The sequence below is a fragment of the Peromyscus californicus genome, unplaced genomic scaffold (genome assembly GCF_007827085.1).
Source record: "Peromyscus californicus insignis strain IS unplaced genomic scaffold, ASM782708v3 Scaffold_9__1_contigs__length_137607984, whole genome shotgun sequence".
NCBI classification, from domain to species: Eukaryota; Metazoa; Chordata; class Mammalia; order Rodentia; family Cricetidae; genus Peromyscus; species Peromyscus californicus.
Genome location: NW_026294617.1, coordinates 30,428,508 through 30,550,403, shown reverse-complemented (window position 1 = coordinate 30,550,403; position 121,896 = coordinate 30,428,508). Strand labels below are relative to the sequence as shown.

Below are 121,896 nucleotides of genomic sequence, written 5' to 3'. Positions count from 1 at the left end.
AGGCATCCAGGAAGCAGACGTTGGACAGGAAGTGGGGCTGGGCAATTTTCTTAGTTAGAGTTACTATGGCTGTGATGAAACGCCATGACCAAAGCAACTTGGGAAGTGAAGGGTTTATTTGGCTTACACTTCCACATCCTTGTTCATGATTGAGGGAAGTCAAGACAGGAACTCACACAGGGCAGGAACCTGAAGGCAGGAGCTGATGCAGAGACCATGGAGGGGTGCTGCTTACTGGCTTCCTCCCTCCGACTTACTCAGCCTACTTTCTTATAGAACCCAGGACCACCAGCCCAGGGATGGCCACACCCACAGTCAGCGGGCTCTTCTCCATCAATCGCTAATTAAGATACCCTACAGGTTTGCCTACAGCCTGATCTTTTATGGAAGCAATTTCTTAATTGAGGGTCTTCCCCTCCCACTTCCCACTCCCCCACCTCTGCTCCAGTGACTCTAGCTTGTGTCAAGTTGACACAAAATTAGCCAGCACAGGAAACCCTAGTCACCCACTTCCTCCAGCAATGCTCCTCAACCTTCCCAAACAGTTAGGCACCCAGTGTTCAAACACATGAGCCCACGGGAGACATTTAATATTCAAACCACGACACCTCTGAAGTTTTAAAAACCTCAGACTCTAGGGAAAGGATGCAGGTGAGGTGAACAGCAGGAACTTATTTCTACGTGATAGAAATCCCTTTGGAGCAGGGTGGTGGTGGCATGTGCCTTTAATCCCAGCACTTGGGAGGCAGAGGCAGGCGGGTCTCTGTCAGTTCAAGGCCAGCCTGGTGTCTACAAAGTGAATGCCCAGGACAGCCAGAGCTGTTACACAGAGAAACTCTGTCTCAAAAATCCAAAGAAATCCCCTTTGAAGTAGGGCTCTCCCTTCCCTGGAAGCTGACTTTCTCTGCTTACCCACTTGGTCTCCAGTGACCGTTGTAGAAGTTGCCACAAACAACAGGAATTTCCCCTTTTATGTACTCAGAAGTCTGAAATTCGTATCATTGGTTTGAAGCCAAGGTGTCAGCAGCAGGGCCATCCACTCTCCAGAGGCCTCGGATGAGAGTCTACCCATCATCCTTTTCAGCTTCCGGTGGCTGCCCAAAGCAGCACATGGCTTTGCCTCTCTCTTGCAAGGATACTTGTGATTGTATTTAGGGCCCATCGAGATTATCCAGGATAATTTCTGCATCTCAGGATCTTTAACTTAATCACATCCGTGAAGTTGTTGCCAAGTAAGGTAACATTTACAGGGTCCAGGTATTAGGAGCGCCACCTCTGGGGCCGTTCTGCAGCTGGCGACACCACCTCTGTTAATTTTTCTGTAGTGCTGTGTTTGTCTGTGAGTGTAGCTCTAATCACTGGTAATTGTTGAGTGGCACTGGGACACTCTTCTGGGGACTGCCTGCCAATTCAGGGCTCTCTGGCCTTGAAGCATACCGAGGGGGTGAGGAGTGAGATAAAATACGCTGGCAGGGAGGACCGATTCAGCATAGACATTGCTTTCTATTGCCTGGGAACCACAATTTTAGGAAAAACCTGAGTGGCTGAGTTTTGATTTTAGTGTTGTTTAAAGAATGTCTAACAATAGTCCTTGGGTCACTTTGGTGCCCACCAATCTGGCTTACTCCTCAGTAAAGGAGCCAGATCCTACCCCTCTGCTCACCACAGATCCAGAGGTCTGCCCTAGCTCACAGAGGGAAGCACAGACGGAGCTGTAGAGAAGCATGTGCTTTCTCATAACCCAGGGCCTAGTCCCCATCCAATGAATCCCTCATCAGGACCTGTAATGGCTCACCAAGCTTTAAAGACCCTGAGATTCAGCTGGATCTTCATGCCCCTTCTCAGAGTTATCTTTTTTTTTCTTTTTTTTTAAACTTAATTTTATTCCCTTGAAGCTTTTGCTCCCTCCTCATTTGTCTTAATAACCTGGGGAGGAAGGGTTTATTTGGCTTACATGTCCCAATCATAATCTATCACAAACAGAAGTCAGTGAGGTGGGATCTCAAGGCAGGAACTGGGAGGCACAAACTGGAGCAGAGGTCATGGATAATGCTACTTACTGGCTTGCTCTCTATGACTTCTTCAGTTCACTTTCTTATACAACCCAGGACCACCCACCCAAGGGTGCTGTGCACACCCACGGTAGGCTGAGCCCTCCCACATCTATCATTAGTTAGGAAAATGCCCCCCAAACTTGCCTCCAGTCCAACCTTAGGGAGGGATTTACTTAATTGAGGCTTCCTCTTCTTAGATGACCCTAGCTTGGGTTAAGTTGACAAAAACCTAATCAGAACACCACACTAGTGTGGGAGATTCTTCCTCTAGGTTTCCGGTCTCCTGAACATCTGCTTCAAGAGTTTGAATGAATGCCACTCACTGCTGGGACACAGAAGAAGGCGCATGAAATAGCAACAGAGATGCAGCAAAGATTCAAAGTATTTTATGACATTTCTATAGCAGTGGTTCACAATCCAGTCTGTCTTCCCTCTTAAAACGTATGGGAAAACCCTCTAGGAAGTTCCTGATTCCTTCTTGTTTTATCTGGCCGGTTGTAGCTACCCACGTCTGATGAGGCTGGATGCTTACATGCTAGCATGGATAAACTCACTGAACCTTTTGGCCACATCCCTTAATCTTTCTGGATGTGAAACTCTTAAATTAGCCGTCAGGGTCCCTGAAATTCCTCATGGGAACTGCTTTACACAATGGCTTGTGAAGGCTGTGCGTTTGTTTCTCTCTTTTGTAGCTATTCCAACGTTTTCCCCAACTATACGCACAAATCGGAGGGCAGGCTGATTTTCTTCACCATTTCATTTACACTGAAAACACCAATGTAGTTGCTGGCTAGCCTGGGCATAATACTTAGTCACCCACTTTTCCTAGATTAGAGCATAGTCATTACTTATCTATTGCTGTGATCCGATGTCATGACCAAGGCTACTTACAGAAGAAAGGTTTTATTTTGGGCTTAGGGTTCTAGAAGGTTAGAGTTCACACTGGCAAGGGCAGCAGGCATTAAGTGGCTGGAGCTGGATGCTGAGGACCCACATCTTGAACCACAAACAGGAAGCAGAGAGAACACATTGGAAAGGTTGTGAGTCTTCTGAAACCCCAAAGACCCCAGAGACATACTTCCTCCAGCAAGATCACACCTCCTAATTTTTCTCAGGAAGCCAGCACTGGGGACCAAGTATCCAGATACCTGAGACTTGTGAAAACTGCCACATAGAGGCAGCGTCTCTGTCCTTCAATGCTGCAAGCAGTCAGGTGACGTCTGTACTTTTTGTCCTTGATTCCGTCTGTATATTCCTTTGTATTAGTTACCTTTCTCTTTGCTGTGACCTGATAAGAAGCAACTTGGAAGAACAATTTATTTTGGTTCATGGTTGAAGAGGGTATAGTTAGTTCGTCATTTTAGAATCCCAGCCCATTGGACTGTCCACATTCAGGGTTAAACATCTGGGCACGGGGGAGGCTGACCTCAAAGATATACCTGTAGCTGTGTCTCCTACGTGATTCCAAGTCTAGATGGGTTGACAATGAAGACTACTCACACCCCTTCCCTTGCCCCAGACCATTCTTAGTGGAGGGGCAGTTCTCATGAGGAGATATACCTATGTTGTCACACCTCTATGGTGTGGTGGTTTAAGAGAAAATGGCCTCCAAAGGGAGTGGAACTATTAGGAGGTGTGGCCTTGTTGGAGGAAGTGTGTCACTGGGGGGGTGGGCTTTGAGGTCTCTTTTGCTCAACTTCCTTCAGTGTGGTAGTCAGTCATCTTCCTGTTGCCCACAAGATGGAGCACTCTCAGCTCCAGCACCATGTCTGCCTGCACACCGCCATGCTCCCTGTCTTGATGATAATGGACTGACCCTCTGAAACTGTAAGCAAGCCACCCCCATGAAATGTTTTCTTTATAAAGTTGCCACAGTCATGGTGTTTCTTCACAGCAATAAAAACCCAAACTAAGACAGATGGGAATGGATCTAAAAGGAAGTAGTCATATTTATTGTTCCACTTGAAAAGCTCCATGCTGGCGCTTTCAAGATAAAGTCATATTTTAAACTTGGATTCATCCTTTTTGGACAGGGTGGAGGGGAACATATCTTACTCTTTTTTTTTATTTAAGAATTTTTTAAAATTCATTTTATATACCAACCACAGATTCTTCTTTCATCTCCCCTCCTGCTTCCTCCCAGCCTCCCCTCCCCCCAATCCCCTTCTCTGAAAGGGTAAGGCCTCCCATGAGTGTGATGGTATTGTGCTCCCCAAAATATTGTGTACCCTAATAAACTTATCTGGGGTCAGAGAACAGAAAAGCCACTAGATACTTAGGATAGGCAGTGGTAGCACACGCCTTTAATTCTAGCATTCCAGAGGCAGAAATCCATCTGTTCAAGGATACAGCCAAGCATGGTGATTCACGCCTTTAATCCCAGAAAGCGAGCCTTTAATCGCAGGGAGTGATGGTAGAAAGCAGAAAGATATATAAGGCGTGAGGACCAAAAACTAGAAGAATTTGGCTGGTTAAGCTTTCAGGCTTCTAGCAGCAATTGAGCTGAGAGCCATTGGGATGAGGACACAGAAGCTTCCAGTCTGAGGAAACAAGACCAGCTGAGAAGTTGGCCAGGTGAGGTTAGCTGTGGCTTGTTCTGTCTCTCTGATCTTCCAGTGTTCACCTCCATTAACTAGCCTCAGGTTTGATTTTACTAATAAGAACTTTTAAGATTCATGCTACACATGAGGAGTCAGCAAAGCCTGGTATATTCAGTTGAGGCAGGACCAAGTCCCTCCCCTCTGCATCAAGGCTGAACAAGGCGTCCCACCATAGGCAACAAGCTCCAGAAAGCCGGCTCATGCACCAGGGATAGACCCTGCCTAGGTTACTTTTATAGGACATTTGTGCATACCTTCTGTTGCGGTAAAATCATCTGAGCTAACCGGTTTATACAGGTTATTTCGGCTCACGCATGTGGAGGTTTTAGTTCACAGTTGACCCTGTTGCCTTTGGGTCATGATGGGAGAAGCACATGGTAGTGAGGGCTGCTTACTTTAGTGTGGCTTCAGAGCAGGTGTGTGTGTGTGTGGGGGTTAGGAAAAAGGAGAGAGAGAGAGGGAGAAGATGGGATCCCACAACCTCCTCCTAGGACAAACCTCCAGGGACAGATGGTCTCCCTGCAGACTCCGTTTCCTCCCGGTTCTGCTGCCTTCCAATAGGACCAAGCACTTAACACTCTGGCCTTTGGGGAGCACTCCAGATCTGAAGCCATGGCGCTGCCTTCCTGTCCCCGTTCTTCCTCTCCTCCGTCCTTCTGTGACCTTGCAGTTCTTGTTAGAAAACGCTCATTCCCCTGTGTCCCCTGCTGTTTTTACATTGGTCCCTGAAGCTTCTTGAAAGTTTCCTCTTTGCCTCTCTTGGGAAGACTGTTACCCCAGGAGTCTCCTGTTCTTCCAGAGCCCGGTTCTGCTCCCCCCCCCCCCCCCCCCCCCCCCCCCCCCCCACCCCCCCCCCCGCCTTTGCTGTTCCTCACTAGCCAGCCTACTGTGGGATTCTAGTTAGCTGAAAGCCAAGTCTTTCGCTATCACTTTGTGTCACTGGATCAGCTGTCTGAGACAGCTTGGCCTTCTGGGAGAGACCTGCTTGCTTGCTTTCATTCTTTCTTTCTTTTTATTTTCTGGAGACAGGGGTGTAGCTCGAATGTTAAATGGTCTTTAAATAAGAAACCCTGTACCAGATATTGGGGTAAAAGCTGAAAGATCAGAGAAGCAGAGCAAGCCACAGCCAACCTCATCTCGCCAGCTCCTCAGCTGATCCTGTTCTCTTCTCAGAATGAAAGCCTCACCTGAAAGGCCTCAGCCACAAAGAGCCTTTTGTTCCTGTCTCCTCATGCCTTATATACCTTTCTCCGCCCTGCCATATTGCTTCCTGGGATTAAAGGCATGTGTGCTTCCCAAGCAAAGACATGAGATCTCAAGTGCTGGGATTAAAGGTGTGTGCCACCACTGCCTGGCTCTGTTTTCTCTCCTAGACAGAGTCAATCTCATGTAGTCCAGGGTGGCCTTGAACTCACAGAGATCTAGACGGATCTCTACCTCCCGAGTGCTAGGATTAAAAATGTGTGCCACTACTGTGTGCCTGGCATCTATGTCTAATCTAGTGGCTGGCTCTGCCCTCTGATCCTCAGGCAAGCTTTATTAGGGTACAAAATATATCACCACACAGGGGTCTCATGTAACATAGGCTGCCCTCCAATTGCTATGTAGCCTGGGATGACCTTGGATTTATTACTCTTGTCCCTACCTCCAAGGGTGACAATTAGAGTTTGTCTCCATATCGAGTTTACATGACGCTGAGGAACAAGCTCGGTGACATGTGTGTGCCAGGCAAGCACTCCACTCACGAGCTGCATGCCCAGCCTGAAGGCATCTTGCTTCCTAAGAGCATCTCCTTCCTGCTGCTCCCAGAAGTTTCCCCTCAGCCCATGCCCCTGTCTTCTGCAGACGTGGCTCCCTCTGGAACAGCGGTGGAATGATCTGGATGTGGTGGCTTGCATGCTGTGGGCAGCGGCCCTTCTTGTGTCCTCTCCCCTCCCTGGTTCTCTGTTCACAACAGCCTCCTCAGAGGAGTCATTAGAAAAGAAAATACTTCAGTGTTGAGGCTATCCAAGGCTGGTCTGGAGGGTCACTGCCTTCCATGTGCTTTCTAACAGTTTGGCAAAGATGCTTCCCAAACATCTGCATTGAATACCTGCCCCCCTCCCCCCCATCTCCCACCGGGATGTACGTCATTCGGTCATCAAGTGACTAACACTCAGGATTGCAGTCACTTCATGGCCTGAGAGCAGTCAGGCCAGCTCTCTGGACTCACTTTGGTCCATGACCCACTTTGGGGCCATGAAAAGTTTGGCAGTTGCGGCTCATGGCCTTGGAAAGTGGTGACATTGTCTCTTTTCTAGCACAGCCCCTGAATGCCAACCTGCAGGTAATTTAGCTCCTGCACATCCCGCTTCTGCTTCACAGATGAGAAAAACGAGGCAGTGAGTAGTGAGAGATTAGATCCTGAGTGCCTGGGCCTCCATTCTGGAGCTGAAGAGGATGGACGAACATTACCTCTCCTTCTGAAATGGGCTGATTCTATGAAATCACTCCTTCCAAATTTATACACGGCTGCTGATGAGTGCGGCTGCCTCTCTAATTTCCGTGGGATGTGAAGGGTTTTCTAGCAATCTGCAGGCTGAGCTGAATGCTTCTTTGTGCTTTCCAGTGTGTCTAAAATAAAATCTGTGGAATTGTAGGAAGGGGGAAAAAAACCCTCCTGAAAAAGTCTCAGTGAAAGAAAAGTGCCTTCCTCGTAGCCTCTGCTCCACAAAAGGAGAAAGATCTTGACATTTTCCCAGGAGTGAACGAGCAGGTGCAGAAATTGCAAGAGGTAATGGCAAGGTTTCCCAAGAGCTCTGGGGTAAGAACAGGATCACGACCGAACTCAATGAGCTTTTCAGGGGAGGACGCACAGGCTGGAGTCTTGGATGCCATTATGTCTCTTAGGTGAGGGACAAATAGCTGATTTAGTGGGTCTCTTGCTCTGTTCCCTCTCAGTGATCTGATGATCTGGTTCACTATGAACCTAGGTACCAATGTGTATATGTAGACATATATGAATGTATCTGTCTGCTATCTGCCTATCTCTCTCTCTCTCTCTCTCTCTCTCTCTCTCTCTCTCTCTCTCTCTCATCTATCATTATCAGTTGTATCATATTTATTATCTACATTTATAATCTACCTCCACATCTATTATCATCTGTATCTATCTTCTTTCTTTTCTTTTTACCTATCATCTAGGTGTATGTCATCTATCTACCTATCTATGTGTCTACAAATCATCTATGTATCTTCTGTTTCTCTATAAGTCATCTGTCATCTGTATATCTATTTTTGTCTATCATCTATACCCGACCTCTTTCTCTCCATTGACCCATCAATCAACTTATCTCTGCTCCATCCATGCATCCACTCTTTCCTTTTATCTCACTGGCTTGTTCTCTCTGCCTCTTCTCATTTTCATCTTGCTGGGCTGAAATCGCTTGTCTTCCTAGAAAGATGAATAATGAATCAGTGTTTCCCCACCTGTGCTCTGTCAATCTTTCTCCTGAGTGGACTGTTCAGTTATTTTCATCGAATTAAAAATTCTGGTTCTGCCCTGAAAGATAAGACATCCGTTTATAATGGTTCCTAAGGGTTTTCAGAAATTCCAAGAGAGGTGAACACTACTGCTGACCGTGAGGGCCTCTTCTTCTGAAGGCCCCAGGGGCCTCTTGGTGTGATCCTCAAGGGGACGTCTTTAAGTACCTGTTACATTCCAATTTTCTTTGCCTCCTGAATTGCAGGTGGGATTTGGTGGCTGTAGAGTCCCACAAAGGTAGTATTTTTATTAATTCTTTCAGAATTTCACACAATGCATTTTGATTATATTCACCTCACCCTCCTTCCTCTAACTCCTCCCAGGCCCACCTCCATCTCCCCACCCTATTCCAACTTCTAGTCCTCACCAAAATAAAATTAACCCATTGACTCTACTTGTGTTGCCCGTATACTTATGAGTGTGGTTCTACCCACTGGAGTGTCAGTAACCACCAGGAGCCACACCCTCAAAGAGAATCGCCTCTCCCTCCCCCATCAACTGTCACTAGCTCCTCAGTTGGTGGTGGGCTTATGGACCTCTTCCCAGTCCATGCTAGAGTGTTTGACTGGCTTGATCCCATTCAGGTCTTGGTGAAGGGAATCACAGTTGCTGTGAGTTCGTTGAGTTTAATGATCTTGTCATGTCCACAAGACACTGTTTTGCTCTGTTCCTTCCTGACCTCTGGAGTGCGCATGTGTGTGCGTGCGTGTGCGTGCGCGTGCGCGTGCGTGTGCGTGTGTGTGTGTGTGTGTGTATGTGTGACACATGTCCCATCTGTCCCATCTGTGACTGAGTATTCTCTGCTTTCACTTTGAGTTGTTGTGAGCTTCTTTGTTAACTGCTGTCCACTGCACAAAGAAACTTCTCTGATGGGATCCGAGAGCTGCACCCGTCATGGGCACAGAGAGAGTTTAGAAGGCAGTTTGATGCTATATCCAGTTAGCAAGCTATTTGTAATAGGCTCATCCCGAGTGGGAGCCCTAAGACAGTTCTCAGGTCTGAGAAAGGAGACATGCATTTTCTGGAAGCAGATGTACTTACTCAACCACAGAAAGACTTTTTGAAGGGCAAGTCCTCCACGACTTCCCCAGCTCAGTTTGTGCTCATGTCTTAGAAGCTACAGCTGACGTTTGTTAGTGAGCATTTAGTACCGTCGTGAACATTTAACATACGCCGACACACTCGATCCTCACAGCGACCCAGTGAGCAGGTCCTTTAAGTAGTCCTGCTTTTCAGGACAGGAGTTATTAAGGAAGCCACAGTCCTTTTTATGGGAAGGCATAGAATCTTCTAGGAGATGAAATAGGTGGGGAATCAGAGTAGTGGATTTCTATCCTACCCACATTTTACTTTTACATTACTCACTGATAGTAGAAAATAATTAAAAATGATTAAAATAGGGCAATAAAAATAAACAGGTCACAGAATGCAGCAGCAGTGGCTGCTGATTGCATGGTCTCTTGGGTTGAAGGGAGTAGGGGCGGTGCTTGTGACCACACTCAGCCACTGGCTGGATCTTGAGAGCATCTCCATGATAGGCATGGCTTGAACTTTCTTTCCTGGATGTTGTGAGCCTTACAGTGTCAACAATGGTTTCTCATCCTCTCCAACTCCCTCCTTCGCAAAAACAAAAGATTGGCGTGCTATGGAATCTGTTTCCATCTACGTCTGAGTTCTCCCTTCCCCTCAAGGCTGAGGGCCATTGTGTTAGCCAGCTCTCAGATACAAGATCAGAAGATGACATTTTCTGGGCTGGAGAGATGGCTCAGCCGTTAAAGGCTAGGTTCACAACCAAAAATATAAGAAGACGACATTTTCTAAGAAAAAGGCGTGGCTTGGGGGCCATGGTTTCCATCCATGGTGACTATGCTTTGGACTTGTGGCCTCATACTACACCATGGTGGGAACACACAAAATGGAGGAGGTCAGGTTCCCTCATGGCAGCCTAAAAACAAGAAGAGATGACGGGGTCCTAATAGCACCTCAATGGCATGCTCCAAATGGCCTAACTTCCTGCCAATAGACCCCACCCCTTAGAAGTTACACCACCTCTCCATAGTGTCACAGGTTTGGGACCTTGTATTCAAACATGATTCTTAGGGAGACATCGAAGATTCAAATTACAACAGCTAAAGTGTGACTTCTGAGTGGTGGGCTTGACAGAAAAGGAAGGGGAATCAATCCATAGGCCAAGTCCTCCGGCCTCTGACCACTTGGCTTCTGTGCTTCTGGCAAGTATAGGGCTGAAGAGGAGGCATGAGATGGAGGCGCTGCTTCCATGAAGCTGGCAGGTTTCAGATCACATTCCATCAAGGGCAGAAGCTGCTGTCTGTCACACCCCTGGACGGTCCCATTCCCCGACTTTCATGTGGACTATACCTGGCTTCTGTGTTTAAACCTTTAAACCATAGTTCAGAGGAAGAAGGCCTCTCTAGTGCAGGGTTCTGACAGATTGCTTAAATTTAGAAGTCGTGTGTAGTGTGATTCTGCATATGTCCCTTCCTGATGCCACTTGGCAATGGAGCATTTCAGGCTCCCCTTGTGTGGGCACACAGACACAACACACAGACACACACACACACACACACACACACACACACACACACACACCATACACACACACACACACACACACACACACACACACACACACACACACACACACACACACACACACACACACACACACCATACAGACAGACACGCACATGCACACACACACGCACACCATGCACTTCAGACAGCTTGCTTCCAGCAGATGACTAAACAGGGGTGGCTATGGGATCTGGTTGCAGCTCTCTCTGGGAGCCAGTATGGAAATGTCATGTATCCAGAACACTGTTTCCAGGCACAACAGTTCTGGTGTGGGCCAACGCTGTTTACTGCCAAGCCCATTTAGAACTCTGAGTTTTCTGTGCCAGGGCCTCTCAATCTCTTCAAATTCCTAGAGAAAACCATTGGTGAGACATGACAGAGTATGACCACTAGATGGCACTGAAGGTCCATGGAACTTTTATTTTTGGGTAGTTCTGAAATCTTTAATTCTGCCTTTTAGAGGTGAAGAATCCTTACAGGAGAGAAGAGACCTCGACCATAAATCCCACACGCAATAGCAGGTTCATAATGCATTGGAGTGACTGCATGCCGTATTTTTTTCTCCCCGAGAAATAAAATTTCTCTTTCAATGGAGAAGGTTGTTCCTTTACATCTAACAGGAGCTAATGTTAAATCTCTCTCCTAAGCAGCAGGAGGATGGAGCCTTTAATATGTGCACTGACCAAGACACCTGGGCTGTGTCTGCAGTGAAATGCAGATTGATATCTTGAGGGACTGAGAATGAGTAAGCTACATATTCTGGATAGAGAGGGCCATTTCTCCTCTTAATCACAGACATTTGACTTGTCAAAAAATGTTTTCTCATTGATTGCCCAAGACAGAATCTGGAGGTTGGAGAGACAAGTTTACCAAAAATATCCTTCATTTGGAAGAGACGTTAAGGGTGGAACCAGTGACTAATACCTTTCATTTAAAACACATTTGCCTGTTGGAGAGTGTGACAATAAAATATTGGTGGGACAGAAATACATTTATTTTTTTGCCCCTGCTTCTTAACTTTCCTTTGGTATTACCTGAGAAACAGGGCTCATAGACATTAAAATTAGTGGTAAAAGAAGCGAGCCTATCATATAAGCATCCAGGAGTCAGGGTGAGAGAACCAGAGTTCAAAGTCATCTCTGGCTACGTTCAGTTTGAGGACAGCCTGGACTGCATGAGCCCATGCCACCAAAAAAAAAAAAAAAAAAAAAAAAAAAGAAAAATTGAAATGAGACATTATCAATAGAATCTGTAAGTATGTATGTATGTATGTGTGTATGTGTGTATGTATGTATATATGGTACCATTTGTTCCTCTACCTCCCAACTTATTCATACTATCAATCCCCTTCTTAGTAGGGACGTACAACCAAAGAGCTGAAATGTCTGGATTATGATATTATGATGTGCTTTTTGGCACCTTACCGGTGAACTCTTGGCTTATCAACTGCAAAATGTGAGATTAGAAAAACAGGAAATCTGTAAGAGAAGAAATGAAATCCCCCAAACTTATTTTGCAGCCGAGTTGTGGTTCTTTTGCCATCTCGGCTGCGGTGGGCTCACAGCTGATTCCTCACACTGATCGCTTGGCACTGGAGCAGGAGGGCAGGTGTCTTGGGCGTCATTTCTGCTCTGCTCTGCCCAACTCTTGGCATGCCGTCTGTGGTGTAGGGGGGTCACTGCCTGCTTGATGAGTGAATGGCATGCGCCTGGCTGCCGGCCTGGCATGGCGAGAATATGTTCATTCCCACATTTTGGAGGTGTCATATTCCGAAGCCTGCTTGTTTCACGTTGATGCTCCCAGACACAGAGATCTACCTAGAGGCCCCCAAATAGTTTGTGATTTGAAAAACTAGGATAATCCCCATCACGCTCCCGCTCCCCAACTGAAGATGAGTCTTGAAGCTTTTTCCAAGAAATCAAAACAAGATTTTCAAAGAAGATTGTGGCAAATCATTTGTGTGTGTGTGTGTGTGTGTGTGTGTGTGTGTGTGTGTGTGTGTATGTGTAGGCCAGAGATCAATATTACCTGCCTTGTATTGCTGTCCACTTTACTTCTTGAGACATGGCTTTTCACTGAACTTGGAGCTCACAATTGGCTAGGCTGACTGTTGAGCAAGCCCTGGGCTTTTTCGGCCTCTGTCCCCTCCTGGAACCAGGATCATAGGCTAGTGTACCACCCTCACAGTTTTTATATATGTGCCAGGTGTTCAGAGTCAGGTCCTGGCACTTGTACAGCAAGTAATTCACCTGCTGAGGCATCTCCCCAGCTTGTGGCAAGTTACGTTCAATAGTTTTTAAAGTTTGCTTTTACATGTATGAGCTGCTGTATCCTAGCATGGACTTGGACCTAACTGGGACAGCAAGGGAATGAAGAAAAAACAGACAGACGGACACATAGGAAAGCTGGGAACAAGAGGACTGAGAGCTCTGTTAGATCACAGCGCCCTGGAAGCTTAGCATCTTTATGATATAGAGTTGAATGGAGAGGTGGGTTACTGTACACAGTTGAACAAGGTTACTACATGCAGATAAACAGGGAGGCAGGGTTTATGGTCTACAACTGGTCAAGAAGACAGGCTTAGCTGATCTCAGGGGAGCAGTCTCTGTAGGGGAACAGTCTTCAGGGGGAAACTATTGGGGGGGGAAGCTATGGTGGACATTTTCTGCACATTCTGTCAATACTAGCACTTGGTCCCTGGAGGAAAGTGCTGTGGGATGGCTTTCTGTATGCTGTGAATATGTGTTGCTATGACTGGTTAATAAAGAAGCTGCTCTGGCCTGTGGTGAGTCAGGTTATAGCCAGGCAGGAAATCCAAGAGAGAGACAGGAAGAAGAAAGGTGGGAGAGACGCCGGCCACTGCCCATGGAGCAACATGCCAGCAGATGGTGACACCACAGCCATGGGGCAAAACATAGATGAATAGAAATGGGTTAACTTAAGATGATAGAGCTAGCTAGCCAGACACTTAAGCCATTGGCTATACAGTTTGTAATTAATATAAGCCTCTGAGTGATTATTTTATAAGCAGCTATCAGACTGAGGACTGAGGGGCCGGGTGGACCGGAGAAACTTTCAACTACAGGAAGGTGTTGCCATCTCTCTGCTCCTGAGACTATGAGGTCCTTGACATGGCTGAGCCCATTCGCCCAGGACTTCACTCACTCCAGGTTTTTGCTCCTCCCTATAATGAATATTTTTCCTCCATGTATGCACGTACATGCAATGAATCCCTGGTGATGGAGGAGGCCAGGAGAGGCCACTGATCCCCTGGAACTATAGTTACAGGCGGTTGTGAGCTGTCATGCAGGTGCTGGGAACCAAATCTCGGTCCTCTCTAAGAGTAGCTAGTGCTCGGAATTTCTGAGTTGTCTCTCCGGCTTATTTCTCATTCTTGGCTCTTACTACCGTGTTATCTCAAGGAGGAAGCATTTACTTTGCTACTACTTTTACTTTCCAGAATTTGATGGTGTTTCACCAATTTCCAGAATATTGAGTAGTCATTCCAAGCTGGGCAGAGGTGGTGCACACCTTTAATCCCAACACTTGGGAGGTAGAGGCAGGTGGATCTCTGTGAGTTCGTGACCAGCCCGGTCTACAGAGTGAGTTCCACGACAGCCAGGACTACAGAAAGAAATTCTGTCTGGGAAAAAAAAAAATAAAAAAAAAAGTAGTCATTTCACATTTTGTTCATTTACAAAAGGGATGTCAGAGGGTGTCCTGGGCATGTCTTCATGATTGGAGTTTGAGTTACACTGAGCATTGACTCTCTTTCAGGCAAGAGAAGGGTTTCCTCTTTGTTTCCAGGAATAGAATTACAGGAAGCGGGTGATTCATCCGATCCAGGATATATATGTCTCTCTACCTACAACGTTTCCTCGTCCCCTCCCTCCTCCTTCTCCAGCCCCAACATCCCTTCCAGAGACCCTGCTACAGACCTCAGGATCGTCAGTAAGTCTGTAGAGGGAGCAGCTCCTTCCAAAGCCCATCAGGTCCAGTGGCTGGTGGTAAAAGGGGAGCTGTGAGTCTGTGGAGAAAGCAGCCGGCATGCTGAGGAGCTGCCCTGACACAGGCTGCGTGAGGGCAAATAATGACAGATCAGGCAACTGGGAAAGAAGGGTGCTGCTCTTTCCTGATGCCCGAGGGGAAACTCCGTCAGCTTTTAATCACTGAAGGAGTCAGAGTGTGGGGTGCAAATGAAAGTGATAAGGATCTCTCTCTCTCTCTCTCTCTCTCTCTCTCTCTCTCTCTCTGGTAAATGAGGCATGTTTGTGGTGTATAGTGTTTGTGTATGTGTGTGTATATAGTGCACAGTGTGTCCGTGAGGCGTGTTTGTGGTGTATAGTGTTTGTGTATGTGTGTGTATATAGTGCACAGTGTGTCCGTGTTGTATGTGTAGAATATGGTGCATTATGTGTTGTATACTTGTGGCCTGTAGTGTGTTTATGGTTATGTGTGGTATGTGGTGTGATAATTAGCAGTATATGCTGTTCATTATCTTGTATGTTTGTGATATGCATCTGGCATTTGGTGCTGTGTGTGTGTGTGAGTGTGCATTATGAATTGTGAGTGCAAAGCGTATTGTGTGTGATGTATGTTACTCACGTGTGTTTATGGTGTGTAGTATGTGGTGTGCATTGTATTGTACATATAGGGCATATGTGCCTAGAGACAGGGAAAGAGGTCCTTGGGTTGTTAGACACCTACTTAGCTTGTCACAAGTTGGTGGAGGTAAGATCTGAAGGGTGAATTGACTTGTTTCTTTCAGAATAGATTTTTCATCACAGAAGAAGAATGTACCTAGTGCAATGAAAGACAGAGATAAGCTGTGTAGTACCACACATGAAACATGCTACACACCATAAACACACAATGTACACACCACACATACCATACTACACACCATAACCACACCCCATACCCACACATACACACACCACATACTGAATCCCATGAACACACATAATATACTGCACACCATACATCACACCACACACACACAACACACTATACACCATATGCCACACACCACACAATGTAAACATACATTGTATACCACACACACAGCAGAGCAAGAAAGAAGGGGTGAGGAGTCAACTTTCTGGAGGCACAGGCCTGTCATTCCAGCTATTCTGGAGGCCGAGGCAGGAAGTCTACAAGTTCAAGGCCAATCTGAGCAACTTAGTGAGTCCCTGTCTCAAAAAACAAAAATCTGGGAATGGATCAGTGGCAAAGGATTTGTCTAGCACATACGAAACACCAAGTTTAACCCTGACCACCAAACAAACCAAGCCAGACTTTTTCTATCATGCCTTGAATCTCGGTTAGGAAAGTTGTACCACGCACAGTCACCCACCAGAGTTCTAGGAGTCCCCAGGGGCTGGCTGGAGAAGGTGCAGCGAGAACAGCCGTGACAAGGAGGAGCCCACGTCAGCAGTTTCAGACTTGTTCTGTGGGGACCTGACTTGGACCCCAGCAAGGCCATTTCACCCTGATGTCACTGTCCAGCCTCATCTGCTCACCTGGTTTGGGGAAAGACAGTGGCTTTGAGTGTCTAGTGTTGCTGGACTGGGGTGGGGGAAGTGGTCCTCTGAAGGATGGCTGGGGGAAGGTGTGGAGGTCACTGGGTCAACTCAAGGGAACAGGTCAATGCCTCTTTGGGGTGGACATTGCAGGTGACAGACCAGCCTTGGTGACAGGTCCCCTCTCCATGAGGCAATGACAGCTTGCTGCAGGAGCTGGCCAGGCTTCTTGTGGGTGGGGTCCTGGCATCTCCTAGCCACCCTGTCCTGTTCCAGTATCACCCTCTCCATCTAGTCTGTGGGGATTTTTCTTAAAACTTGTGGGTGTCTGTGCATAGCAGAATCTTCCTGCCTTGGATGTTTGAGAGAAAAAACAAACAAACAACAAAAAGCTTTTAAAAGTTGAGTTCATACACTCCCTTCTTGTGTTGTAGGTAGCTTATAGCAGGGTGCTGTTTCAGGTCTGGGGCCAGTCTAGTTAGCAGGAGAAGCATTGATTAATAACTCTCAGTATCCAAATATGAGTAATTTTAGAGTGCCAGTCCTCCAGAACAGTCCCTTAGAAAACATCAATGCCGCCGGGTGGTGGTGGTGGTGGTGCACGCCTTTAATCCCAGCACTCGGGAGGCAGAGCCAGCAGCATCTCTGTGAGTTGGAGGCCAACCTGGTCTACAAAGCAAGATTCAGGACAGGCACCAAAACTACACAGAGAAATCCTGTCTCGGAAAACCAAAAAAGAAAACACCAATGCCCACGTATCTGTGTCTTTTGTTATAGTTTCAGTGATGTGCAAATAGAATACCCAGCCATGATGCTTCTGCTGACAGAAACAAACTCTTCTGCATCTAGACTTTTCCACTTTCCACATCTGCACATCTCTCTGCATTCTCAGCTCTCCATTGACATCCAGATCTCCAGGGGGAGAAGAGTGGGACTTGGGGAAAGCCGCCCAGACAGTTCTGCTAGTGATACCGACTTTACCTGACTCCTCCCACCACTTGCTGCTGGTGATGGTTATTCTTCACTGTTGATTTGAGTGGATTGAGAACCACCTATGAGATATACCCCTTAGCTTGTTTGAGGGTGTTTCCAGAGAGGAGTAACAGAAGAGGGGAGATCCACCCGAAATGTGGGCATCATCATTCCGTAGGCTTTGGGTTGCTTCTTGTCAGACACTTGGTCAAAGCAGTGATAAAAGTAACTAATACATCTCCTCCTGAGTCAAGACGCTCTGTCTTTTGGGTCCCCTTGGATGCTGTACTTTAGCACCATATCAGCCCCACATCCCCCTCCCCAGTCTTTTTTTTTTTTTTTTTGGTTTTTCGAGACAGGGTTTCTCTGTGTAGCTTTGGAGCCTGTCCTGGAACTCACTCTGTAGCCCAGGCTGGCCTCGAACTCACCGAGATCCACCTGGCTCTGCCTCCCGAGTGCTGGGACTAAAGGCGTGCGCCACCACCGCCCGGCCCCCCTTCCCATTCTTAGGAGGTTTACATTTGCAAATATGTGGTGAGTTCTTCCTACTCATGCATTTATAGCTGGGCATCTCCATTTTTATACTTCTGATATAAATTAATTGAGCTCTGTGCTTTGCAATCAGTTTGATAAGCCCTTTACTGAGAAACTCCTGAAGGGTCACCCAAACCAGAGAATCACCGTCTTTAGACACAGACTGCAGCGGCGTTGACCATGGGGAATGTAGGGTTTGTCCCAAGTGGTGTTTCCAAACAAGCTTAGGTTACTGAGCTTGTGTTGAAGGGATTTGGCCTTCAGATCTCTTCTGTTTTTGCTCTTGGGCTCTGGATTTGTCCCCAGGTCTTTGTCTTCGTCCTTCTTGTGTCCTTGGCTGGCGGGAGAAGCTCAGAGAGCCGTAGTGAGCATTGCAGGCTTGCTAAGATGCTGAGGAAGTGCGTGCTGTCACTGTCTTTTCCTTCCCCATCATGTACGTACGTGTGTGGTGTGTATGGCTGTGTGTGCGCATACATGTACCCGTGTGTGCATGTGGAAACCCAAGGTTGTCATTGGGAGGCCTCTTTGATTGCTCTTCCCCTTATATACTGAGGCGGTGTTTCCTCACTGTACCGGAAGCTCACCACTTTGGGATTACAGGTGGGATGCCATTTACATGGTTTCTGGGTCTCCAACTTTAATCCAATGAGTTATCCCCCCAACCCTCTATCACTTTCTTAATTTTAAAGTATCCTTTGAAGCACTTTTCTTTCTTTCCTCCCTCTCTCCCTCCCTCTCCCTCTCCCTTCCTCCCCCCTCCCTCCTTCACTTCCTTCTAAAATTGACAGACTGTGAAGGACATCACCACTGTGGAACAGAACCACAAAAGGGCTCTTCCATGCCCTCCTTTTCTGTACATAGAACCACAACTGAACTTTGCTCACCACGGAAGGGGAGCCACCATCCTTACGTCACAGGATTGTGTAGGCTCTAGAATGTGGCTTTCTCCCACATTTTCCTACGCATGGAGCCTCACGGCTGAGCTAAGGTTCCCCTGGGTCTTGTGAATATTGGATTCCTCTTCTGTCACTGGCATTGCATTTCCTCACAAGATGTATTTTGTTCCTGCCTGGGAGCTGAGAGAGCAGATAGAGTCAGAGGAACCTTGGGGCCCTGTGATCTCATCCCTGACCCAGTGTTGTGGAGAGCGGCCAAACAAGCTGTCTGTCACCCTGATTCCAGGCCCTTTTCCGGCCCTCCCCGCCATACTTGCTGGAATTCCTGTCTTGAATCGTGAGGCTCGTATTTCTAGGCTGGAGTGACATCTCTAACCCAGCATTTCCTGTGTCTTCCCATTGTTTCTTTCGCCATCTTCAAGATCAATGTTATTAGAATCTCAGCTTTTCCCTGAGAAAAACCTTAGGAAACGTTTTGAGCATCTATGTTGTGCTTTGTTTGAAAGATAAAGGTTTTCTTTCTTGTTTGTCTTCAGTACTATGGGTAGAATCCAGGGCCTCATGCATGCTAAGAAAGAGTGTTACCCCTGAGATATAGCGTTAGCCCAGGGGGAAATATTTGTCAAGAATGATGTGCAGGGTTTTTTCTTTTGTTCGTTTTGTTTTCGAGATTTACTTCTTTTAATTTTATCCGTATGAATGTTTTGCCTGAATATATGTATGTGTACCGTGTATGTGCTTAGTGTCCATGGAGGCCAGAGGAAGGCATTGGGTCCCCTGGAACTGGGGTTGCAGGTGGCTGTGAGCTGCCATGAAGATGTTAGGAACAGAACTTAGGTCCTCTACAAGAGCAGCAAGTGCTCTTAACTGCCGAGCCATCCCTCTAGTGCCCTGACGCTCAGTTTTTAGGAGTAAATTAACCTTTAGCTGGAGGGGAAAGAGTTTTACGCCATGACAAGATGACTCGTGGCTTTTCCCTTGAGGTCTGTGGAAGGAAGGAGAGTTTTTAAGAGTAATGGGTGGTGAATTGAGTCTTTTTGCCTCTGTGACAACTCGATACAAGGGCCTTCTTAAGTTCAAGTACTACAGCTAACAGCAAATGTTACAAGCCATAACACTAGCAATAACCAAGAAGGAAGAGGGACATTCCTGTAGAGTAACGACAGGAAAAGGGACAACGCTCTATCACTGTGTCTGAGAAGGAGCTGTTTGACACTTAGATGAGATTTCCATTTGTCTCACTGGCCTTCCACTCCTGTGGCCGGTGATTTACTTTTGTGGCTCATTCTCTACATGTGTCCTAGTTAGGTTTTTATTCTGTGAAGAGACACCATGACCATGGCAACTCTTATAAAGAAAACATTCAATTGGGGGGGGCTCACTTACAGTTTCTGAGGTTCAGTCCCTTATCATCATGGCGGGAAGCATGGCGGCATATGGGCAGAAGTGGTGCTGGAGGAATAGCTGAGAGTCCTACATCTTGCAGGCAACAGGAAGTTGATTGACAGTCACAGTGAGGAAAGCCTGAGCAAAAGAGACCTCAAAGCCCGCCCCTACAGTGACACACTTCCTCCAACAAGGCCATACCCACTCCAACAAAGCCACACCTCCTAATAGTGCCACTCCCTATGAGATTATGGGGGCCAATTACATTCAAACTACTACAGCGTGGTAGCAGTGAAGAATTGGAAATTGCTGGTAAGTAGGCAGGTGCAACTTGAACTTGAAACCTTTGTTCATAGCTTATCAGGAGAGCCCACCTCCACCCCACCCTCTCTCTTCACCCAGTCTGGTCTTGAGCACACTACATAGTTGAAAATGACCCTGAACTCCTAATCTTCCTGTCTTCAGCTCCCAAGAGCTGGGATTACTGGCTTGTTCCTGCCTCAGGGATGATTGCATGATCCCCACTTTCATGTTCCTGATAGATGTATGGCTCAATCATAGATGGATGCCCTTTGGAGTCCCAACACAGAAGTAGAAAGCCTGCTGGGTTTCCAAGTGTCACCTCATGGGACAGTTTGGTTTGGACTGCTCTTACTTAGTGGTTTCCTTTGTAAAGAAGCCTGGCTTGATATTCCCTGGAGACCATCTTTCTCGTTGTTAAAGTGTTAAGGTGCTTGGCAACATAAAAAGGAGTTCTGTGGAATCGTGATTGTGGGTTTTGGATGAAATGAGATGTATGCATGCATCTTTTAGAAGAGGGCTAGAGAAGAGGAATCTGTGAGCCAACCAGAACCCTACGCTTCAAGATATTTGGAGGAGAAGCCTTCCCTGGGGCAGACGGATTGCAACTCTGAAGCAGATGTATTAAAATGATTGACTTAGAGAGAGGTTGTCTATTCAAAGTCTGAAGATGAAAGTCAGTGCTTAGCAACTCGAAAACTAACCGAGCCTTGTTAAAAATCAGTGCATTAAGTGGAACCGAATTGGTAGATGAAGTCCCAGCCAACCTGAGCCTGGGATTTGGGTACCTTTGTCATCTTTTCTAAGTATCATTTAGGTCAGTGATAAGCTGTTAACAATTCTGCATGCTGATTGGCTGGGGGAGTTTCTTTTCTCATTCAATGAGAGGATAATCAATCATGTTACTAGCTTTTGCTTTGGTGAAGATTGCAGCCAGCTGGTTAGCTGCCTTGAGGCACCTGCTTGACTGAAATATAGGAGTCAGAGTCTTTGCTTTTGCAAGGAGAAGCGGGGGAGAATCCCCTTGGATGACAATTTTAGGTAGATGATTCAATTTGGCCTCTTAGTCTCTAGCTGAAAATTCCACTCAGATGTCTGGGTTTTCTTTTTATAGGTCTTTGACAATCCTTTGGACTGCCATGGCTAATGTCCCTGGTGCTTATTGGTCCTTTCTTTTTAACCAAATGCTAGGTCCCCAGCTCACTTTGTAGCTCACGGGCTTCTGGGCTGCAGAAACACAGTATTCCTTAGGTTAGGAATACTTCCCATGAAGACTTGTGCTCACAGGAACACAGTTGCTGTGTAGGAGAGGGTGGGGGGGTGTGGGAAATATTTCTCTGATGACAATTTACAAAACATATCACTTTCCTCGGATGTAGTTCAAATTCACAGTACAGTTGGCCATGCACTGGGCTTCATTTGGCTCAATCATCACCATCTCAGATGCCAAGTGAGCTGATCCAGTGTGCCCAGAGCCAGCCAAAACCCCGAGAATCATTCCTGCCTCCCTCATCGCCATAGCAAATCCATCAGTGAATCCCGTCAGTCAGTCTCTAAAACCTTTCTCTGAACATCCCTCATCTCTACCAACGATCACCTCTGCAGGATCCCACCTTCACTCACTGGACCACCACAATTACCTCCTGAGTGGCCTCCCCTCTTCCATCCCACCTTCCTGAAATCCACATCCCCTATGGCAACCAGAGACCCAGACTAAAAGCCTGTGAAACCACTAGGCACCCATTTTAAAAGCCTCCCTGTAAATCCTGTACTAAGTAGGTCTAACTGGAATTCTCATCTGTCTTCTGGCCCCTCTGAGATGTGGTCTCTGTCTGCCTTCCTGATCTCTGATTTCTGTCCCTCCTTCACTCCTTTCCAGCTGTTTCTTAAAAAATTTAACATAAAAGAAATAAAAAAAATGTATAAGAGGGACAGGTTAGGAAGAGGGAGGTGATCAGCAGAGTGGGAGGGGATAGACGGGGTAAGTAGTTGGGGTGGATATGAATGAACTATGTTATGGACATGCACAAAAGTGTCATAAGGAAACCCATTATTAGAATTAATATATGATAATAAAAACAGAATCTCAAACCCCATGAGGACGCAGTTAATGGCTGTTGAGGAGGAAGAATTGATTTTCTTTAGTGGTGTAACCACTGGCAAGCTATCTATGCTCTAGTGAATAACCCCTCATCTATGTTCATACCAGCAGCCCTAATTAAACTCAGTGGTCAGGAGAGATGGCTCAGTGGTTAGGCACCCTTCTTGCTCTTCCAGGGTACCCCAGTTTGGCTCCTCACATCTATATCAAGCAGCTCATAACAACCTGTAGCTTTAGCTTTGGGAGATCTGATGACCACTTCTGGCCTCTATGGGCAACTCATGTGAACACATCTCCACATGGACGTTCATGTTTATATAGAATCAAAAATAAAATAAATGTCCAAAAAGAAAGAAAGAAAACTTTCACTGTTTTTCTTTGGGCCTTTCTAGTAGGTATTTCCTGTGCCTGGAAATACCTGTAGCCAGATCATTATAGGGAACCATGTGAAGTTCATGTTCCATGTATTTATTTATTTACTTACTTATTTTGTGGTATTAGGCATTGAACCTAGAACCTTGTGTATTCTATTCATGTTTCATCTTGAATGTCAAAGTCCTTGGAGATATATATATATATTTCCCTCTGTGCTGATGATTGGGAACTTAGGGGCATGCACATGCTAGGCAAGCTCTTTACCACTGAACTGCATCTCCAGCCCATGGGAATGCCTCTTGACTACTCACAATAAAGCACTAACACCCTTTTGGAGTACAAGCCCCTGTTTCATCGTCAAAGCAGCATTGACTTTTCCTGTTCATTTTCCTCCTTTGTTTATTGCTGGTCCCCACTAGAAGGTAAAGTCTGTCACACTCTGGACTTGTCTAGTGTGTTCAGAACATCCCCAGCACTAAGAGTCATACTGTGTCAATACTAGGAACCTAAGAAATGGCTATCAGTTAATGAGGGAGTAATTTGTGTGACCCAGGAACAGATGTTTTTACACACTGCCCTATCAGGAATTTAGGGACAAAACTGAATGACTTTTTGTAGGTTGATTCTGGATCCCTGTTCTGAGTTTTTAAGTGATCAGCCATTTTCTGTGGCCTAATGACTGTGGTACTGTTGAAGGCTCTCACACAATGACAGCTCTTATCTGGGGGAGGTAGGACACTGACCTCATTCTCACACGATCTGATCCACTGAGAAGCAAAATGTGTCCTTAATTTTAGGCTCCATTATATGTGACACTTTTGTCTTGCTAAAGGTTAGGGGCCAGTAGGCGACTTGGAGGAAGCTGGCAAGCAATGTGTCTTTAGTCACATTTAGAAATTAGTCGGCACTGGAGAACAGTCAGTGCGCTCACCCTGATTTGAGGGCTAGGTCTTATTTTTCCCGGAAGGGCTGGTGTCTGTGCTGTGTCCTCAGTGTCTGAAATGTCTTATTCATGCATAAACAAAGGGCAGGCGTGATTCAGACAGGATGAGTCCTTGCACCTCACAGACAGGAGAAAAATGTAGAGTCGTGATACTTAAAACATTTCTCAGCTTTACTTGTCAGCTCTGGTACCCACTTCAGCACATTTACAGAGTGAACTCTGCTAAGGCTAGGTCAATGACACCATAAAAAAGAATTTTGCAATTAAAAAGGCTTAGAGATTACTGGCAAGATGGCCTTTTTCTTCTTTCTTTTTCTTTTTCCTTTTCTAAAAAACCATGCCACTTAAAGAAGTAAACTCAATACAAGTGTTTCTTTACATTGCTTTTGCTTATCAGCTATAGCAAAGGCTAAAAGAGCCATCACTTAAGACAAAGCAAAGCAAAACAAAATAAACAAAACAATTTCATTTTAAGGCAGAATTTCACATAGTTCAGGCTAGCCTGCAACGCACTGGATAGGTAGACAAGGATGACCTCACTCTTCTGATCACCCTGTCTTCATTTTCTGAACATTGCGATTACAGGTGTGCACCAACTGGGCCCTGTTAGTGTGCTGTGGATCAAACCCAGGGCCTTGTGCATGCCAGGCAAGCACTCTACCAAAGCCGGCTGTATCCGAAATCCAGTAGTTGTTATTTAAGGTGCTTTATCTCAAGGGTAGGGTTTAGAAACCTATTTTTTTTTTCTGAATGAATCACTTTTAACCTAGTATTGACATCTCTCAGATCATTTCAATGGTCCTTAAGGTTTGGTAATCTACCAAGAATGATGATGGGGTTAGGAAATAGGAAAACAGATCAAGTAGTTTATTGGGAAAGCCCCACTACTTAAGAGTATTTTATTTTGTTATTAGTGTGTATGTGGGTCTGAGGACAATTTGGGGGCATCTTTCCACAGTGTGTTCTAGGAATCATCAGCCTTGTATGGCAAGAGTGGTAATTCTCTGAGCTATCTTGCTGGGCATTCGGTGCCCCCCCCCACCCCTATTAAGAGCACTGTACCACTGAGCCACATCCCCAGTGTCTTTACTGTTTTCTGTAATATTACCCTCCATTGTACATATCAGTGAGATACAGATGCCCGTTCAATATACGACACAATGTGTGATGATCAAATCGGGTGTTGACATTTCTTTCAAAAAAGTTTTATTATGTGTGTGTGTGTGTGTGTGTGTGTGTGTGTGTGTGTGTGTGTGTATGAGTGTGTATGAGTCTGAGTGTGTTCACGTGCACACGCACGTGCCACAGTCTGTGAGTGGACATCAGAGGACAGCCCTGTAGAGTCAGTTCTCTCTTTCTACCTTTGGGTGGATTCCAGGAATTGAATTCAGGTCACCTGACTTGTCTGGCAAGCACCTTTACCAACTTTGTACCATCTCATTGGCTAATGTTTGCCATTTCTATATCCTTAGACATTACCTTTTTGTGTGTGTTGGCAACAGTCAAAATCTTCTGGTTCTTTATACCATATACCATGTTGTCATAAGCTGTCGATAACCCAATGTGCAGTAGACCGCTATAACCGATTCGTACCGTCAAATGGAGGGTCGTTGCTGGCATCCAGCTACTCTGCCTGCCTCCTTTCCTGGTTGCTAGTGACCACTGTTCAAACCTATTTCCACGACATCAGTGTTTTAGAAGATAACCTTGGCTGTGGTTCCTCAGGGGCCTTCCTCCTTGTTTTTGAGATAGGGTCTCACTGGCTTGGACCTTACCAAGCAGGCCAGGCAGGCTGACTGTGGAAACCAGGGATCTGCTTCTCTCTGGCTTCCCAGCACTGATTATAGGCAAGCACTATACCTGGTGTTTGTTTTTATTTATTTATTACTTTATTATTCTTTAAACATTGTAGAGTTTCTCAGTTTATTTTCATTTTAGGGTTATCTTGTATTTATTCTTTGACAGTTTTATACATGTATACATTATATCCTGATCATATGCACCCCACCGCCCCTTTACTCCCCAAGAACACCTCAACATGGCCCCTCCCTCCTTTGGGTCCCACCCCCTTTGCTGCCCGCTGGGATGGTGATTGATCTTGCTGACTTGTACAGTGTTTGTCACATAACCATAGCTGTAATGAGTTCGTGACTGTAACAGTCATGAGTGTCCAGGGGACAGCATTTCACAGCGCTCCTCCCTACCCTCAGGGTCACACTTTCCTTCCTGCTCCTCTTCCCCGACCTTTCCTGAGCCTTGACCTAACTAAGCATTCATGGCCATTTATTCTCAGCATTTTGACTAGTTATGAGTCTCTGCATTATCTGCTGCCCACTGTGTGGTTCTGGGGTCCCCTGGGATCTCCTTGACCAATAGCTTGTAGAGTGGGAGCCCACACCTGGGTCTGAGATGCTCATGTAATAGCCCATGTCTTCTGGGAAAGTACCGTCCACTTGTGCAGGGAAGCTGGGTTCAAACACTTCCTTTTTTTATTTCTTATATTAAAATGCCTTTAATCCCAGCACTCGGGAGGCAGAGCCAGGTGGATCTCTGTGAGTTCGAGGCCAGCCTGGGCTACCAAGTGAGTGCCAGGAAAGGCACAAAGCTACACAGAGAAACCCTGTCTTGAAAAACAAAAACAAAAACAAAAACAAAAACAAAAACAAAAAAACTTAGTTATACCTTTGACCCCTTCCTCTGTTCTATCCCCTATTCCCTTCCCTGATTGAACCTTTTCTATGAGACAAGGTCTTGCTATATAGCTCTGACTGGTCTGGAACTCCTGATGTAAACCAAACTGGCCTCTAACAAAGAGATTTGTCTACTTCTGTCTCCTGAAAGTTGGGATCAAAGGTATGCACTATCATACCTAGGCCAGCTTAAATCTTTGAAAACATTTTGTTTTATTTTTTTTACTCTCTCTCTCTCTCTCTCTCTCTCTCTCTCTCTCTCTCTCTCATGTACATGTGACATGTGAAGGCCGGAAGGGATATCTGATCTCCCAGGGCTGCCTGAACTGGGTGTGGGGAACTGAACCTGATTTAAGTTATGAAGAAATTTCATACTATATTGTTTCTTTTTAAGAAGGATTTTTTTTATTGTTTTTAATGATGTGTACATGCACGGGTCTGTGTAGGGTATGTGCATGAGAGTGCAAGTACCCCCACTGTTCGATCTCTCTGATGCTGGCGTTACAGGCAGTTAGGAACTAGTAGACGTGGTTGCTAGGACTCCAACTCAGGTCCTCTCTCTGTAAGAGCAGTGTGTGCTCCTAACAACTGGGCCATCCCTCCAGCTCTGGTGCTGTTTCTTAAAACACTACCTTTCTCCAGTGCTGAGGCCTGTAGAAGGAAACAGATCTAGTGCTTGAATTTGGAGGCAGTCACTTGTGCTCCGAACTTTCTGAGACTTGATGAACCACTTAACCAGCCTAACTCCCTGTCCCCCTGTCTTGGTAAAGAATATTCTAGCTAGAGATGAGCAACAGAGACAATGTGTGCAAAGGCTGGTATATGGTAAGTGCTTAGTAAGAGGAAGCCATATTTTTATTGTTGTTATATTAGCACAGATATTGTTTCTTCATTGAGAGGACACACTCTGGAGTCAGAACAATGTCTTTCAAATCCTGCTTTCCCACTTCAGAGTCCTAGGAAGTTATTGCTGTGAAACCTGGGTACTTCCCTTGTAAGATGGGGTGAACAAAAGGTCCTTCTGCCACAACTGATGTAGAGGTCTAATGATACAATTCATGTAATATGTTGAATAGTGCATCGGTCACTATCATAATTATTCAAAATGTTGCCATGGAAAATATGGGCCTGGAGTCAGTAGGGGTGAATAATGAAAAACCAATGCTTTACAGGCCATGGAGTCTGTGTTTTGACTACTCAACTCGGCTATTGGAGCAGGAAAAGAAGCCTCATGTACACGAAGGGATATAGAAGAGTTCCAGGAAACTTTATTAACAAAGGTTGACAGTGGGGCCAACTTGGCTTCTGAACCATAGTTTGCTTTTTTCTGGATATGGAGAAATTAGGAACTCCTGATCTATGGTTTTTGGAAGAAAGACCTCTTGATGGCTGGGTGTGATGTTGCATACCTTTAATCCCGGTAATTGAGAGGCAGGGACAGGCTAATTTCTGTGTTCGAGGCCACCCTGGTCTACACAGTGAGTTCCAGGCTAGGCAGAGCCATACAATGAAACCCAGAAAGAGAGAATGAAAAAAGAATGCTCTTGACACAGGAAGAGGGCAGGTGTCAACCTAGAGGGGAAAGAATGATGTCACCTGGGGGGCACAGATTCTATTTCCAGACTCTGTTCATGGTGGGATTTACTTACTAGGGCAAAGGATTTGTTTTTGCACCCTGACTGTAGACTGATTTCTCCCACTAGCCACGGCTCATAAACAGGTGGAGAACCCAAGGAATCACTGCACAGTCACGTCCACAATTCACCCCGCTGAGTGCTGCCTGAAGTTTCGTTTCATGATGTATATATATATATATATATATATATATATATATATATATATATATATATATATATATATATATATATATACAGCTTCACAGGTGCTCCTTGCAGACGTGGTGTGGTTTGGCTAGCAGCAGTCTGCCCAACTTCCCCGTTAAACACGCAGGCTCTCCATTCTTCCCGTGTTTGAAATATGAGGTGGCTATACCCTTGCTTTGATTCATGGAACCCTTCGTAAGAAGAAGGCCTTCAGAGACAAGGTGTTTTGACCTTTGACACTGCCTGGTGATCTTTTTCCTCTTGTTCACGAGCCTAATGAGTGGGAGGCTGGGTGGCCCACTTGGGAAATGATTAAAAGTGGCACTTTGCTCCGGAGTAGAGATGAAATCTTATTAATCCTCCATCAGAGTACATCTTGCAGGCAGAGAAATTTAATCTTGGTCACTCTCACATACAATATCTAGACAATTTATTTCCTCCTCACTGATCTAGGTTCTGGTATTATGGGAAAGAATATCCTGGGCAGCTGCAGAAATTAAGGAGTGAGCTATGATAAACAAGCACCCAGAGTCTTTGTGCTGAGCATGGTAATTGCCGATAGCACTTTCCCTGGTGGTGAGCTAATCTTGGGGGCTAGCATGGCGATTGCCAACAGCACTTTCGCTGCTGGTGAGCTAATCATGGGTGCAAGGCTCCAAGATTCTGTTTGCAGCAACAGGTCTGTGTGCTCCTGTGGAGCACAAGCGCAGAGGAAGCTGTGTACAGGGAAAAGCAGTCAGGACCCCATGGGCTCACAGCCAAAGCGGGACCACTTTTTCTGCTTACGTATAGGGATGGTTTAAAAAGAACTGCCATATTTAGTAAATTAAGAAAAATTATCTTTTACACTTTTTTGGAGGGTGGGGACTACTGGAGACTGAACACAGGATCTCACACATTCTGCATAAGCACTCTCCCCCTGAGCTGTCCCAAGCCCCCTTTTAGATTTGACTGAGTTAACCAGGCTGGACTTTGAACACACTCTGCAGCTCAGCTCACTCTGCCTTTGATCTTTCAACCTTCCTGCCTCAGCCTCCTGAGTACTTGGGATTATAGGTATGTACCAATAGGCTGGACTTTCTTTTCATGTTTCTAATGGTTAATTCTTTCTTTTCTTTTCTTTCTTTCTTTCTTTCTTTCTTTCTTTCTTTCTTTCTTTCTTTCTTTCTTTCTTTCTCTCTCTCTCTCTCTCTCTCTCTCTCTCTCTCTCTCTCTCTCTCTCTCTCTCTTTCTCTTTCTTTCTTTCTGAGACAGGCTGGCCTTCAACTCAGGACCCTCCTGCTTCAGCTAAGTGCTAGGACTATGGGGGTGTACTACCAGACCTGGTGGAAATTTGTTACCTTGCTTTAATTATGGGAACAATGTTTCTATAGGTATTAAAATATATTTATTTTCTTGAAGTCAATTTTATTTTGTCCCACTGGCCAACAGTGCTGGCATTCTTCAGAATAGACCTTGTTTCCCTCAAGATGTATTTTGTGATTTCTGAAGCAACACTTAATTATCTACTAACCTAATTTTGTACCAATACATGTTGACTCAGTGCACAAGCTTTTAAAAGTGTTTTAATCTTGGGATAGAAAATCCTGTGAGATGCAGTTCTTGGACTCAAGGATGCAGATCTTCACTCAGATACTTGGTGGGAAGGAGTGAAGGAAGGAACGGCAGATGGGGGAATGGCGGGGGTGGAGAGGGGTATTGCATCGTCTCCGAAGCCAACACCTGTGGACCTGGATTCCTTGCTAAGAGTAAAGCTGAAGGTCCCTCAGCAGAGAGGTGGGATTGGTCAAAACAGAGACAGAGAAGAGCAGGCAAGGTGGCAGTGTGGCAGCCTGCCGAAACAGCTTACAACTGGGGACTCTTTGATTTGATGACATCACAGGGTGATTTGAGTGGCCTGATGTGCATGATGCTGAAGATGCAAACCTCCCCCAGAGTCTTGCCAGCCCTTCCTCCCTCCCTTCCTTCCCATTTCCTGAGATCCAGCCTGGGACATTCCGTCAAAGGCGAACACAGAGATATTTGAAGACAGGAGAAGAGGGACAGTGGAGACTGGGGTGAGAACAATGGACAGAGAGACAGACACAAGGACAGAGGGAAGGGCACCTTTTGGTCATGCTCTTTGGGAGGATCCACATTGATGGTTAAGTGAAATCTCTCCCTCAACACACATATGTGAGCATGCACACACACACACACACACACACACACACACACACACACACACACACACACAAATATCCCCGACTTACTAATACAGAACAGTGAACCATGGCTTGAGAGGTAATAATTCTAGCTTCAGCTGATTGGGTAACTCTTTGAGGAATAATTCTTTTTTGTTTTACATTTTTTCTGTGTGTGAGTGTTTTGCCTGCATGAATGTGTGTGTACCATGTGCATGTCTGGTACTTGGGGAGGCCAGAAGAGGGTGCTGGCTCCCCTGTGGGAATGCAGTTACAGGCAGTTGTGGGCTGCCACGTGGGCGCTGGGAACTGAACTTGGGTCCTCAGCAAGAGCAACTTGTGCTCTTAAACCTCTGAGACACCTCTCCAGCCCCAGGAGTTTTTATTAAAATGATCACTGTCACTAGCTGTTATGGATTTTGTTGGAGAGAGAATATTGTTCCTATTTCCGTGAGACAATGAAATCTTTTTTTAAAATTTTATTTTATAATTTAATTTAATTTTACATATTAACCACGATTCCCTTGTTCTCCCCCCTCCTTCCTGCCCCCCCCCCGCCTTCCCCCCAGCCCCCCCCCCCCCAGTCCCATCTCCTCCAGGACAGAGACTCCCCTGAGGATTGAGTTCAACCTTGTAGATTCAGTCCAGGCAGGTCCAGTCCCCTCCTCCCAGGCTGAGCCAAGTGTCCCTATATAAGCCCCAGGTTCCAAACAGCCAGCTCATGCACTGAGGACAGGACCCGGTCCTACTGCCTGGATGCCTCCCAAACAGATCAAGCCAATCAACTGTCTCACCCATTCAGAGGGCCTGATTCAGTTGGGGGCTCCTCAGTTATTGGTTCATAGTTCATGTGTTTCCATTCATTTGGCTATTTGTCCCTGTGCTTTATCCAACCTTGGTCTCAACAATTCTCGCTCATACAAACCCTCCTCTTTCTCGCCAATTGGACTCCTGGAGCTCCACCTGGGGCCTAGTCATGGATCTCTGCATCCAGATCCCTCAGTCATTGGATGAGGTTTCTAGCACGACAATTAGGGTGTTTGGCCATCCTATCACCAGAGTAGATTACTTTAGGCTTTCTCTCGACCATTGCCAGTAGTCTATTGTGGGGGTATCTTTGTGGATTTCTGTGGGCCTCTCTAGCACTTTGCTTCTTCCTATTCTCATGTGGTCTTCATTTACCATGGTCTCCTATTCCTTGTTCTCCCTCTCTGTTGTTGATCCAGCTGGGATCTCCCGCTCCCCCAAGCTCTCTTTCCCTCGACCCTCGCCCTTCATTACCCCCACTCATGTCCAGGTTGTTCATGTAGATCTCATCCATTTCTCGAGACAATGAAATCTTATCCTCCTATCATCTCCCTCCCTCCCTCCCTCCCTCCCTCCCTCCCTCCCTCCCTCCCTCCCTCCCCTTCTTCCTTTGTTCTTAAAATGTTCAGCACATTCAAAGACTAGGATTTATGAATTAAGATTCACATTTAAAGCAAATAAATAAATATTTTATTTTTATTTCATATGTATGAATGTTTTACCTGCATATATGTTTGTGTACAACATGTGTGCCTGGTCCCTTTGGGGGCCAGAAGAGGATATTGTGTCCACTAGAACTGTAGTTACAGAGGGTTGTGAGCCACCATGGGGGTGCTGGGAACTGAACCCTGGTCCTCTGCCAGAACAATAGGTGCTCCTAACTCCTGAGCCAGGTCTCCAGCCCCAACCTTCACCCTTTTACCAGCCCTGATTTCTGTACAGCACAGTAGGCTAATACTAATACGAAGAATTACCAGCTCTGCTCCAGGTAACACTGGCCAGCAGCAGTCAGCAGGGACATTCTGTGACTGTCTGCCAGTGTTGGTTTGTGTTGGCTTGGTGGGAAGTACCATGGAGAAGATGATGTGTGCTTTACAACTGCCCTAAGAAAAGACACAGACCCTTTCCTTCGGTGTGTCTGGGATGACAAGCCTGTGTGCCTGCTCCATCTGCTCATTTCCATCTGCAGTTCCAGGACAGGGAGAGAAGAGCTAAAAAGATGCTCTTTGTGGATTTGTAATCTCAGGATAAAATGCAGATCCCAGAGACGAATCATAAGCTCCTGTTTATCCAGAGTGCGGACATCTCAGGCATTGCAATTAGTGGAGAGTGTTTCTCTGCTGGCTGTGGCAGACAGGTCTCCCCATGTCACCCATGGCTCCATCTAGGCCTCAGATGCTGTGTGGATCCCCAAAGAGTCTTCTTTTGCTCACTTTTGCTCACTTCTACTATTGGATGTCATTTGATTTTCTAATTTGCTCACAGCCAGACCTGTTTGATCAGCTGGGCCCCGAGTTTCCCGCCATTTGTCTATGGATTTGGTTTCCTGGACAAGGGGGAAGAATTCTTGCAGATGCAACAGGGGTGAGGAGATAGGACTTCTTTTTCTTTCTAGCTTGTTGTTATGGAAAGAGGAAGAAAGGAGGAAGGAAGGAGGAAGGAAGGAGGAGAGAGGAAGGAGAGAAGGAGAAAGAAAGGAGGAAGGAAGGAAGGAGAAAAGAGGGAGGAGGAGGAAGAAAGAAGGAGAGAAGGAGAAAGAAAGGAGGAAGGAAGGAAGGAGGAGAGAGGAGGAAGGAAGGAATCGTCTCAGCCACCAGCTCAGTCCAGGGTTTAACTGCCAAAGGCCGGAATGACTCACAGAAGGGTTAATTTCTAGGCTCCAGCTGATCCAGGTGAAGGGACAGCTTTCCCGGTCTAATTACTCCCTGAAAGCAGGTGGGAAGGAGTCTCCAATCTCGGCAGGAGGCTCTTGCGCTTCCCACCGGAATAGTTAGGCTGAGCCTCCTTTTAAATCCCCAGCAGCCCTCTCTTCTGTTCGTTGTTATTTTCCTCTCTCACCTCTGGACAGTTCTGCACATTCACTTGAAACATCGTCGCAGGAGAACTCGGCTTTGGCAGAGGCTCTCTGAAATGATTTTTTATCCTGTTCTGGCTTGCACTTGAATAATTCTCCATCAACGGCACGTCTGATTGAGTTGGCATCACAAACCCTTTTGTATGCTAGTTTTTTTTTTTCCTTCAAGAAATATTAAAGTCTGAATAAAATTGGAATAGCTGCCTGGTAATGATCTCATTATATATAAATACAGAAGTGCTCGCAGGGGAGATAATGACTCCAAGACTCAGGTATGCCGAGAATACCTATTATCTTCCAAGGAGTCAGCTGCACTCAGCGCTCAAGCTCCTCCAACATCCCTTTCAGTTGAAGGTTCAAGTCACAGAAAACGAATGGCTGATTGAAGCTGGGAATAGGGTTCCCCCCCCTCCCCCAGCATGACATATGCTCCGAGATGAAAGGAACCTGGGCTGTGTGTTTACTCTTCATTTGGGGCTTCACATGTTCTGACTGATCGGAAAGACAAAAAAGGCAGAAGGAGAGACATTTGGTGCTGGCTGAAACCCATATCCATTCTCAATGTGAAGTTTCCTCGTTTGGTGCGGATAATTGTGATGAGACAGTTCTGGGGATAGACGCTACTAAAGGCTTTTTAAAAATAACAGGCCTGTCACCCAGTTTGAGTTCTTATGCAGCAAAAGAACAAACACAGATGGAGGCAGGAGGAAGGCGGCTGGGTGGGGAAGGCCCCCTGAATGTGGGAGTTGACTGGTTATTAGTCCAAGTCAGCTTTCCCAGTCGCCAGGATAGAAACAGAGGTGTTCAGCACATTACAGAGAGAAATAGATGGACGCACACATGCACACACAGACTCCCAATATGGGCTAAGCATCTCTGGAAAAGTCTTTTGTTATTAGCATCAAAGAAAGGAGTTGAGTGGGGCTGATAGTGATAGGATCAGACTGTATTGCTCTGAAGGTCCCCGTAAGGTCCTGGTGGGACCATTTATCTAACGGGGGACCACTGCCTGTCATCTGAGATCAGGAAGAGAGGTGGGTGGAGGATGAGTTCAGCTATTACTATTTTCGTGGGATCACACATCTTATGAGTCCCTGCGATTTCCAAATCAAGGGCTATCAAAATATACAATGACATTATAGGGGCCAGAGAGATGGCTGAGGTTGGTAAAGTGCTTGCCATGTGAGCATGAGGGACTGAGTTTGGACCTCCAGCACCATGTACAAGCCAAACACGGTGGCATGTATTTGTAATGCCGGTATTGGGGAAGCAGAGACCAGTCTAGTCAGACTGGTGAGCTCTGTCATATAAAAAATGAGGTAGAGAGCAAAGATGGATGCAGAGCATTGACCTCCGGCCTCCATGTGCACAAATATGCACACACATGTGCATGCATGCATGGACACACGTGCTTGTCCCATACAATCAAATGAAAATATTATGAGCACAATTCTTTTGCAGAAGACTTGGCTTGATGGCAGAAAGATTTTGTTTGTTGCTAAAAGTCTTCATATACTGTACCTGGAATGCTGTTGAGACTTTGTTGTGCCCATGTCACAAGACCCCCAAGCAAGACCATCATAGAGCTGATATCTGATGCAAAACACAAAGGGGTTTATTGATAACAAGCAAGCCTGGGCTTGGTCCGTGTCCAACACTCCGACACAGTGGGTGGAGGAGGACCGCCCTGAGCTCTCAGAATGAGGGGTTTTTAAAGGGAAAAACCGCAAGCAGGATGATATGAGCCTTTGCATCATATGATTGGGTGAGGGTGTGTAACCTTTGAATTTACTGGTTGGGGGTTACAGTTATCATTTTGGGGCAGGTCTGGACAAGTCCCAGACTTTGTCCTTGAGCTGCCATGGGGGCTGGCTGCCCTCACACGTTCACACTGACCCATGCATGTAGCTCTAAGTTGGTGAGGGGTCCTAGACAGTCAGCAACTGGCTGAACCTTGGGCAGTCAGAGTACATGCAGAAAGGGAGGTACTGCAAGGACTGTGTCATAACCCTCCCAGAAACTGCCTGTTCAAGTCTCAGGAAACTGGAATCGAGGCCTGATCTCTGAGAGAAGACTGACAGCCTGCTATGGCATCTGCTTGGTCTTTTCACCTTGACAGGCAATCCCTACAGAGAGTTACAGCCACCAACCTCCAAGAAGCAAAAGTGACTTTGAGCAGGTGTGGTCAGAGGGAAGGCCCCCCCTCCCCCGAGTGTTGGTGCGATCATCTTGTCTACTGCGAGGAGAGTCAGGGGACATGTCCTCAGCCACAGATGCATCCACATGTGCCAGGCTGCTTGATACACTGCCAGGGCTCCACTTACTTTTTAAAGTATTGGCATAACTAAGGCTCCTTAGCCCCAGGGGAAGACTCTTCTTTCTGTCCTTCCAGTTCCACAGGGACTGTTGGGACGGGGGGGGGGGGGGGGGGGGGGGGGGGGGCGGGGGGGACGGGGGGGGGGGGGGGACGGACGACGACGAGCCCTCATTTGTGCTTTCGCTTGGGTGATGACACTCAAGGGTGAGCTCAGTCATTTGCAGACGTTGCATTGGAACTCATCTCCTGTACTGTCCCCATTATTTCCGCAGGGACCTAAGACAAATCCCTAGCTTGGCATGTCTTTCCTGATGCCTGTTGTGTCCCAGGATAGTCCATCTTTATTCTAACCCTCCTGTGATGTGACCTAGTGCTGTTTCAGTGTTTACCGGATGCTGGCTCTATACCGCACGCTGTTCGTCTCATTGGGTCCTCACAGCCCTGTGAGGTGCTGCCGCTGTCATTCTGTGTATATCTTAGTTGGTGCTTTGCTATCTGTCAATGATTCACTTGTGGCTACAGCTATTTAGAGGTTGTGGAGGCACAAGAGGAGATGGTTTCCACTGAAGTCTTCACGTGATTCATTATCTAACCCCTGCTGCATTATTTAGTTAGCTTTTGTTGTGAGACAGGGTCTCACCATGTTGCTCAGGCTGGTCTTGAGCTCATAATCTTTCTGCTACAGTCTCCAGAGTCTGAGATCATAGGCATGCACTACTATACTAAACTATCTAACTAGTTTTAATGGAGCCTTCAGTGTTCAGCCTGTGATTCAACATGAATATGAGGCATGATACATGTCTACATAGCATCTATGAACTAATAGGCAGATAGGAAGGAATAGAACCTGAATACACTGTCTTGTGGGATAAACTTATATTTGGCTTCTTGTCTGTTATTAGTTAGTCTTCATGGGTCTAAGATTCTCCAAACTAGGATTGGATTAGATCATAGGTTGTTAACTTCTCCTGTAGAAGGCCACATAATATATATTTTAGCCTTTGTAGGTAATATAATCTTTGTTGCAACTATTCAGTTTTGCTGCCACATAGAGTCAGAAAAATAACCTAATAGACAGGCACAGCTGCATTCAAATAAAACTTTATTGACAAAGACATTTGTAAATAGAACTTGAGTAGGCAGGGGGTTGTGACCACAATTAGTCCTTGGGCCAGATGATGCTGGTAGATAATGCTGTTTGGAAAATGCTGTAATTTCTCTATGTGTCATATGGATCTTAGTGTGGGAGTAAGAAGCCATTTTTCTGGCCTTTGTCAAGATGAGAATGGTATTTTTGTTTTTAAACCAACACAGCTTGGCAACAGACATGCTCCTGGAGAGGCATTAGAAAGGCTTCAGCAGTGTTCTGACTGAAATTGTAATGGGAGCAAGTCATTAAGGAGGGTGGGGGGATGGTCTCATTCTCAGAGATGGGAATCACTGTTGCAGTTGGATGTCTGGCCATTGCTCAGCAGGACAAGGAAGACCCCATGAGGTAGACTGGAGACATGGATCTCCTAGGAGCAGAATGCAAAAACAAAAATTTCATTTTAAAAAGAAGTGTTTCCATAACACCTTATGTAAGCCTTAGAATCCAAGATAATGCAATATAATTCTAACGTTCATAACATACCCAATATAGTTATGATAATTCTACCTAACATAATTCTGATAGTACAACAAAAAAATCTAAACATAGCTTTGTTTTTTTTTATTAGCACATATTCATTGTCCAAAATAATGGGTTTCTGTAGGACATTTTCGTCCATGCATGTCCCACACCTTTATTGCGTTCCTGCCCTTCATTATTCTCTCGTGTTGCTGCCTCTCTGCAGCAACCTGTTAGTCCCTTTCTTCCCCCAAATCGTCCCCCCTCTACTTTCATGCCTTATTTCATAGGTGTGATTTTAATCTTTTTCCATCTAAAATGTATCTACCTAATCTCCATTTGAATACACTCATTTATTATTTCCATATATTTGAATAACTCTCCTATGACTTTGAATGGATGCACAATTTTAGGTCTCTTCCTGCTGACAAGGACACAAAAGACTCGTTCAGCTGACTTGAGAGGTGGTCGAAGGGCTTGGAGTCCAGGTGATTGAAGCAGAGAGTGGACTTGAGCTGGGCAGGTCTGAACAGATCTCTCAAATAAGGAGGTCACGAGGGCGAGTTTCTGGGTTTCTTTCATTTCCACCTCCTCTTGGGTTGCTTCACCACCAAGTTTTTGTTTTTGGGATAAGGTCTCGTTAGCCCATGCTCAAACTCAAACTCAAGGACGATCTTGAACTTCTCATCCTCCTGTCTCCCTCTGCCACGTGCTGGGATTATAGGCTTGAGCCACCAAGCCTAGCCCAGTTTATCTTCATCTCTAGGCTGACATGTCCCTGGGTAGTTGGATGGTATTGCAAAAATCAGCTTCTTATTTGACCAAGCATCTTCCACCCGAAGCCCTGGCATGGTGTCTTTAGGCATTGCCAGTTGTGACTGGGTGGCATGGCTGTTCATAAGCTGATGTGTGGTCTCGGCTGAGTGGGGCTGAGACTTGGCACGTGGTGGAGTGGAACTGAGGCTGCCCAAGGAATACTGGGTTGTGTTTGTCGGTAAGAGGAGGATGGTTGTTGGTTAGCAAATAGCAGATGTCCAGTACAATGGCACTTTGTGATTTTCAAAATGTTTTTATGGAAACTGACTCATTTGATTTTATAATTTTATGGGAATATGTTTGTCAGCTGTTGTTATTTCCATTTTCAGATGAGGACACAAAGCATGAATCACTCGACTCATTCAAATTCATGCTTTGACAGTAGAGATTGTATGAACCCTTTGCCCTGAATGGCGTTGACATCTGACCACAATACAGAAAAGTTATTACTTGTATCCTGGACTAGATCTCTATCAGTGCCACTTAAAATTGATTTGCTATGTTGATTGGTCACATCACATTGGCTTGTACTGATTTTATAGCAAATTAAGACCCTTCTGAGTTTTCATGACTTCTAATAAAACATAATATACCGAATTTTTTACACTTAAATTAGGAAGATGCTTATCCTTGTAATATCCCATATTAAACTCCCTTCATTGCTCTGAATAGGCTAGAAGCTTCGAGTCATATGGAATGCAGAGCATTAAGTATCTTTTCCAGATTGATGCTTTCTTCAGGCTTAGCAGTCATGACCTATTTTGTCTTCTAAGTAATTGCTAAGACGATTGAGCACTAAGGTATATGTAATGCTGAGTAATTGCCAATTTCAGTCTGAAATGGGGCCCCCCGTGCTACATCAATAGGGTTCCATTTCTGCTTACTCAACAGTTTGTCAGCTGTGAGGATGGAGGCCAAACTGAGATGTAGTCAACGAACCATTTCACAGACAGGCTGCCTTTCCCCCTCCAACCTCTTTCCTTGTGTTTCTAATATAAGCAACGTCTTCACTGAGAGTATCTCCTTCAGAAATGACACCATTGGCCCGAAGCCAGAGGTAACCGTGCTCTTGCGAAATCCCCTCATCGTTTGCTCTGGATTAAATCCGGAAAATTGTGACTACTGAGTTAGTGTTAAATTCCTGTCAAGACGGTAGGAAGAGAGCCACAATGGTGAGTAGGCCTGACAGCTTGTGAAAATCTGGCATTAAACAAAGTCTACAACGCACATTCCTTCAGTGGCTTGACTTTCTTTTTTAGGTTGGAAAAGTTAAATTCTGTAACTCAAATGTTAGGTGATAAAAGGATTGGGGAATAATCAAATACTGTATTTCGGACTTTTGGTCTTTAACAAAATCTGTAATTTTTACAGTTATTTATTTGAGTGTGTGTGTGTGTGTGTAGGTCATTTGTGGAGGTCAGAGGACAGCTTGTGAGAGTCTGCTTTTCCATTCCACCATGGTACTGGAGATCAAACTCAAGTTGTCAGGCCTGGCAGCTAGCGCCTTACTCTACTGACTCAATTTTATTGGCCTTGACTTTCAGTGTTTTTTTTTTTTTTGTTTTTCGAGACAGGGTTTCTCTGTGTAGCTTTGCGCCTTTCCTGGGACTCACTTGGTAGCCCAGGCTGGCCTCGAACTCACAGAGATCCGCCTGGCTCTGCCTCCCGAGTGCTGGGATTAAAGGCGTGCGCCACCACTGCCCGGCGACTTTCAGTCTTACACTCTCAGGCAGCAGAGTGGTGGGCGGGTGTGTGAGTCTTCTGGTGGGCGGAGCTGCAGGGAGGCTGTTAAACCAACAAAGACCCATCATGGAACTTTGGTTTGTGCTTAGTTCCAATAGCTTTTAGAGGAGGAGGAAAGGTCTGTGTTAATGGGAGTGGTGGTGGGATACATATGTGTTTTCATAGGTGTGTGTGTGTGTGTGTGTGTGTGTGTGTGTGTGTGTATACATGTGGAGGCCAGAGGTCAATGTTGGCTGTTACTTTCCACCTTGTTCTTTGGAGAAAGATTCTCTCATTAAACCTAGTTCACACGTTCAACTAGGCTGGCTAGCCAAAGAGATCTAGGGATCTGCCTGTTTTTGCTGGGATTACATGTAACCCTGTGGAGGCCCGAATTACTTAGGGTCAGAGAATCTGAGCTTGCTTTACCCAGCAGGGCTATGAAAGGAGAAGATTTGGCCACGGGTGTGTTTACCAGGTGTTTGGAAGGGTCAAACTTGGCTGTATGGTGTGCTTTGATCTTGCAAGGGGGAGGCCTTTTGCCTCTCCCCTTGACGTGTTATAAAAAGCCCTTTTCAAGAAAGGACGAGGCAGTTGGGTATTGATCCAGGCCCTCCCAAAGCTATCCTGTGTTTCTGTCGTCTTCTTCTCGGCTAGGTCTCTCTTTCTATTCAATATTTTCTTATCCCTATCTCCTCATAAGAACCCTTCAAAAGGTGGGAGCGGGCTCCCACATAATCCCATGCTGGTTTTAATGTGGATGCTGGAGAGCTGAACACAAGTCCTCATGATTGTGCAGCAGGCATTTTACTGATGGAGGCATCCTTCTAGCCACAGTTTAGGAAAGTCAGGATCCCCAGTTAGGGTTTAGATGAGAATAAGAACTATAGAACTTAATTTCTCAGAGTTGGGGAGATAATCGGTGGGTGCAGTTTCCATACACAAATGTACAGACCCGAGTTTGGATCCCCAACACTTGCAGAAAAGTCAAATTTTGTTGCATGAGTTGTAACCCTAGAACTTGGGTGTTGGAGGCAGGCAGATTCCCAGCACTTGCTGCCCAAACAGTCCAGCCAACTGGTGAATGGCAGGTTCAATGAGAGAATCTGTTTCAAAGGATAAGGTGGAGAGTGTTGGTTGGAAATATCCGATATCAACCTCTGGAACACATATGCACACACATAATCATGCACACACATACACTATATACACATGCACAAATACACATCAAAAAACAAAGCCCAAACCCAATCCATCCAGGGTTGGTTTCAGAGGTGGTTCCTGACTCACTTGCTTTTCTTTAGGAGGGTGTAGAGAGGAGGAGGCCTGTGTGGCTTTCTCCTTGAGGACTGCTGCTGTGGGTGGCCTTGCAGCCACTTTCTGTGGATGGATGGAGGTGGTCCCGTCTCCCACAGTGACCTGAGCATGGCTATTCCTAGGCTTTGCCTTACTTCACCCATCTCTGCTCCCTCTCCAGCCTTACCCTCAGATCTTGTAAAAAAAAAAAACTCCACCACGCTGTAGGTGTTTCATAGGGAAATTCTGCTTTCAAACTGCTGAATAGGTTTCAAAGAAAATGAATGAAAGTCATTCTTTTCTTCCCTTTCCCATGAAGCTATTAGCTATGCAGCTTGGAAAAACAGTTTCTATTTAAAAGGAGAGCTGTGCAGAGAGCAACATCTTTCCTTTCTTCCCGACCACACTCTGAAATTAGCAGCTCTCCTCTGGCTCAGTGCTGTGGCCCGCCCTCCCTTCTGGTGGCTCCCCTCTGCACCCCCTCCTTCGTGACACCCCTTCCCAGCTACAAGAACAGGTTATCAAGGTGATAATAAGCGAGAAAATGTTCCAGCCTTGTTTTAAACCTCGGCCATAGCACACTGCTTAATCAAGGTTAAATGCCTGGGTGAACCTATGTTTTCTACCCCTCTGGCCATGCGGCTCTAAGCCAGGCTGATCCAGCCTTCCTTTGCCCCCTCTCCACCAGAGACCAGCTGGTGTGGGATGATTGAGGTGGCCTCGGCATCCAGGCAGCTGCTGGCTTGCACTTGGAAATTCAATCCTCTCAAGGTAATTCCTCAGCTTATAAAAAACTTCTGCAATGAATTCTGAATTTGATGCCGCCCACTCCAAGCTGGATAATGACAGGCTCACTGACTTCCACAGACACCGAGCCTAGGCTGGGTAGGGAGCATAATACTGTATAAGGCATTTTATGAAAAAATTTTTTGAGATGGAGTCTCATGTAGCCCAGGCTGGTCTTGAATGCATTGTGTAGCTAGTGAAAGATGGCTCTAGACTTCTGATCCTCCTGCCTCTACCACTTAGCATCGGTGTTACAGGTGTTCACCACTATTCATGGTTTATATGGTGCTGGGGGTTAAACCCAGGGCTTCAGACACGCTAGGCAAGTTCTCTGTTAAGCTGTACCCTTGGCTCAGAAGCTAAGACCTGTAAGATCTCATAGCAGATTTCTAGCAAGTTCCACAACATTATTTGCAATCTTCTCCTTATTCTGAGGTCTTCTGGATTCTAAACAACTTAGGATGTGTCTGGACCACCTGTAGGTGACAAGTGTCTGATTTTATGATACAAGGGAAATCTGGGCCTCCTCACTTCTCAGTCTCATTAATAAGAGTTTATGAATGGACTCACATGGAAGTTCAAGAAAAAAACTGTTCTGTTTAAAAGAAAAACCCCATGGTAGGTCAATTGTAAACTTCAGCAGTTGCCTGGAGGAGGAGCATAGAAAAGAGAAGGAAAAAAACCAAACCAAACAAACAAAAACCCATGACCTTTTAAGCTGCACGGAGGTCAGACCCAGGACAGGGAGGGAGGCTTTAGGGAAAGGTGAGATGTTCAAAATGTTGGAGAAGAAAGCCCAACGTGTCAAGGAAAGCGTGCTTAGAAGAGAGAAAGAAGAAAGGGAGAAATTGCCCTGTAGCAGGCAAGCGTCCGTTCTGTAGCCCTGTGGCTCTGCCAGTTACTGTACTAGGGTCAGAGGGGGAAAGCAGGGTGCCTCATCACAGGACTGACTGTTTCACCCACCTCTTTAGCATGGCTTGAAGTTAGCCTGCTTTCCTAGGGGTAGGACCTTGGCCGAGTGAACAACCTGGCCCCAGCTGGAATGTTAGGTCTCCATGCAAGCCAGAGATGCCATTCATTTGACCAGGAGTTGGTTTTTCTTTTCTTTTCTTTCTCCCCGACCCCTATACACTCTAACACTTGTATTCAGAGGAAGTGAAAACGGTTCTCGAGTCTTGACTTGTGTGAGGTCACTCTCCTTGCTTAGAGGGGCCACTTTGGTCCTACATTTGGGTACCAAACTAACAGGGAAAAAGAGGAGTGGAGTTACCATTGGATCTCCACTGGGCACAGCATCACAAACAAGTGGGATACTGGGCCTGGAGATGTTCCTCTGCATGCAAGAAGGTTGCCTAAACATTGACGTCGTCGTTGTCGAGATGCTTTGCAGCAGCAGTTGAGGCTTGTTTTTCTTTCTATACCTTTAAAGCTGGTCCCATCCTCAAAAGCAGCATCTCAAGGGTGGTGGCAGATGCTGCAGTATCAGTCCTGTGTCCCTTCATGGAGATGGACGTCCTTGTTGTTTCCCAAAGCTTCAGCTCTGAGTTGTAGGATGTGTTTTGGCAAGTGCAAAATCCAATAGTCATTGAACCCTTAATAATCTTCTATGCCCTGTAGAAGTGTGTTTTTATTCATCCGTTTCTTCTGGAGGTAAGAAATAAAGCCGTTCGGTTCTAAGCATAAATTAGCATTTTTAACAATGCTGCGCAAAAAAAATTGTAATTTAAACAGAACTGATTAGAATTTTGATAGGGCACCAAGGAACTTCTAAACAAATGCTGATCAGGTAATGAGTGGAACAAGTCATTTATTTTAGTGGTGGTGCTATGTGTTCCGTGATTGGGTCACCATTTCCCAAACATATATAGTGACTGTTCATTAATTATGTACTTCTCGCTTGGTAATTGTCCAATTTAACTGCACACTGTGAGCTTATGGGCGAAGCCGCAGATGAGCACAGGAAAAAGTAACAACCTAGATAAAAAGCATATTTTCTTTCTGTAATAACATTCACTAATTCAAGGACTCCGAGAGAGGAGAGCTATTGTTAGAGCCCGGCCTTGGTCTTGTCTTTGTGAGATGGGCTAAATTGCTCACCATTTGTTAAGCAGGGGCATTTAAGCCCCAGAGTGCAGAGCTTTGCAAACAAGGCCGTGCGCTGGCGTTCAGCCTGTCTTCACAGGAGGAACCACACCTTCTGGTCAGTGTGCAGCACGCTGCCAGTGGGGCGGTCTTGGAATGTCGTCCATTGAACGGCGTGCTTTTCTTAGGCTGTGTCATCCTGGAAAATGCTCTGAACCAACCAAGGTTAATTTTCAAGATTTTCTCCTTTGCAATGTTGGAGGTTTGCTTTCACTAAGAGGGCTGAAATGTTTTCCTTTTATTTTGCATCTGGGAAATTGTTATGATTATGATTATTTTGAGACAGGGTCACTTTTAGCCCAGGCTGGCCTTGAACTTGGTGTGTAGTGGAGGATGATCTGGAACTCCTGACTCTCTTGCTTCCACCTCCAGGGTGTTGGGATTACAGATGTGTGGCACCACACCCTGCTTACATTAGGTGTGTTCTGTTTTACTTGCTGATTTGTGTGTGTGTTTATATGAATGGTGTATGGGCATGAGTGTGCACAGGAGGTCTACATGTGTGCCTCCACAGACTAGAGAAGGTTGTCAGGGGTCCCTTAAAACAGGCTCTCTCACTGAATCTGGAGCTAAGCTTCCAGCCAGCAAGTTCCTCTGCTTCTCTCGTCTCTGTCTCTGCATTCCCCACGACACTGGGGTGGCAGGCGTGCCTGGACCCATCTTTCTACATGGGTGTTGGGGATCATACTTGTGCAGCAAGTGTTTCTACCCACAAAGTCATTTTCCCAGTCCCTATGGACCATTATTTTATTGATAATTAAAAAATCGGCATTGATGCCTTGATACAATATTGATATTAGTAGAGCATGCCACTTTCTGGAATGCAAGTTGGAAATTAAGACTCAAGAAAGAAATAATCATAACATTTTCCCTAATACAGGATAAAATGTTTTTTAAAGGGAGAACTATCTCTTTATTATAGTTTTAATATTGCCCTTTTACCCTAAGTGTTTCATGTGTAAAAGGCTTCTAGGGAAGTCTTTTTTGAATGAGTCAAAAGAGAAAAAAGCACTATGTAGTCTAATGCTTGGCGTAGTGATTTATATAAACAGCACTTGTGTTTATGTGTGTTGCTATCATGAAGGGAACATCTTTCATCCTTTCAGCTTTTCAGTAATCACCAAGTACAAAGCAAATGCCTTAGTTACTTTCATGTCCTTATGACAAAAATACCTGACCTTAACAACTTAAGGGAGAAAAGGTTGACTTCAGCTCATGGTTTTAGAGATGCTGCAGTCCCCGCTGTGGGAAGGCCTTGCAGAAGAAGTAAAGTGGGGATTTAACAAGGCAACTCCACGTAGTTTATCTGGTCGTTAAAAGGAGGTTTATTTCGGGGTAACTTACAACCAGTAAAGGGGTCGGTTACAGGATCTGGGAGAAGTGAGGTGCAGTCAAGTGTGGTTCTCTGGAGAACTCTGACTCCGTCTGCAATCCAGCACCCAGGATCACAAGGAGCCAAGAGGGCTGGCGCATCATACGCATCTCGGTCTTAAGGGCTCCTGTCTCAGCCACACGCCAGGGGCAGGTCATAGGTAGGCGTGGCAGTTACCGGCTGCCTCACTAGGGGCAGTGCTTCAAGGTCAAAGCTGGAACAGCTACCCACTACAAAGAAGTATTGTGGCAAGAGCATGGGGTGTGTGTGTTCATGTCAGCGGACCTGGAAGCAGATGGTGGGGACTAGAACTAAGGGTGGGTATAATCTTCAAAGGTCTGCCCCAGTGACCCTCTTCTGAGAACCACCTCTTGAAGGCTCCACAGCTTTCAAACCAGCACCACATGCTAGAGACCAAGTGCTGGAGACATGAGCTTGCTGGGAACACTTCACATTTAAGCCGTAACAGCCACCATGTTAGGATGTGCCAGTGGAGATGAATCAACACAGCTGGGGTAAAGTAAACCCCAAATGCAGGTGCTGGAGTGACAAGGGTGTGTATTTAAAGAGAGATTCTCCCCACTCCACTCTGTGTGGGTGTGGGTGTGTACACGCATTCATGCGGATACCTGTAGAGACCAGAAGAGGGTGCTGGATCCCCTGGAGCTGGAGTTACAGGCAATTTTGAGATACCTGATATAGATGTCGGGGATCTAACTCCAGTCCTCTGCAAGAGCAGTGAGTGCTCTTCACTGCCAGCAGAGCCATCCCTCCACCTCTGGAATGTCTTTCTAGCCACACTTTCCTAGACAATCTCTGTTGCCCATGCTTACTGGGTCAAAGGGGAGGGGAAGGTAACAGTTCATCATTGCTGAAGAATCGGTAGTCCCCTCATGTTCACAGAATCTGACCATCATCCGAATAACCATTTCTTCTAGCAGTCCATTTTACAGATGAGTAAACTAAGACCAAGGGGGATGAAGAGAATTTCCACGCTCAAAACGGGTCCGAAGCCCTGGATCATGGCCACCTCAGCAATTTTAAATCCTTTTGGTTGTGAGGGTCCCTCCATCTCCCTTTTAAATAAAGTCACATGGAATGAGAAGCCTTAGGGGCTGCCGATGTTGTTTTCTACAGCTCTAATGAAATAAACTCTTTGGAAATATGCAAAGAGCAGATTTGCTACCTTGAAACAAACAAATGGCAAATAGAGAAAACATTGTGTTTGGGCTAATTTATTTTCTCTGGCTCTGCTAACTCTTGAGCAATTAGCTAGATTATTTCCCTAATGTGAACAATGACTGTATTCATACTCAAACAATTAATTGGACAATTGTTCCGGGGTGGGCATTTACTCTATTTCTTCTCCCTTCGCATGTCACTTCCCTTTCCACACATGCCTGGCTGGCTCAGTGAGAGCAGTTTCCACAGTGTAATGTGTGTGGAAGATTGTGAGCTCTCAAAAATCATCACAGAGAACTATGGCTGTGCATTCATTCTCAGCAGATCCCCACATATCTTTGGATTTTTATGTTTTGCTTTGCTTTACAATCACTGAGCTCCGAGTTATAATGTCTCCATTATTTTGGTGGGCATATTCGAGTTGATTGTTTCTCTCAGCAGCCGTCAGCCGCCCCCGTGAGACCTCCACGGCTTACCTTATCATAATATTGGAAAGCAATTTCTCTTGACTGCTGTGAACCAACGCCAGAAACCCAAAACGCTGCCACAGTCATTAAGTGATTTCCAATTAGTTAATTGGTTTCACAGGCTGCTTCTTTCTAAACTGCACCTTAAATGAAAAGCAGAGCCATCCATTTTTGAAGGGAGGAAAAAAAAATCCTGGGGCCTCTGGGTTTTAAAATTCGAAAGCACAGCATACTTTGGAAGAAACTTCACTAAAAACTACCAGTCCTGCAGTAAGAAAATGTTCTGACTCTGAGCAGAGAAGAGTGGAGTTGCCCTCCCACTGCTGCTGCCTGACATTTGCTTTGCCCACTTTTATCTGGGAAGCCATGTAGACTGTCACAGGACAGGGGGGATCTGAGAGTAGGGTGTGTTCTCCTCTACGCCAGCCTCCTGGCTTCTGTACTGGGTGCTTCAGGGCTGTCTGGGTGCGGCGGTGGCTGCTATATTAAACCTTGATGAGAAGTAGGGCAGAGCCCTTGAGAATAGTTCTTTAAGAGGCCCCCCTTCCTTTCTCCCCACCACCCCTCTGTCACATTTGCGGGGTGTGACAGTTCCCATCTGTAATCCTAGCATGCAGGAGTGAGGATAGCCCAGGCTACAAAGCGAGCCTGAGGCTAGTGTAGCCCTTACAGTGAGACTTCGTTTCAAAATATACAAAACAGAACAAACCATCACCAAGCGCACCATGACCACCCCCAAGCTACTGTGGCGAGCTGGGCCTATGTCTCAGAGGGAGGGTGCTTGCCTAGCACAAGGCTGCGTTCCCAGCACTAGGGTCAAAAGAAAAAAAAAGAGCTGCTTTTGGAAAGGGAATGTGACGGTTCTGTATGTGGACTGGCAAGAAGAATGAGCTGGAAGAGAAGGGAAATGTTGGTCTGGAGTAGTTCTCGTCAGCACACATGTTAAAGGCAAGATGGTACTCCTGAGTCTTGAGCATACTTGATTTGCACAGTAGGGTCAATAGTTACCCAATAGGAGAAATAAAATAGGGTAATAACTGATTGACTTGTGATGATCTGGTTTCCCCCATAGAGGGAAACTGGCTCTAATCGTGGACAGAATGCGTGTACAAGGGATTGCAAGCATCCCCAACCCTTTAGCCAAAGACGGCCCCTATATAGCAGAGCAGCAGTTGAAAGAACGGACTTGGCTTTTCTCTTTCTACCACGTGGGTCCAGGTCATCAGCCAGCACACCATCTGGCTGGTTGTGACTTATGCGTGTGTCCTGTGACAGCCACATGTGTGTCCCCTCCACCACGCCCCCCATCCCCTGCCAACCTTATCCAATAAATAAATTGAAAAAAAAAAAAGTAAGAACAGACTTTGGAACCCGACTCTGCGTGTGGACATTCTGACAGCTGCCTTCCAGGTGTGTGGCTTTGGGCAAATTGTCTGACTTCGCTGCACTTGGCCTTCTGGGAAATGGGGTGAATAGAAGAACCCTTTTCCTAAGGCTGCAGTAAGGAGGAAGCGAGTCAGGTTCGTAAATCCCTTAAAACCACATCTGCTACGTGGCTTGTTAAATAAACTGCATGGTGGGATTTCAGAATCTTCTTTGTTCTCTGAGGGGGCAGAAATCCTCTCATGTTATGGCTGGTTACCTGCTGGAACTCGAACTCAGAAGAGGGCCACGCTGGCAGCCCAGCTAGTCAGTCAGCAGTCAGCTGGGCTCCCTGACCAGCTCTGTAAGATGCTTTCTTTAAAACTCAGCCAGTGCTGGGGATTTTTGTTAGAGAGCAATGTCGGGGGGGGGGGGGGGGTAGGGAGAGCAGACCGGGATGTAGTTCAGTCAGTAGAGCGCTTGCTTGGCATGAATGAAGCCCTGGGTTGGATCCCAAACACTACATAGACGGGGTGTGGTGACCTGTGGCCAGAATCCCAGCACTAGGGGTGTGATGGCAGGAACGTCAGGAGTTCAAGGCAGCATAGTGAATTCTGGGATATCTGAGACTCTGACTCACAGCTCTAATTCTAACACTTGAAAGACTGAGGCAGGATTGCTGTGAACTTGAGGCTACCCTGGGCTACACCATTAGCCAGGGAGGGCTTGAATGAGAGAGACTCTCAAAGAAAACAAAGTAATTGTTCCGGGGTGGGCATTTGGCCTGTTTGGGGGTTGGAGACGAAGCTCAGCTGGTAAAATACTCGCCGAGCGAGCATGCATGAGGCCCTGGGTTTGATCTCCAGCGCTGCATAAAGTGGACACTGCAGGGCATGCTAATCCCAGCTCTCTGAGCCAGGAGTGAGCAGCAGGAGTTCAAGGTCATCCTTGGCTACATAGTAAGTTTGAGACCAGCCTGGGTTACGTGAGGCCCTGTCTCATTAAAAACAAAAAAAGGAATGTTTATGTGTAGAAGTATATTAAATTTGAATGGTACAGGAGGCAGTAATTGGGTTGTAGGGCTAGAAAGAGGCAATGACTTCTCTCTCTCTCTCTCTCTCTCTCTCTCTCTCTCTCTCTCTCTCTCTCACACACACACACACACACACACACACACACACACACACACACACACACACACAGAGCCAGGAAGCAACAGAAAATCTTTGGCATGAGAGGAAGAACATGCTGAAAGGGAAGAGTAGGTACCTTGGTGAGGGAACCAGAGAGGAGGGAGCAGTCATAAGGGCTGGGGGTGGGGGGCCAGTGCAGCAAACCCTCGCCCTGGCCTGGGAGTTTCCTTCAAACCCTTGCCCGGCCTGAGCTTTCCTTCTGTTTCAGACGCGTCAGTTCATCACGTTACCAGCCTGTACTCCTTCAGTAATGACTTTATGGATTAAAAAAATTTAAACCAAATTAGACATGTTTATTAAGCATAGTCTTTGCAGAATGGAAGACAAGTTGCCAGTTGGGCACTGCTGAGCTGCTGGAGCCTATGGGGGCGCTTCCACCTCCTGGAAGTCGGTCCTCAGGTGAGGTCAGAGGATAACTGCCCCCTTCATCCGGTGTGACTATCTGACTACAGATGTTTCTTTCAGGTGACTTGCTGGTGGGCACAAGAAGGGAGTTTATTTAGAGGCATGCTTTGCTGGCCTTGACAGTTAGAAATTTGCCTCTCCTCATGTGTTTTTTTTTTTTTTAAATTATTTTTAGGTTTCCTTAGACAGCACATCCATTGCAGTCAGAGCCGTGGCTTGAGAAATACTAAGTATGAAATCTCATCACTATGCACCATTTTTGACATTGTGTGCTTCGAAAGTGGAATGTTTTTGGGAGTAGTGAGTCCCATGGTTCCTTCCCACCCCCGGCTTTTCCATTGCTTACCACCTTGTTATTCCAGAGAGAGAGAGAGAGAGAGAGAGAGAGAGAGAGAGAGAGAGAGAGAGAGAGAGATTCTTTTTGTTCTTGTGGTATAGAACACAACACTTTCTACTCTTTTCTAGAATAGCGACGACTCTTTCAAGTTGTTAATCAGCTCGAAGGAAAGAAGAAATCAAAGGGAATACAACTTTGTCTTTTCTAAAAGAGTAGTCTGTTCTTTTCTTCTTCTTATAACGAAGTCTACTGATACATTCACTTGTAGCGTCTAAGAAGATGGTGAGGACTTAATAAATATTAGATCAACCAACCAGGCATCCTATCCCTGCCCTCCAGGAACTTACGATCTACCTCAACAAGGTCAGCACCATAGCCCTTTACTTTTTAAATATTTTATTGCTTCCTATTTGTGGGAAACAAAAAAAATCTCAATTATTCCCATCCAGGGATGCTGAATTAGATTGGCTTATTAAAGAATTAGATTTGTTTATGAGCCAATTGGAAATTTCCTTGGAGTTCTGCCTGACTAATACTAATACCCTTAAAAAAAAAAAGAGTACGATACTAAAAATAGCACCACTGAAGGATCCATGGCTGACAGTGATGGCCCAGATGTGTGTCTGGGGATTCTCTGAGGCTGAGGAGAGGAGGCCCTGGTACATGGGACAGAATTTGGCTTTCTGTTAGTCACAGGACTTAAAACCACAATTCAATTACATAGGATTCTCTGCTTACATTCCCTCTGTTGAATGGCTTTTCTGCTTCAGAAGGCAGCAGGATGTCCTGATAGTCCATGCGTGTCTAAAAGCCTGATTTAATGTATTGCGCTGTACATGGAATATTCTAGTCTCCAGATATTATTTATGTTGAGGTAGGGCCAGTCTTGGGGGATTAGCGATGCATTAAACCTCATATACTTAATGGATGATCTTTTCCTTCTAGAGATGCTGCACATGGCTGTCTGGGCTCCTAGGCCTTCGGTAAGCTCTTGGCTTCTTCCTGACCCGCAGTAAACCCACGTTCCCTGCTTGCTATGCATTAGAAGTAAACAGATGTACTCGCTTGGATCGATATTGGCATTAAGCAGCCCTTGGCTTTCTGTCAGGGTCTCTGATAGGCGAGGGTTATTCTTTGGTTGCAGTGGGGTTGGGTGACAGGAAATTTAAGACTAAATGGGCTGGAAGTTTAATCCTTGGATGCACTTAAGTCTCGTGATTTTTTACCTCAGTCAGTAGGAGGAGGGGGATACCCTCTGTTAGCATTATGTTCTTTCCTGCTGCTCTGCTTCTTCCTGCCCATTGCATCTAGCTAGAATGGCCTTTCTTCCATTGCCAGACGTCTGGGCTCAGCTCTGCTCTTCAGGGGCCAGCTGAGACTCACACTGATTCTCATACTGACTCTCCATAGCATCTTCTTTTATTAATCTTGCATTTTATTTTCTACTAAAAGAAAAGAAAATACCAAGTGACTAAGTACCAACTGAAGTTTCTAGAAAAAAAAAAGCTATACTTGTGTTAAAGATTTCACAGGGCTGGTCCAATGACGAGGACATCTAAGACTGTGGAGATAAAAATGTCGCTGGTTTGGAGCCAATTGCCTGGTCTGTTTTTCATTCCCTTAATAGTCATCCATTGTCCACCTCTGGGTGTGACCTGACATCCTCCTGACTGTCAGATAAAACCCTTTCTGGAATGTACAAACAGGCCCTTAGCTCCCACCTACCCAAAGGCCAAGAATGTCATCATGTACCATTTGAGACGGATAACAGAGACGTCTCTCTTTTGCTATAACCACCTCCCTGGTATTTCCATCACTGAATTAAAAAATAAGCCTTGATTTATTACTTTCTTTGTACTATAAAAAAAATCATAAAACTATTTCTACATTGGAACATGGCTCTTTGGACCACCTGAATCTACAGCCATGGTCACTCATCCTTGGCTCCAAAATAAACTTTCCTACTCCCTTTGAGGTGAGAGCAGTGGTTTTGAGTTGATACTAGCCTCTAGGGTTTTAGGAGAATTGAATGATGTCAGCAAGTGAGAGCTTGGTGGGAAGGGCTCACCCTTCACAGCAGTTTCAGTTTAATTGGATCATTTGTTTGGTTATTTTGTGGTGCTGAGGATTTAAGCCAGGGCCTGTGAAGTACTTTACTACTAGCTGGTGTTCCTGTGTTTAATTTAATCTAATTTAATTTATGTTTATGGGTGTTTTGCCTGCATGCATGTCTGTGTATCATGTCTGCACCTCATGCCTGTGGAAGCCAGAAAAGGGTGTAGGATTCCCTGGTACTGGAGTTTTATAAATAGTTGTGAGTGGCATATGGGCACTGAGAATTGAACCTGGGTCCTCTGGAAGAGCAGATGGTGCTCTTAACCACCAGACCATCTCTCCCCAACTTTTTTTTTTGAGATAGGTTCTCACTGGGTAGACCTGTATAATCTAGAACTCACTATGTGGAACAGGTTGGCCTTGAACTCACAGTGGTCTGTCTGTGTCTGCCTCCCAAATGCTAAGATTAAAAGTATGGACCACCATACCCAGCCAGCATTTTTTTTTCTTCTAGCTTTGGCTGTCCTGGAACTTGCTCTGTAGACCAGGCTGGCCTTGAACTCAGAGATCTGCCTCCTGAGTGCTGGGATTAAAGGAGTGCACCACCACTACACACTCGGCTTTAACTGTGATTCTTAACCTTTTGTGGATCACTGATCTTTTTGAGAGTCTGATGAATCTCTTCACCATGGATCTCTTCACAGGCAGAAATGACAGTATGGGCAGTGGAACTCAACAGATTGCAGCCCAGGGTTTTCTAGCCCAGGCTCAAAAGAGGTCTCCAGCCACACCTCCGACCCAACCAGAAGCCCACCCTGAGCCAGGAGGTTGGGCACTAACTACTATGATCTTCTTGTGATGAGGAAGCATGGTCCTGCCCAGAGCTATGACACTCTAAGTTGGCATGGGGCGGTCGGCATGGGGCAGTCTGCCCTGGGCTCTGAGGAGAAAACCCTGGCTCACCCAGCACCTTGCAGCACCAGGCAGACGGCACTGCTACGGTGAGCAACTGTATGGAGCGATGTGAGAGAGAGACAGAACAGTTCACGTCCTGTGGACAGAGGTGAAAGAGACGAGGAGTGGGCTGGGGTGGGTGGCTTCATTGCCACCCAGGGCCATGTGACGTCTGGGCCTGGGCTTCTGTTGCGGCCCTTGTCTGGGTTCAGGCTCTGAAGCAGCGGCAGTCCCTGTTGATGTCCATGACTCCTGATACCACCGAAGGCAGAGAGGATAGGGCTGTGCAAGGTTGGCCCCGCCCCTCACTGACTGTGGCACTGGGGAGAACTGGTCCTGCTCATCACTGGCTGAAGCACTCAGGACAGAGGGTCCTACATCATACCTGGGCAGCACAATAGAGCTGACCCTGTCTGCCGGGGCATGGGAGAGCTGGCCCTGAGGGAACGAGAACGGGAGAGCAGGCCAGGCTCCTCTTGTATGCCGTGTGGTGGCACGGATGAGGGATAGATTCCCTCCTTCCCTCGCTATCTGCAAAAGGTGGGGGACCTGACCCAGCCCCTCACTAGCTGCAATACTCAGGAGAACAAGCCTTACGCCTTGCCTGGGCAGCACAATAGAGCCAACCTGGTTGGCGGAGGTGTGGGTGAGCCAGCCCTGAAGTTGTGACCATGGGAGAGCTGTCCCCGTGACATCTGTTTTGTGGTGGCATGGGTGGGGGACCCATCAATGCCTGAGGCAGGTGGGAGAGCTGGCCCTGAGGTCATGAGAGTGGGAGAGCTGGCCCTGCCCCTCACCAGCTGCAGCACTCGGGAGGGAGGCCCCTACGCCTTGCGTGGGCACCACAGTAGAGTTGGCCCTGAAGATGTAAGTGTGGGAGAGCCGCCCCCGAGGACGTGAAAGCAGGAGAACTGGCCCCGCCCCTTGCTCATGGCTGCAAGGGATGAACTAGCCAGGGCAGTGCTGGGGAGCCCACTCTGGTGATGAAGACAGGGGAGAGCTGGTGGACTGACCAATCCTGCAACTACCCAGGCCCAGAACCAGGGTTATGTGTTGGCCCACCCCATCTGTGATCTGCTGGAGCATGGTGTGTGTGTGTGTGTGTGTGTGTGTGTGTGTGTGTGTGTGTGTGTGTGTGTGTGTGGTGTCAGTCCTGTCGTCCCAGGGCTGTAGGATCTCCGCCACATAGAGCAGCAATGGGATGTCCAGGAAGATTCCCAATGAAGGCCCAGTGTCGACGGTGCAGCAGAGACCAGGGGCCTGGAACCAGACCAATGATTCTTTTTGATGAACGCCTGCATGTAAAATGTATGGATAAAGGGATTGACTGTGACTCACTCTGTCACACTGCAGCTTCCATGACGAGATTTCCCCTTTATCTCCTCTCTTTTTTATTCCCATCTTTTTCTCTTAAATTTTATTTTGTTTTATGTTGGGGTAGGACAGGAGATGGGTGGGATTAGGAGGCATGATGTGAAAGACAGAAAGAGTAAATTTTAAATTATTCATTTTTAAAAATTTACGTACATTGGTGTCTTGCCTGCAGGTATGTCTGTGTGAGGACATCAGACCCCCCTGGAACAGAAGTTACAGACAGCTGTGAGCTGCCATGTGGGTGCTGGGAATTGAACCCGGGTCCTCTGGAAGAGCAACCGGTGCTCTTAACTGCTGAGCCATCTCTCCAGCTCCGGAATAAATTAAAAAAAAAATGTCAGTTTGGGCAAACATTTGTATTCAACGTCAGGAATGCCTGAGCTCCCTAGAGTCCCAACAGGGGCCCAGGAGGGCCTGTCCCCTCTTCTAATAAGCAGTCGACGGAATGTACCTGAAAGGCCTTGTTGCTTAGGAGGGACTGAACACATACCACGTCATCTGCTGGCTTTCTAAATTGCAATCAGAACAGACTCTGTGCCCCCAGGAAATCTAGTTGTAATTTCCCCTTGTATTTAGGTTTGAGAAGCTGTCATGTCCAAGTGACAGAAATACCTCTGAGCAGAGAGCCTCGTCCTTGACTGACATATCTTCCAGCTGGCCTGCCATACCTTGTTTGAACAAATGTGGCCAAAACCAAACCACCCTTCCCTTAAGTTAGACTCTTCCCTGCAGTCCTGAGCGTGTTGCTACCCAGCCAGGTGGAGTGTTCTGCTGACAGTCCTGTCTCCACTCTCTCTGTGGGATTTACAGCAATTATCCTCGGGCCCATCTCTGTGTCTGTATTTTGGCAGGCCATCCTGCCTTCTGTGTGATAACCACTTTACAATCAGGGTAGCGAGACTCTTCCTAAGCCTTACGTCATCCTTCGTCAGAATGCTGTCATCATGCAGGGGTGACGAGTGCCCTTGCCTCCCTGCCCATGCTCGGGTGCACTGTGTGTACCCACAACTGTGTGTGTCCCTTTGTACCATGTTGAAGTCTGCAAAGGGTGATGTGGGGGGCTGGCTGACATCCAGTTTATCGGAGCCACATTAGCAGTTAACCTGGAGGATGCCAGTATCTCGGATTGTATTTTTATGGCCATGTTACCAGGATTGGTTTGTGTGCTGTGGAAAGCAGGTAAATGAGCTGGATAATCGCCATATTTCTATTCCGCTCCGTGCTGTGTATCTCGTGCTTCTGGAAGCAAAAGTTTTTTTTTTTCTACAACAAAGTCACTTCTCAAGAACAATTATGCCCCCTGGGGGTGAGTATCTCTGCCAGTGTGTGCCCAGGATGACTAAACAAATTGGCTCCCAAATCACCTTTTCCTCACTTAACTCTCTGTTGATGTTTTTCACCGCAGATCACTGAAGACAGCAACAGAAACCTCCACAATACAGATCAACAAACAAACAAATGCCAACCCCATTTCACCCCCATCCAACACAACCAGCCACCGGAAATACCTTCACAGTGACGGGAGCTGAGCAGTCCAGGCATTATTCAGTTATCCTACCTCTGCATTTTAACTGTCTGCCTCAGTGAGTTTAGGTATTAATATGTGTAAAGATCAACCAGAGGTCATGCTAAGAGGCCTATCTTTACTCACGGGGTCTGGGCAACACCACGAGTCCACGTTTTGGAGAAACCCCCAGCCAGGTGGTTGCTGCTGGTTTGCGATCCGCGGTATCTTTGCACATCCACAAGGCCATCCATGCGTGATGCTGGCCACCCAGTGCCTCTCGCAGGCCCTCTCCTTGCCCCACTGTTGTTTTAACACAGTACTATTTTCTTTCAGCCGGTGGTAAATGGAAAGGCACTGGTCTTGAGAGAAGAGTAAATAGGTTTTAATAAAACCAAGGCAGATTCCACATAAATAGAAACCATCATCCACCAAGAGTCCCCATTGCCTGCAAGTCCTCATTGTCTCCTCAGTAGTTATTTAAAGTTCTAAGTAGAAAATCGTTCATCACTTGGAATTTAGAACAGATCAGAAAAGCGCAGTGAATGTAAATTCTCAGTCCTTAAGGAGCAAACTTGTGGAGCAGGTGCTGAGGACCCGAGCAGCCTGGTTCCACCCATGCATTCTCTCCTCCCCTTCCTTCAGTGCCCTTGTTGCTGTCTCTTAGACGACAAACCACCCGAACTCTTTCCTGGAGTGAACTGGGGATAGGCAAACAAAAGACTCGTGTAAACATGTATTCTTTCCATCCCCAGGGCTGCCCCTCTGAGGAACTGCTAGTGACTTTGCCCCTCTAATACTAAAGCAAGCCATTATTAGCCTTTCTGAGTTCCTCCCTCACAGCGCAGGTCCCAGGGCCGGACCTCAGGGTCTCACATCCTCTGGTGTTTGGTGGTTCTGAGAATAGGGAGAAGTGGAGCAGTCAACTGTCTACCTGTCTGCCGCTTTTCCCTGCCAACTCAAGAGCCTTGGTTAGTCCTTTTTGTTTCATGGCAAGCAGAAACGGCACCATCTTTGTGCGTGCGTGCGTGCGTGCGTGCGTGTGTGCATGCGTGTGTGTGTGTGTGTGTGTGTGTGTGTGTGTGTGTGTGTGTAAGAGAGAGAGACAGAGACAGAGACAGACAGACAGACAGACAGATAGGCAGGCATTCAGAATGTTCATAGACTGGTAAATAAGGAATGTTTCCTGTTACTTTCTGTTGTAACAAAACACTATTTTATCTTTATTCTTAAAATGAAAAATAGTCTTTTTTTTTTTTTTTTAATCCTGCATTGGAGAAATGGCCTCGTTGGTAAAGTGCTTGGCATGCAAGCTGAGGGCTTGAGTTCCACCTGCAGAATCCTAAAAATTAGGGCAAGGTTGCATGTGCATGTAATCCTAGAGCTGGGTAGGTCGAGGCAGAGAGAGAGAGAGGGGGTGGGGGTGGGGGATGGATGGACAGGAGGGGCGGGGCGGGGGGAGGAAGAGAAGGATGATGTTTGAGGTTGACTTCTGGCTTCCAGCTGCACCCATGTGCACGTGTGTTCATGTACACAGCATCCTACAAAGAATTCCTGTATGTGAAAGTGAGACACGGAGAAGGGGAGGCCCACTCTGTCGCTTTTCTTCGTCTCCTCTTCTCTGAGTATGACGTGGAAACCCTAATGTCAGTTCCCCAAGGTCCACGTTTCAAAATCGTTACAGGTTTCTGTGTAAACGATCGTGTTAGGAAATTGGATTTAGGAAGTAGATTGTTTAAGACTGTGTAAATCTGAGTAGGACCAGGGATAGGAGAAATGAATATAGAGAAGCCCTTTCCTCATGGGAACAGTGAAGGAAATAGGTATGGCTTCAAGCAGTGCTCACAGCTGAGCAGATCTGGCTGGCTTTCACCTCACTGCTCTTCCTGTGTGGGGACTGGTTTGGGGGACTAGCTGGTTGTAAGGAAGAATGGGTGGGTGGGTAAGAAGGTAGGGAGGGAGGGAGAGAGGGAGAGGGAGAGAGAGAGAGAGAGGGAGAGAGGGACAGAGGAAGAGAGGGAGAGCGAGCCAGTGAGCGAGTGCACCAGTCTTTATTCTTGAGGTCTGGTGGGCAGGAAATGAAGCAGAGCCACGGGGAGTGGGTGATGGATGACCAGAGGGGCCTCCTCTGTCCTTGCGCTCTCTCTGTTGGATTGGCTTTGGAAGTCCCCATCTGCAAACCACAGGGGCTGGGTTGAGATTCTAAATCAAGTATGCCTCTGTTCATTGCCTTTGGTGTCCGGAAAGTGCTTAAGCAGTGAGTGAAAAGAGCATCCCCAGTTTTTATATGGATTGGTAGAGCATAGGCCCTGCTGTGGCTGTTAGGCAAATGGCTTTACACTTCATTATATATATGTGTGTATATGTATGTATATGTATGTATATTATTACTCTGTCTGGACACACACACACACACACACACACACACACACACACACACACACAGACACACACACACTCCCCTGGTCCCCCTTTCCCTTTTCTTACTGAAGACTAAAAATGGGGTGTTCCTTTCCGGAGGCTGCTGTCTAGTTGAGTTGCTTCTGACACTCTGAAATTAATGACAGTCAGTGTCATTAGTTTCCCCCTGTGCTGTGTGGGCTGTAGAACATGATGGATCACATTGCCACTCCAAAATGGGAGCCTTCTGAGGCAGGTGGGTGAGTGGGCTGGCCAAAGGCTTTGGGGAGTTAATGTGCTTCTGTTGTTAGCCACAGAACCACCCCTGGGGAGGCAGATGGTGTTTTGGGGGAGTTTGAGTGTGAGGGACTGGGCTGCAATCCAGATGGAGGGGGATGGGGATGCCCCTAGCACACAACTGAACCCGAGACCTGTTGGGGGCTCTTCCTTTAGGGTAGAACAGGGTCTGATTAGTGTGTGGCTGGAGGACCATCCAGGATGGAAAAGGGACCAGCAATGGTAGTGTACATGGAAGAGATCAAGGGTCAAGCTAATTTAGTGGCCAAAGGGCAATTTCTGCTCTTCTCTGTGTCCTCTTCATTAACTTCAGCTCTTCCACGGCTGTTGTAGGGAAGGGTGTGCAATTGTTCTACATGGCTGCCGAGGAGGAAATGGAGAGTGTTTTGACTCTATGGGAGAGAACTGCTGAGCTAGACTAGGCAGCTTCTTGTGAGAGTACATTTCGCCTCAGTTGGCCACTTCCAGGGGAATGAGGAGACCAGGACGCATGTGGCCCAGATGACCCTTAGGGAATGTCAGCCAGAGGTTCTATGGTACTTCATCTCCTCACTCCCCGAATGACAAGTCATGGGCAACTTCTGGCCCTGATTAAACTAAATATTCTACCTGGGACAGACTCTAATTTCCTGTGGAAATGGAGTCATGAAAGGATTGTTTTGAATTATTTTTTTTCTTTCCCCTTTCAGAAATTAAAGGACCAAAAAGAGTCCTCGCTTCTGTGTAGCTACAGTTTAGAAGAAAGAATACAGAATGGAGAATCAGATTCTATCTCAAACATTAACTTTTTATGTGGTTCTGAGCAAACACCAGATCTTTACGGCTGCTGATGGCCCCTGTATGTCGCAAGCCTTAGCTGAGGGGATAGGTGTGAGTGACAGGGCCTGGATGAGCTCAGCCAACAGGTGCAAACTCTTCTCCTTCATCTCTGGGACAATGGGAAGTAGAAGGCTGGGGTTAGGAAGGACTTACAGACAAGGCTGGCTCAAAACCACAGAGAACCTTTGCATTAGCGGCTGCTGTGACAAATGACCGCAGGCTTGCTGGCCTAAAGCAGTAGAAATTCACCCTTTCAGTCCTAGAGGGGAGAAACCCCGCAGCAAGGGGCCCGTGGGCTGTGCTCCCTTCTGAAGAACCATGGGCAGGCTTCTCTTTGCCTTTCTCAGCTTCTGGGGCCTGCAGGTGGTTCTTGGGTGTGGCCCTGTGACTCCCATCTCTGCCTCTGTTTTGACATGACCTTCTCCACGTATGTGTGTCTTTCTTCTTTTTCAAGGACAAGATTGGTCCATAAACACGAGAACCCTTTGAATTGATTTCCAAGTCTAGTTAGACATAAAATGCCTGCTTGTGGGTTTCAGCTGGGAAAGGAGGTGAAGGAGGTGTGGCTCTACATCATAGCCTAGGCGTTCTGGGACAGAATTGGAAATGACAATCTTTTAAACAATGGTCACTATGCCCAGTGGTCCATCCCGCAGGGATAATCTGTGATTCTCTACAGACAGACTACCACATAGCCTCGAACTCAATTGTAAAGGTAGCTAAGCTCTCCCGGTCGAGAGTCTAACCCATCTCCTTTCCTGGGCTTAATGTATGTCAGTCCGAGGCACCAAACTAGAGGCATGGGAAGGGAAGAGGGCTTCTGGAAGGTTTGTTTGTGTAAAGGACCCAGGAAATCCCAGGAGAAGATCCCACTCCAGTGGATAAAAGGAGGTAGATGACAAGCCTGACCTTTCAACTTCCGAGTTCTTGTCCTGGGTGGTATGCCACCCCAAACCCTGCCTATGGTCTCTTCCCAGGTCTTAGGCAGAAGGTGAATCAGTTTTAACTGAAGTACTAGGGTCATCACATTCAGTTAGATGTTATGATAGACTCCATGCAGCATTTCTCAGGCTAACTCTGTGTGTGTGTGTGTGTGTGTGTGTGTGTGTGTATAGGTGTATGCACCTGTTTGTGCAAATGCAGAGGAGGGTGTCAATGTCTTTCTGTAACTCCCTAGTCCTTCTCTTGAGGCTGGATCTCTCACTGTACCTTGTTTCAGCTAGGCGGGCTGGCCACTGAACTCCTAGAACTCTGCCTGTCTGTGTCTCCTCCCTTCCCAAGTGCTTGGGTTGCAGGCATATGCGGCCATGCCTGGCTTTTATGTGGATGTTGGGGTTTCACACTCAGCACGCATGCTTGCGCAGCAAACACTCTTACTCACTGAGACGTAGTGTTCCCAGTTCCATCTATATAGTTTTTATACCTCTAGTTCCCGACTCCGTCTATGCAGTTTCTATATCTATAGTTCTCAGCTCCGTCTATGCAGTTTTTATACCTCTCAGACAAAGAAAGATAGAAAATATGGAGAAGCTCAGCTATGGGCTCTTGGCGATGCCCAGGGCCCAGGCAGATACCTTTCTGCCCACTGGGATGTGGCATCACTGTGACAGATACGGTTCTAATCAGTGGAAATGACAACCATGCTCAGTGATGTGGTGTCACAAGGGTGACATGGTGACGTGGGCAACTTCCAGCAGAAACAACCCAACAGACTTCACTGTGGGGAGTTTAAGCATTCACTTTCATAGACTTCCTGGGCACCTAGCATATTTCAGGTAACTGGAACACAATGGTAAGCCGGTATGATGTGGTCAAAGGGCACCATGGTCTGCACTTTGGAGAGCTCTTCAGGGACTGGGACCTTGTTTGAACAGAAGCAAAGAGGTAAAAGCAAAGCAGAATTCCCCCTCATTCTACAGTCCAGTTAGAGTTGGAGTCTGGAGTTCTATATACCATAGTTTGTGAGGCTTGAAGTATAGCCCAAAGACCTCAAAGAATGATTTCATACTTGAACACTTCCTTATTTTTATTTTAGTTTGGAAAATTTAATTGAAAATTTGAATATACTTGTCATGTATAAATGTTGTTTTGAAATATATATGTAATGTACAATCTATACCACATTTTGAAATCTATCCAGTGATGAACATCTGGGTAGATACCATTTCTTGGCTGCTGTGAACAGGACTGTAGTAAACATGGGAGTGCATATATCTCTTTGATATATGGAGTTCAGTTTCTCTAGGTCTGCCTGCCAAGGAGCTTGCTGAATCATATATACTCTCTGTCCCTCTCTCTCTCCACATGTGGAATGGCTAAATTGAGTCTCTTCATATATGTATTATATGACTTTTTTGTGTGTAAAACTCTTAAAATTCACTATTTTAACAATTTTTGAGAATGTATACACAAATCACAAAAGTCTACCCCAAAGCAGCCAAAGCAGTCCTGAACAAAAGGAATAAGGCTGGAGGCACTATAATGTTGAAATTAAAAAAAATACTATAAAGTTGTGACTGAAACAGCAAGGTTCTGACAACAAAGATCCTGATACATGGGCCAATGGGATAGACCACAGAACCCAGGAATAAGTCTACACATCTCTCTCCAACCGATCTCCGCCAACGTCAGCAGGAATATGTCCTGGGGAAGGATGGTCACTTCAGTAAGTAGTGCTGAGGTAATTGGACACCCATACATGAAGAGGAAAGAAAGCATATCAGACACTCATCTCATACTACATCAGAAAATGATAAAGACGAAACTGTGAGACCCCTACACTATCTAACGACTAGAAAACTCTTCTGAACATTGGTCTGGGAAAAGGCTTTTGGGACTACAACCCCCCCAAATTGTAGACAACCCAAGAAAACCAACAAATAGGATTCCATCAAACTGAAAGTCTGTGTTACAAAGGAAACAGTTCACAGAGGGAAGTGGGAGCCTAGAGAACAGGAGACATTCCTGGGCCATTCATTTGACAAAAGTTTGATTTCCAGAACCTTTAAGGAACCCGATCAACAACATAACAACAAGAGCAGTGGAACCAAATAATATGATTAGGAAATGGGAAAATGACCCAAATAGACATTTCCCAAAAAAGTAGACAAATGAACAATTTCATGGAAAGATGTTTAACTTCACTAATCATGGAGAAGAGCAAATAAAAAAACTCAATGAGCTATCTCATGCTAGTCAGAATGGTTATGAACAAAAAGACAAAAACCATCAATCTGGGCTGGGGTCCAGAGTCCAGGGAGCTCCTATACACTGGGAATGTAAATGAGTTAGTGGTTACAGAAGAGAGAACTGTGGTTCCTGAAAACACTAGAGGCAGAATGTCTAGGTGATTTAGTAAGCTTCCTCCTATAGATCCCTAGGAACTGAAGTCAGTATGTCAAAGAGATACCTACACTCCCAAGTTTATTGCAGTACTGTTCATAGTAGCCAGGAAATGGAACGGATCTAGATGTCCATCACTGGGTGAATGGATAAAGCATTTGTGGTATAATACCCAACGGTATATTTTTTTAGCCACAAAAGAGTGAAATCCTGTTATGTGTGGTAACATGAGTGGAACTTGAGGATATTAGGTTAAGTGAGGTAAGCTAGGCTGATGAAGACACTATATGCTCTTATACATGGGAGCTAAAAAGCTGATCTCAAAGAAACAGGGAGTACAATAGTTGTTGGATCCTGAGATGGAAAATGGGTGGTTAGTGGGCCCAGAGATACAGCCGGGTGTGAGGAACGACTTTCTACATTCTGGATCAGTAGGACACTATTGGTGGCAGCAACTGATTGACTATTTCAAAATAGCCAGTAGAGAGGATTTTGCATATTCTAACACAAATGGTACGTAGCTCAGGTAGTAGATCTGCCATTCACCTTGATCTGATCACTACACAGTATTTTCATGTACTGAAAGCGACACTGCACTGCAGAAATATGTACAATTGCTACATGTCAATTAAAACTGTACTTAAAAAGACTGCAATGGGGCTGGAGAAATGGCTCAGAGTGTGTACTGCTTTTGTAGAGGACTCAGCTCACAACCACCTGTAATTTCCAACTCCAGGGGATCTGGTGCCCCTTTCTGCAGGCACCTGTACTCAAATGCACAAACACTCCCTCATGTATACACATAGTTAAAAATAAGACCTTAAAAAATGCAATCCATTCTGACTAACTACAGCTTAGTAGGCACTACAACAGACCCTCTAAATTTATTCTACTGATGTAACTGAAAATGCGTACTCTTGACCATCTCTTCAAACGCATTCAGCTTGCCACTAGCACATCCACATGCTATTTGTCTTCCTGGACCTCGCATAACATCCTCTGGGTTCATCCACACTATCTCAGTTAACAGATTTTTTTTTTTTCATTTTGAGGCTGAATAATATTTCATTGTGTGAATACGCCATGTTTTTTTTTTTTTTTATTTCATCCATTGACAAATACGTCATCTAATCTTATAAACTGGCTGTTGTGAACAATGCTGCCTGAACGCGTGGGTGCAGCTACCTCTGTGACCCACTCAATTCCCTCTGGCTGTAAAACCGATAGTGGGGGCTGTTGCATCACCCCGTGGTTTCATTTTTAATTCCTTCTCAATGCCTTTTGACGTGCCAGCCTTTAGGCTGCTTAGCCACTGCCCTTCACTCGGGGTAAAAGCCAGGTATGGATCCAAAGCTCAGGGAAGGTGGGATGAGCTGGGATGGAGGGACCAATTGCTGGAGATGCCGGTCTGCAGGCAGCCTTTGTAGTTTCACTTGCCCTGCATAGTGTTTGCCCCTGTGCATCCTCTCTTCCCACTTCTCTTAGGCACAAGCTGGGCTGACCATAGCATCACTGCCTGCAGCCCAGTGTTGGCCAAACTCCAATAATATACGTGCCAATGCTTTGAATCATGCTAAAACATGGATGTGGATGGGTCCATGTATCGTGGAGGGGCCTGAGATACTGTGTACTTTACCCCCTCCCCCGACTTCCCAGAGTGGGAAGCCCGGAGGACGTGTGCACAAAGCCTTGGACTCATTTCCTGTTGGACGATGATGACTTGAGCAGGTCCCCCATTGGCCAGGCTGCACAGGGGAATGTTTCCTTATTTTATGGCCCAGGCCCATTATTTACAAATGCTATGTATTTTGTTGTTCTTTCTCAAAGATGAGGTCTGGCTACACTCTGTCAAGTTCATGTCTGGGCTTCCTGCAGCAGCACAAACTTTTCTCCTGGTCGTGCTAACACGGTTGGTGGTGAAACCCCAGGAAGAAACCTGTTGGAGGAAAGAGATTCATCTTGTTGGAGGAGCTGGGCTACTTACAAGGCAGATAACGTTCTGCAGCTTGCTGAATTGATGGAGAGAAGCACCGGGACTCAGACTCACCTATTTTTCATTCTTTGAATGAAGTCTATCTTCTGAATTACATGAGCCGTGTGAAGCAGGGGAAGAGAGCAATGGTTCTGGAAACAAAAACAGAGTTCTTATCTTTTAATACGGGAGAGAATGCCTCAGGATATTATTATTTGTGATTTATGGGGTGCGTAGCGATATGACCAGCGTCTCACCAGAGCCGACAGAGGACTCTGACCCTCTGCCTTTGATGAACTCTTGTAGTTTCCCAGGGGCAATTTTCTACTGCAGGAGAGCCACTGCATCACAAAATTCTGACTTAAAAAATCATACTGAATGAGCTGCTAGTAAACTCGGCTTCTATCCTGATCACAGATTTACTCTCTGACCATGCCCAATTCCTAAACCTGCTCACCACCAGCGGCTTAGGATAATCTTAGTGCCTCTCAAGGTTTATTTATCCATGAAATATCTTTGAGTTAGTCTTAATTTTGAGTAGGGCTGAGGACATGACTTGATTGGGCATGGTAGCATATGCCTTTAATCCCAGCACTTGGGAAACAGAGACAGGTGGATCTTTGAGTCTAAGGTCAACCTGGTCTGCAGAGAGAGGTCCAGGACAGCCAGGGCTACACAGAAAAAACCCATCTTGAAAAACAAAAACAAAAACAAAACCCACACAAAATAGTGCTTGCCACACCATGAGGTTCGCATCCTCTGTATCCACTTCAGAACGACTGGTTGCAGCAGTGAGATGAGCACCCACCATCCTGAGGAGGTGGCGACAGGTGCGTTCCTGGGCTCACTGGCCAGTCAGTCTAGCTGAATTGGTGAATCCATGAATGTCCTGGTGAGAGACCCTGTCTCAATAAACACAGTGGAGAAAGATTGAGCAACAGAACCTGATGTTAACCTCTAGCTTCCACATATTCATAGACACACACGCACCCCCAACATGCACACACACACACACACACACACACACACACACACACACACACACACGCACGCACTCTCACACACACACACACATGCACGCACGCACCCATGCACGCACACACACACGCACACGCACATGCACACGCGCAACCCCCATGAATACAGATACATACACCATACACAAAATATTGTTCAGGACTCACTCAACTCTTTGAATATATGTCAGGTTTTATTAACAAGATCAAACTATGCAAATACATGAAACCAGCTCAACAAAATAGAGGACTGCTTCCTTTCGAGACAGTGAAAGAGGAGGTGATCTCCGTACTCTGCTGCCTTCCTGTTCCCTGATTTCCCAGAACTTTATCTTGGGATAATGTCAGGCTTACAAATTGCAAGAACAGGCCAAACAATTCTGGCACAATTTCCACCCTAAATTTAATCCCATTTGCTTCCTCTTTCTCTTTGTGTGTGCATCTATATTTAAATGTTGTTTTCTGACCTGATTAAGAAACATACATATCCCTTTATGCATAAATACTCTAAGTGTTCTAAGCATTAAGTTATTTTCTAACATAACCACAGTGTAATATTAAAATTAGCAAATTAAATGAATGATACCATTAGATCTAAAGACACATCAAAAATTGTCAATTATCTTAATGTCCTGCAACCACAATAAAATAAAATTTTCTTTGGCTTAAGATCCAGGCATTATATATAGATGTCCTGTTTCTTTTCCTTTTCTTTTTTTTTCTTTTTGCTTCCTTAACCCCAATCATCAACCCAGTTGTTCTCTGTTTCACAGAGAGGGTAAATTCTTGACCTTAAGAGATTTCACGGAGGCTGAACAGACAAATGTTATTTTAACAAGCATCTGTAAAAGTCAGCGAGGGAGGCCCAAGGTTGAATTCTGAGAATACTAAAGTTATAAAAATAAGGCAGTTATTATGAAAGTTATAAAAACAATACAGTTATTATAAAAAAACACAGAAATGACTCAAGCAAAAATAAAAGTCCTCTGCTAGTCCTTGTTTTCACCTGAATAAAGAGTTAAAGTTTTTGCTGTTTCGCTTCAGGTATTTTTCTATGCTCATAAAAAATATGAATTTACAGTGTGTGCTTTTTAAAAAGAAAATGAGGCCATACTATAAATTTTATCCCATACTTTTCTTTTTAAAAATATGCTAGTATGTTATACAGCCTTGTGAGAATGGACTTTCGCCATCCATGTTGAGGAATCCCAGTCTGAGTCCGTCTCTTCTGCCTTGCCCTTGGTGGTAACTCTGGTTTATTGAGAGCACTTGGGAAGAGCCTTGTTTATAGCGAGGTGTTCAAGCACTGAGGAGAGTTTGGGATGCAAAGCCTTTCTGGGATTTTGACTCTTTCTGCCTTCTCTTTAATGGTACACAGTTTATGTCCTTTCTTGGAAAACCTCCCATGGGTTTGAGAAACCTTGATGACACTTGGGTCATATATCCTGACACCAACCCATTTCCCAGGTTGAAAACAGAAGAATGAAAAAAAAATGCTCAGATAACACTTTCACTCACTAAAGTCTGTCTCTTGACAGTCCTGGACACACACACACACACACACACACACACACACACACACACACACACATACACACACACACACACTCACACACACAAATGCACTCACGCACACACACATGCACGCTCACACACAGACTTTGTATAAAGTTTCTATGATCACGTCCCTCAACCCTGGATGTTGATTTCTAGCTATTTGGATAGTCTTTGATCTGTATCCCAGATTAGCAGCGCAGCTGTTCTCCAGGCTTAGACATACTTGATGGATCTGGTGGACTTTACCGGGGTCTTGCAACTGTTGGCTGAGCCTCTTTAAAGAAGCCGGTCTTAAGGACTGCTGTGGGCTGCTTTTCCTTTGGTCCCCATCTTCCTTCTTCTGGGCCTTTCTGACCTTCAGCTTTATTTGTTCTTTGCTCACCCTGACCTCATGGTGCTTTTAAACCCAGAGGCCACGAGGCTGTGAAGAATCCAAGTTATATGTGCATTTGATGGCCATATTAGTGGCTTTCCCATTTTGCTTCTCCTCGACAGCCTTTGGCCTTGAAAGCTCTTTGGAGCAGGGTCTGTTTTCCTCTAACTGCCTTCTTGCACTTGTTGGGCAAAATCGGAGCAGTGATTGAGTCCTCAGCACCCTTATGGCACTGCAGAGTAATAACATTTATCACACTTCTTGTTTAAGCCCTTTAGAGAATGACATTTCACAGTGTAATTTTGCGCCGCTGATTTGTCCCTCGTGAGTTTTAACTTTCAGGGTAGAAATCCCTCCTACGGCTTCACCTTTTTCCTATTTTGTGTATCTATGAGAAGTCGTACAAGTCAGGCATAACAAATGGAATCAGGTCATGCTCCCAAGTGCCCTTCACCTCGAGATTCCTGATTGTTTTTTCCTTATGAGTCCTGAGCAGGCCCAAATTACCTCACCTCTAGCTGCCCTTTCCACTTTATGAAACAAGGCACTAAGAGCAACGCTGCTCTAAAAATCCCCGGATGACCTGCAGTTTGCTCCTTTTGATTATCCCTTAAACAATGTCCCAGTAATTGAAATCTCAAGTAGCAGAGTTTTGTGATCTTGTCACTTAGCATTTAGTTATGTTTGGTTTGTTTATATGTTTATTTATTTATATTTAAACCCCAGAGAGGTCGGAGTCTGCCTCTGGGACCCGAGGGACCAAAGCCAAGAATATCGGTCATTCACTCAACATCAAGAAGTTAAGCAGGGGTCCTTGCGACCACACTTACTTGAGAGTCAGAAGGAGGAAAAGATGGAGAGGAACTCCAGGATCCTCAGGCCATTTCAGCGGGAGCAGCAGGGGGAGGTGAGACACGGCATTGAGATTTATACTGCATGATCCATTTTATTTATTTATGGGGACATGGTATCTGTTTTTTTCCCCCTGTACGGTAATTTATCAGTGAGTTCATCCTGATTTAGTAGTGCACGGAGGACACCTGCTGCTAATTCCCCTTTATTTCATATATTTCTTCTACCTTAGCTCATAAAGCGTCAACACTGCCACTTCCTTTATCATCCATCTGTATTTCCTTTCGAGTCCCGCTCTCCTTGATCTATAGCGCAAGCCCTCCTTTCCCACCCTTTGTCCTTTCTTCGCAGATTGCATTCCTCAGTATTGACGTTTCACTCACTTGATTTATCCCAACAGCTTCCCTGATGCCAACCAGCTCATAATTCCCTCCCTGGTAGCATCACTTCAAGGCCTTCCTGCTTATTTCCCTTGGCTCCTCGGATTTGTGGATTGACGCCTAAGAGATTTACTGGTGATTTGTCCTCTCTTCTCATTCTCTGTTTGCTTAGATCCAAACCACAGGTGCTAAGTGGCGAGGCCCCCAAGGGTATCTGGAATTCTGTGAGTTTTAAGATTTTTTTTCTTGCTGGGAAGTGCTGGAAGGTCCCATCCTGGCAGAAGGGCCATCCTGGATTTGCTTCAAGGTGAAGGCTGGTCCTTCTGCATTCTGTTAAACCTGGTTAGTTTGGTGCTCCTTACCCGAATCCCATGGAGCTCTTGGAAGGGGAGAGCTGGATAATGGGTTTCAAGGGGAATTATCTTTGAAAAGGAGGGACTTACCTATATGAAATGCATATGAAATTTGCTTCTTTCTCATTTCAGAACTATATTTGTGTGGTCTGACCACAGATAGATGTGGTGTGGAGGGACCCAGGAGAAAGGAGAGATTTTTTTTCTCTTCCCGAATTCTCATGATAATGACATTAAACTATTGACTGGTACATTGTCACAGACTTCCAGCTGCCCTGACTTCGTGAGCTTTCTTGAACAGTTCTTGCTTTAAGTAAACTTGCTTTAGGTAAACTTGCTTTAGGATTCTACCCATCACTTAAAATTACAGAGGGCACTCATCATTCTCCATTCTGTAGCTGTGCTCCATAAGACATGTGGGGCTGGAGTCTCTCAGTTCTGTGTTAGCTGTGGGCTATGATATTGATCCCAGCTATCTCCTCATAATGGATAAAAGATTTTCTGACTGTGAGTGGTATGGTTTGGATTTGAAGTGTCCCTCAAAGGGCTTATGTGTTGAAAACTTGGTCCTCATCTAGTGATTCCATTGTTGGGTGGGGATTGGCTCAAAAAGGCTGTGACTACTCAGTGGACTAATTCATTGATGAATTCATAGCTGAATGGGTTGTTAGGAGGTGGGGCCTAGTTGAAAGAGGGTCCCTTCTGTCCATTTCCGTTTCCTGGCCACTGTGAGGTGAGCAGCTGTGTTCTACTATCCATTCTCGGCCATGATGCTCTGCTTTACCACTGGCCTACAGTGACCACAGGGCTAAATGACTATGGATTGAAATCTCTAGTTATGGTTGGTTTTAATGTCTACTTGCCACAAATTAAAATCACCTGAGTCGCAGGCCTCCACAGAAAGACTGTCGTGGTTGTCTAGCTGACGTGGAAAGATCCACCCTGATTGTGGGCGGCACCTTCTCCTCACAGCCCAGACAGAAAAGAGTATGGCCGAAGGAAGGCTCTTCCTTGCCTTTTGCTTGCTTGGCCTTCCCTCCGGCCGCCTGGTTGGTTTACTCTGCTACTGCTGAGAATTTCTTCGCTGATATCAGGACCAGTGCCTCTAGGCTTCTGTTGTGGACTAAGGACCAGCAGCTCTGCAGGAACTCTCCAGGCTTTTCAGCTCCAGATTGGGATTGAGAAACTACTAGGATGTGGGTCTCCCCATTGTGAGCCAGCACTGTGGGACTACTCTGACTGATGAGTACTTATTCAATCCACTAGTGGGTTCTCAGTCTCTCAGGTGTGAGGAAGCTGTTGGATATTTTCATGTGAATTGACATAATGCATTCTTTCATTCATCCCACTGGGTCTGTTCTTCTAGAGAGCCCTGACTAACACAGCCCTGAAGAAACGTGAGCTTAAACACAGCTTCCTTGTAGTTGGTTTGGTCAGGTATTAATCACAGTGACAACATCGGACAGGCACACTGAGTGAGGAACACTGGTCAACAAGCCATTTCCTGGCTCCATATTATTGAGGAAATAACTGATGGAGGAGACACTGCAGTACCTGTCCCTCACTTGAGTCTGCCCATCTGTGGAATAAAAGAGACCAGTTGACCTCTACATCCTGAAAGCAAATTTAAATAGGCTCCCGTTGTTGCTGGAGGAATTTGGGAAGCTGTAAGGAAGAGTTTCCTGGCTCTGAGAAAGTCACGTAGCTCTCACTGTGTATCATCACATTCTCAACGGCACTTTAAAAGTGGTCTTTCCTTGCAGGGAAGACCACAATAGGTAATTTCAGCTTGTGTTTTCTAATAGCAATACATGGATTTCTGCCCTCAAAGTGTTCCTGGGAGCCCATGAAATGAGGACAGGCTTATTGGTAGGACGCCTGAGTACAGAAAAACAAAACAGTGACCACAGATGGCAAGATGAAAAGAAGCCAGACAGCAAAATCAATCTTTAGTATAAGAGACAATAGAAAGTCAAATTATTTTCCTTAAACTCTACTTTTGGAAAAGAACAAAAATTATAAGAAAGAGAGATAGTGTCTCTCCTAGAATGTACAAAAGGGAAAATAGTATTGCCAATAACATTCCAGTAATTAGCAGTTGAAATCAGAAGTATGACTCTTGTGTCTGGAGCAGAACACACTATGCGCATGCACCTATCACAACTACCAAGAGAGTTCCAAGAAGCTGCGTTTGTCACGGCACTCCAACACTTAGAATGAGTTTTACAAATTCAACCAAACCTCACCAGTAGAATTTCTGGAGTTGTGTAAAGAATTTAATTATCCTACTGTAGAAGGATATACTCTCTGTATTTAGAAATGTGCTTCAGGTATTGACTAAAATGCGTGGACTGAGAGTTTAGCAAGAATTGATGACAGGATCTGAAACAGAGCAGACTCCTAAGTGTTGGGCTATGACTTCTCCTTCAACTGGCTTCTTGAAGATTTCCCTTATAAAGTCAGTGAGAGGTACTGATTTACCATTTATAAGGGGCATAATTTATCTGCATTGATTAGAATGATCAAGTGAGCAATGACAGCTCTTTCTATTCCAGGTAAATGCCTCCTTTGTGCTGTGCAGACACGAGTTTCTGACATGTCACAGGAAACGCTGAAGAAGTCACTCTTCGGGGTGTGTTTTCCTCCAGGAGGCGGTGTGAGATGGATTAATGGCAAATCACAATAAATTATTTATCAGATAATAAGTGTGATAATTGTCCTTATTTATCACTGGTATAACTTGCCTTGTTTCCCTGTCATGTGTTCCATCAAAGCCTCCCCACAGATTTGCTGGTTAAAATAGATAGCCAAAAGGTCATCCCAACAATTTTTACTCATAATGACACACTGATTATCTCCTAATTGAGAAATGTAAACCAGAGGCTCTGGAAGTGATGTGAGTGACCCTTGGATTGCTAACATAGTGGAGAGAGTCACTCTGAACCCAGCACAACCTGCAGTCATTTTGATGTGCTTCTAAAGTAATTGGAAATAACTTTTTTTTTGTTTTTTTGAGGAGGGGAAAACCAAAACCAAAACCAAGAATAACCCACATGCCCAAATTTGCTGCAAAAGGAAAAAGTAGAGCTGTAACGTACCTTTCACTCTCTGCTGTCCTTCCGGCAGCTAATCCATTGACGCTTAATTGTAATTATCCACCAGGTCCGGGCCTGCAGAGGAATACTGATTACTGCTACGTGCTTTTTCATGGGCAAGGCTGTGTATTGAGCCTGTTGCAAAGTTTCAAGTAGATTTACCTCTATTGGCAGCTGTAATGGATCATTGGTCATGGGCTATTTCTGGATTTGGTGTAATGAGAGAAAATAATCCCAGCTTCCTTGTACAGAATTCTTTAAAGATCGTCAACACAGATGAAAATATTACAAAAGTAGATAAATTTATGTACCTATGCTTTGGGGTCAGATCCATGGTCTCAACAGACTTGAATTATTTTCTTAGGGTTTACATCTCCATCCAGAAGTCCATACTCAGCTGCACAGATGCGTGTCTCCCAAATGTCCTTACTGGGAATGATGCTTCAGTTCGGATATTCCCCTAAAGGCCTATGTATCAAAGGCTGGGTCCTCAGGGTGGTGCTATGGGGAGATGGTGGCACCTTTGAAAGGTGTAACCCAGAGGGAGGATGTTAGGTCATTGGGTAGTGTGCCTTTGAGGGGACCATAGGACTGTAATTTCAGTCGTCCTCTCTTTCCTCTCCAACTACGAAGTAAGCGATTTTACTCAGCCACATGCTACCACGTGGTGTAATTTCTGCCTTCCTATAGGTTCAAAGCAACCAAGCCAATCAATCATGGACTGGAGCCTCCAAAATGGTAGCCCCACTATAAATTAATTATCTCAGGTATTTTTTTTTAAGTGATGGAAAACTAACCAACACAATTGTTTTCCAGGCGAAAAGAACTCCACATGTTACTCTTTCCTCTCCCGCCTCTTCTCCTGCCCACGTCCCTGAGTTCATAGCTCAGCCCTAACTCTCTCCTATTGTTCAACTACTTACATATGTCTACTTATTTCACAGCCTCTTTGGATCATGCTGCTCTCATGAGACCCGTGGACAAATTCCTCTAACATGGCTTAAAACAATAAGCACCTACTACCTTACTTTGTTTTTGTGAGTCAGGAATTTTGGAGCCTTTATGGGTGGCCCTGGCTCAGGGTCTGGGGTTACAGTCACGATGTTGGCTGAGCGGTAGTCATCTGAAGACTTGACAACGATTCCAGGAAGGCTCACTGGAGCATCTGTAGGTACCGCATTCATTACCGCATGCATCCCTCCACCGGCTGCTGAGTGGTCTCCCAACACGGCAGCTGGCTTTCCCCAGAGCAAGCCATCGAACACAGCAAGGTAGAAGCTGTAATGTGGTTCGTGACCTAGCCTTGGCAGTCACGCTCTATCAGGCCCACAAGTTAGTTCTGTTTATTATGGGAAGAAAGTACTCCAGGGCAGGAAAACCAGGCAACAGAGATCACTGGGGACCTTCTAGGAAGCTGGCTACCACAGATGTGTAGACTCATTTATTTGACATTAGTTTGCTTTCCTGGTCCTTCTAACCATGCGTAGCAGGTGAGGTGGGGGTGGTGCTCAGTTGGTGGAGACAGCAGGGCCCATCCAGCCCTGTGCTACAAGGGTCACATTGAGGAAGCAACTCTTCAAACCACCATGGAAGTTATTCATCCTCTTGGCAATCAGCGTTGTGATTTCCAGGGTTAGAAAAGTACTGTGAAAAGCTTTCTAGAACTGCTCTGTAGTTAAACTCAGAGGATGACAACTTTCTTGGCCCACTGAATGGGTTTCACAATCCCTGCATTGGAGCGCCTTCTGTATCTTATTATTATCTATTGTTGTTAGATATTTTTACACATTTCCCAACACATGTTGGCTGCTCTCACTCCCACCCCCAGGCTCTTCCATCTTCTTACCACCCTTTTCCATCCTTCCCTCCCCACAAGGCTCTAGCTCATGTGCTTATCTGTGGATTTTGTTTTGTCATTGTGGTGGTTTAAATGGGAATGGCCCCCATAAAGTGTGTTTGAATGCTTGGCCCCTATTCGTTTGAACTGCTTTAGGACGGACTGGGAGGTGTGGCCTTGTTGTTGGAGGTGTGTCACTGGCTTTGAGATTTCAAAAGTCCATGCCAGGCTCAGCCTCTCACTCTTGGTTTCCAATTTGTGGATTAGATATAAGCTCTCCGCTACTGCTCCAGCACCATGCCTGCCTGCCTCTTGGCAATGCTCCCCATCATGATGGCCATGGGCTCACCCTCTGAAACTGTAAGCAAGTCCTCAATTAAATGCTTTCTTTAGTAGGCTGCCTTGGTATGGTGTCCCTTCACAGCTGTAGAAAAATAACTAAGGCTGTGACCTACTGGGTTTATTCAGTGCTATCTGTGTGAATCTGGGAACTGTTTGTTGGAGCCTGGTGTGATCAACAATGGATACACAACTAAAGACAGTGACTTCTCCTCCCCTAGAATCTGTCAATATCTAATAGTTCAGCAGTAAAGCAAAGGACGTTGTGAGCCCTTACTCCTGCCGTCCATGACTAATGGTTGATAGGGCTGGCCTCGCGTGGGCCCACAGTTGTTGTGAGCTGATGACTCTATCGCTTCGGAGGATGACATTTGCGGCCCTTCACCCCATACTTCAGCTCTTACAAGCTTCCCACACCCTCTTTTGCAGGGTTCCCTGGGCCTTAGCGGGGGTGGTGTAAATGTCTCGTCTTTGGCTGAACTCACAGCTGTCACTTATTCTCAGCATCTTGGACAGCCCCAGTCTCTCCATTCACCATCATTCTTTTTTAAACAGCGGCTACTCTGAGTGAGGCCGAAGGCAGCTTTTGTCTATGTGTACAAGCATAGCTGTCTGGAAGGCAATCCGACAGTGTGTCAATTTAGTTAAATCTCAATACTCAATCCCTACTTGAGACCCTTTTAACAACGCTTTTCAAACTCATTTGCTCACAAAAGTGGTTTTGTTTTTGTTTCTGTCAAACTAATAATACCTTTTTAAGCAAATGCTCTGGAAAATATGCATTTTGAAACATTGGTTTAAATTGTTGAATGCTCTCATCCTATATTATTCTCAAAAGGGTTTAACAGGGTTGTAATACTGAAAATAGCACGTTTTACCTACCTTGGATCATACATGTTTTGACCTGGAAAGGCAATCTTATAATTATAACACCTAACCCAGTACCTGACTGCTTGTTTGCTGGGGACCCTCCATCACCCACTACCTTCCCTGTGCCCTCAGAATACTCACTTCTATGTTTCTCTACCCTTATCTGAAATCTTTGTGGGAACTGGCCTCAAAGACTTTCAAAGTGCACTAACTTCCTTCCATGAGAAGGAGGAAAATTTCTCCACTCACATACAAACTTGGAGAAGCCTCGCTCTGCTGAGAGTAAGCATCTCTTAGCTGGTGTATTTTATGGCTGAAGTGTTTGTCTTGGTATGTTAGCCTCTGGGGCATAACCATTTCTTCTTATGAGCCTGGTGTAGCACTCGGCACACTGTTAGCACTCAACCTGAAATAAATCATCATAATCATAGTTATAAACATAAATCAAGGGAGCACAATTCCACTTATTTATGGCCTTACAGGAGATGCACAATGGAAAAGCACAGTTATTTTCCATTATATTATCCTATATCATTTCCAAGCAAAATGTCACGCTGTCCACTAGCCTGTAACCAGGTAATGAAGCATTTGGTATAACCCCCGCAATTCCATGGGGCCGGAGGCAAGAGGTGTGAGGCTAGGAGTTCACATTTCCTAAGTTTGTATAATTAAAACCTGAATTTCTAGGGCTTATTAAGATAATATTTAACATATAATTATCTTGACATTTTAAAAAGGAAAAGTGTTTAAGAAAAATTATGTGGTAATGTTTAATCACAAAAATCTGCTGGCTCTACTCACTTCTTCAAAGGTCCTCTCTCTCTGATTTCCAAGGTGAGTCTATAGCTTAATAAAGATTTTTAGCCTAATGTTTCATCTCATAGTGGATTAGTTAGTGGGCTGATCCTCCGAGTACAGAAAATGCTTTTATGCCTGGAGTACTTTTCCCTCTCTGAAGTCAGACATCCTTAAGGTTGGGCTTGTCTCTCCCTATAACCGAATAACAAGATATAATGGTCACTTTTGCTATTATTATTTTTTGACTTGCTTGCTGACTTTGGAAAACACACTTATATTCACAAACATGTATATATGAAAATAACTAAATATACACACGACTAAGCCCTCATAAAAACCTCTCTCTCTCTATGGTGCTGGGAATCGAACCTAGGCCCTTGTGCATGATAAACAAGGCCTCTGCCACTGAACTATGCTCCCAGTGCACTTGAACACTTGAGAAGGCATGCTTTTAGACAATTCTGCGGAACACACACTCTGTTTAAAACATTTAAGTACTTTTTTTTTTAATTTTAAAAATGGACTTGTAAAATTACATGTATGCACTTGTCTTGCAGAACATGACATTTTGAAGCATGTATGCTTTGTGGAGTGATTGTGTCTGTCCCCTCATATAGCTATCAAGTTTGTGGTGAGGACATTTACCATCTACTCTCATTCTTTAAGAATATAATACTGACATTAGCTATAGTCATCATCTTTACATTAAACATGAGAGCTCTGTATTTTTCTTTTTCTTTTTGGTTTTTTGAACTCTGTATTTTTGACAGCGTTTGAACTCTGTATTTTTCAAAAAATTAAAATATTTCATATTTCAGGAAGAGTGCAAAGCCCCTTCTTCTCCATCCAATTATCTTTTAGGTTTTGAGACAGAGTCTCACTAAGTGTCCTTGACTAGCCTTGACCTGGTGATCCTTTGCATCAGCCTGCTAAGTACTGGGATTACAGGTGTGAGTCATCATAGCTGGTTTTCTATCTAAATCTTGCTTTCTCTGATACACTTTTCAGTGATATTCATACTCTAAGTTTGGTTTATATTATTCCACAGGATTGATTTCTTTGTGCTAGCACACACACACACACACACACACACACACACACACACACACACACACACGTATACACATTAATTTTATAAAATGTATGCTATTGTTTTGTAACATGAAAAGCCTTATATTGTATATTATGCTGTAAATTTAAACCAAAATCTTACAATGCACAATGAGCATTTATTCCTTTTATTTACTATATAGTATCTCACCTCTTGAATAGCCAATGTTGTATTTAATAACTCCCATCTTATATAATACTGCAGCAAATGCTGTGCATGCTGCAGTTTTTTTAGACAAGTAGATGTTTAGAGTTGTAGACACTGGTCAGATAGAGCAGTGGTTGAGCAGGTGGTGAGGAATGACTGTTGCCATCCTCACAGCCTTCACCGATGACTCTAAAACCTCCACGCATGGCATTTTCAAATGTCAACTTCATGTCTGGTGAAAAACATAACTAGTGATTTAATTTGTATTTCTCTGATTATTACTGTGGGTGAGCTTATTTTCAGTTTTTTTTGGGCTATTTGTATTTCTTCTTCAATGAATCATACCATTGTTTTATTTTTATTTATTTATTTATAAATAAATTTATTTATTTATAAATCTTTCCTTTTAAAAAAAGATTATATTTATTCATTATGTATACAGTGTTCTGTCTGCATGTATGACTGCAGGCCAGATCTCATTATAGATGGTTGTGAGCCACCATGTGGTTGCTGGGAGTTGAACTCAGGACCTCTGGAAGAGCAGCCAATGCTCTTAACCTCTGAGCATTCTCTCCAGTCCTATTTTTTTATTTTTTGAGATGAAGTCTTACTATGTAATTCTACCCTGCAACTCATTAGGTATCCCAGGCTGGCCTTGAACTTGTGCCTTCCTGATTGCTGGAATGACAGGTATGAATGAGCCACCATGCCCAGCCATTAGTTAATTTTCTTGTTGGATTGTCTTTTTCACATTAGTTTAAAAGACTTTTTAATACTTTCTTGATGCAAACATTTTATTGTTTTGCAGTCTGCTTTTTTTTTTTTTCTTGACAAAGTTTCACCACATAGCCTGGCCTGGCCCTCACTCAGTAGACCAGAGTGGCTGTGCTTGAACTCAGAATTCTGTTTACCTCCACGACTGACTGCTGGGGTTCAAGGCGCGTGACACCTGCTCAGTTTCTCAGTTTGCTTTTTAACTTCAGATTTCTCTAGCTGTCTTTTGCGGAAGAGCTGTTTAACAGTTTTCAGGAAATCAAGGGATGTTTCCTTTTTTAGTTTTAGAAAGCTGGAGTCCTCTCTTTCTTCTGTCCTCTGGTTGCCGCGAGCTGGTGCAGATGCCGGATGTCAGTTTGATCAGCTCTACGCAGAGCTGAAACCCGATAGTCAATGAGGGGTCCTGATGGAGTTGATCAGTGGAGATGCATAGAGAACCTTTATATGAGCACTCCATTTTAACAAAGAAGCTGCAATGACTTGACGTCTGAATGTATTATATTTAGCAGTCTCGTTCCCTTTCTTTGTTTTTCAACTCCATCTAGTTAGACATTTGACAGTCTTGATTGAATGGCATTCTTATCTGTCCTAACACTCTAACAGCAGTTGTTAGGTGAAACATAGGACAGCGAGATCACTGAGATATGCCCAGTGCTAGGGAAGGAAACAAGGGCCTTGGAACGGGGTCAACACTGCATTTGTTGTCCGGGGCTTTCCTCTCAGATACCTGGCCCGCCTCCTTTTTACACTGTTATCTCCCATCTCTAAAACGAATCTTGGGTAATACTTGCTTTAGTAGGATGTATTTAGTAAGATATCAAACTAGGAGGCAATCAGAGGTCTGGCAAGGTCTTAAGTAATGACTCCCCACTGTGGAGATAACGTAGGAATTCTAGTGAGCCTGGGAGACCCCTGAGGCGCACTGTCCCTAAGGGCACCCCTAGATTTGTCACACAGGACAACAGAAAGCTCCCAGTTGGGCGATGACAAACTCTTGCTTTGATAACATTCTTATGATTTTGGGTCTTTTTGGATTTATAGGGTGGCATTGGAAATGTCTCTTTTGAAGAGGACTGAAACATAATTACACAACTGATATCATATAGGATATTTTTAATAGGAACTTTCATATGAATTATGTGTTTTTTTTCCCCTTCAACATTTTTTTGTCTACTTCCTTGAAGATGAAACTGCCATGATACGGAGCCTTTGGATTAACAAGGCAATAGTCTGGAATAGCATGTCACAAACATAAGCTGAATCCCCCTTCCCTGATCTTATTCTTACAACAAACCTGGTAGATAGTAGTAGTAGTAGTGGTAGTAGTAGTAGTATTTTTAGTACTATAATTATAGGTTTCTCAGGATATAAATTACATACCCTACACTTCACCTGTTTAAAAATGTCCAACTCAGTGGTATTTGGGTCAGGCTAGACTGTTGTAGCTAAGTACCGTAGACTCGGGACCAGAAGTTGTAGATATTTATTTCTCACTGTTCTGGGAGGTGGAAAGGCCAAAGTCATGGTGCTGATAGATTTCTTTCTTTCTTTCTTTCCTTCTTTCTCCCCCCCCCTTTTGTCTTTTGCATCTCTGGGTGTAGATGCCAGAGTCACTAGAATGTCCTCTAAATGCTCTACCATCAAGCTTTTTAGATCCCCAGTGCTTTTCACATTTTTATTTTGAGAGAGCGTGTCACTAAGTTGTCCCTTGAACTTGAGTCCTCCTGCCTCAGCTTTCCAAGTAGCTGGGATTACAGGCCTGCACCACCAGGCCCAGCTGAGACTCAGTTCTTAGTGAGGGCACATTTCAGGCTTGCAGATGGCGGCCTTCTTGCAGCATCCCTTCACAGCAGGGTGGGAGTCCGCATTGCTTCTTTTACTTAAAAGGACAGTCATCCTCTCATGGGAACCTTGATCTACTGTCTCTTGAAAGCCTTACCATTGAGTAGCGTCCCACTGAGGCTAGGACTTTCTTTAATATTCAGACTTTGAGGCACAAACATTTGGTACTTAACAAATGGAGTCTGGTTCACTCATGGCCACACAAAACCATTACTACAACCAATACCTTGACATTTTCCTCATCTTATCTCCCATATTCGTTAGCTTTTACCCACCCTGGGTAATCCTAAATATGCCTTCCAGCTCTATAGACTTGCTTTAATGGATCTTTAATAAAATGTAACCAGTTGATATCTGGCCTTCTGTGACAGGCTTCTTTTGTTAAGGATTAGGTTTTTGCCATATTATAGCATGCATTAGTACTTTATTTTTTACTAATGCTAGATCATAAGCCATTTCATGGCTCTCTCTCTCTCTCTCTCTCTCTCTCTCTCTCTCTCTCTCTCTCTCACACACACACACACACACACACACACACACACACACACACACACACACACGTATATCACATGCTTTCAACGCTCGTGAAGGCCAGAAGAGGGCATCAGATCCCCTGGAACTGGAGTTACAGTCCTGAGTAGTCAGGTGGGTGCTGTGAACTGAACCTCATTCCTCCGAAAGAGTGTTTTTAACCTCCAATCAACTTCTGTAGGCCCTGATGTCCTTTCCTTTAACCTTTCTGGGCAGACACTAGATTCATAGGCACCTTGAGTACAGTGAGATTTACGTGTATCTTAAAGCCCCCCACGGAAGTTCTGCAAGCCTTCAGAATCCTCCTCACTGTCATTGTTGTACGCCGTTAACTTCTGATGCTTCAGTAGCTGCTGACAGCGAACAAATTTCCGGCTGACATGCTAGTTATGATTTGAAAGCATGGAGGAGTAAAATGTCTTGAAATCTGTCCTGGTTCCAAATCTGCCAGGACTAAGCATCCTGTTTTCCTCTTCAATATGTTAAATGTGGAGATTGTTTTCAGTGCAAAACAAACACGATGATAATGGTGACTAGGGAAGCTTGTAATCCGTAACTCATTTCAAGATCGCCCTGCTTCTGATACTAAGCGTAGCCATAATGGAACTCTTGAAGTTGAATTTGGACGATGCAACAAAAATCTCTCATATGTGGAGGAGAACACCAGTCAACTTAAATGACTTACCTTAGGGCTCCCGGATGATCTCTCTGTGCCATATACGACATTAACGGCCAGATGAATGGGCCAAGCATCCTATGTTCAGCAACTCATTACTTGGAACTACAGGTTTCACCTGTCTGGTGTAAGAGGTCTTTGTCTAGTTTGTACTGTTGTAACAGAATATACGCGGCAGGATAATTTATGGACAGATGTTGATTTCTAATGGTTCTGGAGGCTGGGAAGGGAAGTTCAAGATCAAGGCAGGCGGAGGTAGATTTAGTGTCTTGTAAAGGCGAACGCTCCACTCTGATAGCTCCTTGGATGCTGCTTGCTCCTGAGAAGAGGAACACTTGCTAGTAATGAAGGAGAGTGGAGGAGCAGAGAGGTATATATATGTATATGTATACACACACACACACACACACACACACACACACACACACACATACAGAGAGAGAGAGAGAGAGAGAGAGAGAGAGAGAGAGAGAGAGAGAGAGAGAAGGGGTGGGGGAGAAAGGGAGGAGCTGAGTTTGTTCCTGGATAAGAGCCCTTATTCCACACATAAAGGCAGAGACCGCAGGGCTTCATCAACTCTTCAAGCCCCACCTGATCGCCCCTTTAACAAGACAATTAAAGTTCAGCATGAATTTTGGAGGGGTGGATGACAAACCACAGCGCAGATAGCCAATGAAGCTGGATTGGGTGTGGCATTTGGGAGGGACCTCACATATCAGTTAACTTTCAAGTGTCCTATTTGATAGCTGAGGGCGAGAGTCCCAAGAAGTTACAGTCTTATCTAAAACCATCAAGTGAATTAGTCTCTTTCGGCTTCATCTGACCCATTGTTTTCAAGACTCAGCGGCACCTCTAGAAGGTCACATCCTTCTTCAGTTTGCTCAGATTTTATCTACTTCCCAAGATTATTATAATGATTATGGGAAGTTGGCTGACTTTGGGTCTGGCCATGGTATGCTTCCTCATGCCTTCCCAGTGGCTGGCATAATCAGGCACAAAATGAATGCCCTGTAAGTACTTGTGGAGTGAATGAAGCCTGTATTCCCTTATACTACACTCTATTTTCTTTCGTTATTTTCTGCCTCGTGGTCCGGCTGGAGAAACTATGCTTTTATCAATGAGACAATTCCTTTCTCGGTAACCTGAATGCATAAGAGAGGGAAGGAAAGGGATGGATTGGCTGAAGCCTGAGTCTGGAAGCCAGGAGCCCTATCTTTTGATCTAGCTTTGGGGGTTGAAGGAAGGTCCATCTCAGACTAGCACTCAGGCTCCAAGGATGATGTTCCAGACTCCCTCTCTCTCCCTCTCCCTCTCTCTCTCTTCCATCTCTCCCTCTCTCTCTCTCTCTCTCTCTCTCTCTCTCTCTCTCTCTCTCTCTCTCTCTCTCTCTCTCTCTCGAGACAGAATTTCTCTATGTAACAGCCCTGGGTGTCCTGGAACTTGCCTTGTAGACCAGGCTGGTCTCAAACTCACAGAGATCTGCCTGCCTCTGCTTCCTGAGTGCTGGACACTCCAGACTTTAAGGAGATGAAGAATTGATGCGCTAAACAGGAATGGGCATTGCAGATTCATCAGTGTGTATCCTGCCGGAACGGCAGTCCTTCACCAGCTAACAGGAGGCTGTACATGAAGCTGTGTGTTCATTTGGTCCTCCCAACAGTCATATAGTAAGTACCCGATGTGCACCAGGTTATGTTTTAAGTAAAAATAAAAACAACAAAAAAAGAGGACCACAGCATTTTCTTTCATGGAGGTTACATTTTGATGGGAAAATAGACAACAAAACTATCTTATAATGGTAGGTACTCAGAGAAAAAGTACAAGAGAAGTACAGCATGGGAGGGACTGCACGTGTGTGTGTGTGTGTGTGTGTGTGTGTGTGTGTGTGTCTGTGTGTGTGTCTGTGTGTGTCTCTGTGTGTGTATGTACAAGTGTGCATGTATGAGTGTGGATATGTGTATATGAGCATGTGTGTGCAAGTATATATGTATGTGTGTGTATAAGCATATGTGTATGAGCATGTATATACAAGTATGTGTATGAGTGTGTATGTATGTGTGTGTATGTGCATGTGTGTATGAGCATGTATGTGCAACTGTGTGTGTATGAGCATGTGTATGCAAGTGTAGGAGTATGAGTGTGTGTGTATAAGCATATGTGTATGAGTATGTATATACAAGTGTGTGTGTATGAGTGTGTATGTACATGTGTGCATGTGTGTATGAGCATGTATGTGCAAATGTGCGTGCATGAGTGAGTGTGTGTGTGAGAGCATGTGTGTGTTGTCATTTTGATTGGGGTAGTAATGGAAGGTTTCGTGAGGGAATGGCATTTCTATATAGTCCTGAAGGAAGTGAGGGAATGAGCTACAGGCTGTATTAAGATTGGTTTCTTTCTCCCATCTTCCTACATGAGATTGCTTATGATACAAGGGAGCCATGGTATGATCCTGATGAAGGAAATGATTTGGCTAGAGTCCCTTAGTTCAGCTCTCATAAATTGGTGATTTACAGAAAAGCACTTTCATTATGAATGATCTAAGAGACCAGCTTAGCTTTCGCCATCGAATGCAGCTTTGCTTGGCCCGTTATGTTGAATCACATACATGCTGATTTGAGATGGAAATGGACTGCCCTCCATCCCTCTCTCTATTCCTGTGCAGGAGAAAAGAGTTAAAAAACTTTTCCTAAGAGGACCTTAAAAATAGGTTAAAGTCACAGCCAGGTTGCTTAGGAAAGGCCTGGCCTGAAGGCAGAGAAACCTCACAAGTCTCATTACAGCCCAGAGTCTCCACAATAGGCTGAGTCTCTCCACACCATCTCAAATTCTCTTATTAACCGAGGAGAAAGTCCTTTAGCACTGCTCCCCTTCTGGTTCATCACGAATCAAGTGCAGAGAAAATCCCGGGCATCGTCTACCTGAGAAGTGCTGGAGAACCTTTGTCCATCGCTTAGACCTTGAGCAGCATCATTAGAGCAATACCAGAGGAGACAGGCCCTGAGAGGCAGCACGTGAGTCTGATGGCCACATCGCTACGGACCCCATTTCCTGAAATGCCTCTCTCGTTTCTTTCAAGGGAGGTTGTTATCTGTCTCTCTAAACAGCTCGCTCTGTAGCCATGTCACTCGTGGGAAGGACGAGTTATGAGGTTCTGAACCAGGCTGCTGACGGTGGAAACGGGATCGCGACCAAGGGCCTTTAAGAGCTGTTTGCACATCGGGTCTTCTTTGGAGCCCAGTCTGAGCCCCATGGAGTGTCGAGTTTATGTTTTTATTTAATGAGTTCCTGACACTGAAAAATGGCTGCTATATAGCTTTCTAGTGGAAGGCTGGGGAGAGTGAGTCAGAACAGCACAGAGAGGAGCTGGAAGTGCAGGAGATGGACCCTGTCCTATCGTTACCAAGTTGATACCCTTCGATTGTTTTCCTCCCGTTTAGATGCCACCTCCCATGGCTCCTCTGAAGACCTGCACTTGTTTCATATGAAGTAAATGCTTGATCACTGTTGTGGGGTTGTTAGTAAGTGGCCTTGGTGGGGGACAGGGTGGAGGAGACAGATAGGGGAGAACATTTTTGATAATTCTGTGCTTGTACCAACACAGGGTGATAGGGTCTTTTCATCTCTCAATATATTTCAGATGAACTTTCACACAAAGGAGCCCAATACCAGTTTATCTCTTGAGTCTCATTCTGATTATGATAATTACATTTTCACAGTGTACATTAAATGCGTGCAGAGCACAGCATAGGGCACCTTGGGAGCCGTCTCTTGTACTCAGCTTAGGGATGTTAAAAGCATTTAGCTTTCAGGACCTGGGGTCATAACTCAGTTGGTAAAGTCTTGCCTTATAAGCATGAGGATCAGACTTTGACCCCTGTTAGAAATTTGAGCTGTGTTGGCATGCACCTCAGTGCTGGGAGGCAAAGAAGGGGGATGCCCAGGGCTTGTTGGCCAGCCAGTCAAGGCTACTTCATGGGTTCTAGGCCAGTGAGAGACTGTCTCAGAGGACAAGGTGGATGGCACATGAGTAATGGCAGCAGAGGTTGGCCTCTAACCACTACACACACACATCTGCACACACCTGAGCGCGCGCACACACACACACACACACACACACACACACACACACACACACACACACACACACACCAGCTAGCTGTAGACACTGGAGGCCAGGGTCTGAATCTTGTGTTGGCATTTGCAAGTTCTCTGGCTGTGGATAAATCACTTAACTTCTGAGTCTCCAGTTGATTCATGAGTAGAAATGGAGGTAATGATTCTTCTCACAGTGGACCGTTGTGACAGAAAGTCTTTGGCACAGGATAGAAGCTCACCAAATGTCGGTTCCTCCCACCCTTTCTCCCTCCTCAGTGCGTTAGCACACCAACTGAGGCTGAAGTGCAGGCATCGTCTTAGTTTATCGGAGAAGCTGGGATCAAGCCATCCTTCATGCTGTTGTCATGCTTTGCCCAGGATCTGATGACTCACCCACTGCTCTGAAGGCACCTATGATACTTCTGAGTCTGTCTTGTGATATCCTCGAGGACATCCCCCATTTGGCCTTAGAAGCATCATGATGCTGTAGCTCGACTCATTTGCTAACTGTCAAGTTGCTTTGGATTATGGATTTTCTCTGAGAGCAGTAATTCAACATTTTATGCTAAGTTCCTTTCTGTTTGGAAAAAGCTTAAAGCAATTGACTGATTTTTCCAGAAGCTAGCAAGTAGGAGGAAAGAAAACCTTCCTCACGTCTTATAGGGAAACTATACTTGTTTTCCCACAGAAACAATAAAAATACCATTTTTTAAGAAAATGACATTGGAGTGACCATCTCTGAGGATAAGCCAACAAATGATGGAGGCTTGTAATAAAGCACAGGGAACAGGGCCATCTGCCGCAGGGCAGCCTGGAATTCTTCACTCTGACACGGAGGTTGGGGTGGGGTTGCTGGCTGCTTTGATGCCTGTTTATGGTTCTACCCCAGCCAGCTTCCTTACAGAAGCAAAGAAAGAAGTTTCTTTGTGTTCTCTTAAACTAGTCTTGTTCTCCTGTGGAGACAGTGGGTTTCATCATTGCCAAGTTTGGCATTATTGATTTCCCTGAGAAACCACCTAGGCCATTGGCATAAAGTTTGCGGTGTATTAAGGTAAGGGTCTGCTTGCTAGCATCTGAGCATACACTCCATTTATATTTCTTTATCAGTACAAATGTTAACACAATGACTTTAACTATCTTGTTCAGGAGTGTTGGTGGTCTGGAATCTCCACTACACTTGCCTTTATATTTCTTAGTGAGATTTCCCCATTGGTTAGTTGCAACCAGACTGTTGTATTTCTTAGCTTGTGCTCCTGGGGGGCAGTGAGGGATTGTCCTGTGAACTTTCTCCGCCTAGATTTGAACAAACCAAATGAATACATCAAGCTAAGGATTCTACCAAAGTCCAGCTTGTGGAACCAGTGAGCTCACTGGGGGTTATTTGGAGGAGTAAGGGCCGAAGAGTTACTTCCTAAAAGGCAGCTGCAGGGCCAGGCTTGGTATGTAAAAAGGCTTGTGGCCAAGCCATGTCTGATCCCTGGGACCCCCATGGTAGGAGAGAACAGCCTCTTGTAGGTTGTTGTGGTAGATGTATCCCTGCGTCCACGTGCAAAATAAATAAATATAACCTAGAGGCAACTGCCTCACTGAAAAGCCCACAGCAGCATAGGGCAGCAGCATGGGTGATAACTCATGAAAATTGCATTCCTGGAGCTATCAGAACACTCCCCCCTCCCCCAAGGATGTGTAGGCAGCTTGACTGCTGACAGTCTCCTGCAGACCACGCCCACTCGCCCATTGGAGACTTCTGTCTTCCTGGCAGCTGTTTACTGTTCATTGCTTTTAGAGCCTTGGAGTCTTGTGAGTCTATGGGTTTCAGCTTTTCCTGTCTCTGCGAGGTTCATCTGCTTCTAGGACCTCTGGAGCCTCCTGGACCTCTGGAGCCTCCTTCCTCCTCCTGGAGGGAGTGCTTCTGTTCACAACAGGGGCCAGTCCTCCCACTCCGCAGCACCCCCAATTTCACTGTGGAGCAATGATTGATTTCTGAATTGCTGCTCTTGAACTCTGCACTCCCCAATTAACATCATTCTTCCAAAAAGTTCCCTGGGAGGTAAAAGCTGACTTCTGTGATGCAACACAACACTGCTGTGGGATTGTTTGAAGCATTTTGGGGGGAGTCTTCCCATTGGTATCGCTTTTAGATGCAAAACACTAGCCTCAAAGACTTCAAAATCCAAGAGCAGCTGCATGGCTATCTTTGAAAACCAGCGCTGTTTAAATAAATGAGCAGTATTTTTTTTTTTAAATCAGCCTCATTATTTTATGGTCACAGCCAACATGGATGGAAGAGCACAATTATAAGCACCTCCTAAGCATGGCCCTAGAGACAACTGATGGAAGGGTTCCCTGATGGAATTTTTTAAAATTTATTTATTTATTTTTGCTTGTGCACATATACCTTTACTTTGTGTACTTATTAATAAAGAGGAGGTAGAAAATGAAAGCATAATCAGGATGTGAGGGACCAACTGCTGTCTTCTCTCTGAGGTCATTCTTGGGCTTTTTACTTTATATTTTCAAATCCTATTTCCTTATTTATTTGTGTGAATGTTTTGCCCATATATATATATATGTATATATATATATGCACTGAGTGAGTGTAGTGCTCTCAGAACCTAGAGGAGGGCATCAGATCCCCTGGGACTGGAGTTATAGATGGCTGTGAGCTGCCATGTGGGTGCTGGGAATTGATTCTGGGTCCTCAGGAGGAGACAGCTCTTAACCATTGAGCTGTCTGTCTGGCCCCCCATTTTATTAAAACTTTATTTACTTAGGTTTTTGTTCGGGCTCTTTCATGATACCTGAACTGGCAGTTCCCTTTGTGTAAGGGAAGCAGTAGACTCCCGACTCTAGGTAAAGTCTTTGTTTTCTCCTCGTAGCTAAGGGCTGTCTTCAGTCTTCCTAAGCCATATTTGGGTCTCTTTGTGGTGGAAACTGCCAAACACCTCTTTGCCTTTTCATAAATTTCATCTGCCTTGTTCCAGCTTTTGAAATGTATGTTTTAGAATCTGAACTCATGGTAAGGAAGGATGTGCTTAAGAGGGTATTAATATTTTAGCGACCGTTTTCACGTCTTGTTGAGCGTGTATGTGCACACGCCCCCTCCCTCTTACTAGGTTTTTATCTTTTCATGACCTCTCATGTTTTCCACTAGTTGGGTCAATGGAATGGGTCAGACATAAGGGTGTTTGCCACCAAGCCCCGATGACCAGAGCTCTATCCAGGACTCTACCTACGCACTGGAAAGTGAGAAGTGTCTCAAGTTATATTCTAATCTCCACATGGGTAGCTCGGCTACACACATACCACACACACACACACACACACACACACACACACACACACACACACACAGAGAGAGAGAGAGAGAGAGAGAGAGAGAGATTCTACTCGTTATACAGCCTCCCTTTCAGAAGGAAAATCTAGTGCAGCATTTTAACAATTTGGCAGCATACAGCATTTGGGTGAGCGACCCAGTCACCCTGATGTCTGGTCACCACACTCACTTTTTGCTTCACTGAAGTGCGTCAAAGCAATCTCAGTCTTTCATCAAAGAGATTCCAGTGCCCTCCCAATGGGTTAACATAAACCTTACTGTTCTCATAACACCCCCCCACCCCCCCCCCCCCGCTTTTTTCTTTCCAAGTTGCTTTAAAAAAAATCAGTCCTTGTGTCTCCATTTTCTTTAAATCTTTTTATCCTCTGCCTGCTACCTCTGGCTGTATGGATTACATATCAGCAGTTAGGAAAATTCCACGGAAAGTCCGGGCTTGTTCTCACCCTGCAGAGCTTATGGTCGCCATTGGGATGAAAGGAATTTGAAAGGCCCTGGCAGGCCGATCCTGAACCGGCTCAGCACATTCCCTCTCGGCGGCGGCTTATCGCGCCAAGGATGTGCTTTTGACTGGCCATCAATCATGTTTGAACGTTCCCCGTGATTCCTGAGATAGGAACCCCTTTGATACAAGTTAACAATACAGCACACGCAGCGTGGGCTGAGGAGAATTCTTTTGAATGTGAGTTAAAGAACCACTTTGTTCCAGCTCGGATTTGTGCACTTTCTGGGGCGGGGGTAGGGGGCTCGGTTTGCTTCTCTTGGGCGGCTTCAGGGGCCCCCTATCCTGCAAGTACCCAGGAATGCTTAAGTGGCTGCCATACCGGAGAAGAAAAGGGCCTGGAGGGCGGTTGAGAGGAACAAAGGGGAACTGAGGAAGAGATGGAGTGGAGAGCAGAGGACGAGTGTGAAAGGCAAGATGAGCACTTGAAACCGAAGACAGTTCTGTGAAAAACGCCACCGAGCTCCAAGGGAGCTGTCGGGGCAGAAAAGACCTCAGAAGGGGCGGTGCATCCCAACCAGGAACCCCTGCACTGCGCCTTACCATAAACACACCTCAAAAGAGCCATTTTGGAATATGTTCCTGGGAACTCAAAGTTCACTCAGTACTCATATCCTACCTCGTGTGAGATTCATTTATTGAAATGGAGGTAGGCTTCACATTAACGATTTTGAAGTTTTATTCTCATGCAGGATACCATACCACCACGGCAGATATCTCTAGTTGGCTGGCAGAAGTAGGCTCAGAGTTCCCAGGCTAATTCTTAACTATCACTGGGGCCGAAGATGCCCTCAGAGCAATCAGGCTGGCTTCATTTTCAGTGAGCTTTAGCTGAAAGTGAAGAGAGAAACGGCCTGCAAAATCAGCAGGCCCTGTACCCTCATATAGAGTGCGTTATTCTGAATGGACAGGGCATTGATTACTCATTGCTGTGGGGAAGCCGCTCATTAACTAAACCACGTAACGAACAAGTGCCACTCAGCTCCCTGGGTCCAGGCCTGGAGACTGGAATTAAAATGTCACCCTCCCTTTTGTTTCCAGCTGCAAATTGGAGGTGCTTCCCGGGAGAGCTGAGTTCTTCCTTACTTCAGGAGATTGGGATAATTCCATTTGCCTTTTGCCTACTCAAGTAAAACGCTCGAGTGGCGTTTAGCAAACTTGTTGGCTTTTCTTGATTATTCTGATCTATTGATCCGTGTCTCTGGAGAAATTCTGGAAACGTCCATGAAGTCTTTTGGAGTTTAAAATACGATTCCCCAGTGATTAACTCGAATAAAAGACCAATAGCAAGAATCCTTTCCTTGGATTCCTGGTCCCAGTTCTTCCTTCACGGCCATCCATCCTTCAGCTCTCAGGGGCCTGAGATGTGAAGGAGTATATTTGTCACAGATAGATGGCCAAGCAACAGAACCACTCATGTTTGTTAGCCAGAAATGAGCACCTTCTCGGAAAAAGTCAGAGACACAAGTTGATCTTGGCAAGTAGGAAAGAAAGAACTTAATACGGAGTGTGAGGAAGGACAAACTTCATTCTGCCAGAAGCCACAGAATTATAGCTCTCCTCCCTCTGCTAAATTCTTTGATGCCGGAGTCAACTAATCTGCCATTGGCAATGAGGGGGGAAAATGGAGGCAGGTTTCTTTGCACTTCATTTGGAAACACATTGAATTGGCTTTTGATTTCCTGGAGGGCACGGAAAGAAAATACCGGTGAGATTTCTCCCCCTCCCCAGGGCTGACTTTTCCTGCAGAGAAGGTAGCAGAAAATGAATGATGGTCCTTTTCTAGTTCATGATGATGGTTTTATTTCTCTCAGATGTTAGTTAGTTCTTAGACTGTCGGTTCTCCCAACTTAACCCTAATTGCTTGTTAAAGATGAAGAGTTAGGAGAGGCAGAAAATTCTCCACCCAGTGTCACATTTTCCCACTCCCTTTGACTTAAATACACTGCTTAGAGTGTTTGGTGTTTGGTGTGCTTTTAATTTGTCCGCTGTTTTTCCTTGCTTTGCAGCTTAAGCAATCAACCCTGATCATCAAAGGTAGGTGGTTCACATCTCTTCTTGTTCGTGCTCAATTCTAGATTTTTGGATCACCTTTTTTCAGCTAAGTTATTTTGAATGTAGCTAGTGACTCGCTTTGATAGAAGATGCCAAATAACCTATATGAAAAGGCCTCTGATGCGCACCCCTCTTACGTAACAAGGAGCATACAGTGCCTGCGTGTCTTAGGGCACTGGAGTAAATCATCCTTTTGTGCTCGCTCTTGCATTAGGCACTTAAAAAAACTACACGGTAGTTTTTAAGTGTCCTGAATGTCTGACCAACTTCCATTCATATGTATGTAGAGGGAAAATCAAGAACGCTGTCCCAGAGAAATAGTTGATGTCTTGTGCTACTGTTCTTAGAATGGCAATTTGGCCTTCAGCAAAAAGCAAGGATAAAAATCCGTGTGTTTACTACCTCACTTGCCCTTTCCCAAATCTAAGAAAACTACCTTTCTTCCTTCAGTAGCTTCTTTAACTCCTGCTACTTTCTTTTCAACAAAGAATGTTGAAAATAGGGACAAGAGTCAGAATGTATGAAAGGAGGTCTGTGGGCTAGTACATTTTTGCACTCTTTGGGAGCTAGTACCATGTTTTTATTTAATTTTTAAAAGAATCAATTCTTGGAAATTTTTACACATAAGTGTATAATGTATCTTGTTCATATATAAGCCCACTTCCTCTTCTTCCCTCCGATCTCCCCTTTTAAAAATTATTTATTATTATTTTTTTGTGTGTATGTATGTGTGCATGTATGTATGGTGTGTGTGTTCTCGGGTGTGTATAGGCAGGATCAGGTTTAGAGGTCAGAGGACAATTTTTGCAAGCAAGCACTTTTACCCCCTTGGCTACCTCATGCTATTCTTTTCTTGTCTTCTCACACCCCGTTTTGGTAGCCTAGGTTGGCCTTGAACCTGCTATGTAGTGGAGGTGACTTTGAGCTTATTTCCCTTTTTCTTCTTCCTCCCACGTGATAAGACGATAGGCGGACGTGTCATCTCTGGTTTTATGTGGTACTGAGGATTGAACTTAGGCCTTCCTACATGGTAGGTGAGCACTCTACTCACTGAGGTACATCTTCAGGCCCCCTGTTTTCTTTCGCATTCATTTTTACCCTCAAACTGTCTTGGTCTGCCACATGCTTAGACTATATCTTTGTGATCACTTGAGTTTATTGCTAAGGTAAGTGAATGAGAATATGGGATTTGTTCAGACTACCTGTTCCCAAAGTATGGTAACAGCAGGGTAAATATATATTGCACAAAAGTATTGTGTGTATAAGAAAACAGATTAGGCCGGGCGGTGGTGGCGCACGCCTTTAATCCCAGCACTCGGGAGGCAGAGCCAGGTGGATCTCTGTGAGTTCGAGGCCAGCCTGGTCTACAGAGCGAGATCCAGGAAAGGCGCAAAGCTACACAGAGAAACCCTGTCTCGAAAAACAAAACAAAACAAAACAAAAAAAAAAAGAAAACAGATTAAAAATATTATGGATTATATTTGCTTTAGGAACATCAAAATATACTTTAGTATGTTAAAAATTCTGAAAAAATATGGTGTGAAAGGACCTGCTAGACTTGATTATAGACTTCTTCAAATCCATTTGACTGTAGAACTTTCTTTTTGTTAAAAAACTCGTGTCCTGGCTGAAAACCTTGCTTAACCATATAGACCACTTGTCTGGCATGCACAAAGCCCTGCCTTCAGTCTCTAGTAACATATGTAGACACAGACATAGACAGAAACATAGACAGACACACACACACACACAAACACACACACACACACACACACACACACACACACACACACACACACAGAAAGAGAGAGAGACAGACAGACACACACACAGACACAGACACAGACACAGAGATACAGACACACAGACAGACAGACACAGACACACAGATAGGCACACACAGAGACAGAGACAGACACACAGATACACAGACACAGACACACAAACACACACACATGAGAGAGAGAGAGAGAGAGAGAGAGAGAGAGAGAGAGAGAGAGAGAGAGAGAGAGAGAGAGAGAGAGAGAGAGACAATTCTTGGTGCCTTGTAGAATAGTATCTCTGATTGAGCATCTCTTGTGGTCCTAAGATGGATTGTGATTAGACAGACTAAACTGCTGAGTCTTCTGTTGAGCATTAAATTCAAGATGGCATTTGTTGAGACATGCGTTCATGTCTTTAGGCATCATGAGAAGTCCCATTAATAAGAGAAAAGGAAGCCGGGCGGTGGTGGCAGCACGCCTTCTCAATCCCAGCACCTGCGGGAGGCAGAGCCAGCGCGGATCTCTGTGAGCTTCTGAGTGCCAGTCACCTTCCCTTTATTTCTGCTCTCCCTTCTTTCTGGGTAATGAATCGGGGTGTCGTTAGCTGCCTGCCTCGTGTTCATCACTGTCAGCACTGGCAGGGTAACAGATAACGGCAGAGATTCAAGGCCACCCAGGGAATGAAGCCTGACAGGACCGCATTCATCACTCCCCTTTTAGGGGGTCTCTGCGGTTGCACCAGCGTCGAGGCTATAATCGAAGCTCACCAGGTCGCGTGGGGGCCAGGCAGGACTGCTCTGCCAAGAAGCAACTTGAGCTGTCAAATCTACTGTGTAAATGAACTGTTTTCCTGGAGACAGTGTGTTCATAATTGTCTTCCTCCATGTAGCCCCTCAGTATCCAAGATCTGCTCTCTATGTGGTCCCTCTCATTTCTTTCACACACATCCAACTTCTACCATGGAGAGAAAAGGCTCGCCAGGAAATGAGTTTCTTTGACCTTGGGCATATTTAAACAGGCTCTAAAACTGAGGTTTGTGATTTTGCCTTAAAGAGTTTGAGTTTAATTTTCTTGGGCCAGTTAGGAATGACCTGACTTGAGAGTTGTCCCACCTTGTCCTTTATCCTGGATGGGTCCATCCTTGTGACCAACCTCCAGCCACACAGGCTGTGACTCCCGAGCCCACCTCTTCAGTCTTCTCAGTTCTCCAAGTGTGTTGCTGAACAACATGTCCGCTCTCCGTTTGGATAGGCCACAGACGTCTCTGGTTAGTTCATCACGCCCTAAGCAGGAGGCATCATCCTTACTCAAAACTTCTTCTTCATCTCTGTCTTCAGTCTCAGCAAGTGCACTGCAAGAAGACAAGACACAGTCTTTAAAAATAGTCAACCTTTTCTAACGTCTGTCAAAACTGAATGCTGTTGCAATCGACTTCTAAATGTCTCCAACCGTCACCCCACCTTCTCTGTCTCCTTGTGCCATGAACGTTTTCAATGTCTTCTTAAATGATTGCCTTCTCCGTACCAGAGGGAATTTTCTAATCCCAACAGCTTGCTGACTTACTCTGCCACTCAATGTTCATCAGTGATTCCCCATTGCCTGATGGGTGTAGATGAACAGTCTTATTAAATAAGAAACACAGAGCCAAATGTAGAGTTAATAGCCCAAGAGGTCAGAGCAAGAACTAAGAGCTAAAAACCTTACCCTTCACTGCTGCTGCTGTCCTTCTCCTCAGCAAGAGACCTACTTCCTGTGTGTCTGTCTTTTTTATTGACTTTCTGTTCTGCCTTCTCATTGGTTGTAAACCCAACCACATGACCTCCTCGTCATTGCCTGTACAGACCTCCAGGTCTTCTATGGATGGCATTGAGATTAAAGGCGTGTGTCTCCATGCTGGCTGTATTCTTGAACACACAGAGATCCACCTAGCTCTGCCTCCCAAGTGCTGGGATTACAGGCGTGCGCCACCACTGCCCGACTTCTGCTATGGCTTGCTATTAGCTCTGACCCCCAGGCAACTTTATTTATTAACATACAAATAAAATCACATTTCAGTACAAATAAAATATCACCATAGATGGGCATTCTCCAAACACCTTCCTTTGGCATTCCCAAGTCTTCATAATTTGGCCACTTTGTCTCCTAGATTCTCTGCCTTGAACTTTGTAGTCTAGCAATACCAAATTACCTGCATGTTGTAGAGCATACCATTTCCTTTCTTATTTCTGTATCTTTTCACATTGTTTTCTCTTCTACAAATATTCTCCTAATTCATGCCCACTTTGAAAAATTCTATTCCATGTTTGCCTCAGTGCAGAAACTCCTCTGACTCCCAGTAGTTTGCTCTTTGTTATCAGACTATGTTCTGTGCCTACTTCCCGATAGAATTCAAATAACACTTACTGAAGGTCTCCAGGTGTCAGGTACCATATTGGTTTCTTTATAGAGTGGTATTGAATCTTCAAACTGGATCATGGGTCAATATTGTCAAACCAGTGACACAATTGATGAAACTGAGATGTAGAATGACTTGTTCCCTCAAAGTGATGCAGCTTGTAATTGGCGGGAACAAGCTTCAGTTTTAAGTATGTGTGACTCCGAAACAGTGCTCCATTTTTTAAATTAAAAATTATTTAGTGTGTGAGTGCCCCGGCATTTGTGTGGAGGTCAGAGGGCAACTTACGATAGTCCTTTCTTTCCGTCCACCTTTAGCAGGTCTCAGAGATCAATCTCAGGTTGTCAGCCTGGATGGTAAGCACCTTTATCCACTAAGCCATCATACTGGCTTGTTGGTTGTTTTAAAACATGTCCGCCGATGTCTTCAAAGGAAACACGGCATGGTTTTGCTTCATTTTCTTAGTGCTGAACTCAATTGTTGTTGTTTTAATATATAGTAGAGATTAAAGGAGACTGACAAAGGAGTTCATCTACTTGTAGGCACAAAGCACATCCTATACGTAACTCTGATTTTCATAGCAGTCCTAAATTATCAACATTGGTTCCGCCCAGCCCCCTGCCTTTTTAGAAAACAGCTGTGAAGGGAATGTCTAAACAACAAGGTGCTGCTGAGGTGGGTCAGGAGGGAGAATCAGTGCTTTCTCACTTCAAGGCTGTGATGTTGCTAATCTTGATGGGACTTAGAATCACAGTGGAAACGCATGAGGCGTGTATATGAGAGTGTTTCCAGAAAGGATTAACTGAGCAGAGAAGATGCGCTGTGTGGCTGGAATCATTCTATAGGTTGGGGTCCCAGACCCAATACAGAGGAGAGAGTTGGGCTGAGGGCCAGCGTGCATCCTCTTTGCTTCCTGTCTGGATACAATCTGACCAGCTGCTTCCAGCGCTGCTTGCCGGTTCCTTCCCTGTCATGGTGGACTGTACCCTTAAACTGTGAGTGAAGAGAAGTCATCTCTTCTTTAAGATGCTGGGATTTTGTCAAAGCAGTGCAAAAAACAACAGAGAGAGAGAGAGAGAGAGAGAGAGAGAGAGAGAGAGAGAGAGAGAGAGAGAGCTCATGTTCTCATTTCATGCTGGCTCCCGGGGATTGAATCCTCTAATAACAATGACTGAACACCAAGCAAGGATATGGAGATGTTACGGCTTCAAGTCTTTCTGTGGTCATTATGTATTCTTCCCATCCAACTTTTTCTATCAAAACTCTGAGATCTCCACCCTCCCTTCTCTTCAGCCAGCCTGGTCTTTCACATTTCTTCATAACGTATTCACATTCCTTTCCTGCTCTCTGATTTCACTCACATCCTTCCCATGGTGGGAAGTGCCCTCTTTGGCTGCTGCATCCAGCTCAACTGTGTGTCTCTCAGGGGCAGTCTCAAGTTCCATCTCCCCCACAAATTATTCCCTGTAGCTCTATCCTTCTTGGTCTGACCAAATGTAGTGTTGAATCTCCCTCATATTTTGGTTCTGGTTACATAATTCGATTGCATTGCCCTGTTCTGTTTTGCATCCTGTAATGACATCAGTATTCAACTTTCATTCCCAAGAACATTGCAAACCCTTTGACCAGAGGGCCAGGGGCTATATATTTCTTTTATTTTCCACACAGGGCACAGCACAATTCTAGGTGGGCACTCAATAAATATTTACTGGATTAAATTGAATATGGCACAGACTATATCTAAAGCTCTGAAAAATTCCTTTTCATAAATTATATGGATCTTGACAAGAGGATTATTGGAGGGAGCCACTTGAATATATTCTTTCTGGGAAAATACCCATGAGATTTGCAGGGTCATAATGCAGTTTCTTGGACAAAGAAATGGCTAAGTTGGGATTTGGAGGCAGGCAGGGAGGAGGAAGTAGCACCTATAGCCAGAGCAGTGATGGAGATTCATAAACCAGGGTGTGCCGCCTTAAAAGAGAGAGTCTGCAGAGAACTTTTGCTTTGTAAAGTTATAAAACAATTTAATAATTTTACGATTGGGTTCTCATGAGTCAGGAGATTTGCTGAATAAATTCCTGCCAGGTCAGCCAAAAAATGCTGTTTTCAATAATATCTGCACAGGTAGAATGCAGTGTTTCAAGAGGTTTATTCTAAAAAATGCCCATTTCTTTATACTGTTCCCCTTCCCCAGGTCTCTCTGTCTCTGTCTGGCTTGATGTCTCTCGCACATGCATCAACATACCCGCACACCCACTTTTTCAATATTTCCTGAATATTTGGGGTGATAACCTCTTAGGAGTAGACTTAGATTTCTTCTTAGGAGTAGACTCTTGAAGATCCTGTGATTTCTTTTACCCTTGTCTTGGATTTACTGTTTGGGTCTAAGAAGGAACTATGTTTGGAACTTGACTCATTATGAAGAACATTGGCTTAAACTCACTGTTCAAGTGAGAGATGACATTTCCTCAAACGATTCTCAGTGGTTAACACAGTTCTGGTAATATTTCAGTATCTTTATGATATTTTTTCCATAACTGAGCATCTTCTCTGATTCCTATGTTGGACCCTCTAGACTATTCCAAGAGTACTTTTCTAAATGGTTATAAGAAGTTAGAAACCTAATATTCCAAAAAGTTATCCTGACCAAATTCTTGCTGTGAGTCACGTGGCATTGACATCCATTTGATTGCAATGAAACCCCCCTTGGTCTCCGGGATAAGATAGATGCACATATCACTAGGGAATAGTTTCTGGTACCTCATAAGTAATATCTAATATCACAGAAGTGTTTTCCACTGGGAAATATTTTTCTCTCTCCTTCTTCTCACTGCTTGATTTGAAGCAGTGACTTGTAGCTAGAGTTTTCCTGCCTGGCCCACAGTCAGGACAAATCTCTCTCACCTGCCAGTCCCACAGCTGCTCAAACCCGACCAAGTAAACACAGAGACTTATATTGGTTACAAACTGTATGGCCGTGGCAGGCTTCTTGCTAACTGTTTTTACAGCTTAAATTAATCCATTTCCATTAATCTATACCTTGCCACATGGCTCGTGGCTTACCAGTGTCTTCACATGCTGCTTGTCATCATGGCGGCTGGCAGTGTCTCTCTGACTCAGCCTTCCACTTCCCAGCTTTATTCTCCTCCTTGTCCCGCCTACACTTCCTGCCTAGCCAATGGCCAATCAGTGTTTTATTTATTGACTAATCAGCAACACATTTGCCATACAGAACATCCCACAGCAGTGACTGATTTCCACTTGGAAGCTCTCTCTTGCCATGGAGGAAATGCGTCTATAGACCTGACAGACACTATTGGCTGACTGACCCACCTCAAACTCAAGTACCTTCACCCCACAGCTCAGCCTGACCACAGCACAAGGTTATGGCCCATGGTTATAAACAGAGGAGGCTGAGTCGGGCTTTGTAAGACAGATGAGGCCAACCAGGCCTCTGCCCCGCCCCTCTCTCTTTCTCTCGGTCTGTCTTTCAATAGAGTCTTATGGAATTTATGATGGCCTCTTTTTTTCTTTCAATAGAGTCTCATGTAATCTACGATGGCCCTAAAGCCTCAGACTTGCTATGTTGCCAAGGATGACTTTGGACTTCTGATCTTCTTGCCTCCTTCTTCTGAATGCTAGGATTATAGGCATGCGAAAATAGGATTGGTTTTATATGGTGCTGGGTAGCCAACCCAGAGATTTGTGCAAGCCAGACAAACACTCTACAATGAAGCCGCATCCCCTGACCCCCTGTGGCATTTCTCCCCGTCCTCTTCTTTCTTCCTAGGATGTGGAGGTGGGGGTGGGCTAGAGAAACAGCATCCATCTGCTAGTGATCACGGGACTAAAAGTGTGAAGAAAGACGCCCATGTGCTAAGGATGGTGGGCTCCAAAGGATGCAGAGGCTGGGTACCAACTGAGGCACCATGGCACGCCTGCGCCTTCCGCCCTTGGAAAAGGTATGAGTAAAAAATATTCCTTCATTTTGGAATCATTATTTTTCAAGTTTCTGTTAGGATCCACCCAGCTCAGTCCTAACTGATGTCAGTAGTCTTGTGCTCATTGCTGGTGATGGGTGGAAAAGCCAATGGCTCCCCCTTAGCTTCCACAAGGAATGAATCCCCACTTAGTCAGGAGAAACTCACCTCAGACTCCGATTTGTAGAAGTATAGTTCAATAATTGTGCTGTTTCAAGACACCAAGAATGTGACATATTTCCCTGAGCAATGGGAAACCAATCCTTGGTCGACTTGTTTGCTGGTTAAGCCCTTTGCCTCACTTGGCTCCCTACGTGCCCCGTGTCTCCCCTGGCTTCCACCAAGAGACTTACTAATCTTGCTAATCCCTGGAATTTTAGCTAACAAAACAGGAATAGGCACTTGCTTAAGTTTCTGTTCCTTGGTGTCATTGCCCTCGGGTGCCTAGTAAATATAGTTGCTTTCACCTGGAAGACGCTCCTGCTGAGCCCATTCATTGACGTCCCTCCCCACCTTGAACTTGGATTGTCGTGGCAACCTTCTCTGTGTTCTCCACCGTGTAGGAAAAAGGCTCACAACATTCCATCAGCCAGAGAAAAGCTGGTCTCTGTGTCATAACACCTGCCTTCCCATGGCAGCCCCTCGTCAAGACACCACGCGGTTCCCTGGCTAACGGAGTCTTGAGTCCAGTTCACTTCTGTGTTCGGAGTCTGCTTTAGGTCCCCATCCGGAACTGAAACGATCTGTTTGACTGGGTTTCATTCTTCTTTGTCTGCTCTTCCCATACTGCAACAGTTCTCTCCCTCCCTCCCTCCCTCCCTCCCTCCCTCCCTCCCTCTCCTTTTTCCTTTCTTTTTCCGTATTCCTCCTACTCCTGCCATGGGTCCCGCTGAGGTTACCCAGTGTTCTCAACTCTTGTGATTCCTGGTGATCTTTTCTCACTTGGTCTGTGAACTGCAGTCGACGTCACTGTTGTGATGGTACTCGTGAGTTGGGGGCTGTGTTATTGAGGTCGCTTTTGGCTGTAGGTTAGCGGCCTGCATGGTAGGAATGTGAATGAAGTTATCCTGAGTCAGCTGTGTTCTCTCTTGGACTTCTGAGCTCTTCCCTCAAGAAGGTGTCACTCCAAAGAGCTAGTTGTGGATGGCAGTGGGGGGTGGGGTGGTGAGGAGGTGGGATGTTCCAGAAGCTGGTAAATGGAATCGGATAGAAAACTTGGAAGCAGTTGGCTCCAAATTCAGTCCCTAGAATTCAGTCCCTGGCACTTCATGAAAAGTACATAAGTTCTCCCCGGGAGAGCTTAGCAAATAGAGTTTCACTCAACCCAGTGACTGAATAGTCTTAGAATCTTCCCATAGCCTTTAGCTCTCTCTCTCTCTCTCTCTCTCTCTCTCTCTCTCTCTCTCTCTCTCTCTCTCTCTCTCTTAGACATGCAGCCTGTATGCCAGCTATGAAATTTCCGGCTTGCTTGGGGTCATTTGTCTTTGGTATGTAAGTAAAATTCAGTGTCAGCATTCATTCTGGTGTGAAGGGAAGCATTTTCCCCGTCGTTTCTGGACATCCAGGGAAGGGACATGCTTTGGTACTAGGTGCTGCTGAGTTCCTAATGCTGCTTTTGATTTCCAGTCTGCATTTTGCCCCTTTGGATGTGACCTCTTCCTGCAGGATGCTTTCCCGATGAATCTGTGGCTATCCAGTATCCCTTCTCCAAGTCCCACTAACTATGACATCGTGTGCTGCACAATGACTTACTAAAGATTTAGGGGTCAGTGGTGGGCTGGAGATCCAGAGGGGCTGGGTCCATCGAAATCCTCTTAGGCATTCCAGTCTACGTGCTGGACGTATCTGCCTCACACGTTACTGGTCTACCCTTCTGTTTAAGCATTTCTGCTATTCTTGTTTACACATCTCTCATGAACCACGTACCTAGATGATGGTTCCTGCGGCTTTCTGAGTCACAGAGTTCTGTCTTTGATGGATCTGGTTCTAAATTTATAATCAGACATATCCATTCAATTGTGTCCCTGGATAAAGATGGCATTTCTGCTACATATACAGTAACTTTTTCTCATTTCCCAGGAATAGGGGCTGTAATCATAATTACTTATGAAAACTAAAAAATAATATTTACATCCAATATGTTTTTATGTTTTAATGAGGTGATTATAGCTTTCTTATAGGGCCTTTTTATTTTAAATTTTTTTCCTTATAATGATGATATATTAGTTTGCTCCAGAATAAAGTAAGTACACCACATTGTTGAAAAATAGAAACAAACGGAAAATTATTGAATCTAATCAATATATATGTACTGGCTGTTTATGTTTTGAAATACGAATGCATGTATTAACTTTAGAACTCAAACTCCTAAAGGACACTGGTGATTTAGTAAGTTCTTGAAGGACCTGATGCAGCGTGGCTCATGGTAAACGTGGAATAATGTCTATTTGATTCACTTTCTTTAGCTGACATATTGGCAGGGTTTTAAGACATTAAACTGCTTTATGGGGAAACTTGATGGATGTAAGTTATTGTCCCATTATCAATGTAAGACACAAAATAAAACACCCTTAAGTCAGGCCCAGGGGAATAAGACCTGTAAAGTAAGAATAACTTGGAAAAGACAGAACTGAAGAGATTGAAACAGATACCACAAGTATTGAAGACACACAAATACTGGAGAAGGATACAATAAACACAGGCCCTTTTGGACCCATTTTCTTTCCTTACTTCATCCATTCTGCTATCATTTTGCTAAATCCACAGTTCAGTTTGGACCAGCTGCTCCAGTGACAAAGCTTTAAATAAGGACGTAGAAATAACTGAGAAAAATGATGGAGTCATCTTTTACCATAATATATTTTCACAGTGCCTAACAGTTCCCCATTTAATCAGGAGATTGGCAGGACAGGGAGCAAGTTGGTAATTTGCAGTTGGGACGTAATAAAAATGTTATAATTCATGGATGAGACACCCTGACTACATTATGTATTATGAGTTTAACTTGACTTATAACTCTTTCTGGAATTTAAACTGTCATATCCAACCATATGCGTTGACTTTTATAGTGATTTAATGAGTTGTTTGGTGAAAATAAATGTTGACAAAGTTACAAAATTTTCCAACTCTATTCTTTTTTTTTTTTTCTTTTTTGTTGTTCCTTTTGGATCCACAGCTGGCCGTCTTACAGGGACTCAAGGGTTCCCTTTTCTCCATTATCCATGGCTGTAATTGTGCTCCTTTGCTGTGTGGGGCTCATTTTTTACACTTGACCCTTGTGGACAGACGATGATAAAGAGAGCCCAATGACAATATATGGATTGATCTCCCGGGGCACCAAAATAATGTTATAAACGTTGGAAATGTATTTTGCAAAGCTCTTTTATCTGAGGTGTCAGTTGACTCTCCAAAGAGGTATCTTATCTTCAGGATGTGCTGGACTTCAGCTTTGTTTTGGGGAGGCGCCATGCTCTAGCAATTCAGACAGATGGTCTTCGCGATGGTTATGAGTTGATTGTCAGTTTGACAGATTCTGGAGTCACCTGAGAGCGGAGCCTCTGAGTTTACAGTGTTATCTAGATTATGGTCAACTCTGAGCATGTGGGTGGAGGATTATATTGATTCCTTTAACTGATGTGCGAAGACTCATCTGAATTTCGGGTGGGACTGTTCCCTGGGCGGCAGGGGACCCTGAACTATATCCAATAGAGAAAGTGAGCTGAGCATGCTCCCATTTCTCGATGCTTCCTGATTGTGGATGCAACTGACTGGCTGCTTCAAACTCCTGCTGCCTTGATGTCCGTGCCATGGTGGACTGTACCCTGAAGTGTGACGTAAGACGCCCCTTAATTTGCTCTTGTAAGAGTGTGTTATGGGGCTGTAGAGATGGCTCAGCGGTTAAGAGCACTGGCTGAGTTCAATTCCCAGCAACCACATGGTGGCTCCCAACTATCTGTGATGAGATCTGGCGCCCTCTTCTGGCATGCAGGCAGAACAATGTATACATAATAATAATAATAATTAAAAAAAGTGTGTTATCAGGGCAACAAAAAAGAGGCAAAGACAGCCAGGACCTGGGTTCAAGGGGTGAGTGATTATTTTTAAAAACCAATGCAGTTCCTGTGGAAGCTTATAGGAGAAGCTCAGCTCTTGTGACTGATGCCATTGATATTGAAAAAAATGAAACAATGCCAAATCGTAGTAGTCACAGAGCAAAGAATCTTGTCAGATGAGCTGTAATTTGAGCAGACGTACATTTTACACTCATTAAGAAAAGTAAGGAACAACTAATTGGCTTATTATGTATTCTCTAATTGGCTCATCTCACTTTCAGTCATGGCATAAAGGAATAGACAGGAGACGCGTGTTTGTGGATTTGGCCAGGCCAGGGGGACCTCATGGAATTTCTTTACATGATAAAAATGATTATGTGTGCCACCACTTAGCAAACACCACAAGGAAAGCACTCACATTCTGTGAAGAGCTGCCTGTCCTGGCTGGGTGGGAGGGGGGCGGGAGGGGGGGGCAAGCCTGCATAAAACCTGCCGGAAATAAATCGATCTGATGTGTAGGAGGGCTGACCTCCTTTAGGGTGCCTATCAGCTTGAGGAGAGATTGACTCACTTGTCCTCCAAGAAGCCCTTTACCTCACAGGGGTGGCATGCTTCTGACCCATGAGTTTCAGCCCAGCTACTTCTGTTTTCTGTGACTGTACAGGGAAGCAGAAATCCACTCACCATTGCCTAGATGTTTGAATCAAATGGTACCCATCTCCTACCCCCCGGCATCCTAATTGCCTTGACTGTACATTTCACTTTTGGGATGTGGACTAGATTATGCAGTAGAAGGGGTAAGTATTAAAGTTGTCAAAGAAGTTTTCAAAAGCATTTCAGAGATAATCCGAAGCGGTATATATGTTAGTCACTTTCCCCATTGCTAAGACAAAGCTCCTGGTGAATGCAGCTGATGGGAAGGAGGGTGCTTGCCTCTGATCTGAGGGTACAGTGCTCCATGGTGGGGAGGCTGCCGTCACACTGCGCGTCCTAGATAGGAAGCTGAGAGAGATTTGGGCGTGCCATTTACTTTCTCTGTTTACTCAGCCTTGGACCTCAGCACATGGGATGGTGCTGCCCATAATCAGGATGGATTGTCCCACCTCAGTTAAACTTCTCTGAAACACCCTCACAGACATACGCAGAGAGGTTTGTCTCCTAAGATGTGTCTGAAGTTCATCAACGTGACAAGCAGGATCAACTCTCACAGTATGTTAAACAAAATCTGCTGGAGATGTGCGTGCATCCTATTGACATTCGACACAGCTCTTACTCTTGTATTTCCTTGTTTGAGAATTCTCTGTGCAGCTAGTCCACGTAGTGCATGGATGGCTTGTTATTGATTAGTATTTGGCTTTTCCAGTTTTCTATATTTTCTACCATAGCCCTGCTGTTTGATGTGTAGTTGGCAAAGACTTTTCCCTTCCATCTGTAGCCTGGCTCTGGTGATCGCTTTCTCTATTGAGCAGAAACTTTTTTTCCTTCTTTTTTTGAGACAGAATCTCTCTATGCACACCTGGCTGTCCTGGAGCTCACTATGTAGACCAAGCTGGACTTGACCTTGCGGAGATCCTCTGGTCTCTGCCTTCTGAGTGCTGTAATTAAAGGCATGTGCCACCACGCCCAGCCTACAGAAACCTTTTAACTACATCTAAGCCCATTTGTCAATTTGAATACTCCCTGTGTGCTGGAGTCCATTTCAGAAACGTTTTCTCTTGAAGTGTTTTCTTTGCGTGTGTTTCCAGAAGTCTCAAAGTTTCAAGTACCATAGCAAGGCCTCTCATCCATTTTTGAGTTGCTTTTTGTGCAGGGTGAGACTTCCGGATCTAGTTCCGTTCTTCTATGCACAGAAGTCCAGTTCTCCCAGTGCCGTTTGTTGAAGAGGCTCTCCTTTCTCCAGTGCACGTTGTTGACAGCATGGCAGAACTTAGGTGGTTGCAACTGTGTGCGTTTAGTCTCTGAGTCTCTTCTGCTCTACACGTCTGCTTTCGTGCAGGACCATGATGTTCGCCACTGCGGTTCTGTGACGCAGTGTGAGACTGACCAGTGTCAAGTCCCCAGGATTGCTCTTTTTGGCTCAGGATTGCTTTGGCTATTTGCAGTGGGATGGGTGGTGGTGTGGGGTTTTGTCTTTGGTGCTTCATGTGAAGTTCAGTATTTTTTTTAGCTCTGTGGGAATGCCACTGGGATTGTGATGGGGATTGCATTGAATCTATAGGTTGCTTTTGGTAATGTAGTCATTTTTATAATATTAGTCTTGCTAATCCATGAGCACAGGAGGTCCTTCTGTCTTTGATGGTTTTCTTCAGCTCCTTTCTCTAGTGTCCTACATATTCCATTGAGGAGGTCTTCCACCTCCTTGATTAGGCTCATTCCTTGTTATCTTAGTTCTTTAAGGTGACTGTGAAGGGAGTTCCCCCTGATTTCTTTCTCTGGGAATCCATTATTGGCATAAAGAAAACTACGGATTTTATGTGTTGAGTTGTGTTCTGAGTTCTGAAAGTGTTTAACAGGTCTAAGAGTTTTTGGTGGAGTCTTTGAGGTCTTTCAAGTATAGGGTTATGCCATCGCAAATCAGAATAATTTATTCTCTTAAAAAAGAATTATTCTTAAAGTTTAGCTTATTATTATTATTATTGTGTCTATGTGGGCACACATGCCAGGGTTTGTGTATATGTCCTCTAAGTATTAAATTCAAGTTACCAGGCTTGTGTGTCAAGCCCCTTTACCTATGAGTCATTTCTCTGGTACAGATAGTCTACTTATATCCTTTCTTATTTATTTCCTTTTTTTTGTCTTATTGCTCTAACAAAGACTTTAAGCCTTATATTGAATAAGAATGGAGAGAGTGGACACCTTCATCTCATTCTGTGTTTTAGAGGAAATGCTCTCAGTTTTTCTAAACTTAGTATAATCCCAGGCATAGATTTTTTTTTTTTTGTCTCTGGCCTTTATTTACCAAAAGTTTTCTGGTAAATTGTCTTAGTTTGGAAGATGTGGGGAAGGAAAATCCTTATTTACCACTGATGAGAATGTGACCCTGTGCAGCTACTATAAAAATCGTGATGGAGGCTCCTCAGAAAGCTGAAGATAGAATTACTATAACATCCAGCTGCCCAACTCTGTGGTATATACTGAAGGACTTTGAGTCAACACACCGTAGGGCTCCCTCTGCTTATGCACTTCCCAGCCTGAGCCCAGCCTCCTGCCATCTCTACATCCTTCCACTCATCAGCATCTGTCAGGGCTCTTCGCCACATTTGTCTCTCTCTGGGACTTCCCTCACCCAGGGACTGTGGCAGGCCAAAGTGAGGTTCCCAGACCCATGGATGTTCCTCGCTTCCAGGCCCCTGGGACAGGCTGTCTCTAAAGATGACACCAGGTGGCTCTCCTCTGCAGTCATATAGCTTGACAAAATGGGATTTATCTTTGCTTCTGAGTTGCCTGTCAAAGGAAAGATTGTCTTCGAACACCCGAAACTGTATTTGGGATTTGTGAGGGCTGTGAGCATGTCCTAAGGATGGATGTGTTCCAAGGAGTGTAGTACTGACTTACCTTTCATTTGCCTGACCTTTGGGAAAGGACAGGGAAATGCCCGGTTGACGCTGCATTTAACTGACTGTCTTTCACTGGGTCACACAGAAATAGCCTCTAGCCTGTCATCTTACCTGGAAGTCCAGCCGTTATTAAACAAATCAAGACAGAGAGGTACAGGAAGTATCCAGTGATAATAACATCTGTAAAGAAGAATAAGGGAATGGAAGAGATGAAGAGAAAAACATGAATACAATCTTTTGTATACAGTGGCTGTGGAAGACTTCTCTGATTAGAGGCCATTTGAGCAGAGTTTGGGAGGAGCTAAGCAAATGAGCCCTGTAGATAATTAAGGGACAGGATCACCGCAGAAGAAGCAGCAGGGACAGAGGTCATGAGGGCAGAGAGCACTTCATGTCATCAGGGAATGACCAGAGAGCCATTGTGTGACACAGAAACAAAAGTTCATTTAAGAAGGAGGCAAGGAGGTGAGGAGCACAATTATTAAAGCACAGTTGTTTTTGCTGTTGTCCTACTAAAATCCTTCCAGTGGCTTCCAATCTTACTCACTGCAAACTTTTTGGTCCTTGCTGTGGCTCCATTGTGGAGGCCCACAAAGGTTTCTTAGTGAGATCTGAGCTTGCTTCACCCAGCAGAGCTGCATTAGAGGACTGCTTGATCATGTGTGTGGTTACTAGTTGACTGGAAGGGTCTGCACTTGGCTGAACTAGGGGGAGGTCTTTGCTCCACCCCTTGGCATTCCTATAAACAGCCCTCTAGAAGATACAGGAGGGGCTGGTGGATAACGATCCAGGCCCTCCCGAGGCTATCCTGTGTTTCTATCAGTTTCTCTCTTTTCTATCCTTCTGTCTAATGTCTCTTATCCCTCACTCCTCAAGAGTACCCTGTCGTAAAATGTGGGAGCAGTCTCCCAGCTGGGCTCCCACACTCCCTGGTCTGAAGCCCTGCGTGATTGGCTCCTCCCCTCCTTGCCTCCTTCTTAAATGAGCTTTTGTTTCTGTGTCACACAATGGCTCTCTGGTCATTCCCTGATGACATGAAGTGCTTTCTGCCCTCATGACCTCTGTCCCTGCTGCTTCTTCTGCGGTGATCCTGTCTCCTAATTATCTACAGGGCTCATTTGCTTAGTTCCTCCCAAACTCTGCCCAAATGGCCTCTAATCAGAGAAGTCTTCCACGGCCACTGTATACAAAAGATTGTATTCATGATTTCCTCTCCATCTCTTCCATTCCCTTATTCTTTTTCATAGATGATATAAAATATTATTCTTCATGGATTATCACTGGGGACTTTCTGTACCTCTCTGTCTTGATTTGTTTATTGCTGGCTCCCCCATGTCCCAAGCATAAGAATGAGGGTAAAAACCTTCTGTGTTTCGCTAACTTGTCATGACAGATTGAATTTTCTTTTTCTTTTTCCCTTTGATACTTTGAGACTGGTCTCTATGTAGCCAGTTGCTCTTGAGCTGAGAGTCTTCCTGCCTCAGCCTCTTGACTGCTGGGATTAGAGGTGTGGGCCAGCAAGCCCACTTTGGTTGAGTTTTCTAAGATTCTCATTGTGAGGTGTCACACACTACGTTGTTTTGTTAGAATACAACATTGACATTCTTCTTCTCAAAGGTGGAGCGTGCCTTGTCACCCCTCCCCTATCCTGACAGGCTGGCGACTATTGCAAAGAGATTTGGAAGGAAAAATTTTAAAAGGCAATGTAGCTTACAGCTAGTCCTCTTGAGACCGTCCATCTTGGAACCCAGCTGCCATGCTGTGAATAAACCCAGGCTCCCCTAGGAGGCTATGTTTAGCTGCTTCAGATGAGGTCTTCAAGGACAGCTATCACTAACTGTCACATGTATGAGGAAGCTTGTGTGATGATTACAGGCTGCTGTTGCCATCTGGTTGGAGCTGGGTCGGATACCCCAGAGTTCAGGTGACCCCAGATAGTCAGACTGCAGAACCATGAGGCATAACAATAAAAAGTTTTTTTTTAAAAGAATTTTCCCCCAGTGTTAAGAACAGGAGCTGAGACTTAGTTCTCTAACTGAGCTACATCTCTAGCCCTTGATTGTTATTTTTTGAGCCACTAAATTTTGGGATTTTCATTTAGCATCAATAGATACTCAGAGGGCTGCTATGTTCCCTAGAGCCTAGGATAGGGCGCAGAACACACTTCTTCAATAAATATTGTTATGCACAAATGCTGCTCTGTTTTGGAGGCAAATACATGCTGTTTTCATGATGGACACTTTTTTCTTTCAAAATTTTTTTCCCTAAGTGAAGAGCAAATCTTACTCAACTTACATAGATAAAGTTATCTATGTATTACCCTCACCCATTGCTTCCCCAGTTGCTAGCCAGCAGGGAAGACTCCTGTGGGCAGTCTTCCCCACCAAATCCCCCACTGGACCCTGCAATCTACAAGACCCACTCTCTACCCCAAACCCACCCATCCCCCTGTGACCTCAGTGGCTTCCTGAGACACAGAATCCACCCCCATCCAATTAGACTAAGAGCTAAGATTAAACCAAGAGTGGCCTCCTGAGACACAGACACAGCAAGCACAGACTGGACCAAGAACAGCTTGTTCAGACACAGGAAACTCTTGCACCTATTGGAGGGAGAGATGAGTAGACACCAGTATAAAAATACATACAACAACATAAAGAGCAATGTGGCACCATCAGAACTTAGTGGTTCTATAACAGCAAGACCTGAACATCACAACATAGAAGAAGCAGAAGAAAGTGACCTTAAAAATAACTTTACAAAGATGATAGAGGTCTTTAAAGAGGAAATGAAAAATTCCCTTATAGAAATTGAGGAAAAGACAAACAAAAAATTGGAAGAAATAATAAATCCCTTAAAGAAAGCCAAGAAAACCAAGAAGAAGCAATCAAACAGGTGAAGAAAACAGTTCAAGATCTGAAAATCAAAATAGAAGCAATGAAGAAGACACAAACTGAGGGAATGCTGGAAATAGAAAATCTGAGTAAATGAACAGGAGCTACAGATGAAAGCATACATCAGAATACAAGAGATGGAAGAGAGAATCTCTGACATGGAGTATACAATAGAGGAAATAGATTTGTCAGTCAAAGAAAACACTAAAGCCAAAAAAATCATAATACAAAAATGTCCAGGAATTCTAAGACACCATTAAAAGGCCAAATCTAAGAATAGTAGGGATAGAAGAAGGAGAAGAATACCAACTCAAAGGCACAGAAATTATATTCAACGAAATTATAGAAGAAAACTTTCCCAACTTAAAGAAGGAAATACCTATGAAGATACAGGAAGCCTATAGAACACCAAATAGACTAGACCCCTCAAAAAAGTCCCCTGACTACATAATAATTAAACCACTAAACATACAGAATAAAGAAATATTAAGAGCAGCAAAGGAAAAAGGCCAAATGACTTTTAACGGCAGACCCATTAGAATAACACCTGACTTCTCAATGGAGACTCTAAAAGCTAGAAGGTCCTGGACAGATGTAATGTAGACACTAAGAGACCACTGATGCCAGCCCAGAATACTATACCTATCAAAACTTTCAATCACCATAGACAGAGTGAACAAGACATTCAAAGATAAAACCAGATTTAAACAGTACCTATCCACAAACCCAGCCCTACAGAAAGCACTAGAAGGAAAATTCCAACCTAAGGAAGTTAGATGCACCCATGAAAACACAGGCAATAGATAACCCCACAGCAGCAAATCCCAAAGAAGGGAAATACATACATACTACCACCAAAAAATAACAGGTATTAACAATCCCTGGCCATTAATATCCCTTATTATCAATGGACTCAATTTGCCTATAAAAAGACACAGGTTAGCAGAATGGATATAAAAACAGGATCTATCCTTCTGCTGCATAAAAGAAACACACCTCACCATCAAAGACAGACACTACTTCAGAGTAAATGGCTGGGAAAAGATTTTCCAATCACATGGACTTAAGAAGCAAGTTGATGTAGCTACCTTAATATCTAACAAAATAGATTTCAAACTAAAACCAATCAAAAGAGATTGGAAAGAACATTACATATTCATCACAGGAAAAATCCACCAAAATGAAGTCTCAATTCTGAACATTTATGCCCCAGACCCAAGGGCACCCATATATGTAAAAGAAACATTACTAAAGCTTAAATCACATATCAAACCCCACATGCTAGTAGTGGGAGACTTCAACAACCCACTCTTTCCAATGGACAGATCTGCCAGACAGAAACTTAACAGAGAAATAAGGGCTCTAACAGATGTTATAGCTCAAATGGACTTAATAGATATCTACAGAACATTTCACCCTAACACAAAAGAATATACCTTCTTCTCAGCACCCTATGGAACCTTCTCTAAAATTAACCACATACATGTCACAAAGCAAATCTCAACAGATACAAAAAAATTGGAATAACCTGCATTTTATCGGACCACCATGGCTTAAAGTTAGATTTCTACAATAGCAAAAATTACAGAAAGCCTGCAATCTCATGGAAACTGAATAATGCTCAGCTGAATCACCAGTAGGTCAGGGAAGAAATAAAGAAAGAATTTATTAAATTAATTTATTTATTATTAATTAATTTAATAAATTAATTTATCTTTAATTAAAGAATAAATTAAAGACTTCCAAGAATTCAATGAAATTTAATGTGTAACATACCCAAACTTATGGAACACTATGAAAGTTCTAAGAGGAAAGTTCATAGCACTAAATGCCTACATAAAGAAGTTGGAGAAATATCACACTAGTGACTTAACAGGACACCCAGAAGCTCTAGAACAAAAAGAAGCAAACTCACCCAGGAGGAATAGATGCCAGGAAATAATCAAATTGAGGGCTAAAAATCAATAAAATAGAAACAAAGAGAACAATACAAGAAATCAATGAAACAAAGAGTTGATTCTTTGAGAAAATCAACAATATAGACAAACTCTTATCCAAACTAACCAAAAGGTAGAGAGAGAATATCCAAATTATCAAAAGCAGAAATGAAAAGGGAGACATAACAACAGACAATGAGGAAATACAGAGAATCATCAGGTCATACTTCAAAAACCTGTACTCCACAAAATTGGAAAATCTAAAAGAAATGGACAATTTAATGGAATTAAATCAAGACCAGATAAACAATTTAAGTAGACCTATAAAAATAGAAAAAGTCATTAAAAGCCTCCCCCCACCCCCCAAAAAAAGCCCAGGACCAGATGGTTTCAGTGCAGATTTCTACCAGAATTTCAAAGAAGAGAAAATACCAATACTATTCAAATTGTTGCACACAATAGAAACAGAAGGAACATTGCTCAACTTTTTTTTAAAGAGGCTACAGTTTACTCTGATATCCAAACCACACAAAGATGCAACAAAGAAAGAGAATAATAGACCAATCTCCCACATGAACATTGATGTAAAAATACTCAATGAAATAATGGCAAACCAAATTCAAGAACACATCAAAAAAAATATCCGCCATGAGCAAGTAGGCTTCATCCCAGAGATGCAAGGATGGTTCAACATATGAAAATCTGTCAATGTAATCCGCCATATAAACAAACTGAAAGAAAAAAAATCCACATGATCATCTCGTTAGATGCTGAAAAAGCCTTTGACAAAATCCAACACCCCTTCATGATAAAGGTCTTAGAAAGATCAGGAATACAAGGAACATACCTAAACATAATAAAGGCAATTTATAGCAAGCCAACAGCCAACACCAAATTAAATGGAGAGAAACTCAAAGCGATTCCACTAAAATCAGCAACAAGACAAGGCTGGCCACTCTCCCCATATCTATTCAATATAGTACTCGAAGTCCTAGATAGAGCAATAAGACAACAAAAGGAGATCAAGGGGATACAAACTGGAAAGGAAGAAGTCAAACTTTGGCTATTTGCAGACGATATAATAATATACATAAGTGATCCCAAAAATTCTACCAGGGAACGCCTATAGCTGATAAACAGGATGAGAAAGAAATCAGAGAAACATCACCCTTTACAATAGCCACAAGTAATATAAAATACCTTGGGGTAACTCTAGCTAAACAAGTAAAACACCTGTATGATAAGAACTTCAAGTCTCTGAAGAAAGAAATTGAAGAAGATATCAGAAAATAGAAATATCTTCCATGCTTATGGATACGTAGGATTAACATAGTAAAAATGCAATCTTGCCAAAAGCAATCTACAGATTCAATGCAATCCCCATTAAAATCCCAACAGAATTCTTCACAAACCTGGAAAGAACAATACTTAGCTTCATATGGAAAAACAAAAGACCCAGGATAGCTAAAAGAATCCTGTACAATAAAACAGCCTCTGCAGGCATCACCTTCCCTGACCTCAAGCTCTACTATAGAGCTATAGTAGTAAAAACAGCTTGGTATTGGCATGAAAACCGACATGTGTAGTGATGGAATAGAATTGAAGATGCTGACATTAATCCACACACCTATAAACATATGATTTTTGACAAAGAAGTCAAAACTGTACAATGGAAAAAGAAAGCATCTTCAACAACTGGTGTTAGCATACCTGGATGTCAACATGTAGAAGAATGCAGATAGATCCATATCTATCACCATGCACAAAACTCAAGTCCAAGTGCATCAAAGACCTCAATATAAATCCATTTACACTGAACCTGATAGAAGAGTAAGTAAGGAAGTAGTCTTGAATGCATTGGCACAGGACTTCCTAAATATAACACCAGTAGCACAGACACTGAGAGCAACAATAAATGGAACCTCCTGAAACTGAGAAGCTTCTGTAGGGCAAAAGACATGGTCAATAAGACAAAACAGCAGCCTACAGAATGGGAAAAGATCTTCACCAACCCCACATCTGACAGAGGGCTGATCTCCAGAAATATATAAACAATTCAAGAAACTAAACATCAAAATACTGAACAATCCAATTAAAAAACTGAGCTATAGAGCTAAACAGAGAACTCTCAACAGAAGAATCTCAAAAGCTGAAAGACATTTAAGGAATTGCTCAAAATCCTTAGTTAGTCATCAGGGAAATGCAAATCAAAATGACTCTGAGATAACATCTTACACCCATCAGAATGACTAAGATCAAAAAACACTGATAACAGCTTCTGTTGGAGAGGATGCAGAGCAAGGGGAATACTACTCTGTTGGTGGGAGTGCAAACTTGTACAGCCACTTTGGAAAACAGTATAGTGGTTTCTCAGAAAATTGGGAATCAGTCTTCCTCAAGACCCAGCTATACCACTCTTGGGCATATACCCAAGAAATGCTCAATCACACCACAAGGACACATGCTCAACCATGTTCATAGCAACAATATTTGTAATAGCCAGAACCTGGAAATAACCTAGATGCCCCTCAACTGAAGAATGGATTAAGAAAATGTGGTACATATACACAATGGAGTACTACTCAGCAGAAAATACAATGACATCATGAAATTTGCAGGTAAATGGATGGAACTAGAAAATATCATCCTGAGTGAGGTAACCCAGACTCAGAAGGACAAAAACATGGTATGTATTTGTAGATGTAACCGTCTTATTAAATAAGAAACACAGAGCCAAATACAGAGTTAAAAGTCCAAGCGGTCAGAGCAGTAGCTGAGAGCTGAGACTTAAAACTGCCTTTCTTACCCATTGCTGCCGCTATTGTCCTTCCCCTCAGAAAGAGACCTGCTTCCTGTGTATCTGCCTTTTTATTGACTTTCTGTTCTGCCTTCTCATTCGTTGTAAACTCAACCACATGACCTCCTTGTCACTGCCTGTCTATACGGACCTCCAGGTCTTCTATGGTTGGTATTGAGATTAAAGGCATATGTCTTCATGCTGGCTGTATCCTTGAACACACAGAGATCTGTCTGTCATGTGATCGGGATTAAAGGTATGTGCCATAACCGCCCAGCATCTGCTATGGCTTGCTATTAGCTCTGACCTCCAGGCAACTTTATTTATTAACATACAAATAAAATCACATTTCAGTACAAATGAAATATCACCTTATATATTAACTCATAAGTGGATACTAGATGTAAAGCAAAGGATAACCAGACTATAACCCACAGCTCCAGAGAAGCTAGTTAACAAGGAGGACCCTAAGAGGGATACATGAATTGCCCTGGGAAGGGAAAATAGATGAGATGTTCATGAGTAAACTGGGGATGAGGGGATGAGAGCATAAGGGAACAGGATGGTCAGGCTGAAACAGGGATGGATGGGAGAGTAATGAAAGAGATACCATGATAGAGGGAGACATTATGGGGATAGCTAGAAACGGAGCTAAGGAAGTCCACAGGAATCTACAAGGATGACCCCAGCTTAGACTACTAGCAACAGTGGAGAGGATGCCTGAACTGGCTTACCCCAGTAATCAGATTGATGAATACCCTAACTGTCATCATAGAGCCTTCATCCAGTAATTGATGGAAGAGATGCAGAGATCTACAGCCAAGCACCAGGCCGAGCTCTGGGAGTCCAGTCAAAGAGAGGGAAGAGGGATTCTATGAGCAAGGGGCATCAAGATCATGATGGCGAAACCTACAGAGACAACCAAACCAAACTAGTGGAAAATCATGAACTTTGGACCGACAGCTGTGGAGTCTCCATGGAACTGGACTAGGCCCTCTGCATAAGCAAGACCGTTGTATAGCTTGATCTGCTTGAGGAGCCCCTGGCAATGAGATTGAGATCCATCTGTGGTGCATAAGCTGGCTTTTATGGAGCCCACTACCTATGGTGTGACACCTTGCACAGCCTGGGTGCAAGGGGAGGAGCTTGGACCTGCCTCTATTGAATGGGCCATTCTCTGCTGACTCCCCATGGGAGGCCTTACCTTGTTGGAGGAGGGAATCGGTGTTGGGTTGCAGGGGAGAAGACTGGAGTGGCTGGAGGAAGGAAGAGAGGGGGATCTGTGGTTGGTATCTAAAAGGAATAAAAAAAATTCCTTAATAAAAAAAAAGATATGGCTTACCAGGTGTAGTGCTGCATCTTGTAAGCTCCATGGACATGGAGGCAAGAGGATCAGGAGTTCAAGGTCATCATTGGCTTGGCTACACTGTGAGTTCCAGGCCAGCTTGGGTTGTATTAGTCACTTTTCTCATTACTCTGATGCCAATGCACCTTGAGGAAAGGAGAGTTCATTTTGGTTTACAGTTCAAGGCTACATGGTCTGCCATGGCGGGAAAGTCATGGTGGCAGGAATGGGTAGATGGCTGGTCACATTGCATCTGCAATAAGGAAGCAGAGGAGAATGAGGGTTGTTGGTGCTCAGCTTGCTGTTTTTTCCTTTGTATTCAACTCAGGACCCAATTCCGTGGAAAAGTGCCACCCACATTTCGGGTGGGTCATCCCCCTCCTCAATTAACCTATCTAGATAATCACTCATGCACAAGACTGGGGTCTCCTTTCTGTGGTGATTCCAGATCCCATCAAACTGACAGTTGGGGTTAACCATCACAGAGACCTTGTTACAAACAATACACAAACAAGAAGAGGTTTAACCATTTGTGTGTTGTTTTTAAATTTGGATTTACCTTAATCATATATATATATCTTCAACAGAGATGATGCCATTGAACCAGAAAATTCTTTGGCATGGATAAGGCTGAGGTTTAGTGTACTCTATTTATGGCTTTCCTTTTTGCTACATTCCCCCAGGCATAATTGTAAATCATTCACGGTGGACATAGAGACTGTAGACTCATTCTAGCTTAGTTTATGGGTTTTACTATCACCACAGTAGACTTTCAGATAATGGAAGTCCGCAATGTAAGGCTTTTGTCAAAGAAAAGAGGGAGAGAGAAAAAGAAAAGACATCAGTTCCCGAAGTCATCATGACCCACAGGAAATGAAATTGCTTTAAACTGTGCTTTCTTTCTCTCAGTCAGAGAGGTCTGTCACACCCCTGGGTTGTGTTGCTGTCCTCTTCACTAGCTGGTGTCAACACAACAGGGACTTCTAGGGCAGAATCCCTAAAAATGTCACCTGTCTTCCAACTTTCAAACTCAACCAACTCAATTTGGCTAATTGGCTTTAGATGTGAAAGAGTGAAACATCTGTCTGGGGTCCTGGGACAGTTTCAAAGTGACGAGGAAATGCCATGCCTTTATCCTTTGATCTTGAGTCGCTTGTCTTTGTTCTTAGCTGTCTGTATTCTGGCAGGCAGCCTTGGGAGTACCTGCTTGACTATTGAAGCATTAAACTCAAGTCTTGTAGAGATGTTCGGTGTAAGGTCCAGATAGCTGTGGTTCTTTGGCTTTGAAAACATGCTGGATCCCTGTAGGAAATGGTCACTCATCTCAGTTACTGTCCTGAGATGTCTAATCACCCATCTGTGCTGGCTCCAAAAGGACACTGAGAGCTGGAGCATGCCTCTGGGTAGGTGAGCCACTTCTAACCTGCCACTCTTTGGCCTTCAGCCTCAGAGAGAGCAGAGACCCCTGGGGGTGGGGGCTGTGTCTATACTCTGTGCCCTTCAGTCTCTAATCTTCTTGATTTTCTGCTATTTCCAGCGGCTGACAGTAAGTTTGCAAATCAGCATGGTGAATAAAGGCACTTTAGGAATTTAGAGTGTGCTGGAGGTGGAGGCAAAATACAGGAGCCAGAATTTATGACTCGCAGACCACAGACTGTACAGCAAAGGTCCAAAGTCCCTCCTGCCCATTAGAGGCACGTCCTCCTGTGTACTTCCAGGTGGAGCAGAGCCAAACACTTTTCCCCTAAGCCCTGCATTGACTTTGATTGAAATGCTATCTAGAAGTTTGGGATAGCGTTTCCCAGGCGTGTTAGCTACTTTTCTCAAGACTGTGACCCAAGAAGCCACTTAAGGGGGAAGAGCTTCTGTTGTCTTACAGCTCAGGGGGTAGTCTACCAGGTGGGGGAGGTGTGGCGGCAGGAGTGTGAGGCAGCCCATTATAGCGCATCAGAGTCAGGAAGCAGAAACCAATGTCGAGCACACTTTCTCCTTTTCATCCAGTCCTGCACCCCCACCAGTGGGAGAGTGCCTCCCACATTCAGGGTGGGTCTTCTCTGCTCAGCTAAGCCTTTGTGGAAACACCCTCACAGATATTGCTCAAGGAGTATGTGGTGATTCTAACTCCCTTCACCTTGACGACAGAGACTAGCCACCACAGACGGGCTGTAATGTAGAAAGGGCTATTAGAAGACTGACCTCAGTCCTACCCCTCAGAGGGAGCTTCATCTAACTGTGCCTAGTTTTTCTATCATCTTCTGGCTCATAACTTAGAGAAGAAACGTTTCTGTGGAGCGGATGAAGACTTTACCTATTTGTTTTACCCTGTGGCGGTTAGTTAACTCTTGTTAAAGTTCAAGTTTTATTTTATTTATCAGATTGTTTTCTGAGACAATGTTGATGACAAGGTGTGTGGAAAGAGGCCTTCCTGAATTTTCTCTACAGGCTTCATTTCTGCTCCCAAAGTCAGTTACTCAACAGCCTACTTACACTAAAAAAAGACATTACCTGTTGACTTCCTAACTAAATGATACATTTCAGGCTGATGGGACTGCTCTGAGTTTGGCTCTCTAGCACCCACGTAAAAACTGGGTGTGATGGTGTAGGCCTCTATTTCTAGAGCTTGAAGGGTAGAGACGTGTATTCTGGGGGCTCTGTGGCCAGCTAAGCTAGCGATAGAGTGAGCTGCAGGTTCAGTGGGGGACCCTGTCTCAAAAACAAGGTGGAGAATGATGAAGGAAGACATCCCAATGTAGACTTCTGGCCTCCACACCCCTACAAATTGATGAGTGCATCTGTACACATACAAATACTATACACACACACACACACACACACACACACACACACACACACACACACACACAAAAACAAGGAAAAAGAGAAAAGAAAAAATAAGAAAGAAAAGATATTCTTCAGCCTTCTTAAATTGCATACTTTTCCACGCTTTCTACCATATCTTTATTTCCTAGCATGTACAGCAGAAGCATCAGAATTTTGAGGGCAAATCAGTGTTTACTATTTTTGTTTCTATGATGATATAAATATTTTTCACACTTGATCTGGGCATATTTCTTGAACACATTTTCCTCTTAGATTTAATAACTCCTTAATTTTTCCTTTTACTTAACTTTGTGCATATTTTTTTAGCACTTTAGTCCAAAACTGTAGTTTGTGAATATAATGAAACACATATTCTTTTTGAAGTAAAATAACAACTTCTGCCTACTATCAAAACAGGTATGATATGTCAATCGTGCTTTTGGGGGAGACTTCATGCTCACAGCTAGACTATGTTCTCTCTAAGAAGACTGCTTGGCTGTGCTCTGGGTTTCTTTATCTTGGATTTCTTTCATTTATTTCCTGGATTACCTGTGATTTGGTTGCCTATTGCTGTGTAACAAATCACCTTAGCATTTAGCAGCACAAAAGGACCAGCTGTTGCTTTTTCTCACAGTTTCTGTGACTGGTGAATGCAGGGAGAGTCCAGCTGTATGGCTCTGCTTCAGGTTTCTTCCCAGAATGAAGTCATCCCAAGCTTGGCTTAACTCCCTGTTACATCATCCCTCTCCCTGTCCTTCCCCTTGTCCTGTAGCCCAGGCTGGCCTCAAACTCAATTTGTAGTGAGGATTGATCTTGAAATTTGGTCTTTCTGCCCCCGAGTGCTGGGATTATGGGTGTGCACCACCACATCTGGTTTTAAATCATGCTGGGGTGGAGTCCAGGAGTTTGTGTGTGTGCTGGGAATGTATTCTACCTACTAATGGGGCTTCATCCTCAGCCAGGCTTGTCTCTTCAAGTTGCATATTGGGAAAGGTTACGTGGGATGCGATCTTTTTTAGAGTCTGCATTTCTGTATATGTCTGTACTCTCGTCTCCGTACTGAGTGATGATCTCTGTGTGGATTCATTTTTCCTGAGGCTTGCGCAGGCTTTGCTTCATGGCCATGGTTTCCAGAGTTGCTAGTCAGGTTGACACCAGGCAGTCTGAATCTCTTTTGTCCTGTGTCTACTTTTGTATTTTTTGAACTTTTAGGATCTTTTCTTCTTCTCTTGCATTCTGGAGTTTTATATTTATGCTCTCCCTGTATATGTGTATTTTCCTGATAAAATATAAAACCTCTCAACCTTGAAGCCTAAGCTCTTGTATCCTACAAAGCTTTCTTATGTATTCATTAAAATTGAAAAATTTCTCAAATGTGTAAGTTACCTCTTTCTGGGGCTATATTTGCTCCATGTTGTGTTAAATCCTGATTTTCTAAGTAATATTTTTCTAACAGTTTTTCTTTGATCTATTTTCTGAAATCCTTCCTCAAAGATATCTCTCAAAAATGTTTATTGAGTTTTAGACATCTACTTTTGTGTTTTTAACTTACTATGGTATTTAATGAATGTTCCTTGTTTTTGTTTTCTCATATAGTTTGTTCTTCCATTTTCTTTCTATGAGTGTCTAGTTGAGTTACTCTGAACTATTAGCACTTAAGAATGTAGCAAAAGCTGTGTGTGTAGGGACAAGGCTTGTCAGGACTGGACCAATAATTTAGAGTCATTGATTGGAGCTATTCATTGATGGATATCAACACAGTATTTTTCCTTGAATTGTTCAGCTATTCATTGATGGATATCAACACAGTATTTTTCCTTCAATTGTTTAGTCTCTTCAGGGAAAAGTTACCCAATATTTTGCTCTCTCTCTCTCTCTCTCTCTCTCTCTCTCTCTCTCTCTCTCTCTCTCTCTCTCTCTCTGTGTGTGTGTGTGTGTGTGTGTGTGTGTGTGTGTGTGTGTGTGTGTGTGTGTGTATTGAGGGATGGTTATAAGCCAGGCTATCTGGATTATAGAACCCCCACTAGAGCATGAGGGAAGAAGAATCTCATCACATCTTACGGGTGACTCCACCATGCCTTTCTGTTTTAGAGAATGTCCTCCAGTTCTGCTAGCATCCCTGTACCTGGAGACTGTCAGAGTTTACCCTCTTAGTAAATTGCTAGTGTGGAGAGAGAGATTGTTACCTAACTGTGTCAGCTAAGCCAGAGGTCATGAGGCAGAGATTTAGCTGCTTTATAGACATTTAGCCAAAGCCTTTCCATCTCAGATTCACCTTTCTTCTAGCTTTTGTTATAGGGGCTTGCTGGCTCCTGTTAGGGCAGCATTGACCTTGCAATTTCTGCATGTAGAGGGGCATTTGTTAGAATGGCAGTTTTTAAGATATGGTCCTGGAATCTCTGGGGCCTGAAAGGTCAGAATGTTTTTATAGTAATACTAAGCCACTATTTATCCATTTCATTTTTATTTTCCTATGAGCATACTAGAGAATTTTCCCAAGGCAACATGACCTGTGCTATCACAGCAGATTGAATGCAGAAGCATGGCTGAGACTCTAGCTGACTTCTGTTAAAGAAGAGATTTGAAAGAAAATTGTATATCAAGGCCATTTCTCTTTTCATGTGTTTTCCCTTTGGAAAAAAATTGTTTTTCACAAAATATGTTACGTTAATCTGTACTGTAATTATTAGTACTGTTGAAAGAAATTAATACATA

At 44.6% G+C, this 121,896-nt stretch overlaps 2 long non-coding RNA genes across 2 annotated transcripts; both read left to right on the top strand.

Moving 5' to 3' along the window:
* Nucleotides 1-14,604: 14,604 nt before the first annotated feature.
* Nucleotides 14,605-72,298, top strand: LOC128106390 (uncharacterized). Its single transcript, XR_008216686.1, has 4 exons — nucleotides 14,605-14,723; nucleotides 68,774-68,954; nucleotides 69,300-69,414; nucleotides 72,188-72,298. It is a non-coding gene; the product is annotated as an uncharacterized LOC128106390 (long non-coding RNA).
* LOC128106389 (uncharacterized) lies at nucleotides 50,521-54,465 on the top strand. The gene is made up of 3 exons (XR_008216685.1): nucleotides 50,521-50,747; nucleotides 51,330-51,367; nucleotides 53,144-54,465. It is a non-coding gene; the product is annotated as an uncharacterized LOC128106389 (long non-coding RNA).
* Nucleotides 72,299-121,896: the final 49,598 nt, after the last annotated feature.